General features: G+C 34.4%; 1 protein-coding gene across 1 annotated transcript; it reads right to left on the bottom strand.

Moving 5' to 3' along the window:
- Window positions 1-49,505: 49,505 nt before the first annotated feature.
- On the bottom strand, window positions 49,506-51,714 carry LOC131060425 (uncharacterized). Its single transcript, XM_057993661.2, has 2 exons — window positions 51,580-51,714; window positions 49,506-51,266 (listed from the first exon to the last, which is right to left on the bottom strand). The coding sequence occupies exon 2, from the start codon at window positions 51,214-51,216 to the stop codon at window positions 49,681-49,683; it is 1,536 nt and encodes a 511-aa protein (XP_057849644.2). The 5' UTR covers window positions 51,217-51,266; window positions 51,580-51,714; the 3' UTR covers window positions 49,506-49,680.
- Window positions 51,715-144,179: the final 92,465 nt, after the last annotated feature.

A 144,179-nucleotide genomic window follows, 5' to 3' on the forward strand; every position in this document is an offset into this window, starting at 1 on the left:
AAACAGGTGCCTCTTGTACTCAAGCGCTCCATCTATCAACGCAACATTGGCATTCTTGCTTTCCTGCATCTTTGCTTTCGCTTGTACATATATTTCAGTCACTTTTGTTATATCTTGGTTTGTTGGAACCCTCATGACTTAAAACTGATCAATGTCCTAGTCTTAGGTTAATTGATAGAGCACATTACATATCCTAAGTAGTATCAACCAAGTCATCTTTCCGTCAATGAAACTTGGTCATCCACTCTGAGTCAGTCACCTGTCTCCTAACTACCAAAGAGTTTTTATCACTGAGTAAACAAGGAAAACAACATAACGGAAAACAATCACTAAATAGTTTGAGATATGAATGAAATTTTTTTGTGTGTTGTCTTTTATATTGATTTTCAATTATTATCCCTTTGAGTAACTCGAGGAAGTCTATTGTGACTAAGAGGAGCAAGGATTGGGGGCATAATATTTTCTTTGTTTTCTACTTGTAGGAATGATCCCAATGATCTGGAAGCATATATATTAGCTAGGTGTCTATGATAAGAGCCTTCACAACAAGGTAAAATCACCTCACATACCTTGACTCCGCTCATTTGTATGCTACAGGGAGGTCCACATCATTTCTTTGTTTGTTTTGAGGGAATTTCTTTATTATGCAACTCGGGTCCCTGCGAAATCTATCCAAGGATATGAACGAAAAAAGGGTCATTGTGGACAAGATAATAAATATTGAACCTTGAAAAAGAAAGGAACTCTAACCTGCCTATTGTGTTCATTATGCTCGGTGATGAATCTTAAGCATTTTAAATCCAGTGACTAGGTTTAGGTTGCGCTTTGCATATCATTCTGCATTTTTGTGAATTTAGAGTGATTTCAGTGTGATAATAATGATCTCTTTATCTTCTGAATGAGAGATGAAAGTATCATCATTTCTTACACTAAGTGGTCTCTTTATCATCATTTCTTCGATCAAGTATTTGTGTTTTTGAGATGTTTAGCTGCATACATAAACATTTAATATAGATTCATACATTTCTTATTCACTCATCTGTATTCATCTTATTACATAGAAAAATGAAAACATTGCATTACTCATTACTCATACTCATTCATCTATTTGCATATGAAAAGAAACAAAAATAGACATCGATAATCATTTGCATTACATACTGAAAAGAAATGCATACATATAGAATAAAGCATATAAAAAACATCTCATAAATCGATTGACAAGTACAATGAATTCAAATCGGATCTCGTATATATATTGTATAAAGTCTAAGAGTATAAAATGATGTCACATGACATATACAAACTCCCATCGAAGCAAGAATTGTATAGGCTACAAAAAAATGGGTATGTCTACAAATAATATCCGAGCTACAAAAAGAATATCTAGCTCTCGGCCTCTCCCTCATCACCTGGAGGAGGAAGAGAAGCCTAATGATCGGGATCCTGATGAGGTGCCCGAGATCCCTCTGAACGTGCCATATACTGTGAGTAGGGTATAACCTGGTGCACAACTAGAACTGCGACACTATATGCTGCAACATAGTAGGTTGCCCTACTAGTCTGGAAAAGGACCTCCTTTCGCAAGGCCTCTATCTCTACTCTTGTCTCTTCTCTCATCTCTGAGATCTGGCGATCGCGCTCAACCCTAAGATCGGCAAGTTGTCGGTCTTGCTCAGCCAGTTGAGTCTAAGCCACTGTTAATTGTGACTACATCTCTGCAAGACGTGCTCTCATCGACCACCCTGTGTCAGTCCCTTGCTCTCTCTCAGACTCTCCACCCCCATCTCCACCTCCAGCTCCACCCCGCTCCTCCCTCCACTGTCGAACCTATCTCGGAGCTGCTTGCTCCTCCTCAGCTCTGCCCAATCTCACTCCTACATTCCCTAGGGATCCACCCTCACCCCTCTACTATCCAACCCCAGTTGGAACCCTATTGTTGCTAGCACCAAGATTGCCACCTGCCTGTGTCTGAGCCTCGACTCTCTATCCTTGTCCCTATCTCTGTCTCTGGCCCTGTTCTAGTGTGGGGGCATCATCCTCAATATCCTCTATGTGAGGTGTCTACTCACCCGAATCTGTAAACCTAGGAAATGGATGTTGTTGGAACCAATCTCTATAGTGGGGCAATACCCCCGCATCCACAACATCATCCATATAGTCCCATCTAAGGCGTTGTAGACCAGTCAACTCTTGCATAGCCAAAGCGTAGGACAACCATGGAGACCATCCCTGTCTCTCCTCATTCGCATAACATGCATAAGCTGTATACTCTTGTGACACCCCCTGAGGCTGGCCATACTGCCTCATCACCCATGATACAATGAACCGCTCAACAATAGTCTACGATCTCCTGATAAGAAGGTGCATAACAAAAAGGTCCCTGCAAACCAGCTGCTAGTCATCCCATGGCTCTAGACCTCTATAAGGTCTCCACACTAAGGCTATCAGATCATCTAACTGTCGCCGCCAAAAAATTGTCTTGCCCAGATGGGGCTGTGTGACATAACCGGCATACCTATATATAATCGGCTGCCCAAGCTCTCTACTATCATCAACTATCGGCTGACAAACTGGGAGGTGCTCCCAAGCCCAAACCTGTAAAATAAATACACCTGCAGCCATGCTCCTGCCATCCCTATATACAATCTCATGCATCTCGCGATACATGTGGGCCAATATACAAGAACCCCAGCCAAGCCTCTGAGGGGTCTCCATCAATCTCGTCAGCATCTTGCCCCATCCACACTGGAAACCCTGCTGCCCTCTATCTGGCATCAAAAAATAGCTGATAAATCTTGCTATAACACATGCCAGAGGAAAATCCTCATTGTATCTACTCATCATAATGTCCCAACTAATGGAACGGGTCAAAATGTCTGGATCCCGGAATACATGCCTAACTGCCTGTAGTCTAGGTAACAATGTTGCATCATAATCCACCTTATCCCCAGCAAAAGGGATATGAAGGATCCTATATACATCCTCAGGAATGATAGTCAACTCTCCCATTGGCAAATGAAATGTGTTATGCTTTGAATGGAAACGCTCAACCAATGCTGTGAGCATACCATGATTCACATAGATATCTGGTAAACCAAGAAGATGAGTCAAACCACATAAGTCAATATGAGCCTGATCAACCTCTGATAAATGTTGTACTAATGCCATGGTGGGAGGATAAATGCATCTAAAAAGCATAGGAGGTAATTGAACCTGCAAAAATCCAACAATGAAGCATCAAAAACATTCCAAATGAGCCTACAAGAGAAGTAAAACATCACGCAAATCCAGCTAAGTCAAGTGCAAAATCAAGATTTCAAGTTTAGATCTTCAAAAATGTTCACTGTTTCTCGAACGACAAAACACAAAAGGGCAAAATCTCGTACAAGTAAGGATTGACCTTTGTACGACAAAACATTCCCAAATGACAAATTATTAGACCTTAAATGACAAAATGGTCTTTTTACAGACATGTCGTACGACACGAGGGTAGGGTCCAAACAACAATTATAGTGGCCTAAAATGACAAAATAAAATTTAACAGTTACTCGTATGAGACAAAATCCTGTCTTGCATAATAAAACGTGAAACCCGACCCCAAACATAAAGAGGCTTAAGATCGATCACTTACTGTTGGCTCATAGTTTCGAGGTCGATTATGACATCTCTGGTGCTCGAATCGATGTGTACAAGTAGGGACCACCATTTTCTTCGCAAAAGGCTTTTTGAATTTTCAAACTTGGAGGGTTAAAATGATTTGAAAATGACACTTTCGTCCCATATATAGCCAAAAACCTAATTTTTCAACTTGCTCTGATGGACATGAAAATTGTACCCTTAGCTAATTTGCTCGTTTTGATTCCATTTTTGGGATCGAAATTGAAATTCGAGATCATTTTACAAGTCAATTTCAAAATTTGGACCACTTAGCACTTTTTCATCATATGCTCATTCTTTTTTCAAATGGCGCTCAGTTTCTCATGAATCAACGCTGAATCTCAATTTCAATTCTACACAACAACTTTGTGCTCAGTTTCTCATCAATCAATACCAAATTTTCAAACATTGCTCAGGATCAATTTGTGCTCAAATAACTTATCATCACCAACAATTCCCTATAATGTACCCTTGTTATCTTTCGATTTCATTCCCAAGGGGGCATACTCATGACCTTATGACCTCACATCTCACATGTCAAGAATTTTTTTTCTTTATCAAAAGTCGAGCAAAAAATCTTTTCAACTAAAAAAAATCAATTCTTATTGCTAAGGGGCATCTCAGCTTCATCGCTTCACATCAAGTTGAGATCTCTCGATCATCTGAATCGAATCAATCACTAGGGGCATATCAGTTTCATCACTTCAAATCAAGTTGATATTTGTCTTTCATCTGAATCAATATCTTAACATTATTCAGTTTCATCGCTTTTCATCAAGCTGATTATTCATTTAAACTCAATCAAAAGTTTAAAGAGTATCTTTGATCATACGCTAAATCTAAGTAGGTGTTTAGTTTCATCACTTCAAATCAAGCTGGACAGTTTATTTTTTGCTCATTGTATCTTGATCAATCAAGTTCAAGATCGATTTTTATCTTTGCTCGCTGTGTCTAGATCAATCAAGTTCTGGATCAATAAAATTCACTTCTTGATAAGTCAAGTTCAAGTTCGATATCTTTTTATTTCTATCGTTCCTCAGTTCAATCAAGTTCGGGATTGGTATCCCTTTAATCAAACTTCATTTAGCTTCATCACTTTGAATCAAGCTAAACACCTTGCTCTTCATCTGGTTCATGATCAATCAAGTTCAAAACTGGCATCTCCTAGACATCACACATTCTTTGAACCAATGCGCTGCTTGCATCTTAATTCAAAGAGGGGCAAATGTAATACCCTAAAAATGGTCATCTAAACCATGGGCCCCTAATCTCAACAACATCACCAAGGTCCTGACCAAAGCCAATTAAATCAATCTTGAGCACACTATTAATTCTTTAATCATCAAATATCACATGGCAAATCAATTACTCAATATTAATTAAATATTTATTTAATTAATTGAATCATTTCCAAGAATATCATTTTGATCAATTATCCTATTTTAATTTATTAAATATCCTTACATATTTAATTAATTAATAATTTTGCCATTTAATCATGCAAAAGGAATTAATTTATTACAAAAGAGGAATTAATCACAAAGCAAGAGTTGAAATGAAATTAAACAAAAAGAATTGAATTAGAAATCGAACTTGAGATATTATTTCTTTTTCTAAATTTAGAACTTGAAATCAAAAAAGCAATTAAATTGAATTATTCTCTAAAATTAGAACTCAAAGCTTTTTAGAAAAAGAAGTTCAGTTGCATTGAAAAGACCTTTTTCTTGAATAAATCAAATATATGTATGGAATTATCTATTTTTATCACAAATGCATGGAATTAATTAAACCTTATTTCTAATACAACTTGGACTTCTAATTTAAATGCATTTTAATTAAACTATAATTGGAATCTATCTCAAGGTTAACTGAACCTGATTTCTCAATTATTTTCAATTAATCCTAAATTGGGCTTTTCTCTTGTAATTCTCTATAAATTCAGCCTTCAGCTCTCATTCCAATTTACCCCAGAGATTTTTGAGAACATGCTTGGAGATTATTATCACACTTATTTTTGCTTTGGAGTCATCGAATACATTGTGCTTTTTTAGATTATTTGCATCCATCATTGCTTGAATCCATATTGCTTGAATCCATTATTGCTTGAATTATTCATCCATTGTGCATCCATATAGTTAATATCATATAGATTAAATCCTTCGTCTTGGTGTAGTCTAGTCACTGGTATTGCTTATAAAAATCTAAGACCAATCTTATACCATCTTTTAGAAGTCAATTAGTCACTTTGTTATGGTTTATTACTTATTGATTATTGATTTACTAACCATACATATAATGACTTAATTGAAGTGTTGTGCTTGCAGCTACAGACCCTTTTTCACACACACACACATCCTCTTCATTGTTGGGGAAGAACCAATTACAAAATCCATTTTGGGATAGTCTAATTTGTTCAGATCCTACCCATGAGGGGCATTTTCTAAGGTTTGATAGAATTTAAAATGCTTCTACCACTATGTTTATTGAAAATTAGTGGAAATGTGAACCCCCCATTACAATGTGCCCACATGATAGAGAAAATATTTGATTCGAAATGTGATTGCAACCAAACAAGATTTTGCATACCTTCCACGTGTCTATCATCATCATGGAGTTTGTTGCAATTGTCATAAGATTGATGATCTTTTCATCACTATTTCTCTTCCATGTGCACAACATGTATGCCACTTGTAAATTCCCTTTTTTTGTTGCAGCTTCTTGATCATACATGCTTCTCATTTTGTTTGCATTCACACCTTTTGTTTTGTCACACAACATCTCTCGGTGCATGTCTACTCTTAAAATGACCAATGGTATGCTTGTTCTATCTTCAGGCCCAAAACATGCTTGGGCTTCCACTTTTTCAACACGTGACAAGTTGGTGGAACTTTTGGAGCTTTCTTTTCCCTTTTCTTTTGAAAATTACATAGTGCTAACACATGACACTTGCACACCTTTGAGAGAATGAGAAGCCATGGAATTTCTAAAAACCACACCATACTGACACGTGGTTCCCTCATATCTCCTCTCTGCTAGCAATGACTAATTGGTCTCAACTTAGTAGAATCATAACTCTCCACTTGGTGCTTGAAATTTAAAACCACTTACACCATTGGAAAGATCTCCAAAAGATCTAAATTCAGTCCCTGAACAAGTTATGCCTTTGACTACTGAGTTAAGAGACCAACGACAATATTGACCCTAAATTTCGCTTTGAAGGCCTCCAAAAATGCAAAATACGAAATAACATAGAAAAATACCAAAAGTTGGATTTTCATTTTTTCTCATTTCTGGTTGCTCCATCACCTCTGCAGGGCTCTTGATCCCCTTTGGGCCGATTTTGACATGTTTCCATCAATGCCTTGAGCATAAACCCCCGATAAGGTATATTTTATCTACAAGTAAATTCGGGGCTACTACATCAGCAGGTTAGTGCCCAATATTCCCATATGCAACATCATTCTATCCTCAATTTTTTTAGCTAAATTTTTTTCTTTACTTTACCTTAAGATTGTATTAATTTTTTTTTTATTGTTTAACAAAATAATTCTAGAAACCTATAAATAATTTATATTAGAGATAAAAGGTTTTTGTTTAATTAAAACATAGATTAAATTAATAAAATATTACAAAATAGGCATAGGAAAGAAAATTTACAAGAGAAGATAACATAATGCAAAGTAGAATAAAGAAAATAGCCTACCTACAAAGTTTGAAGCTCATTGTCTACAATACTTGTGCATCACATACATGTTTGTGCTATTCTTTTTAATTTGAAGAGGGGAAAAACCTATTAAAGGTTAATTGCATAAATCAAAACATGAAACACACATAAGCATTCAAAAACATACAAAATAACCTTGTTATACCTTGTCTTCAATTCTTACTCCGATTGAGCTAGAAGTGGAAATGCACCCAATTATCTACTTGATTTTCTCCTATGATGATGGACTGTGGATTTCTCTCCACTACACAACAATTGATTTGGATGAGGGTGTTGAAATGGATGGAATTGTCTTATGTGAGGCAAGATTTTGGGATTATAATGGTATGATGGGTGATTTTGGATATCAAATGGATAACATAAGCATATAATGGAAGTGGATAAATTGTGTGGAGTTTAGACTCCAATTTATAGATTGGAGGGGATCAAAATGGATGGCTAAGATCAAAGATGAATGGAGGGCTAGGATTGAAAGAAGGTGGGAGAAGATTGAGAGGACAAAGTTAGAGATCCAAGCGATTTTCTATAAAGGCATTTCTTGTGTCCACACTTCTCAAGTACATGGGGAAGAGTTCCCCAAGTACTTTGAGAAGAGAAGAAGGAATAGAAAATTCCTTGTGAGAGGATAAGGAATATTTAAAATTTCTAAAAATAGAATGTGTGGGGAGAATAAATGGATAAAGGAATTAAAAATTCCTTGGGAAAAGGGGGCATGGAGAGATTCAAGGAATTTGAAATTCCTTGGAAGAGCCAAATTTGGTGCATTTAAGGTTTGGAAGGTGGGACGGGAAAGCCATTTATGACAAAGAGTTGGCCTGTCCATAATCAAGGTGATTAGGGATGTGAAAGTGATTAAGAGGACATATTAGGGATTAAGAGTGCAAGTGGGCAAGTTAGGAGGATGAGACATGAGGAGAGAGTGTGTGGAGTAATATAAAATTGAAGGAAATGATAAGTATGATTAGGGTAAATTAATTAGGCTAGATGATAGGACCAATATGGGTGAATTGTAGGAATCAAGGGACTATCTAATTAATTGAAATTAATTAACTAATCAGGATTTAGAAGGAATATTTGGAATAAATGATTTTAGAAGAATAAGGAATATAATTCATTTTGATAAATTAATTATAAAGGTTATAGTGATAAAATTAATTAAATATGATTTAATTAACTTTAAGAGGAAGAGGACTAACATAATTAATTTAATTAATTATGCGAAAAAGGCTAAATTAATTTAATATTAATTTAATTAATTTAATATTAATTTAATTAATTTTATGCATCTGCATTATCTATATGGACCCAAATAATTTTTTTATAAAAAATATCCTCTACTGATCAAATAATTCACCCAATCTAGTCAATTAGATACATGTAAACACATTATTAGTATACCAAATAATGAAATATGTAAAATAAATTACAAAAAATCACAAGATTTACATTGTATTTAATGAAGAATTGAAATGAACAAATAAACAAGAAAGCATTTACAAATATCATTGTAGTTGGATGTCCTTAAAATACCTTCAAACACAAAGATAGGGAAAATTATTTGGGGTTGTTAGGGGCTTTATTTCAATTCAAGCTTTATATTGGTCTTCCAACCTCCATAAGTAGTCAAGATAGAGAGATAGAAAAATACTGTGTTCTTACTCTAAATGCATCTTGAAAATATGAATAGTGATAATATATATTATAATTAGAGTGAGAGATTGAAAGGATGTGAATATCCCAAGGTGCTAAGAGGATCACCAAAAGAAAGATGCTATAGTAATCAGGAGAGGGAGAAGAGAAGTACAAAGAAAAATAAGAACAATATCATTTATTAAATCTTGATAGTCCAAGGAGACAAGAGTACCTTAATATAAATGTTTTAGGAAAAACCAACTCCAAATAAATATTGTATATCATATGCGAAGGAGATTTGGTTGATCATAGGTGATCGAATTGGGATTAAGGAAGAGGTCAAAGGCCTCTAGTATTGAGCTTAACTGGGACTGTAATCAGGCATGGTAGATGCTATCTCTGGCAGTTCATTACTCTGGATTGTTGTCCATTTATCTTGAGGTGGTTTTAACCTCTATGTAGTTAGTGAGACTCTTTTGTAATGAGCAGTATGCTCTACGTAGTGTGCCTTCTTGCATGTGCAGGCCCCTCATTGCATCACATACTTTTTGCAAAAGTATCATCTGACTGTGGGTAGGCTTCCCACCATGATTTTTCACTTTTCGGGTTTTCCACGTACAAATCATGGTGTTATGTGGTATGGTTGCATTGTGTTGATTATCTATTTTATTGTTAAGTTGTATTGTTTACCGGTATCTATTTCTTCTTTATCGATACTTAATATGGTTAAAGGTTGTTAAGTGGATTAAATGATATAATCTATTAACAATTGATTCACACCCCCCCCCCCCCCCCCCCAACCTTTCAATTGTTCACTGATTATCCTAACAAGATGTACAAGTATATGAAAGATTCAATGCATTAGAGAGAATGCAAAAAATAAAAGTTAGATTCAAAAATGAGAAAAGGAGGAAAGGAGAAGAAATTGAAAATCTATTTAGATTTACTCTATGTGATTACCACCAACTTAGAAAGGTAATAAGTGGTAATTTACACTCAAAAATGGTTATTGAATGAAAAACTTCCAAGCAAAATTAGCATGTCATGTAGGTGTTAATGCAAAGCCCTAGTGTCTAGACAATTTGATCCTTAGAAGGATGAAACATAAGAAAAACACAATACTTGGAACGTCAAATTGACATAAAGAGACCATGAGAAAATTGACCCTCGCCACATGATAGGATAAAAGGTAACTCAAAGTATGAGATGAGCCTAGAAAAACACTGAAAGTATGGAAACCAAAGTGATCACAAAATGTAGTGTACAATTACAAGGATGTACGATTTTCAATGTTACAAATATTAAAAACCATATATTTTGAAAGTAAAATTTAATGAATGGCACCTTTTCAAAGAGGCCATTATAAAAACAAGGATTCATATTTTTTATGGACCATATAGAATTAATTATTGGAAGTCAAACCATCATGATGGTTTGAATAAGCCATCTTACTTCTCAAAATTAAATTGAGGCTTAACCCCTTAAATTTGGGGCATCTTATCTTGAAATTCTAATTGAATTCAATGTTATAGTGAATTAATGATATTAATTAAGTTATTCATCCCTTTATGAAAATATAAATTAAAAAAAAAAGAACATTGCTAAAGGTTGGAGACAATTCCTCACACACACACACACTAAAATGCAAAAGCCTATATATATATAATGATTACAAAATGTAGACAATGCTACCAGAAGGAAAGATAAAGATACTGCATATCACCATAAGAAAGATAAAAATACATAATATCTGCATATGCAAGCTGAAAATGGAAGGGAAAGAAAGCTAAGAATCAATTGAACTTTCCTTTGATGATGCCAAATAAGCAGGTTGTGGGAAATAAGTAGGTACACCATGAGGATCTACTTGAGAATGCTAAATAAGCTCTTGGATTGCATCAAATTTGATTGATGCTTTTATGAACATGGTCTCTCCCAAAGTCTCCTTATTCATTGCCAACCATTCATGAAAGAAGACATGGGATTCATCAGTGAATCCATTGATCATGGGAATGACAACTGTACGAGCATTAGATTTAAGATAAATTTCATCTGCACTTAAGAAGCCACCAATCCAAGGCAACCCCTCAAATATTATATTAAAATACCATTTTTTCATGGTTCTTAAATTTGAGTTATGACATTCTTATCTCTTGTTTTCAATCCACTTATCTCTCATTGACTATTAATTTGGGTTATGATATCCTTATATCTTACTAACAATCCACTTAGGCATTTGATGGATCCAACTAGGTGTTTCATTTATTTTAGAGTGAATTAATGAGAAATTAATTAAGTTCTTCCTCCCTCTATGAAACAAATAAATTCCAAAAGATGACTTTGCTAACCTGGGTTGGAGACAATTCATTCAATAATATTATTAAAATGCTATCATTTTTTTTAATCATTTTTTATGGTTTTTTTAATTTGAGTTGTGATATCCTTATCTTTGGTTTTCAATCCACTTAGTCATTTGATGAATCCAACTAGGTGTTTCATATTATATTTTTAGTATTGTTCACTATTAATTATGTCGAAGGTGTATTATACTCACATATAGATATAAAAAATGTTCGTCAATAAAAACTAGAAGAATTTAATTTGACTTGTTTATGACACTTAAATGCATGAAAAGAAAAAAATAATTTGATTATTTTTTAAATTTTATATTATTTTAATTAATTTTTTTACTTCCTCTTAATAATTTGAAGTTGCAATTTGACTTTGTGTTAAATTGGATTTTATTTATACATTATTTATAACATGATTGATAATAAAATAAAATTATTAATTTTTATTATGTGACACTTAAATGCATGAAAATAAAAAAAATGAATTTATTATTTTTTAATTTTATATTATTTTTATTACAAGATTGGTAATTAATATTTGAATACATAATATGATAAATAGTAGTATAATAATATTATTAATTATGGGAGATTGAAAGTGTTCTTGCATAAAACTCACTTTTTTTAAGCATAAGGATAAGAATGAATATAAAAATAAAACAATAATGATGTAATATGTTAATATAATTCTGGTGCAAAATCTGGAGATATTTATTTTCACATTGGGAATCCGTCCTTCATATGTCATTTAAAGTTTGACGTAGCGTTGTTTTCATGATTATCTCTGTACGCCACTTCTTTTGGTTTGTCAATTTTTTTATGATATATCTCCTCTTTCTTGTCATTTACGACATAAAAATTTTGGGCTTCATTTCTCTCTAGCATTTCCGCATTCACTTCTTCTCCTTTGGCATTTGTCTATAATGGTGGACCGCAGATCTCATGTCATTGGTGTCAGTCATGTTTTGGAACCTTGCATTTCTTGTAAATTCTCTGTGTTCTGTAGTACATATATATTTTGGTTGTAGTTGTTTTTTGGTGCAGGGGCATGTCAATTTTGATTGCAAGAGTTCTTTGTTGCAAGGCCTTCAAGATATCCCAAGAACTTATTTTGTAAATAAGCTTGCATGCTCCTATTCTGTAAAACGAGCTTGCATGCTCCTATGTGTAAATGAGCCTGCATGCTCCTTTGTTGATCTCTATTTTGTAACTAGCTCCGGCTAGAGGATTGTTCACTACTTCTCTTCTATAATCATGTTGATGAGCAATGATCGGAGTTTTTCTTGCTGGTTCTTTTCTCTGGGAGCTCAGTTTGAACCAATTTTTAAATATATTGTAAAAATTATTTATTATTAATAAAATATATCAAGTGGCATTGCCACCTTGCAAATATATATATATATATATATATATATATATATATATATATAATAGAAACCTAAAAATATAATAATATAAAAAATAATTATTTGGTACTAAAAGATTTTTTCTTTTGCAAAGAGTTTAATGGAAATATAAAAAATATAATAATATGAATATATTAAAACATAATAATATAATCATATCTTAATAATAATTTAATATTAATTACAATATAATAATATAATAATTTTTTAAGTGGAATAATGAACAAATATGATATCTTTCAACGTACTTTACGTATATTATTTTAAAGATAGGCATGCTAGTTTTATTATCTCTTGTACTTATCTCTTGTTGACTATTAATTTGAATAATGACATCCTTATCTCTTGTTTTCAATCCACCTAGGCATTTGATGAATACAATTAGGTGCTTGATTAATTTAATAGTAAATTAATGACAAGTTAATTAAGTTCTTCCTCTCTTTATGAAATTTATAAACTCCAAAAAAAAATGATTTATCTAAACGTTGGAAACAATTCATTTAATAATATTATATTAAAATACTATTATTATTATTTTTTTCAATAAAAGTGGATTATTCCACTAAACTTTTTTATTAATATTTTTTATTTTTTACATAGGATTCAAAGAGCATACCAGAGGAAAGAACCCTAGGAAGAAAACCTTCAATCACAGCTCATAAAATAAACCTATAGTATCTAACGGATCAGTTTATACACCCCGCCCAAAACCACATACAAAATGCGGTCACAACACATATAATATCAGTTTTGCATAGAATCCATATGACAATTTGCCAAAAAAAACCCATCGAATAATTTTCAAATGTAGACTCCACAACTGCTATCAATGGAAGAAGACAAAATTTTCCAAAGCCCTGTGCCAAATCCCATGAGCCAAAAACCTTTGGAAAAACACTATTGTATCAAATACCATGAGCTCGAACTCTCCTCCAGACAATGAATATGAATACTTGAAATGAAAGGGGAAAGCGTGAATAATTATCATCATAAAATTTTACATCAACGTTACTCAAGAAAATCATATGACTATTGCTACAAACCTTCCCATACCCTAGAAAGAATTTCCTCAAAACCCACCTCTCGCTGATTAGCATTGCTATCAGTGGTTAAATTTGCCAAATAATCTGTAATCTTATTAACTTCTTTGTAACAATGGGATACCAAGAAAGATTCAAACAATTCTAATTTTTGTAAAATGGGATCAAGTATATACTGCAAATTCCAACAATTAGATTTTTTTTCATAACACATTGAATAATCACCATAGAATCACCTTCAATTATTAAGTCCTTAATTCCCAAAGATATTTCCATATCCAATCCAAAATACAAAGCATGAAATTCTGCATAATTAGTTTTAAAACCAATAGCATGACACTTAGCTCGAATAAAATTTGCATTGTGATCATAAATTACCATGCCTACCCCAGCCGGCCTAGGGTTACCACGAGAGGCCCTATCAAAATTTAGTTTAAAGTGCCCCTGTGGAGGAGGTTTCCATCTAGCAAAGCATCTCTTACCTATTGCATCATTCTTTTTTAAAATTGAACCATGAGAGGGTAAAACTGATAGCAGCTTCCAAACTCTAGTAACTCTACTATCCCAGTGTGAAAAAAAAGTAAGATTTTACAAATTCTTATAAATAAATGACAAAGCAACCTCAGAGATTGAAGATTCAATTTTTAATAGAACCTTAGACACTGGAGATGTCATTTTTTTAAATATCTCGTTGTTTCTCTCTAGCCAAACATTCCAAATCACAATAGATGGAGATATGATCCAAAGGCACACATAAAAAGATGAGGCAAACATAAAGGGACAAGATCTAAAATGGGAAATGAGATCCTTACCAATAACAAAGATATATTTAACTTCTCAAATAATCAATGCCAACATTCATAAGCATAATCACAATGTAGGAATAGGTGTGAAGAAGATTCCAAATTTTTGTGACAAAGGACACAAGGGAAAACAATAGTAATACCAAGCCTATCTAGTCTCATACCTGTAAGGACTCTATCTTGAATTGCCAACCAAGAAAAGGCTCCAGCTTTAGGAAGACAAGTCGAATGCCAAAACAACTTATAATGCCAAGAAGATAAATCTTTAGCAACCATAAGAGAGTTGTAACCATCTTTAACAGTGTACTTACCAGAAATATTCTTTGTCCAAATAAGTTCATCCTCAGAATCAGAAAGAAATACAATTATATCCCCCAAAATATTCTCAAAATCTAATTTCATGCTTTGATCAACATCTAAGAAATCAATCGACTTCCATCTAGCAAGCTTAAGGGGTCCACTAGTCACAATTTCAAAATAATCTGCCACAAAAACACTCCAAAGGGAGGAAAGAACAGTGATCAGAGGAGACCAATCCCTAATATTCACCAAAGGTGTGTGTCCATTCCATACTTCATCCCAGAATCTGACCTTTCTACCATTATGAACAATCCATGAGAGATGAGGCAAAATAATTGATCTACATTTACAAAGGAAATTCCAAATAGCAGAACCCAAAGGCAAATTTGAGACTTTAAAAATGTACTCTCTCGGTCCATTATTTAAATATTTGGCAAACATAATTTTTGCCCATAAGGAGCTAGGCTTGTCATATAATTTCCAAACCAACTTAGCACCTAAGGCTAAATTATGATTCTCCAGAGTTCGAATTCCTGTTCCCCCAAGTTCCTTAGGCAAACATACCTTATCCCATGCAACTAAAGGGAGTTTCTTCTTGCCATTTTTATTATTGTTCCAAAGAAAATCTCTAAGAGTATCCTGTAAACTAACAATAGCTACTTTTGGAGACTTCAAAATAGACATGAGATATATGGGAACAACATTCAAGATAGACTTGATGAGAACAATTTTACCCACCAAAGTTAACCATCTATGATTCCATGAGAGAATTCTTTTAGAAATGACCAAAATAATCTTATCCCAAAAACCAATCTTATCCTGTTTAACAAAGAAAGGAATCCCAAGGTAAGTACATGGAAGATTTCTAGTCTCAAATCCCCAAAAGGATTGCAACCTATGTTGAACTAGTTGTGATGTATTAAGGAAAAAAATCTTTGATTTATCACCATTCACTTTCTGACCAGAAAATGATGCATAATTTTGTATTATTCCTTTAATCACTTTTGCCTCAACTAATGAAGCATGTCCAAGTAACAGAGTATCATCTGCAAAGAGACAATGAGAAATACTTTGGGGAATATTCTGAATCCTTATACCTTTCCAAAGCCCCCCCACTTTAGCAGCCCTAATAGCCCAACTAAAGGTTTCAACTAGAAGAATAAAAAAAAAGGGAGAAAGGGGATCTCCCTATCTCAAACCCCTAGAAGAAGTGAAAAAACCACAAAGAGAACCATTAATTAAAATCGAGAATCTTGCAGAAGAAATACATGCACAAATCCATTTGACCCAAGCCTTGGAAAAACCTAACTTCTCAAGAACAACACATAAAGCCCCCACTCTACTCTATCATAAGCCTTCATCATGTCTAGTTTAAGTATCATGGTCGGGGTTCTTTGGGTGGAAATAGAATGCAACACCTCATGTGCTACAATTGCACCCTCTGTCATCTCCCTTCTGGGAACAAAACCACCTTGCTCCAATGAAATGATCCTAGGTAGAATTTTTGCCAACGTAAGGGAAATTGCCTTTGTAAATATCTTATACAAAGTGTTACATAAAGCAATGGGGCAGAAGTCAGCCAACAAAAGTCTTAGTATCCTCTTTTTTAGGAATAATTGCAATCACTGTAGTATTAAGTTCTTTGAAAATAGACCTATTTCTCCTATCTTCCTCGAGAGCCAATAAAACATCATTTCCCACAAAATCCCAACATTTCTGAAAAAATAAAGGAGTAAAACCATCTGGTCCCGAGGCTTTATCTGGATTCATGGCAAAGACAACACTCTTAACTTCTTCTACGGAAAAGGGAGACATCAACATCTTATTGTCTTCCAAAGATACTAAAGGAGGAATATTAGATATAATATCATTGAAGAGATTTCCAGTTTCTGAAGATAATAATGACTTAAAAAACCTAACTGCCTTTGAAGCAATGTCCTCTGGTTCTTTCAATAAATTCCCATTCTGACACTGAATACAAGATATCCTATTCTTATAACTTTTAATCTTAGTTGAAGAATGAAAAAATTTTGTGTTCCTGTCACCATCTGAAAGCCATAACTCTCTAGATTTCTATCTCTAATAGATTTCCTCTCTAGCTAACACCTCCTCAAGCTGTAATTTTAGTGACTTTAATTCATCAAAAACTTGTGGCACCATATCATGTTGAAGCACATGAGTATTAAAACACTCAATCGTATCTTGAATCCTTTGTTTCTCCTTAAAAATGTTCTTAAAATGCGAGATATTCCATTCCCTAATATTCAATTTCAAATAACTTAACTTCTTAGCAATCTGAAACATACGGAACTCAGAACAAAAAGGAGCAGAATTCCACCATTTCATAAGCAGAGGCAAAAAGGAAGAATCCCTAAACCACATGGGCTCAAATTTAAATGGAGACTTAAAAGAAGCCCTATCCTCAATAACTGAAAGGGAAATTGGAAAATGATCAAAACCCGAGACCGGTAGAATAGAGGAAAAGAATTCAAAATCTGAATCAATCCAATTCTTAGATAACAAAAACCGATCTAATTTCTCAGCAATCTGAGAAAAATCCCTTCTCATGTTTGTCCATGTGAAAACCCCATTCTAAGACTTACAATAAAAAAGGCTCATATCAGAAATGAAATCCCCAAAGTCATCCATAATCCTTTTATTAGGGAAAACACCTCCTCTTTTCTCATCTAAATCAGTGATAGCATTAAAATCACCCCCGAAGATAATAAAGGAACCATGTTTTAAGGGAGAAGAAATCCTCTTTAATTCACCCCATTACTTACTCTTCCCTTGAATTCTTGACGGAGCATAAATGTTAAAAAGATAGAATTTAACCTTCGAAATCTTGTTTATAACTAAATCCAACATCCAATTTGTAGTAGATGCCACTAACTATACCTCAATATTATAATTATTCCAAAGTAGTGCCAAACCTCCTGAAGCACCACAAGCCGGAGAAGAAAGAAAATTCCACCTTCTCCAAGATGAAAAAAACAAATCAACAGACTCCTTTGACAACTTTATTTCTTCCAACATAAAAATATCACACTTAACTAAGTCCATTTGGGACTTAATTAAGCATCTCTTGTTAGGGGCATTTAAGCCCCTAACATTCCAAAAAATATTTCTCATTGTCCTCGAGGGGAGGCTGAAGCTCCCCTCTTCCCATTAATCGAAGAATTTTTTCTTTCCCCAAAGCAACCTTGCAAATTATGTTTCATAGCCCCTGATCTTGTCACAGGAGGACTAGTCACAAATCTTGTACTCCTCTTTCTTTTTACACTTCAAGAGTTAGGCATGTTTTCTTAGGCCTACCAAGAGAGACCGAATGCCTCCCTTTTCCACCAGCAAGAGAAAGGGACAAAGTCTTTTGAATTTGAGCATCAATTTCCATTTGAGTCTTAAGATTATTTGGAGGCCTACCTCTCCTAGGAGAAACCACCGATGGTGAAAAAAACAGAGTTGTTTGGACAATTGGTGAACTCTTGCATGACTTTGGAGAAGCCAAGATAAATGGATTATCTTCAAAACCCAACTCTGTTGTAGCCAAAACCGTAAAAGGATTAGCAGATGCAGAAATTGGAAGGGTCGAGTTTATATCCCCCAAATCATTCTCAATTGAACAAACAACTCTATCAGTAATACCCTCATCTATTTGATGTGCATGATTGTTAACAATATCATGTACTTGCTGAACCAGATTCTCATCTGGCATAATAATAGGGACAACCTCTGACGGATTACTATTCCCTAAGGAAGATTCATTAGCCATATTAATTTCAACATTCAGAGGGGAATTATTAGACACTAAATTCTTAATTTCCTGAACTAAAGAAGCATCATTAGGAAAACCTATGGCATGTACCCGTTTAATAGTTTCCATACCAACCACTACATTTTTATCTAAATTCACATTCTTTGAAGAATCCAAAACCTCCTTTTGAGTGCATGAAGACAAATTGTCGTCCTTACCCTTTGTGTGATTATTTGGCATCTTAGGGCAATCTATCATCAATGGATGATCTACTCCATTCATCGGGGGATTACCATCCACTATACCCCCATTATTAGAAAATATCTTCAGTAAAGACGAAAGTGAGACTGAACCCAAAGTGTGATCATTTGGTTTCCCAGAACTACGACACAATGGATTATTTTCAAGATTAATGTGACCTGTTTCTACCAATTTATGGGAAGAGACATTTCCACATCCTTCAATCGAAGGTCCCACTGACAAACTATCTTTATTAAGGGATTTAGAGACATAGTCAACAACTTGTTGTTTTTTCTTAAAATCCATAAGTAAAGGAGCATCCAAAAGTAAAGGAGACTTACGAAGCTCTGTATCTAATTTCTCAATTGACTGGTGCCAAATACCATCATGAGACTTGATATTAAAAGTATAGGAGCAAACATTGTTAGGGTTAATAAGAACACAAATTTTTACCAGAACCTCCCCCTCCACAAAGTCCAATTTAGATGTTAAAAAAGTTCCAATAGTAATTCCAATTTTCTCAAGAACATCTGGATCCATAAATTCAAAAGGAATTTTAGGTAAACCAAACTAGAAAGGAATAAGTTTCGAACTAGACTAAGAAGGAACAAAAAAAGGTTTCCAAGCCACAATTGAAATTAAATGTTTTCCAAACCAATGATGCGAAGTTCTTAATACCTCATCTCTGAAAGAAGGAGAATCAAAGACAATAATAAAAGCATTCACAGACAATAATTGAAAATAATGCATATCCCCCCATCTTTTCTACAATTTATGATAAATCTTTAACAAACTAATTTGATCACCCCAAATTTCCCCAGAAATAGCATTCGTATGCAAACAATTCGCTTTCTTATCGACATAAGAATCTAAAAGATCAATACAAGGGATAGGAGCCCAAACCTGTGATGAAGAAACCCCTGGCAGAATAGGATCAGAAGGTATCTTACTTACCTTTTCCAGACTAGCTTCCTTGAGGTTCACATTTACCTTATTTCCCACCTACTGTGAAGAAACAGAAACCCTAGCCATAGTCTCCTTATTTGCCAAGCCAACAACCATAGCAAACATTCGTTGATTGCCCAGATCCAAAGACCATTTCCTCGAAAATCCCTTGAATTGCTTCTCAGAATTCCCTTGATTCACACCGTTATTAAAACGCCCTTGAGTGAACCTCCTTCCATTGTTATTCTACCTCCATGCCACACTGTGTTTGTTCCCAAAGAAGCCTTGAAAGTATTTTGAAGTTGGTTGAAAAACCTTGTTATTTTCACTCCGTTTTACTTGTATCCCCATGTCCTTCCATCTACCTTTCATGTAGACCCATTGCAGAACATGAGGCGGGTCTTCCCAGCCCACATCCACCCATGAACCCAAATGTCCTCTATCAGCCATGTCCGATCACTGTATTATTTTTGAATTGCTCGATTGTATGAAAATACTATTATTGTCACTAGTACATTCGGGTCAAAATTGCGACGGCAAATCGTCGGAAGTCCGACGCATTTTTGTCGCACTACTGACAAAAAATGTCGTCAAAAACTTTTTGTCGGAAGTTCCGACTATCCTTGTGGTCGTCGCAATTCCAACATCAGCCCCATCCTTTCTGACGGCCACCATTGATACTCATACCCAGAAAGAATACCATCTCAATCTCGGGCTACCGTCAGAATTCTGACATCAAAGCGTAAAAATTATGATAGAGGAGTGTCTTCGGATGCACAGAATCCTCATCGTAACTCTCCTGGAGGCCATCGTAATTTGGTGTCAGAATTTTGACGGTCCCCAGGAGAGCTCCGACAAGGATGTTGTGCATTCGACGGCACTCCTCTGTCGGAATTTTTACGCTTTGATGTTGGAATTCTGACGGTAGGCTAATTTTTTTAGAAAAAAAAATTTTATAGAAAAAGATTGGCATTGGTATCTCTATTCTATCTCTCTTCTCTATCCCTCTCTACTATCTCTCTTCTCTCTCCCCTCTCGAGGTCTCTTTCTCCATCCCTCTCTTCTTCTCTCCCTCTCTACTTCTCTTTCTCTACCCTCTCCAGGTCATTATCTCTTCCTCTCACCCTCTCTCTCTCTCTCTCACCTCTAGTCTGTGCATATGAGCCTTTCAAACCCACTCGGGGGTAAAATAGCCCTAAGTTGGCCTTATTTTGAGGAAAAATACAAACGTTTAAAGGATAAAATCAGTAATTTTCTACATTGCCAACCCCAATTTGTGCAAACCTTCTTGTTATTTGCACCTAAATCTGTGCATGAGAGGAGTCCAAACTCACTTAGTAAGAGAAGAGCACCTTAAGTCAGCTAGAAGGAAGGTAAATTCATGAATTTAATAAACAATTATTGGGTTGGCTGACCTATGGAGGTGAAATGAAGGCAAAGGTAAAAAGGAAGCATATAAAACAAAGATCAAATGCTCATCAAATTCAATTTGCAACCAATTAAGAGGAGAAGAATTAGGGAGCAGGTCTGTGAATTAGGGTATAAAATCAGATTAAATTTATTTGTGATGCATTATTTGTTTTTCATTTCATTCGCAATATGTTCTTTCTTTCTTTCAGGATGTCATGAGGACTTCATTACAAGGAAAAGAACACCTTACCCAGCACGTAGAGCATGCCAACATCATGCTTCAATGCAAGGATGAAGACACTTGATGAAAGGAGGCTTCAAGGCATGAAAGAGGACATTGGCATCATGGAGGGTTTTCACATCAATATCAACACCAAGATTCACGAGTTTAGGATGGCAACATGAGGAGCTAAACCTATTCAAAGCTTTCAACAATGCAATACAAAGGAAGGAGCATCTCAAGGCGCAAGGACAATGTCAAATGATGATCAAGATATTATGAGGATTCAACAAGGAAGAAACAGAAGACTATCTTGCATTCCCTTCAAAAATCCAAGAATAGCAATCAGTAGAATAAGGAGAAATCAATAAGGATTGCTTTAAAATGAAGGGATCTACAACACGATAGGCCATATGTAAGACATCAATCACCAATGATCAAGGTATTCAAGTCAGAGTTACAAAGGTGATCAAGGTTGGATAGATCAAGAATAAGTGGGTTCTATATCAAGCCTAGGCATTACAAAGTCTATATCAAACATATTCACCAAGGTGAATTACCCCACAAAGAGGTAGATTTTTGAATCTCAAAGAGGATTTCATCAAAACAAGCCATTCAAGTCAAGTATATGCACCATGAAGTTGAAGCAAGAATCATCGATATGGAGATGCAACAAAAGGAGGACCAAGAATCATCAAACATATACTTCATTAAGCACACGGTCACATAAAAGGATCAAGAACTATCAGGGAGATGGAAGGACACAAACATGATCAAGTAGACAGTTTTAGAAGAATTAATCAAAAGCCAAGGACTTGATCATCTAGATGATACAATTTGGGAATATGTCCCACCACCTTCATCATGTTGAGAAAACTAGATAACGTTGAGTATCACGAGATATTTCTCAATCACATAAGCTTTGTGATGATCGACTTGGCAAGTTGAGTTGGCATCCAATCATCGTCAACCTAATCAAGTGAAGCCACATTGACATGTCCAAGTTCATCGTACTTGATTCATCTAATGAATGAGCTAGTGGCACATTGCAATGCATCAAAGTTTGTTAAAGCATACCTAACCTATTTCCTCATTGGTTAGAATTCAAGGTGGACATGTGTCCTATTCAATGTAATTATTTAATTGGCTAGAATGGAGTTTGTTATAACAAGCCCTAATTAGGGTTTCACTATATTATCTCGACTGTTGATTTGATAGTCAATCTGGGTCATTCATTATAATGGGGGTCTATAAAAGGCCTAGCCTTTTCATTTGTAAAGGTTAATAGTTGCTAGTCAACAATTAATAGTTCATAGATAGCAGTTAGATAGCAAGTATAATAGAGTAGGAGGAAAGAAGGAATTGTTGCCAAGACTTGTTGATTTTAATACATGATCTTCATTGAAGCATGGTGGATTTCTACGTGTAATTTCTACATGTTGCATGGCTTCTTGTTACTTCTCAAGTTTAGATAAATTTCATATATTGCAATGGAGAAATGTGATGATTTCTTGATGGAATTCCTATTCATACTATTTGTAATTTGCTAGTTGTAAGTTGCAATGTACGGTTAGTCTGAACTTCATTAAGCATAAGTTCAATTGTGAATGTTCACTTAAATTGCGCTAGTTTTGGGTATTCGAATGAATGTTCATGATATGAAAACCCTTCGTTATTCCTTAGAAGATTGCATTAGTTTTGTGTACTTGTTTCTGCATGGCAAAGCAAAGCTTGATTATGGAATTCGTCTATCAAATCATCATCCTTTATTGTCACTGTTCTTAGGATTAAATTAGATCTCTAAACCCTTTATCTCTTTTGTCTTTTATTTTCCAAGCAAGTTAGTGTAGAGTCCAAGTTCTGGTAGAGTTCAAGAAAAATGTAAGGCCCCTTGCAATTCCAGCAAAATCACACCATATTCACTAAGTCTATCCCATGCAATTAAGTTACATAGTTCATATTGTAAACCTTGGAGTTTCTTTGATTGATCACTTTGTTTAGCATTCAAAGTTTCTTTGTTCAAGAGATGATAGAATACCTTGGTATTTTATTGTGTTCGCGGTGCATAAAAAAACATCAATAGGTGGTTCTAGATGAAAGATAGTTGTGGGTTTGCATGCATGTTTGGTGCATGATTCAAGGAAGTTGTTTGCAACTTTCTCATTGAGGAGATGTTGGTATGCAATCATTAGTCCCTCATCATCTCTACAATATTTTCTTGATGGATTCCTTGACTAGTGGAATTGTTTGGCAAATCGGATTTGGAGTTGATTTGGTGTCTTTGTCTTGAGATCCATATGGTATTTATTTGTATCTCAGTTTGCAAGTTATTGATGTGATGATGAGTTTTACATGCATCATTATTTTAGATCTACAAGTTACGTAGTTGTATGGAATTAATCCACCCATTGGTGATGCAGAGCCCTTGTTGCTGAGACAGGATCCTTCACTCAAGAACCCCAAACAAGGACCCTACAACTTCTACAAAGACATCAAGGGTTGGATTGGTTTCAATTTTATTGTTTTCATACCTCTCCCCATACTAAGCCATCTGGACAATGCCAATCCCATAGTGTCTCACAAAAGTCTCTCAGGACTCAAAGGCCACTACACCCAACCAAAGGTGGACACACACTTCCTAAGGAAATGGGGACCTCCAATACCTTTATTTACTATCCTATAGGGTTAATAGACTTGTTCCAATCATCAAACATGATGTATTGAGAAAAATTAGTATTGCTGCTACAATTAGGCCTGTCACGCCTAGTAGCCTTGCCAGTCTGAAAAACTTAAGGTTTCTTGTTAATTTCTCAAAAGACCTCTACAACTAAGAGTGGATTTTTTTTCATTCAAGTGAGTTCCAGAGGATTCCAAAAGGGTTTGGGCAGATCCAATGTCTAAGGGTTATAAACCCAACTTCACTCCTAGGCCTAATAGCCCTAATTAGGCCACCTTAACAAAGGAAGTATACTCAAAACCTATTTATTGGGAAAAGTAAGACTTGAGACATGTGGGGGACATGGATAAAACATAAATTACCAAGTTATAGCCCTTGGTTCCACCGCTATCATCATTTGTGGGGTTGGATGCATACCCAGCCAAGGTGGTCACATAAAGATGCCCACCTCTAAAACTTCAAACCCTCGCCTTTACCTGTCACTTCCCTACAAAAGGTATTGGAAATATTAAAGTAAATTTTCACCACTATCTTCACCCCAAAGGCCATACAAATCCCATGAGGTATCAGCAAGAAAAACTCATATTTGCTGTCAAACCCTAGGTAGACTGTCAAATCCGAGGTACCTTGACAAAAAACCACTTTTCTCATGGCTCCAAAAGAGTTAGAGGCTCAGACTTGTTGCATTGGAAAGGTAAGACACATGAATTTCATATTCAAGAGGTTTTATGCCCTGGAGAAAGCTGTATTGTATGGAATATGGGAAATAGCAGCAAAATGCAGGAAACAGATAGATTTTTATTAGTTTCTTTGTTCACAAAACTTTCATTTTCCTTCAAAAACCTTGCCAAAGGTTGGAATTATACCTTTAATGACCCTTCCAATAGTTATCAACTGATTTTGGAAACCAACATGGCGGTTTGGAGGAAGTTGCAATTTTGGGTTAAAAGTTGTCATAGTTGCTTAACAACTTTTGACAACTTTTGACATTTTGTCCTCCTAAACACACCTAGACACTAATTGAACCCTAAGAAACTTAAACCTCTTTAAATGCACTAAAAAATCCTTCAAGGAATGAATAACCCCAATTTCCATATACCCAAGGTGGTTTATAACACACCTACCTAGGGCATAGGCTTACAAGGTGGGGTGACTTATTACATCAACATGAAAATAAACCAAAACTATCCTTAAGTGTTTCAAAACCTGAAAACCAATCAAGAGGAGTTTGATTCTTCAAGAATCCCATGATTTGAATTTGAAGATGCCCCTGCATCAATTGGCTATAGTGAGATGACTTGAATGTGGATTGTCTATATCCACAAATCTATGGTCATTTGTGCATTGGTATGTTGCATTGGGATGGGAGGAAGGAATATTAGAGTACCTAGATAGTTATATATTGCCACTCTTAGTGTGGGCCACTATTAAGGGATTCTTGAATGGTCATGGAAGGCATACAATTTAGTTTGCAGCAATGAAGTTCCCTCAGAGGGCATGATGGCAAGCTTTTTTTGGGGGAGTTACCTCCCCATTTGATGGGGAAGTTGTAGCTTTTTGGACAAGACTTGGCTTTGATTGTGAAAGTTATGCTTGCATGATTATGAAAGGATATAAGTTTTACATGTAGGATCTAGATGCTTTCTTTCCTTACCTATGCGGGGAGAGATTTTCCTTGAAATCATGACCAGCCAAGGTAAACCTCTTTGGAATAATAATAACAAGCATTTCTTTAACAAAGTAAATTATATATAAGAGCAGTATATGCATGGATTTACAAAAGTGTCATGCAGAATGTAGATCTATACCTTGTTACTTAAAAATAGAAGTTCTTCTCTGTGTTCATTTTTCCATGATATAACTTGACCTCGAGCAACCTTTTGACTGTCAAGAAGTGATTGCCTCAGATGAAAGTAGTGATAAATGTCACTATCAACAAAAGAACAACCAATAAATGATAAATTTGCAGTGAGATCATAGTGCCTAAATTAGTCTAAAAGCTTATAAGGATCAGAACCAAGCCATATAAGCTTCAAGAACAATTTGAGAGCATCAAAGTCATCTACCAGACATTAGAAATTGTCAAATCAATGACACATTCATATCAAGCATCTTTACTTTTTTGAAAAGTAGACCACATTTCAGATCTAGATGACACCATAATGACTTTGATTTCCTCTTGCAAGATATTCCTCCATCATGTATTGCTTCATCTAAGTTCAAATTTTCTTCTTCAAGGGCTCTCAATGATTCTCTATATAGGATTCTTCATGTCTATGAGATCCACTTCATTGGGAGGCCTACTTAAACATTTCACATCTATTTGTGGACTCTCACCTTTCAAACATTTCACATCTTATAATTGAGCTTCACTTTGTTTCGAGAATAGTTTAATATTCTCTACTTAACAGGGCCAACCACGTGAAGGTGGAAGCTCATTTGGCCCCTCCCCCCCCCCCCCCTAACATCACTCTAAATTCCCCGTTAACATCTAACATTCATTCATTCTTTCATTCATTCTTTCATCCATTATTAAAATATAACATTCATTCATTATCACATAACATTCATTAACACATAAAATTCATTAACTTTCATCAAAACGCAACATTCATCAATAATCATCAACACGTATCATTCATGAACATTCATTAGAACATAATTACATTCATTACACATAAAAATCAATCATTATCAAATAAGGTAGATTACAATCATTTCTTTCATTGTTTTTTTTTTGAAGCTATGAAAAGACTAAGTGGAACATCGGTTTCTTCATCATTTCCCCCATCTGCGGATGTTATGCCCTCTTCTCGTGCTCTTGATGTATGCCTAGTCCTATACAAAGGACGAGGATGCTGAACCAAAGGGGGGTCCTCTGCAATAACAAAGAATTGGGTTAAATTCAAAACATTTTTTTATTATTGTTACAAGTATTTCATTAATTTAAAGAACATAATTGTTACACTCTTTACCTGATGGGGCCACATCATCTTCCACATCATTTTGTCTAGCCTCAACCTCGACATGCTGAGCACCCTCTAGATCCTCTGGAGTTGAAATACGAAACGTTACATTAATCAATACACCAATTGCAATTAAATTTGTTTAAAGGAATAATAGTGGTGCTCTTTACCTGATTGGGGAACATCACGTTCCTGATGTTGTCTACCTGGATCAAGCTCCACTTGGTCACCACCGACTACATGCTCTAAAATATTAACAATAAAGGTTACATTAATTACTACACTAATTTTCAATTTAAGATGTTTAATTGTATTAATAATTACATAAAAAAAAATGAATAGCAAATGAATACCTCCACTACTAGGATGCACATTTGGACCTTCATGTACAGGTTATGTTCCACGATTATCATGTTGCATTGCAATGTCACATGCAGTGTTATCATTGCTTGCTTATTTAAAAAAAATATAGTCACTTTATGTTGAAACTTAACATCAAATAGATTATTGGTTAAGTATTCAATTTGAAATAATTTTCATTTAGCTTAATTACCGTTGTGACAGATGCATCAGAATCTCGTGTTTTCCCACTCAATTCTCATTGTCGTTCAGCCACAGCTATATAGCCTTTCTAGTAGCCAATTCTCTTGTCATCTTCCGTGGGCGCTCTATTGAATTCAGAGCCCTGCATTTTTGCTTAGTATTGTGAATTTTGCTTGTATTGTTTGATAAAAAAAAAAATTGTTTACAATTTATAAATATTTTGATGTGATACTTAATTTATTGATTCTTACAATTCGTGCGACAAGTTTCATATAACCACCAGAGTCGAGTTTGTATTGCCCATGCTTTTCTTGTCTTGCCTTGGTTGCCTTTGATGTGTCACTCAATCTATAAAAAGTTTGAAATATGTTAGATTATATAAATATAATGAATAATTAGTACATATTCACATTCTTAATAGTATCACATACCTTCTTTTGGCGTCTGGTGGTGTATTTCCTTTTTTCCTTTCAATTCTCTCCTTTGCATCCAAAATCAGGTCCTTCCACTCCCTCTCTGGAATCATGGGGGGACGCTCATACTTTACGTTCTTCTCTAAATGTGTCCTGTATTGGTCCCTCACATACTTCAGATATGTGCCAGCTTTCTCCAGGAGCTTAGTCTTGTTGAATGTGTCATTTCCAAACAACCCTACCATACGGTTTGTGAGTTCATCTTTTAACTTTTTTTCTTGGTCATTCCACCTTAAAAGAAAAAACAAACCTGTTAGATTTAGAAAGAAACTGAAGCTACCTTTGATATAGTTCAAGAAATGGATAAAAGGAAAACTATTCTAGCAATGATATGAAATCAAAATAGTGGATAAGGGTTAGTTCACGTATGATGTTCCACCTTTTACGTATGGTGGGCCCAAATATCTGCAATGAAATGTCATTAAGATTTTTATAAAAAATATCATTTCCTGCCAAAAAAACATGGGATCATTAGTCCAAAATGAGTGATCAGTAAGTAAATTACAATTAGACTATATATAATAATATTTTTAAAGTACCTGGAACCTTCTGTATCTTCAAGGGAATCAATCCTTCGTCGCTCACCACCAATGTGGCCTGCAACGTTCCCATACTAGCAATATAGGAAGATCCAGGAAATGATGGTATGTTATCAGCAGTACTCGCCTCTGGCGCATCCTCATGTGCATCTCCTGCCACAGTAAATGAATCCACTATGAAATGCCTCCAAGAAAGAACACTTCAAGGGTAATAAACACATAATGAAAGAGAGAGAAAAAGAGGGATCTACCACCAGTGGGGGGGTCAACACGAGTCGGTGCAACAGACGATGTCTGCATGCTACGTGTTGCCGACATTACAGTCGGCAATACAGTTGGGCTCGACCTCAGACCCATGTCAGCACCTGAAGAGTAATACATTAAATATGTAAAACATTACAAAAGCAAGTTCACGAGTCCAAAGGAGTGGTTTTAATATATAGAACATGGTCATCACCTGAACTACTCGCAATACCCTGATCATCGCCACCAGGATGATGAGGCCCTATAAATTTTTGTAAAAACAACACATACATATTTTAGTTAATGACATAAAAGAGATAAAAATATAAACCATTATTGAACTTTTGTTATGATTAAAGCTTTCATTACTGCTTACTTGCAAGTTTTCCATTGTCGTCAACAATAGTTGCACCCTCTTTGTTATCTCATCAGTCTGAGGACTTATGGTTTCCAAATCAAGAATCTCTTGCCTAATTTTTCTAATATTCTTATGTACAAATTGCATAGGGTTTGCAGTAAGTGCGATGTCATCAGCACATAACACTATCAAGTGCCCCACATCCCTATGGAGGTGCTGAGGTACTGCAGGTTCCTTTCCCTTATTCCGAACATCTGTCTGTGACAAGAATATAATTAACACTATCAAAATTACTTCAAAACACTCAAGAAAAGATCATAATGTAATAGTTTGATTCTATCTAATTTGTACAATTACAATGAGGTTTACCTGCTCCGTAGAAGTGTCGGGACCTACACCCCTATCTGTGCTATGTGGTGGATCCATGTGGCCCTGTGACAAAGAAAACATATAAAAACGTTAGCGAAATGAAACCAATAGACTTAGCAAAAAAACTTAATAATACAATGGTTTATTGGATTCATTAATTGGAAGTTGGCTTAAATGGTATATATATAGTACATACCACCCCCATGATAGTAACTTTGTTTGTATGTATACGATTCAAATTGTAATCGATTAGCAGCTCTTCCCCTGCACTTATTGATTTTATCGCACATACAAACACACAATTTCCCTCACGTGCCTCAAATATACAATTGGGTTGCTTATTAGTTGACCCAGGTCATGTACTATTTATAAAACCTGCAATATTCCCTGTTGCTTTTGGCCTTCCATCAATGTATACGGCCACTAGTTTACTTTGATCATTATCTTTTTCTTGTATATAATTGGCTGACAGTGCATACCTATGCATACTTTTTTTATATCAAACAATTTGCATCCAATCATTATAACTGTAACAAGGTCCAACAAACTCCATCAATTCAACAACTTTGTTGTAACAGACCTTTATGATGTCCATGGAAAATAGGCCCAAACCATGTAACGATGAAGGTGCTATGCAATATATCCTCTCATTAACACAAAAATCAGTGTTTATTGGAGGAAGTTCCTTGGGTACACATTGTTTCAGTAGATGTTTGTACCTCAAGGGCACCTCAATGTCACCTTTGGTCTCATCATCATAAGAACATGACCCCCCTTGAGCAAGAAAAAATTCCATGCGTTTATTGAATTTTCTTCTAATCTTTTGACCTCTAGTTGATCTCCCTATTTGAGATCTACTACATGTCTCACTTTCCTCTTCTATTCTTGCATTTTCCTCACTCGAGGAAGACACATCTAACAAATACCTATTTGGTGATACCTATGCACCATCAAATGAGAGAGTTAGTTGGTAATGTGAGAGATATTTTGCAAATGAGGGTAATATTGATGAAGAAATCGACCATAAAGTTGATGTTGAGATTAAAATTTGAGTAAGTCCAACTGGGGCCTCAAGTGTTGATAACCGTATTAGATTTGCTGCTAATGTTGATGTTTGAAAAACTGAGGAAGTTTATTTTTCTTGTATTTTTTTTAAAATATATTATTTCTATAAGGTTTATTGACATATACTTGTCGATCCATGAGACTGTGCAGGATCCTCGTCAAAGGGGTTCAGGTTCTTGCACCAACAATTGAGCATCATAAGCATTACATTTGTAATTTGATAAACAATAAATACTGCAGTATCATAAGCATCATAAGCATCACATATGTATCATCATATATGTAATTGAGCATCATAAGAATCACATATGTATCATCATAAACATGTAATCCATCACATACATATCATAAATCACCATCCATCACATAGCTAATACGTAGTCCACATTCCATAAATAAACACAAAGTTCAAAAAATGTCACATGTATCATCATAAGCATGTAATCCATCACATATGTATTTTAAATCACCATCTATCACATAGCTAGAGGTGCATCATGAATTAATTAAGTAATGGCATTAGAATTCAAAACATATGAATTATTTATGTAACCATATAAGTCAAATCAATTTCTATCAAGATATCAATATTAAATAGATAATATAATAATCGCATCTCATACATTTCATTCATGTCATTGATCTTCTTCTTCATCCAACTCATCATCATCATCATCATCATCATCATCATCATCATCATCATCATCATCATCATCATCATCATCATCATCATCATCATCATCATCATCATCATCATCATCATCATCGCCGTCGTTGTCGTCGTCATCGTCGTCATTGTGTTCGTCATTGTCATCGTCATCACCATCATCGATACCATCACCATCACCATCACCATCACCATCATCATCAGTAGCACCATCATCATCATCAACTTCTTCTTTGTGTACATTTCCATTAGGAACATCATTGAGTAACTATTGATCGTGATCATCTATATCATCTTCTACTTCTTCGGTATCTTCTTCTTCCATCACATTATACATTATCGGCCTTCCTCTTGGATCATGTCTAACAACAAATGACCAACCCAGTTTATGTGGAACCTCCAAGTAAAATACCTGCTCACATTGACTTGGAAGAACATAGGGCTCATCCCCAACTCATTCAAACAACCTTGTATTAACCATTGTAAATCCATTATCATGTTCGATAACAGTTCTATCAGGATCATTTATATTCAGTCGTAGCCTATACCATTTGACAACGAACAGAACTAATTTGAAGGAATTAAAGTCACACTCAAGTATATCATCCAAAATGCCATAGTATCGATTTTGAGACACTTGAGGATGTATGTCGTTTCTAGATGAAATATTGGTCACCTCAAAGACTGCAATTATCCCAAAATCACAAGTTTTCTTCATGTCATCCAACTGTTTGATGCGAAATTTATGACCACTGCAGCACATAGCCTTGTGGTGTTTGACCTGCAATATGTCTAACATATTAAAATTATTGCATCGTGAGTTGATAAACATACGGGTGATTAATAAAATTATACGTACTTGTTGATCTCTTAAACCATATGCTAAATCAATTTCCCTTTGTGTAACATTGGAATCTCCATTACGATGAGCTTCTTTAACCAATGAAGCGACACCATCCCATGTTAATGTGCGACCAGAATGTTGACATCATTCAATCCACACCATCATCCAATCAAGATTGTTTGCAATATACAAATGTAGCGCATCCCGCTCCCGACCAACTGTACAAATAATTAATAGACCACTTACAATTGATTTATTTAGAAGATGAAGAATTAATTTACTACAATAACATCTTATAATTACCTCTCACTTTCTTCAATCTACCTTTCCCCATCAAGTGCTCCCCTTCGAATTTATTAATGGGGTTGGGATCCCAAATGCAATCTACATGGATTTTTGCTGCAAACTTAGGAAGATATTCAGTAATGTACACCATAGTTTGGTATACCATATATCCCTCCACCATAGAACCCTTAGGATGTGCTCTTTGTCGAACCAAAGCCTTCAAAATTTTCAAGTGCCTCTCAACCATCCACATTGACCTAGTGTGTACAGGTCCACACAATTCGATCTCCTCAACTTGGTGTATGAGGTAGTGTTCTTGTGCATTAAAAAAAGTTGAAGGTAGACACTTTTGCATTTCACACATTAGATGAGGGATTTTTCTCTTCCAATATTTTATATCTTCCTTGTGGATTTATTTAGATGACAACCACCTAATTAAAGAGATTGAAGACGCAAAAATATATAAACGAGACTTTACAAAATAATATACAAATATATTGCATAACAAGTAAAACAAATGGCAAATATAATATCTATACAACAAATTGAACAAACATCACTACTTACCTCATGTATTTTCCAAGATCATATATGACTTGCTTGATATTATTGTCGAAGTGGTCTGGGAGAGATAGAGGTAGAACGTACTGCAACAATTATAAAATGATCTTTTCATTGTTTTCTAACATAATACAATGAAAAGTACATGCGCAGTATACAAATATATAGTAAATACACAAGAACGTGAATTACCTTAATGAAGGTATGCCAATCATGCGTTTTCATCCCTGGCCCAAATTCATTCTTCTTTGATATGAGATTGTTTATGTTCGCAGCAAATCCTGTGGGAAATCGAATTTTTCGTATGACTTCTTTTATAGAATTGCTTTGCTGCTCCATTAATAACCAAGGAAGGGCACTTATATTAATCTGATCTCCATTGCTATTTGATTGAATGACATTTTTCATTGCATGATTGGATTCCACAATGTCACTACAAATTTTGACAGTTTTTTCTTTGTCACGCCTTCCATCCAATATTTTCCATAACGTCTCTATTATATTCTTTCCAATATGCATTGTATCAAACAAATGCACAATTTGTAGCTGCTCGTAGTAAGGCAACCTACTGAATTGTCTGGGATAACTTTTTAGTTCCTTTGGAAGGTGGCCATCCATGCCTTGACGACCTTCAGTATCATCAATTACATCATCAGTAAACAAAACACGATAGAAAAATTCAAATTCCAAACATAAACCATTAGATGGAATGACATTACCTTGACGATTAATTCTATTATATTTCAACTTCCATAAATGAGGAGTCATTCTTCATGGCTTTGATGTAGTCTCTTCTTTCCCATTGAAAAGATGTTTTTCAGTATTCCGGTACTTATGATTTTTGTGAAGGAAGTGCCTATACTCATCAAACACCTGCTTTCCTAAACTTTTTGAATGACGGGATTTCATCTTTGGACCACAAACTGGACATGCAAATTTTCCCTTTGTTTGAAGACCTACAAGATAATGTATAATTCTATTAAATCTGTTAATTTTTATAATTATAATTATCATGCGCAACTTGAACACTATAACGTACCACAAAAATGTGTTAGCCCTGGGGCATCATGTATTGTCCATACAAGCATTGCATGGAATTGAAATTGTCTTTGTCCTATTGGTCTAGAGATGTCATACATGGTCACACCATTCCATAACTCCAGCAACTCGTCGATAAGAGGCTCAATATATACATTCATATCTTTAACTTGGTACTTGCCTAGTGGAATGAACAAAAACATTACATAATTATTATGACCATTTTACTGCAATATTTATAATTAAATGTAGATGACTATTAAATGATAAAATACCTGGAACAATCATTGCCAACATTATGTGCTCCCTCTTTATTGACATCCATGGAGGAATATTATTGTTGATAACAAAAATAGGCCACACCAAGTAAATAGATCTCAACTCTCCAAATGGATTGACACCGTCCGCTGCCAATGGAAGCCTGAGATTATGAGGTTCTTCTTTAAAGTGTGGCCACTTTTCCTCTATGTCCATAAATGCTAAACCATCCGCAGGCATTTGAATAATGTCAGCTCGACTTCTATTGCGTGCATGGTAATCCATAAATTGTGCCAAGCTAGTGCACCTGAATAATCGTTGCATACGTGGAATAATGGGAATATAACGAAGAACCTTGCTAGGCACCTTTTTTGTTATTTGATCTGTTTGATATCTACTGATATGACATTCAGGGCATTCTGTTCCAAATTCATGTTGATAATGATATATAATATGATCATTGGGACAAGCATCTATTGTTTGATACTCCATTCCAATATCTTTTATAATGGCAGATAATTCTCGGTATGAGTGAGGTAGAATATTTGATGGTGGTAAGAAAAACTCACCTATCAATCTACAGCCAAAAAAAAGTTTGAGGTGTTAATATAAAGAATATTAATGGTACATGATTCACCATTTATTAACTGTAATGACATGTATGACACACCTTAACATACAAGAGATTGTTATGTTGGATAAACCATTTATAACCTTCAAGTTCACCAACAACAATACAATAGAGAGAAGAGTTGTTTGGGAGCCTTTGTAAAGGGGCTCATATGCCTTCTCAAGAAGAGGTAAATCATGAACATCAAGGTCATCCTGATCATCATGATCAGCTGTGCCAGTACTAAATGTGTCATGGATCAATGTATTTGTACCATCATCTTCAATTGTGTTTTCTGGTGCATGATCGTCATCTTCCATGGGATCATTATCTTCAGCTTCGATATTCACACCTCCATGTTCCTCCACTTCCAAAACCATATTCTCAGGGTTTTGTTGATCCATACCATGTGCTCTAGGGTGCTCCACCTATATAAAATTGATATACATAAATAAACTGTGATCATGATCTCATTATCAAGTGATTTCTTATGTATATAAATTGTTAAAATGATATAATGAACAACTTACCAGTGGATGATAATCATGTCACCCTTCAATATGACCATGCTGCCTACAATGTTTCTTAGATGTTTTGATTAGAAGTCTTCTAGTCTTTAAGCCCTTACAAATTTTGCAGGGACAATAACATTTCCCATCACCTTTTCTTTTCAAGTTAGACCATAATCTAGCAATTGTCTCCTTATTTTGTTCTTCACTGATATTATCTGACATGGTCTTTCTTCACAAGCAAAAAAATCAGGCTATGGAAACTTCAGTGCAAAAGCTTCACAAAAATTGCAAATCGAACCAAAACCATTGAACTTAATAGAGAACGTATTTAATATAGCTGATTGTGTGAATTTCTGAGCATTGTGTTTGCAAATTCTTACTAAAAGTTTGCCTGTTGTAGACTTTCTGAGAGACATTTTTTAGTATTCTAAGCAAAGCATTTATTTAAACATACACTTATTCATCCACATTGCAGGGATAACAATACAAGGCTCACATATTGGTCTAAGAGGATGCCATGGTCTCACAAAGTAACCAAGAACCATATGAAATGATGGTCATCTTGAATCCACACACAACTAGGGAGGATCCATATGATTATGTATGACTTCCCCCTTGTTTGTTTAATGGGATTAGCTAGCTCCAAGACATAGCCGTCAATAATCACTAAGAATGTACAAGTGGATCGTAGCTACCCATACAACAAACACTTACCCCTATCCTCAAATTTTACCAATGTTTGATTCCTTATATACACTCATCCAAGGTTATCTATGTCGATCTTGGTGAGGAATCACATCACAACAAAGAAGGCAACATTTAAAAATAGCAAGAGTTTCACTAAACTACCAAAGATCATAAATATTGAAAGAAAGAAAAAATTGTAACAATAATAAGTCAAATAAATGTGTTCAATTCCAATAGCAAATCAAACATAGCCACAATACCTACACAATAGAGAAAACTCACAATAGTGATTAAGCTAATTCAAACAAGATAAAATAAAATTGTTGGCCAATACAACAAAGATGAGAGATCATCAATAATTGAAGGAAACTTCACAATCCTTAAAAGTGCACATTACATAACTATATGACTAGAAATTGTGGCTAAATAGAGTGAAGATTCATCATGACTCCAATAATAGTCCCTCATGTGTGCATTTGTGGCATGAACACAAAAACTCCCACACGGCATGGCCATGTACCTAATGGAGAAGACATGCCTAGGCTACATGCCCAAAAAACATGACTATAATAATAGTCCCTCATGCATGAATTTGTGGCTTGCACACTACAAATCCTAACATATCATGGCAATACACCTCATAGAGAAGACACACCTAGGGCCACATTGCACATAGCAACGTGCCTCACAAAGAAGACATGCATAGGGCACATGCCACATAGCCTATTTGCTAATCGAGGATACTTGTTGGAGTCAAACTAGCTAGAAGAACCACTAGAAGGTCACCTAGGAGCTCCACATGGATGAAAAAGAGAGGCCATGTGCAACCAATTAGGTCACAACACTCCAGTGACCACGATCCATTTGACCAACTGATGAAGATACCTACCACCAAGAAGATTGATTTCTATGAGTCGAGAGACTCCTACTTGTCTAGTGTTCTTAATGAGCAGCCCTAGGAGCAGGAAGAAGATGAAGGAACTCTATCCATGGTACATGAGGCATTACATTGATGGTTGACAAATATCTAATGGTGAGCCACTTCTAGGGCAACTTTGTTGGTGTGTAGCTAGATCTATAATAACATTAGAACAAATTATTAATTGAGAAAAAAGTGAAATATTTTATTAAAAAATGAAATGAAAAACTTATAGTTTTATTTATCTATCCATATGTTGCGTAGACTCCAACTACACATAGCATGTGCAACAAGGGTCTTGGATGCTCAGATGAATTAACGTGACCCCACAGGTAAGCCTTAGACAAGACTACACTGGGCAAAGTGGACCAATTTAGGCTCTAGAAAAGTAAAGTAGATGGTGAGAAATTTATATTTCCAAATCGAGATAAATGACTATAAATGCCATCTTTTAAAGAAAATGATATTCAAGATGTGGCTTATAGTTACATAAATTTGTGTTTGGACCCCAACTTCCAATCTTTCCACCAAGGTTTAGAAGATTGAATACTCGTTTTGTGAATCATATCAAGTAGAATATCCTCTATAACAATTTCAAAAGTCTCATGATCATAATTAGAAAGGGAAAACTTAGCCTTTGTCTCAATTGATGACATGAGACTCAAAATTTCTAGAGAATAAATCCTTTAGGCATTGGATATATTTTTTGTGAAATTACATGGCCCTCACCCATTGCAAGTGAGCCAAAGGATGACCTTGATATTGTAAAAGAGGAAACACCAAATGTTCTACTACCTAAAGGAAATGACATCTCAAAAATTGAAACCAGTCAAGACAAGTGAAGGTTTAACAACCTCCCAAGTTCTCCATATACTTTTAGCCACAAAACCTCCATTGATGTGAATAAAATCCTTCATGGTGAGAAATGTTTAAAAACTAATCCTTCTAATATTGAGACAAAGAGATTTGGACATGAAGTGTTAGTTTTGTTTGCTAGCTCATTGTTGTTGGCAATGTGGAAAAATATAGAAAATAATTTTTATTTGCAAGGTTCTACATTAATGTGGATGAGGAGAAGGTGCTTCCTTCTCCAATTACATTATCATGTAGGTTGGGAGTTTGGGTGTAATAGATCAAATATATGGTCTCTTTGGTTTTTGAAATTAATATTTCATGGTTGGCCATGCCTCTCATGGGTTTAGGGTTGGAAATCATCTTCATCCAAATAAGGAGGATGAGATTAGACACATTCTAAATATGTCATTCTTGGTTTCAATTTGCGAATGAGCTTAGTAAGTGGTTGTTGCCTAGAGGAGTATGCCTCAATAAGGCTAGTGAAACTCATTGTCGAAAATGATCTATGGACTCAAACAAGGAAAATACGTAACTAATGTAATGAGAAGAGCTTTAAGGGTCCCCCTCTCCCCTTGGATTCATATTTTAGAATTGAAGAAAATCATATTTTGATTGAAGCTAAGGATATGGACGCTTGCAAGGTATAGAGTTCCCTGGTGAAGTTCAAGTCACTTTAAGTTGTGAGTTTTGTAGATATTTTGGGAATTTTTCCTATATTTGTTTCTAGTGCCAGTAATAGAGTGATATTTAGTTTTTTTTGTTTTGTTTTGTTTTGTTGTTGGTTCTATGTGAGCACTTCTATTACCTTTTGGCTTTTTGCTTGTCTCTTTCTATGCTATATACAAGGGTGAGGCCCTTTCAAAACTCCCTTTTCAAATTCATATAGTTGTATCCTAAAGCATTCAACTTAATAAAAAATATTTGTTGACAACACATACTTACATATACCATGCTCTTTTGCCACCCAAGTACTAGTGCTACACATTTTTAGTAGATTGATAAAAAGATATACAATCATTCAACAAAAAATGTTAAAATGTATCTTTCACAAGCTAACCTACAACCTCTAAAGTATTTTTTTAGTGGAAATTAAAGACTTACAAAATTAAATAAAATATAAGACAAATGGAAAAAAGAATAATCATGCCAATCTATCTGAATTTAACACCTTCATTAATTGTCCTCTCGGTATATATTTCTGATATAGATACAAAGTACTTGTTCTTTGAATAATATTTCCAATATGAATATTTGTTTTCTTAACTCAAATGTTTTACTTTCTACTCCAAATTAATTAAAATGTCCTAGTCCTTATTGTAAGTCATATTTCCAAGAAAGGGACATAGGAGACAAATGTGTTGGATCTACACCCTTGTGGGATATGTGGACTATAAAATAATTAAAAAGGTATGTTGGTGGAAAGGCAAATCTAATGCAAATTATATCAAGCTAGATTATGGGTAGACTAATGGATCAAATTCGTCAAGGATACTAGATGTAGGTTCCAGACTTTGTACGGACATAAGTACACATGTGTTCAAGGGGATAGATAAAACCTTAATAGATAGGGAATTCTACCGCAAAGGGAGAACCAATAAGAAATCATTCCATAGTGAATGAAGTGTGGATCAAGAAATTGATGAAATTGCAAGGTTTGTGTTTTTTCAGGAAGAAACAAACATCTAATGGATCATTTAAGGAAAGTTTAAGTTAACATTTTTAAACATTTGTGTTAAGTTTGCAAAATGAATTTGTGCTAGATTCTTGAGGTTATTGCATGGAGGCAGTATCATAATGAATTTGTATCTTGAGGCAACTTACAGTGAGGACCTATATAGATCGTTGACCATTGAGGCAATGGAGTAAGCATGAGAACATCCCTGAATTTGTTGAGCTTAATCTTAGTCTCAATGCAATGAGTATTGGAAAATCATTGAATTTGTACAATTGAATTTTCATCTTGAGGTAGCTTGCAGTGAGCTCTTGTGCAGATCATTGATCATTGAGGTAGTGCAGTGAGCTATAAGCAGATCAGTGAACTTGTGGAGTTGATGGTTAGGCAATTCATTAGTTAAAACTAAAATGAACCTATAGAATTTGATGTAGGAGCATCAGGGAGAATTTGGAAGATTTGTAAATCCTTATTGTGTCATAAAGAGGGCTATTAGAGAGTACGACATTCTATCTCAGTTCATTATTTGGTCTTGCTGTTTGGATAGTAGGTAGTGGTGATATTCGGGAGTGTTCTTTGAGTTTCTAGAGATTTGAGCTACCACAAAGATGTTTGGTGATGATAGGGTGAAAATTGTGTTATTTTACTTGATTAGGGAGTCAATGGGGAGTGTCACATTCTGCTGCACTTGAGAGTTATGATTTTTAGTTTGGATGGAGAGTATGTCTACACACGTGTCATATTTCAGAGTTTTGGAGTTGAGCCTCATCGAGCAGAAAGTTTGATGTGATAGAGTTGTGCAAACTCGCAGACTATTTGTTCCACATTGATGTAGCCAGAGGTTTGTAACATGTTCTCATCAAAGATGGTATGTGGGTGACCATTGGGACTAGATGTGTTTACATTGGGTAACACATATTGTGTTCTTTCCTTTGGAGTAACATGTGGGGTTTTGGGCTTGGCCTATTACATGTTTGGTGAAGGTTTATACTTTTAGTCGACTCAATTTTTTTTTGAAGAATTGTGGATGATATATATGCGTGACTTGTGATTTTTCCAAGTACGGAGAAAAGAGAGTGAGGAACTAGAAGTAAGAAAGAATAATCAGAAGTCAGGAAAGAGCAATGATGTGTGGGAGATGAGAGAAGAAACTGAGTTAGCAAGTGAAGGATTGAGATATAGGCCTCCTTGTGGATATCCCATAGAGTTTACTTGTTATTATTGTAACCTTGGGCTACAACTGAACTTGTATGAAGCTCTAGTGGCAAATATTATGAGTTTTTGTTATCTAATATAAGAAGGTGAATCTTGAGGATTTTTATTTTTTTTCCCTTTGAGGGTTTTCCCAAGATAATCCTTACGTCTTGAGGCTCCGTTGTGTGGATTATTTTTTTGCATCTTTTTGTTGTTTTATGTTAGAATTATGTTCCCAATCATTGAGGTTGCAAGGTTGGACAATTTGTTCAAGTATCCAAAAATAAAGTATCCTCGATTAAAGATTAGAGCAAAACAAATGAGTGATCAAAATCTGATCAAGTTCATTTGTTTGTACAAGTGAAGACAAGTAAAACTTGATCTTCCAAATCACCTTATGCAAATGGAACTTTAATCATCGATTTGGGAGTGAAGGTTTTGTTCACATAAGGATGAGGTAATACAAATGGAGAACCTAAGACCGACTTGATGCAATGCGAATGAATGATGAGGGGCAGATTTGTTTATACAAATGAATAAGAAAAAGCATCAAGACCTTGTGATACCATTGAAAGGGAATGATCGATTGAATTGAGGAATACCACAAAGTCAAAATCCAGATGCAATTGAAATTGCAAACACCGAGGGAACAAGCTCTGCTCTGCCTGTGGTTTGAAAGCCGACTATAAATCCGTGTATCTGACTGTGGTTTGGAAGCCGACTGTGAGTGTAGTTGTTCCTAGGTGCCCCCCGGTTAACTAGGAGTAAGAAGAAGCTGCCTGGTTATATCTAGATATATAGATATAGAAATAGATAAGTAGATGAGGGAGGCTACGCATTTGTCATCAATGCCAATATTAGTGAAGGAAGAAAAAACAGGGTGGTCCGATTGTCTTAAACAAGTTCATAATAGTGAACTCATCAAACAAAGAAGATCAAAATACAAATTTGTTTACACAAAAGAACGAGAAAACACCGAATTGCTTGCACAAAAGAAACATTCAAAATCTGCCCAAGTGAAAAATTGCAAAGGAACCTAATTAATATGGCCGATCATGTTAAGGATTGCAAAGCAAGTTTAAATGGCCGATCAAATCAAATCTTGAAAAGGTCCTTCTAAATGCCGCCAAAAACCTTACCTTGCTTGCAGTGCAGAGATCGCTTCGGCGGGGGGGGCAGTGGCTTCAGTTTGCTTTACACAATGAAAATGCGTTGTGTTTTTTTTTTTTTAATATAATGCTTGAGGTCGTCGGAATTCCGACGAACACGAGCATTTTAAAAAAAAAAAATCAAATTTTCACACAATGCTCCTTGTCCGTCAGAAACCTCCATCGGAATTTGACCCCAAATGTATTAGTGTGTTATTATTATTATTATGATTTTCATGATTTTTGAATTTGACTTATGATTCCTTATCTCTTTTTTTCAATTCACTTAGGAATTTAATGAATCCAACTAAGTGTTTCATTAATTTTATAGTGAATTAATGAGAAATTGACTATGTTCTTCCTCCATCTATGAAACATATACATTTTTTTTTAAAAAGACTTTGCTAGAGGTTGGAGATAATTTATCCATTAATCTTATATTAAAATACTATTAATTTTTGTTTTCATTATTTTTTCATGATTTTTGAATTTGAGTTATGATACCCTTATCTTTTTTTTTAAATTCACTTACATATTTGATGAGTCCAACTAAACGTTTCATAGTATATTTTTAGATTTGTTAGCTATGAGAGTATCATATTTTCAATTAAAGTATTCTAATTTCATACTTCATTAAGTATCTTTGCATAGAGGATTGTGAGTATTTGCATATTTAAATTGAACAAATAACATTGAGTTGTTTGTAATTTCCTTCAAAATTGATTTATCTTTAGATAATTACACCACATATGTCTCTACTTGTGTGAAGACTAAACAAGGATGGATTGGTTTCAAATTATATTTTTAAACTTTTAGAATGGTAGAAGATTAAAAAAAAACTCCTTAAACTTTCTCGTTTTCCTTATTAATTCAAGTATTTTCTTTTAAATCTTAGAAAAATTGAAATTATATTGACAACTATATTAGAATTTAATTTGGTCAATCCTGTGCCATATTTCTAAATTACTAAATGATTTTGGTTACAAGTATCAATTACTATCATTTATGCAAAAATATGATGAATGGGATCTCAAATTACTATAATGTCATGTATTGCTTTATATCTCATTTTCTTTAATTTCTATTAGAGCCTGTTGAATAAAATAATAAACATTCATCTATGAGTTACCCAAGCATGTCAAGACATGGTGATATAAGAAGTAATTCGCTTTCAAGAAGTAATTGATCTAATGTCACTTATACTAGCGTGCTAAACAATGCATCAACATTATACAATTATGTGTTCAAATCTTATTAAGATACAATATGAAAAATATTGTGGCTTGTATTTTTATTTTCTTATTTTTCATGTAAACTTTATATTTGACCCATATGATTATTGTGAAAATTAAATTTAGATTTTTTTTATGATGAGTCCATGGATGAGAAAGTATATATGCTAATTCCTAATAAAAATGATTCAAAATTAATTATATAATAATAAAATATATATTCTCTAAGATATTGGAATTTTTCCTTATTAAATAGAAAAGCTACGATCCACTACTACATTTCTTTAGTTTCTTAGACTTTGATAAAATGTGTGTATACTTTTGAATCTTGAGAATACTTATTTATTATATGCTAGATTTCTCTAGTAAAAGGTGTCTCCTATCTTACTAATTATAAATCCTAGAGCTATATCATTTACCCATGATATCTTTTGTCATGTTTTCTCTTATAGAAAAGAATTTAAGATAAGAAAACCAATGTGTGATATTCATGCTTTATATGGGGAATTAATTTGTTTTTTTGGTGCATTGGAGTTATTTGATGGAAGGTTGATTTTATTTCCTTGGAGCTAAATATTTACATAACCATTGTAATATGACTTCTTAATTTGGAGTTGAATATATTTTATGTTTGAAAAATAATCATATTAGTTTGGTTTCAAATATTAAATAGAAATATATTTTTGTTACATAGTTTTAGAATTGAATCATGTATTTTATTTTGTTTGAAGTCAAAAGATATCATTTTTAAAAAAATGAGCTAGAATAAGTGTATTGGTGATGATATGAATATATTTGTTAATTGTATGTAAGATAAACTAGGTAGGAGTATTTTTTTTGTCATAAGTGATATTTTTTTTATTATGAGAATAGATCTCTCAACTAATTTTGTATGCATAAGTTAGTATCTAAAGAATTTTGGGTGATCAAATGAAACATTTCAAAGCTAGGAAGTGATTTGGGAAAGGATTGTGTAGGTTCCAAGGAAGGAATTTTAGATAAATACCAATAATCAAGCATACATATATGTGCAAGGAGTGCATTATTTTTAGGAGAAAATATTTTATCATTATTAGTCTTTGGAACCAAGTTTTTACAAGACACTTGGTATGTATATAAATGTATATTTAATAAAAAATATGGGACATCGTGGATGATTTATGGTCTATAAGCTCATCCTACTTTGTTGATATATCTTTGTTTTGTTTTTCCATTTTGTACGGAATCTATTCATAGACTAAATCAATTTTAGAAGTTAAATTTGAAAGTTACCTTGATGGACTTTGCATAGATTTTTTTTGACTTTCTAATTCTTTACTCTATTTTCCATTAGAGTAGACACTAGTCACAATTTCGAATTATATAATTTTTGAGCCAATAAATTATCACAATTTGAATCTAATAGTTTTCATAAGATTAGTAATACTTAATTTTATTAAATTCTTTGAGAGCCTACACTTATCATACATATTTGAATCTTTATGCTTATTTTGGGTTTTCAAGTTACATGTCAAGTATTGAATTATGAATTAATTTAAATCTGGAGATATGAGCACTTATTTTTTTGGAAGTTGGAAGAATTTATCTCATACAAAACTCCATACAAGTTTCAACAACCATTATAACTCCCTCGCTAAGTCTAGCCCCACTACAAGCAATATAACTAAGGTTTCAAACTCACAACCAATATTTGTGCATTTCAATGTCTTACAAAGTGGTTTATGTCCTATGGGTATGAGTGCATGTTGACTAGATATATTTTTTTGATATTCGTCTTCATTATAGTTGACATGCAGTTGTCAAAGTACACGTAAATCATAATGGTGAAATTTGCATACTTTTTTCTTTTCCATTCATTTGGGGATAACTTTGATTTGTTTGTCATATAAGTTCAATAAATATTTAAGTGGTGTAATTTCTATAAAAATATGACACATAAACCAATTCTTATTTGATTATATCTACACTCATTCCAAGGAATTGGTTTTGATCCTCTATTTTCTATTTTTTTTACCCAAGTTCAAATCTATAATTTTTAGGATTGACCACAGTTGAACAATTTGTGAAAAAAAAAATCATAAATTTTGGTGCCACTTCCTTCTTCCATTTACTCATCATATGTTGACTCAAAAGGGGAATGCATCTCTTACACCTTCAGAGTTGTATTTAAGGGCAAACCCTATTTCGTTTGAAACCTTTAGAGATCATTTTCAACACAAATCTAGAACATAAGAAGGGAGCTTTTTAATACATTACATTATTATTAGAGTATTGATACTTGCATCGCATCCCAGACATACTACATGACTACCTTGTCTTCGATCATTGTACATATTTGTTAAACAGGTATCTAAAATTTTGAATGAAAGAGAATAATCCTTGCCTAACAAACTCACCTATCCACATCATTTTTTTTAATATAAATTACATTAATCAAGAAAAAGTAACTCAAACAATTAGAAATACATATCTAAATTAAATATATAGATATTTGATCAATTTTTGCTAATACCTAAGACATTTCCTCACATCCACAACGACTCAAACAATATTTTTATTGATCCATATTTAGATAATTCTTAAATGAAAGATGAATCAACTAAAATCAGCTTGTAGAGCCAATATAAAAAAGAAAAGAGAATCATACATATTATTTAATCAAAATAACGAACTCAATACACCCACGTTTGCTTAAGTTTGGGTACGGTCCCCCACTGCATTTTGTAGAAACTACGATCGGAAGAGAAATTACAGTATATATTGCTTAGTCCTTAGCTATTCAAGTTGGTTTTATTCACATCATTCTAATCTTTAATATAAGTAAATTGTTTTAAAAAACACTAAAAATCATAATTAAATTTCCCCCATAATGCAATTTCTTCCAAGCCGATCATGGAGCCAGCTAAGTGTGGGAAGTAAATTCCATTCCAGATATTAGAAATCTGTGCGTTAGCAACAGCCTTAAAAACTTAAATTTGCGAGAATTTACGTTGCATATTTTATGAAGGTGATTGAATTTTTAAATGTACCAGAGATTATAACGCTTGCAAATATCTCGATAAATTACGTTTTCACATCTAATAAAACTGTTTTAATGGCGCTGCTGTTTAATCTTCTCAATATTTCTTCTTCACTGAAAATTTTCTTTAAGCAAGAGAAGAAAACAGACAAAGTTTATATTGATCTCAAACATGCAAAACATTTTTTCACGTGCAGTTGGACATGCAGTTATGATAGAGTTCAGTAATTTGATGTCTTTAATTGAGTCTACGTTTACAAGATTGAATCCATTAGAATATGAATCACATGGGAGTTTACCGTTACAAGATTGATCCAATATAGAAATAAATGCTTTTTAACTGCCGGTTGAAACACTTCATTAACGTCTACAAATTACTATTATTATCATAAAAACAAAAGAGATCCACTCAATTTAAGATAAACAAACAGGAGAATATGAATCTTAGATTGAAATCTTTTTTATCAATAATTTTAAGAATTGGTGATATGAAAATACACTAAATTATTTTAAAAAATAGTAACCAAACCAGAGTTGTTGAATTGAATAAATGACTTGCTGTATAAAGATAACTCTAGGTAGGATGAGCAAAAGACACCCACTAAATATCGGCATTGGTATACTGTGATGGTTAAGTTTGGTGTTATTGTTCTTGTCATCTAGATTCAAATTCCACTGGAGTGCAATTGCTGAATGTTTGAATGGGATGAGGTCCCCCTTTTGTAACCTCATTGATTCATAACTCCGAATGAAAAACGTTTACTCCTTTTAGAAAAAAGAAGAAAGAGACACACTAAATTTAGAATAAACAAACTAACGTTTACAAATTATATCAAACTCAAGAATTGTTTAGCTATCTAATACAAGAATAAAAACATGAATCTAAGACTGAAATTTCATAAAAAGATCAAAAACATAAATTTTAGACTGAAATTTCATTGATTGAGAGCAAAAGACTAATAAGACTAATGATCAAACTATTTTAACAAAATAATAGTTAAACCAGAGCTCATCCTCATGTTTACTGTAATTGCTGAACAGAATACATGACTTGCAAATTGTTCCATTAAACTAAACCTAGGTAGGATGAACAAAAATTTTTTTCATAGTTTTACTGATGCTGTTGGCCTAGAATTCCAAATAGATCAAAAAGGGACGGATCTATACACTCAAAGAACAGCTGATCTTCCACTTCATTTTGTTCCCGCACATCCTCATTTTTCTGGAGAAGACTATTTTGTTCTAGCAAAGGGACACCAGCAGGATCCAACAATGGTCCTGGTTCACAAATTAAGCTTGATTTGGTGGAGGGGTATAGATAATTTGAAACTGATGGGCATACATTATCTTTTCTCTCTTCTGAATCAGGACCTTCAATTTCTCCCAGCTCCTCTAGAAATTCACTCAGATGGTCCTGCTTGGAGCTTTCATCTATGAAAGGAGGAGGATAAGGAGGAGGTGAAGGAGGAGCAGTCATGTAACCAGGGGCTAAAACTTGCTGCAACAATGGCATATAAGACTCATAATTACTATGGGTATTACTATTGTCATCATAACTTGTTAGCTGGAGGTTTTCAACTTCTCTCCATAGATCCTTTACACCATAATCTTCCTCCTCCTGCTTTTCAACTCCTGTCCATAGATTCCCCAATACATTGCTGTTCATATAAGGTCCAGAAGTTCCCTTTCCCTGGCTTGAGTGCTCTTCCATTGACTGGCCATTTTCTTCAGAGTTCTGCCAATGGAGATTAAGCAATACATTGGCATTCCTTGGTGGGCTTAATTGATCCCATAAATCTCCCTCCTTTTTGATGGAATGCTCTCCCATCTGTTGACTCCTTACCCCAGAAATTCTTGAGGAGTCGCAGTAAGATGAAGATTTTCTTGAAGAATCAGGAAAACTGCATGACAGAGGTGGATTAAGATTCAGACCCACAGAAGTATTTGATAGGGCTGACATATTCCTAGCAATATTTTGATCTAAAAGGAATGCACCACCCATTGACCTGATTTCAAGATTACTTCTAATTGTACCTGGAGCTTCAGGGCTTTCCTGCTGTAGCAAATTGTCGTATCTTTCAGGCAAATTCAGATGAGCACTTGGGCCATGCAATTCTATAGCAGCTTGATCATAAGCAATGGCGGCATCTAGAGCTGTATTAAAAGATCCAAGCCAGCGCCTGGATCGATTTTCGGGCTCTCTGATTTCAGCCACCCATTTCCCCCATGTTCTCTGCCTCACACCTTTGTAATCACAGTTAGCATTATCTGGCCCTCCTTTACCTCTCGTAGACCTTTTTTTCAATGTCTTTTTAGCCTTTATGTACTTGCCAAAGCATTTCTCTGGAATTGATCTGTTCACCTTTAGAAAATCTTTCGCCATGACCATTTTCTCAGTATTGGAAGATTTTTAAACCAATATTTGATCTACAAGTTTATCAAGGCTTCTTGTGATGGAGCTCTTGTGCTAAGATAATGAATTTCCTTAGTTTTAAATTTAGCAAAGACAAGTAAATCATGGATAGGACAATGATTCAGACGATCATCTCTGACGCCATTTGTCAAGACCCAAATGTGAGAATAATAAGAAAAATTTATTGATTTAACAATAACGTAAATCACATGCGGAAAGTTAAGTGACAGCTTTTTGAACACGAGCAAGAAGAACGACATTTCCAGGAATAGAAGCTCGCTCTCCATGCGCCTTCTTTAACACCCAAATATCTAATTTGCCAAAGCTTACGAAAATCCAAATGTATTACATGCACAAATTAATGAATGGAGCATCTTAAATCTTCTTCACCAAATGCTAATGTAAAACTGATTGTCAAGAAATAAATTTAAATGAAAATTCATGAACTTTATTGACATTTGAAATTCATAATATATTTCTAATATCTTTTGATTTAAGGTTTTATCTTTATAAAAATGTTTGCAATTGATTATATGAAAACATAATATTTTCATAATAGTTTTAGTTATTTGTAAAGATTTAATAAATCTTTTTTGTTTATTATATAAACATTTTTAATCAAAATTATAAATTGAAAAAAGATTTTGAAAGAATCTCAAAATCTTATTTTACAAACATGTAAACAGCAAAATAATAATATTTAAAAACAAAGATCAATTTTTCTTTGAAGTAAACAAAGAGCTGGATTGATTTTCTGAACCTGGGCAATTGTTTCTTATCTGAATTTTGCATGTAAAGAGTGAAAATTTGCTTAGAAGTGTGCATTGTTTCTCATGCACATAAAACACACAGACAAGAATTCATTTTCGGCAAGATAAAGAGATGCTTTAATTGTATAGAACGAATTTTTTTTGTATCCGTTCGCAGTTGAATTCTCATTCATATCTATACATCTAAAGCAATAACAAAACATAGAATCTAACGGCTACAAATGTAATTCACTTCGGGCTATTCCCTAAATTGAATGTATGATCCATAAAAACTAGAATTAGATAAGGTTAACAAGGTGGTTTGTGGGAAGACAATTCTCAAAGTTTTCATAATCCACAATGTCATTTTGCTGCTGCTCCTGCCGTTGATCTTCAAAATCCCAAATAGATTCAGAAAAAGACTGCAGTTGGGTTTGGCTGATTTGGTTATCAATGTTATGCTGGTTCTCCAAAAGATAATCATTTTCAATGAAATCGGGGAGAGAGACTCCTGCAATGGAATCCCATGATGTTTCGTCAAAGGATTCAATTTTGCTGGAGTACTGACTTGAGCCTATGGGTAATATGAACTCTGAAACTGATGGGTATGCTTCATCTTCCTTATTCTTTACAGAAGGAGCTTCAATTACTCCCAACTGCTCTAAAAACTCTCTCAGGTCGACCTGCTGGGAAGCCATTGAAGTGCAATCATTTACCTCTGCATTCTCAGGAGGAAGAGCAGTAGCATCAGTCATGTGACCCTTCTGCAACAGTGGAACCGAAGAATTGTAATTGCTGAGAGTATTGTCATCATAACTCAATAACAGGGGAGCTTGATCTGGGCAGTTGTTACCCTTTACATCACAATTGTTGTTCAGGTATTTCATCTCCTGCAGCTTCTGCCGAATGTGATGGAGGTTTGGCCACACATTCCCATTTAAACTGGTGCACAAATGACCTGAATTTGGTCTAGGTTGAGTGCTTAAAGACCCTCTGCCATTGATGGAGGGCTCTCCCAATGGTTGAGTCCTTAACCTTAGATCAGCTTGGGAACCTACTGATCCTCTCCCATTCATTGGGTGCTCTCCTAACGACTGAGACCTTGTCCCTAGCTCAGTCTGTGTGCCTAAAGATCCTCTCTGGTTAATTGAATGCTCTGCCAATGGGTGAGTCCTTAGCTTAGGTTGAGTGCCTAAAGACCCCCTTTCTGAAAATGGTTGAGTCCTTGCCTTTAGCTCAGGCTGAGTCTGTAAAGATCCTCTCTCTCCCAATGGCCTGGTTCTTACCTCCAAAATTCTAAATGGGTTAGTGTTAGAGTAGGATGAAAGGGATGAAGATGAAGTTGGTAGATCAAGAAAATTGCAGCCAAGAGGTTGCAGGTTGAAACCTGGGGAGTTATTGAATCCTAACAGTTTTTCTCTAATATACCTAGATCTAGCAATACTATCATCTCCAATCAATGTAGCCAACATTGACCCATTAGCACTGGATGAAGCTTGAGGCTTTTGCTGCTGCAAATTGTTGTACCTTTCAGGCAAATTCAGATGGGCACCTGGACCATACAATCTTCTAGCAGCTTCATCATAAGCTATGGCTGCTTCTTGTGCTGTAGCAAAAGATCCAAGCCAAAGCCTGGCTCTCTTCTTGGGCTCTCTGATTTCAGCCACCCATTTCCCCCATGTTCTCTGCCTTACTCCTCTGTATTCACACAAAGCATTCTCTGGTCCTCCTTTACCTCTTGTAGGCCCCTTTTTCCATGTTTTTGTAGGCCTTTTACATTTGTCAAACCCACTCTCTAGGCTTGATCTGTTCACCTTTAATTGATCACTCTCCATTACCAATGAAAATTTGGGCCAAAATTGTTCTCCCACAAGTATCTGATACCCTGAAAAACCACAGATTCGATCAATTATCACAGTTAGACATGATTTTCTTTTCAAAATGTTAGCCAAAAATGTTCTTCCACATCAACATACACCACTTTTTAAGAACTGAAATATCAAATCTATAGATATAAAGCAGAGCAATGGCGTATATAACATGTACAGGACCTAGCAATAAAATTAACAACATGAACAGAAGAAGTAAACAGTTGTCAGGTTGAATTTTCCAAACAAAACACAATATACGGACTGTTCAAGCTCTTGTTATAATATACACACTTTTCCAATCATGAGAAAAAATTTAAGCTGACATACCTGATACTGATGTTTCTGATGAATACACTACCGTCACCCACAACAATCAGGATATATTCAATGTAAATATGCCAAATGCAACCACAACGATCTGGATATATATTCAATGTATATATGTCAAATGCAAGGCAAGCAAGAGACAAACTGCAGGTTAGAAAGAAAGATACGAAAGGCTTGGAAAGAGTGAGGGTCGCTTATGAAGAGAGCCGCCACGAGGAGGAGGAGAGAGCGTGAAGATGAAAGCTCTTCTTACACAAAAATATTTAAGAGTATTCACGAGGAAATTCATAAATATAAGTGGCCGTTATAACCATTCGAATTCATCCGTTTTTTTTCTATTAATGCTTATTTCGCAATTTACACTATCCTAACTTTAAATGGATATATTATGGAAAATTAAAACTGATTGATGAGACTGGAATCAATTAATGTCATTAGCATTTTTTAATGACAGCACGAGATGAAGTATGATGGTATGAATCTGTTAATAAAAATTCTAAACGTATTGATAATGATATATTAAAATATATGTGTTTCGTGTAACATATAAAATAGTTTCTAAGTAAAATAAAATAATTTTTAAATAAACTAAAACATGGTTTGTTAAAAGTATTGATATATTAAAACATATGTGTTTCGTGTAACATATAAAATAGTTTTTAAATAAAATCAAATAACTTTTAAAGAAATAAAAAAAATTCAAATCATATTTTTTGATATATTTAAAATATTTATATTAATTTATAAAATTAAAAAAAAGTTATAAAAAATAAAAATTATAAATAAAAAAATATAAATAAATGCTAATAAGATATAATTCAAGGACACGTTAATTTTACATATTTTTCAAAAAAAATACATATATCTACCTTATAAAAATTAAATTTTTATTAAAATTAGTTATCATATATGTAATAATTATTTTAAATTTTTATAATTTAACTATATTTTTAAATATTATGCACATGGGATAACAACGAATTATTGTATTTTAATTTATCGAAACAATTCATATTTTAAATTAATAAAGCATAGGTAGTGATTTACACTTCCGTCGCTTTACGTAACACTTTTGGCTTGACCATAAAAAAAAGTTGGTGAAAGACAAATACATATTGTGGATTTCTTAAAGTCATAAGTTTGCATCATGTGAATATGAGACGGACCAATGGAAGAAATAGAAACCCCATTCACTTGATTTCAACATAGTTTGACAAATGATGGTCAAGAGCTTTTCTTTTTTCATTTTTTATATTATTAGTTTTTGTTATAGTAGAGATTTTATATATAAACAATCTATATAAACAATTAAAGTCAATTAATCGATCATATTATTTTATTTTATTTTTTTCAATTTTTTGACAATCATTCTGATATAAATATTTTTAAAATAGTAATCTGTATCGTTATCGGATATCATATTGACATATGTAAAATGAAAAGACAATTTTATGTCTTCTATATAATCTATTAGCATTTAATTTCAATTCATTACTTAAAAAGACTAGTCATATGACTTTTTGTTTCCTCACTACATAACTTACATAATTGTAGTATTTTTTTTATCATATCATATGTTTGAAATGGTATTGAAAACTATCATTGTTGTAATTATAGTTAGTGGCAAGCTAATTTAATATAGAAATTACTTGTACCATCAAAGATATCATATTTTATTAAAATTTACTTATAGTTATTATGGTTTCCCATCATATTTGAATTGTAGATGACAAACATTTGAATTTATGTTACCATATGGACATATTTTATTCAAATATTTATTCAAGAATACAATTTAAACTCTATTAGTTATCTATATTCAATTGAAATGACATTAAGAATTAATCAAAAGATGGACGTGTATCTAGTGGTGGTAGTCATAATTGATGCAATTTATTTCAAGCTTCCTAATAATTATAACATTAGTAGTGGCACGTGTGTTGACTTATAGTTTGATCTAGTCCTATAGTTTCATGATCTCTCTTTTGCATTTAGAGGGGTTGTCAAGACCAAGCCTAAAGTGCAAGCCCCTTAGCGTATACACATCTAATGTCACTCATTAATACTTTTGAGAAAAAAACATATTGCATTTAAGTAAATAACAAACCTTAAGATTTTAGAGTTAAGATTATAATTTATTAAATGCATAATCAAATCTATAAAGTTTAAATAAATTAAATATGAAATTCAACTTGAATTTTGATAGTAGAATATATTATTGAAGATGTTAGGAATCGACTTACCAATGTGTTGAAAATTAGGGCCTTGATTGCATAAATATTTTAGAGATTCAAATTGATTGCGCTATGTTTGGTTTCAAATATGTGCTTATAATCTTCATCCACACAAAATAAATCTTTGTACTTGTGTCTAAAGTAGGGTGACGTCTACACGCACTATGTGGGAGCTTGTTAAGTAAGGGGTATGTTTTCCTTAAGAAATACCCTATGTTTACTAATTCAACAATAATGAATCAATACTAAAGATACTAGGTAAGCATGAAATGTGCCCAAGATGGTGATGAAATCTTAGGATGCTTTATAATGTATCTTTCACAATATCACATGAATATTCTTCTAATGATTTCTAAGTTATTTTTAATTGATAAGGAATTTACTTAAGTGCAACATAAGACAAAAATCTATTCAAGCGTGTTTTAGGTCAACTCATAGCAACTAGTAACAATTTCATAAGATTTAAATTTAGAATTTGAATTTGAATGGTTCAAGGTTCAAATTAATGTTTGTGAAGGTGACTTAGTGTAGCGTCCTAAAATTGCGACACTTGCAATTTCGACCGCATTTGGGTCTTCACGATGGCGACGCAACACGCAACCTGAATGGAGACCCCGAAACCTGATTATGACACTGAAAACTACATTTTCTTGCACCCTAGCCTGAACCTCCTTTGCACCCTACTGTCCCGGGAGGTGGGACCAGAGCGCCCAGCGCCCTGGTCCTTCAGGACCAGGGCGCCCAGTGCCCTGGTCCCCCAGGACCATGGCGCCCAGCGCCTTGGTCCCTGGGTCCTATTTTGGGCCCGGTCTCTTTTGGACTTCAGGTCTTTATGTTTGCAAATTGGAAAATTATCTTTCCTGGTCGGCCTAAGGTCGGGAAAATCAGTCTATCAGCCCTAATTGACAAGTATATAAACTACATTTTCCTCTTTCATTCGATATGATGGAAAAAGCGTGGAAACTATACTCAAGCATTCAAGCATTCAAGCATTCTTTCAAGCAATTGATCATTCTAAGTCTCCATTCAAGGCTAAGTGTTGCATTCAAGACAAGGATTCAACCATTGAAGAGGAGATCACATACTACATGCTACATACAACATACAACATACAACAATACAACAAACAACAACATCTATACCTTCGCACATAAGGATACAAACATCCTTACAACAAGGTATTAATACTTGTTTTACATTACATTTACAGCATTTCTCATTTCTTGGTTAATTCCAAAACCGGGGTTTGACCTAAAGGCAAACCCCTAATCCCTAACCCCCCAATCGTCTTTGCTTTTCTGTGTGTAGGTTGCAGGTACGCGGCTGAAATTGAAGATCTGGAATCCTTGTGCAGAGACGAACAGATCCCCCTTCGTTTCGCGGATTTTTCGGAGGACTGTGTGCACGCCGGGCGCCATCGTCCCGGCAACTTTTGCTCAATTTTGCAGGACAGCGCCGTATCGACATTTTACTGCTAATTCCAGGTCCGCAGCTTCATCCTATATCCCTATCTCAGTTTATAAGCGAATCTTTGTCACTTTCTATGCATTCCTAGCTTAATTCTCTTATCAACATTCTTTACAAAAGAGGGTAGCCTTGCTTTCTTAACCCTTGAAACACATTTAGCATCCAATCTTGCATTGTGTGGGATTGGATCTTGTGGGTTTCAACCCCTCTTTTGAATGTAAAGTCTCCCCCCTAAGTGAAAACCATCAACCCTAGCGAATCTCCCTTCTCTCTCCTTGGAGTTGGAAGAGGGGAGAGCAACTATGGTTTGATCGCGATTTTCCGCTTTACACTTAGTTACCGACAAATCTTATCCAAGATGGTAAGTTAGTTTTTGGAGATGTGTGATGATATAATATGGATGTGATAAGATCATGATGTAAATTTCACACAAGAATATGTCACTTGTAAAATTTTTACCATATGAAGGACACTCTAATTGAAGTGATGCAATACATTACGATAAAGACATGTGTATTAAAATTTCATCATTGTGTTTTACCTCCACTTTGATATGCATGAGAACTATTTAAAATAAGCACTATCTACAACTTGCACTAGAAAAAATGAAACTAGTGAAAGCAAAAAGGAGAAATGGAAATAAATTATCTCTAAGTAGAAAGTGATAAAGATCTAACTAACCAAAAAACTAGAAATATAATTCATGAAAGAAATTAACAATACAAAAAGGTTGATATACAATTCATTTTTTATATGGGAATGCTTGTGAACATATTGTTGTAAAATTCAACTCACAAAAGGAACATTAGTGACATATTACACCCTCGAATTACTTGCATAGAAAGAATGCAAAGATTGTAGAAAAGAAGGGAAATCTATGGGTGATAAAGCATATAAATAATTTAATATAGATGTCACCATCTGATAAAAATGTAATAAATATTTACATAAGACCTAATCATGAAAGCACATATATAATGAGGGAAAGAAAGTGCCTGTAATGAAGGAAAATAGTAAGATAATGCTAGTCATGGATACTAAATAAGGATCATGTAAGCATGCACAAGATATAAGATATAAGAATGATAAGAGTTCATAATATATAGGGATGCAAACATAAGATAAAATGTAAGAATAAACATGATAGCATAAAATAGAATCTTGATAACCATATGGAAAAATGTAAATGCAATAAAGCATATAACATCTAAGTATCAAAGTGTGAAAAAATGGTAATAATTAGTGTGTAACATGAGTTGTAAAGAGTAAAAATGATGTCATAAGTGCATTTATGCACGAGGAACAACATTAAAAGAATGGCATATTAATAGCATAAGTGATATAGACATCATAAACATGAAACACAAGAAGTTTAAAATATCATGGACATGTAGATTAGGAACATATAAGAAAGCAAGGAAGATGATAAAATATACCTTTGTAAATTATCTTAGCAACAAAGAGAGCATATAGTAGCTAAAAAAATAACATTTGAAAAATGTAAGAATATATTAACCTAGAATAAAGTATAAATATATCCACAAAAATGTAAGGGAAAAATACACATTTTCTTAATGTTAATCTAGGATAATCCAATAAAATACATATATGTAAGGATAAATTAACCTATAATAAAGTAATGGTAGTTGGGAATCAATAATTGAACAATAATTAAAAAAAATGAAATTAATTAAAAAGGAAGGATGTACATAGTTCCTAAACTACATAGGGATTGCAAAAGTTAATGGTTTATAAAATTGATTCATCTAAATATTGGAAATTAATGACCTTGGAGTGTATATTGAACTTGGATTTTCTGTAAGCAACACAAATTGATTACATGACTCTAATTTAATTGCATGTTGTCATTATTTGACCTTTGATGCATGGTCCTAATCTGACACATTGCACACTTCAATTGTCCTTGAATTTTTTCTAGGCATTAGATTCCACACAGATTCAACACAAATTGATTACATAGCTCTAAATTAATTACATGTTGCATGAGGATTTGACTTCTCATGCATGGTCTTGATCTAACACATCATAATACACTTTGATTATTTGATTTATTGATTTCTCTACTACTAAATTATAGATTTTTGGATTAGACCATGCGAGCAATATTGTTTATTGACTACTATCTCTACTCCTTGTTGACTATTAAAGACTAGAAGTATTCACAAATGTATTGGATAGATTACCAAAGCACAAGGTTCAAGTTCTACAAGTTTGAATATTTTTATTAGATTGACTTCATGATTGTGATATAGATAGATAGATATCATGCAAACATGCAAATGATCTAGATGTTGATTCTAGTCTACCTTAATAAATACTCCTTGCACATGCTCTAGGATTTAAAAATATATTAAGATATAATTGAATGATGAACCACTGCTTAAAAGAACATTTTTAAATAAACACAAACATATACCAAGTTGGCCCAAAATAGCTAGTATGAAAAAGTGGGAATTAGCACATTTGAATTTTAGGTCAAATTTGCACCATGCAAGATCATGATCACACATCATGTATAATCACTTACAACAATAGATAAAAGATCTTGAAGTAAAAAGTAAGTTCATGGAAATCAAGACCAAAAATAGTGAAAATGAGCGCAATAAGATAAAAATAAGGATAAATACATTAAAATATGTAAAAAATTAGAATTAAAAAAATTCAAAGAAAGAAATAAACACAAAAACATATGTCACTAAATAATTATTATATTGAGACATTCTAAATTAACAAAGTATTAAAAAGTTCACCACTATAGTTCTCACTATTTTGATTTTTTATTGGACTATTCTAGATATCTTAAATACATCTATCTAAAAAACCAAAAGATGAGTTTTTTTTTTAATATTTAAGTGCTATTTTATTTTGCTTCAAAATTATTTTATTTACTACATAGAAAAATAAATATTAATTTTTTAAAGTGTTGTTTTCTTTTATTAAATTGTTTGGTTTATTTTTATTTGTATGTAAATTTTATTTTAGTTTCAACAAAATCACCATTCATTATTTATTCTTTTGTCATGTTTTTACTTTTAAAAACTATAGTAAATATTATATATGTTTACATGTTTCTTTTAAAAATAATATTAAGGTATAGTCCTTGGCTTCTAGGTTTTAGCCTAAGATTTGTGCTCCTACATTAGATAGCTAAATGGTTATATGGGTTTGATATACAACCCTCCAATAAAATAATATATATATTAGCCATGTTTTGATTTTCATGTAAAAAAATTAACATAATATTCTATACCTTACTTCTAATGTAAAACTCCTCTCAACATAATAAGAAAATAACTAAAAAAACATAAAAGGACAAAGATAATTTGCAAGAAATGTTCCAAAGGCAATGGATGTTAATAATTGTAGGAGCATCCAACTAAACATAACAAGTGGCGAGCTACCATATGAACTCAATAATGTAAATTCACTTAGGAAGTGTTTTAATTCATGGTTTCAGAATGGCTACTTAATATTGACTTACATATTCCAAAATGTTGTCTCTTGATTCATTTTATCTAATCTAATATAGAGGTTCCTTGCAATCATAATTTTGTTCCCATAAACACAAAACCATTATAGATGCTCTGAGTAGAAATCTAAAAGTTCAAGGAATCTCACAAATTGATAATTCACTTTCCATTTGTAATATTTGTTAAAGCAACCTATGAGGGAGAAAAGTGACAATCCCTCCACAAACAACATCATGATTGCTAAATGACATGGCAAGTAGTAGAACATGCAAAAACTAGAAATGTTATCCTCTTGCAATCAAAGAATATCTAGAGCTGAAAACTTCTTATGAACATAGATTGTATTTAGTATATTTTCTAGGGATATTAGTGAGACCTTGAACATTATATGATATAAGCTTTATTGATGAGAATCAATAGGCATCTCATCATCATCCAACTCTTAGAGAGATGAATAAAAATTCTAAAATAATATTTTATCAAAGAACTACCCAATTAGATGCTAGGAATTGACAATAATATTTTCTTCTACAATTTATTCTTCCTTCTCCAACCACCAAGATGGGTTGTGATACTATCACAAACACTTAAGGGAGGGGGGAAATGAACAATAACTTTTGGCTAAGAAGATGAGATGGATGTTAGCTATTTGTTTAGAAAAAGTCTCATCACTAGATGTAATAACTTCTTTCTCCTTCTCATAAGGGTTTGAGATCATCAATGACTCACTTTAGTATCTAGTTGATCAATTTTGGGATGGGTTTTTGCATGAGGATTTTTAGAATGAGGATTCTTGTTCTTATAATTTGTTTTGGATTATGGCAAAAACAAGTTTTGAAGGGGCCCTGAAACCCTTTACAAAAAAAATTCTAAAAGATTTAGAATCAAAGAAAACAAGTATCCAAAACAAGACAGGCTGCAAAGTATAGTCCATTTTTCTTCAATTTTCAAAGAAGGAGAATCAACAAGCCAAGAAGCTAATTAGATTTGGGGAGCAAACAAAGGGTAGCCCTTAATTTTATCTATAGTAGATTGACATAAAAAATTATTATTAGGAAAGTTAATGCATAGAACATGCTCAATGCGGTGAAGATGTCCAATCTAGATATCCATATATTCTTTCATGTCTTTAGAAATATTATTGAGCAACACACACATCCACACAAACATGCACACACATACACACACATGCACACACACACATGCACGTGCACATGCACACACACACACACACACACACACACACACACACACACACACACACACACACACACACACACACTTTTTATGGTAAAGCTTGATCAAATCTATTAGTTTTAACACATGAATTTATCAAGAGAAGTATCAATAGTTGTTAAGAAGCTCCAATAGGTAAGGGTAAACTGGGAATTCAAGACAAGCTAGAGAACAAAATAGTTTTTCATTTGAGACAACAAATTCACATGTCCACAACTATAAAAGTAATAGAGACACATGAACATACCATGGGATATATATTTGAGGATAGTCTTAGTATGGTTGGCCTCAACAAAGTGAAAAATAAAGAAGCCTTTGGTAAGTTTCTAAGTGACATTGAAAATGAAAGCCCATGCAGAGTGGCCCAATGCTTGTAAACCCATTAATGAAAAATGCCTTTTGGAGGAATTTTCTCAACAAAATATTCTATCATTGTGAAGTGTTCTAACCATTTGCATGAATTATCATATTCAAGGATATAGAATCACATCTACTAGAGAGTTAAGAAGCTTACCTAATGTAGCCAGTTAAAACACAGTTAATACCATTAACGAAAACATACACCATTGGATAAAATTTTCTTCAATATTATATCTCTAAAAAACTCCACTCATCCCCCAATTACAATGAAAAAGGGCCTATTTTAACATCAAACTAAAAATTTCCTTTTTGGGCAGATTTTTACAAAATCCAAAATTTGTTGTTTATGAAATTTTTTAAATCTTTCCCAAAAATCACGAAATCTTCTAGAAATATAAAATCATTATTTTGGAACAAATTGCAAAATTTATTAACCCATAAAGTTTACAAGTTCAAAAATAACTAAAAATCTAACTTTCTAAAACCCCCAAAAAACAGAAAAAACTCTTTTTGAAGCCTCAGACGATGGAATCCGGCCCTGAAAAGTTACTCAGTCAAGGTCCTAACAAACTAGGTTCATTCAAAAATTAAAAAAACTCCTCATGATACACCTCCATGTCAAATATCATCATCGAATAAACAAGTCAAAAGTTATGACCCCATGAAGTCCCTGCATGATTCTCCTTTGGTTGAAAAGTACGCAACTCCTGCAAGTTGCTATCCTCAAACTGTTGCCACTGACCTCGAGGTAACTTCTTCAATTTCCACTTTGTAATCCATGTTCTCTCTGCTAGGGCTAATCCTTCCTACTGTACCAGGTACCTATTGTACTCTCCTTGCCGAGTGCAAATAGTCTTCTTATCTACCTATGCAATCTTCTCCCTTTTCCTACTAGGAATTGTCCACTGCCAATATAATTCCACCTCACTAGAATCATCATGAACTTCACCATGAAAAGTGTATAAATTAGAAACATTAAATACAAGAGAGATATCATGATCAGTTGGTAAATCTACCTCATAAGCGTTATCATTTATCTTCTTGAGAACCCTGCAAGGACCAATTTTCTTATACTTCAACTTGTGGTATGTGCCCATGGGAAACCTTTCTCTATGTAGATAAACCATCACTAAATCACCTTCAATAAAGACATGATGTCGTTGTCTAGTATATGTTATAGATTTGTACTTCTCATTAATGTCTTGCAACTTCTATCTCACTTCTTTCTATAACTATTGAAGGTGCTCTGTAAATGCTTCAACATCATCACCAATTCTTTCTCCAAGTGGTAATTGCACCAAATCTAAAGCACCCTTAGGATTCCTACAATAAATAATTGGAAAGGTGATTTACCTATAGATCTATTCATTGAACTATTGTAAGCAAATTCTGCTTGAGGGAATGTTAAATCCCACTATTTGGGATTCTCTCTAATAATGGACCTTACTAGGTTTCCCAAACTCTGGTTGACTACCTCTATTTTCCCATCAGTTTGAGGGTGGTAGGCTCTACTATACTATAACTTAGTCCCTATATTCTTCCACAAAGTCCTCCAAAAATGACTTAAGAACTCGGTATCCCTGTCAGAGACCATGGTTTTTGGCACAACATGCAGTCTAACAACTTCTTAAGTAAATAATTTTGCCACCCTTGTTGCATCACTAGTTTTCTTACAAGCAATGAAATGAGCCATTTTACTGAACCTATCAACAACCACAAAAATAGAATCATTACCTCGTTGTTTGTTTTGAAATCCCAAAACAAAGTCCATGCTCAAATATTTCCATGGTTCTAGAGGTATTGGTAGTGGCATGCACAACCTTGTATTCTGTGAGTGCCCTTTAGCAACCTGATAGATCCTACACCTTGCCACATATCGGGTTATATCTCTTTTCATCTTTGGCCAGTATTATTTATCTTCTATTAAAGCTATTGTCTTATCCTTTCCAAAATGTCCAGGCAAACCACTGCTATGAGATTCTCTGATGATATTCTCCCTAAGAGAACCAACTGGATTGCATAATTATTTCCCTTTGAAGAGATAGCCATCTTGCATAAAGTATTCACCTTGAATATGAGCCATATTTCTAGCTATTGGATTCTTCAACTATTTCACAATCTCCCAAAAATCATTGTTAGACTCATACAAATCTTTGCTTGCATCAAAACCAATTCCCTCATTCTCCATTGTTGTCAAAAGTACAATGTGTCTACTCAATACATCTGCAACTTGGTTCTACCTTTCCGATTTGTGCTTCAAAACAAATAAATAGCCTTGTAAGAAGGAGACCCATTTTGCATGTCTACTGCTCAACTTCTTTTGTGTGTTTAGGTATTTTAATGCAATGTGATATGTGAACAAGAAAAACTCCTTTGGCACTAAATAATGCCTCCAATGTTGCAATGCTTGCACAATTGCATAAAACTCTAGATCATATATGTACAATAGTTCTTCCTTACCTCATTCACCTTTTCACTAAAAAAGGCTATTGATTTACCTGCCTGGCTAAGCAAAACTCCAACACCTACATGTGAGGCATCACAATCAACTTCAAACACTTTTTCAAAGTTTGGTAATGCTAATATGGGAGCTTCGGTTACCTTCTTCTTTAGAAACTTGAAACTTTCTTCAGCTTCATTGGTCTACATGAATTCCTTTCCTTTGGTGCAATCTGTTATGGGTGCAACAATACTGCTAAAATTTAGAATAAACTTTCAATAAAATGTGGCTAGATACACCTCCTAAAATGTGGCTAGATAAACAATTCCTCATGATACACCTCCATGCCAAATTTCAGCCCAATCGGACAATTGAGTCAAAAGTTATGACCCCGCGAAGTCCCTCCATCATTACCTCAAGGAAGACCTTTGGAACAAATTTTTAGGGATGCTTGTTCAATGGTGCCATTAGATATAGAGATGTCAAACCATCAATACCAACATAAACCATCAAGTGGAAATAGTTTGAGGCTATAAAAAGGACTACCAAAAAATTATGAAAAAATACAAAAGAGTGAAATCTTTCATGTACCAAAGACATGGAGTAACATAAGGATGGCAATGATATAGCAAAAAAGACACAAACCTCAATACAATTGTTTCACCACCGAGATTCATGCCTTGTTTGGACAACATTGTTTTGTTTTTACTTTGAAAAGCAAAGTAATTATTACATATATGCTACTTTTTTAAAGTTTAATTTTATTATTTACTTCTTTGTTAAAACACATATCAATGAATGTTATTGAAATAATGATCTGAGTGACTTTGGTGAAATCGATATCCCACTGACTGTGACACTCAATCAAAAAAATTTCAACCTGAGCTTCATATCCTTATATCAAATAACTAAAAGATTAAATGAGTTTCATATACAACCCTCAAACAAAAGAACAATTATAACATAATACTCTAAATTTTACGAATAAAAAATAAAGAACTTTTTTATAAAATGGCAAAGCCAATCTATAAGAATTGAGTGCAAAGACAATGCATGACAATAATTGGAGCAGCAAACTGAAACATTTCATATTCATTCACAAGTGGTAGGCTACCACGTGAACTCCTCAACAATATTCATTCACTTAGTGAATATTTTAACCCGTCTTTTTGGAATGGCTGCTGTAATTTTGACTTACATATTCCAAACTGTTGTCATTTGATTCATTTTCTCTAACCTAATATTGAGGTTCCTTGTAATCATAAGTTTGTCAGATGCTCTGAATCAGAATTCATAAGTTCAAAGAATCTCTCAAAGTGGCAACTCACTTTCCATTTACAATATTTGTTTAATAGAAAATCACGGAATGATGGGACTGCAACAAAAAGAATGTTGGATAACACAAAAGATAGATTGATTCAAATATTTATCATAATCATACTTAATATGAGACTTGGCATTCACGGACCATCACCACCTAACTAGACAAAGTTCTAAGGAAAAAAGGACACAAGTCGCTATGGAGGGCACATCTCAAGAATCTTGACTCCTACGTTCATATTCATATACAAAAATATTCAGAGAAAAATAATTTAGTAATTAATATTTTTTTGGTTTTATTCATAAGTGACTTCCACCAATCTTTTATATATACATCAATTTTATATAAGCCAATCTTATATATAGATACACCAATCATTATATATATATATAGCAATTATATACAGATACACCAATCTCATATATATATACACATCTATCTTTTTATATATACACACACCAATCTTATATAGAGACTAGTTTCATATATATATATAGATACACCAATCTTTTTATATATGCAACTATTATAAATAGATGTGCCAATCTCATATATATGTACACATCAATTTCATATGTATACACACACACCAATCTTATATAGACCAATCTTAAATGATACACCAATCAATTATATATATATATATATATATCTTTTTATGTATACAACAATTATATAGATATGCCAATCTCATATGCATACACAGACCAATCTTATATATAGACTAATCTCAAATATATACACCATCTTTTTATTTTATATATGTACAACAATTATCTATAGATACACTAATCTCATACACGTACACCTATCTTATATATATATAGAATATATATATAGTAGATCTAAACTTTATGTTATAATGTAGTAAAAGTTAAGAATGAAGAATAATAAATATATGTTGGACCCAAAAACACATCTTTAAGAATAAGTTTGAAATTTTCATAATAGTAATAAATATTTTCTAGAATATAATGTTGTTGACTTAAGATGCAACTAATAAATTAAATAATGAGTTTGTAAAATCGAAGTTATGTATGATGTCATAGATGGCATCACATTATTGTGTATGAGTGCTTTAGCTCATTATTGAGTTCTGACAATAGGTAGAAACTTTATAGTTGAATTTTAATAATTTGTTCATGTGAATGCACATGGTTTTGATGCTTAGTCTTTTTTTCGTAATGCATAGTGCTCCCTTTGTCTTTTTATCTATGTCGAGTGCACTCAGACACACATTAGTATGAGGAATTTACTCACCCATCTTAACATATATCTCTTGATCAAAATGAACATCTATTCATTGAAATAATACCATCCACCCTAAGAGATTAATTAGTTATCTTTAATGTACAATCTAGCATGGTAGGTTTAGAGGTTAAGAGTGACTATTTACACTTGCATCTCTCATTTAACATTTATTTTGAGTTTTTTTAGTTCTTGTCAATAGGTAAGTTATTATTCTATTGGTTAAGTTTTAATAGATGATTGATCTATTGATTATCTAAACAATAGAAATATATATTTTTTAAGTTCTTCTCCATCACAATATTCAAAAGCTCACTTTGTAGAGAATTATGTGCTTTTTAAGAAAAAATCTTAAATAAAACGCCTTTTTATTTCAATTGTAACTAACTCTTGGATTTAAGACCTTGCCATTTTTATAGTTTCAAAACACAAGAAGACTAATCTTTTTTATATTTGAGCTAATAAAAATATTAAATAGATATTTCATGAATTTTATGATTGGATATTGTTTTTCCTTAATAATGCAACTAGATAATTTGTGCACCTTACTAATGATCAAATGCTTGATGATCACTAATATTAGAAATTGTGAGCCTTCCAACTTCAATGAGATAAAATGTGTAGGAAAATAAAATTCCCTATAAAGGGGGACCCTACTTATAGCCAACCAAAATATGCCTTGTTACTCACTACACATAGCTAAATTAATAATGTGCTTACACATTCCTACAAGTCCACCTAATTCTCAACACATGTCCTTGACCAATGTGTGCCATGATATCATCACATTATGGTATTCAAAGTGCTACTAGATCTAGATCCATATGGAAACCTAACATGGATATGAAATGTAATTTTTTGGGGCTATAAGATATGGTAAATGACTAGCTAAGCTATTATCCGACAAAGATAACATTTGTAGTAGAACTATAACTAGTCATCAACTAAACATAAGAGCACTTAAATAACAAGTAATAGATAGTGCAACAAATTAACATTCAAATTTAATAAATCATGCAAAAAAAATACAAAGGTTTTAGTGTCATGAAGATTAATTTGAAAGATCTAAACAAAATAAATGAAAACATTTAAATATGAAGATTGACCATAAGATAGGGAAGGGGGAAAGACTTGGGGACTAGGAGCTTGATAGAAAAGAGAATTCCACTACAATTATAAAGTGTGAAACATAAAGAAAACATACATGAATTAAAGTTTCAAACAATGGAAAGGAAAAATATAGAGACATTAAGGTTATAATGCAAGACAAATATTGACCCCTTTGTACTAGCAAATATTCTTATCTAGCTATTATTGAAAAAGTGAGATATTCTCAAGTCAAAACTAAGGAAAGAAAAAAATAAAAGAATTGTACACCAATAAATTTTCATGTAGGTCTATACCCTACTTTATTAGATGTCCCATATATAATATATTCTCTATTACCATTACCCTCCTAGCTATCCTTGAGGACAACTTCAATTAGCTCATCAAAATTCATCTACTCATGTGCAACTTATTTCAATTATGTTCTTGTTCATGCCATTTTTCATTTCAAAAGTATATAAACACTTAAGAAATAAACATGACACTCCTAAACCTTCTAGAAAGAAACATCAAATATGCAATATAGCTCTTTATTAAATATTATTCATATCTATCCTATAATAAATTTTTCATCTAAAGGACATGCGACATCTCCTAAATCACCACCACTATCATCTTAAACCCCATGCTAAGACATCAAACATTAGTTTTGTGGACTAAAAATCCAGTCAATGGAACTTTATCCTATTTTAAACTTATATAAAGTATATCTATACGCTTGATAGTTTAACCTTTAAGAATAAACATATGCCTAGCACACTTGTTAACATGTGGCTTTGACAACTCATTTTTTCTTGATGAGTGCATAGTAATTTGTAAGTTTATTTTCCCACTAAAAATGAGTTTTTCCTTATATGAAATATGATAGAAAATGATAATCAAGCTCAATTTGATTAGATAACTCTCAAGAATTTACCTACCCTAACACATTTTCTCCATTCGTAAAATATTTTGAGGATTGTTTGATGGTTTTTCATTAGATAACTTTCTTAGAACTTTTTTGGGGAAATTTTAAAAATATTTTCTATCCTTCATGTCATATAATGCTCATGTATCTTACAAATCTAATGACACAATAGATGTATATTAGAGCTCACATGGATGTCACTATGTCATCTAAAAATGAGAACATTTATTTATTTATTTAAAAATCAATGTTAACTAGGGTGCTGACCCTTTACATAGCTAAGAACTATCAATAACACTTAAACAACATCAACAGTTCAAAGAGTGAAAAACATAAGACAAAGAGAGTTCAATAGAAAAACAAGAGGGCCCAACCCCATACAAAAGCAAAAAAGACCAACAACCAAAGACCTAAGGGGCCCATTTATGGACCCCAATCATCTCTATGACCTTATCCTAGTCATTATAGAGGAACTTGTATAGCTCCCTAGCCACCTCTTTATTAGCATCATCCACAACAGTTCTTTCACAGAGGAGGGAGAGTGTCAGTGCAAAGCTATGAAGAACCTATAGGTAGAACTTGTTGATACTGACCATCTGCTTGTCTCTGGTGTCCATTCTATGCTTAATTTCCTTGATTTCCTCTTTGAGTTCCTTGGTTTGTAGAACCGGTCCCAGGCTGTCAATGTGGGTCAATAACTCACGGACTTCATTGTTAAGGCCCTACAACTTCTCCACACTAGGGTTACCCTTAGGAAATGCATCTTCATCCTTATGAATATCCTTATGATCCTCATGCATGGGCATAGTCATACCACCTTCTTTTTCTTTTCCATTCCTGTCAGAATCCTTGTTTTTAACCCCATCCTCCCCGAGAATCCTCACAATAGTTTGAGTTCCAAAATCTAGCTCAAAGGCCCTTTGAACAATCGGGTCCACGAGTTCCATTATCTCGTCCAAGTCCACAAGGTCAATTTTTCCAACAGGTTCCTTATTATCAAAATTCAAATTATTAGCCTCCATAGAGGGCCCAGAGGTTATCACATCCGCTATGTCCAAAGAGGCCTTATCTGCTTCTTTTTTGTCGACTCCTTCAAATTACCATCACCCTTGTCCTCATTAAGATCATCCTCAGAGTCCATAGTGTTTTGGGGTTTATCCTTCTTCTTAGTAGAGCCCTTGGAGGCGAGCTTGTGAGACCTTCTCCCCTCTGTTTCATAGGGTTTTCCTCTTCCAACTCATCAAACGAAGAATTATCGATAATTATTTTATGCTTCCTAAGGGACTTCCCTTTTCCCTTGTAAGGAATAGGTTTCTTATCCTTCCTAGCTGAGGAGGAGGGGAAGGTGTGAGGAGAAAGCTCATAAATGGAAATTGAGGATGAGGAAAATTGGGGTGAATCAAAAGCTTCAGTAGAAAGATGAAAGAAAGTGGAGGGGGCCAAACCACCAACAAAGGTTGCTAGGGGATGAGACGTAGGAAATGGGAGTTGGGTCAAGGAATTCCTTTAAATAATTTTCCAAGGAATGCAGTAGAAAAAAGGAAAAAAAAATTAAATCATTGTATTGAAAATGGTTTAGTAGGGGCAAGTGGTAGTAGTAGAATACCTTGTAGTGGCCCTCGAGAGTGAAGTACTTTATGATCATCAAACAGATCTAGTTCCATAGGTGTTTGAGATCCTCCCTAACGAACCCTCCTTAATGTTTAATTGACTCTTCTTTTCCCCTTAAAAAACTATTCAAGCCCTCACTATTGGCGATATGGCTAGTCTTTTTCCACCTTTGATCATCCAGAGAAAGGCTTGTCGCTTGAGAAATGATTTCCTCCAAGACATCAAAAGAGATTCCTCCAACTTTAACCCTTCTATTACTCCAAGAAGCTGCAAATTGAGCAGAAAGTTGCTCGTCATGGCCATGAAGGTTCTCCATGAATTATACCACCCCGTCTTTAATGTAGTAATTCTATACCCCCGCATCTTGCTTAAAATCATCAGGTTTGTCCAGTTCATAGTGAACTCTCTCACCTCCCATGGTCGTCTCAAGAAATTTGACAGCGAGGGCTTTTTCACAGGCTCGAGATATATGCAGAAAGGCAGAGAAAGTGTCTAGAAAACAACACTTCAACAAAATAGAAATACTTTTATCATCAAAGTTATATTTTGATAGAGATTTGGTGATCATGCAGTCTTCCCGCAAAATAATTAGTATAATTATCCACTGGACAAGATAAATCATGTGAACCATAAATCAGACCTTTCAACATGACCTTGGGCATGTAGAAGCTCATCTTGAAATCAAAGCATGAATAAAAATAATTAATGCAGGATCCACATGGAGCAACTTGCTTCCATTGACCAATTCAAGAAGTCCATCCCGTCAGGTTCACATGCGTGGTAGCACACACCAACATCATAATAAGTAAAAATAGGAGGAAAGCATGCCAATAAGTGATGATGATGTGAACGTAACTCTTCATATCCCTAATGGAAATCCACATCATATGACCATTGAATCCAGTTAGCAAAAGGTTGATTTTCAAATTTGAAATGTCTCTCCTCCCACGACCTCTTTGAGCCAAGAGGGAGGGATAAGAACAACTAGCAGAGGGCTTATCCATGAGGGATAAATTTAGTACACTCTCCATGCAGGAGAGAGGTAACACTTAAGGGCAAGGAGTTAGGATTCCTCCAACAATGCAGACCCTAGATCGAGAGCCTGAGAGTTGCAAGAGCATTAGAAACCCCATTTCCCTCTCTATAGACATGATTGATGCTGAAATAATTAAGTCCAGAGAAAATCCTGAGAATATCTCTAATAATGCCTTCAGTCAACCAGTTGAGCCTATTTAGTCCTTTGACAATGTCAATTATAAGTTTAGAGTCTCCCTCAATGACAATTGACCTAATGCCAATGGAGACGAAAAATAGACACCCCAAGCCAGGGCCATTGTTTTGGATTGATTGTTGGAGTAACCATTTAGATTACTTGCATAGGAAGCAACAAGCATCCCATTATGAGTTCTAATAATTCCACCCCCCGCAGCCAAGCCATGTCTAGAAGCCCCATCAAAATTGAGTTTCAAGTAGCTGGGCATCAAGGGGGACCACTTGGAATTTTGTTTGAGGAGATGCTTGGAGTTGTCAGTGTGAGAAAAGGAGTGAGGGAGATTCCAGTAGAGAGCGACCTCCTAGTCCCTGTTGGAGGGAGGATTCGACAACTTCTTAAAAGAGGTGATAGAGATGTTCTCCAGAATAAGTTTGAGGAAACAAGCAAAGACAGTCTCCACATAAGCTTCCTTATCCTTGAAGATCATGTTGTTCCTTTCCTTCCAAATGCTCCAATAGAGGTGTAGAGGAATCTACAACCAGAGTTGCTAAACCAGTGGGTTGGAAGAGGGCCCTCCATTCTTGCAATAGATGAATCATGTTTTCATTCATGGTCGAGGAAAGGCTAAATTTGTGGTAGATCATGTCCTAGAGGACTTTGAAAAAGGTACAATGGAGGAAGAGATGGGGGGCATTTTCCTCATTTATTTTACATAGAACACATTTGTTAGGGAGCTGAAATCCACGCTTAGCCAAGTTATCTTGGGTAAGAATTTTGTTGTGGAGAGTACTCCACCAGAAAAAAATGATCTTGGGGATTAGCTGGGGGTTCCAAAATTTTTTCCACAATTCTTGAGTATTTGAGTCCCAAAGAAGGATAAGGTAGGCAATTTTAATAGAGAAATCTCTAGAGGGATTCCATTTCTAAATACTAAACTTGTTCTACAACTCTAGAGAAACAGGTAGCAAATGGGGATAATTGTGGCAGCAAGCAGAAATATCCCTCCAAGTGTTGTTAAAGATATATTTGCAAACCTAGTGACCAAAGAATTTTGTGGCAACCTCGCAAATCCTTCTGAGGGAAGGAGAGGAGATAAGAGGCTTATCTCCAAGCCAACACTCCTCCCAGAAACTATTGCTTCTACCATTGCCAATGAGCTACTTCATTCCACGAGAGATAGAATCTATGCATATCTTTTATCCTCTAGGGAGTCCCTCCTCATTCAAAGTCAAAATAAAGCTGCCTTGATCAAGGTATTTAGCCCTCATAATTCAGCCCCAGTCAGAGTCCTAAAGGATTAACATCCAAGCCATTTAAGTCATCAAAGCCTTGTTGAAGTGGGAAATCCTGCGGATTCCCAACCCACCATTAATTTTAGGACAACAAACTATATCCCAAATGACAAGTGCAAGCCTTCTTTTCTCTTCTATGTCTGTCCAAAGAAAATTTCTTTGAATTTTTTCAAGCTTGAAAGCCATATAGGTAAATATTTTTAAATAGGGAGAGGAAGTACACCAGTATCCCCTGCAAGGAAGAGGCCAACAGTTGGAGCTTTCCAACACTACTAAGAAATATGTCCTTCCAACTAGCCAACTTCTTCTGCATTCTCTTAAGAATGTAAACCCAAAAGGAGTTGTAGACATCCTTGACAGTAAGTGGTAGCCCCAGGTAAGTGCCTAGAAGGGAGGCCACCTGACAACCTAGTATGCCCATAATTTTAGCTTGTAGTTTGTCAGTAGTATGGAAGAAATAGATGTTACTTTTATCATAATTGATGTGTTGTCCCAAGGCATCCACATAAAGGTTGAGGAAGGATTTCCATCCCTTGGCCTCAACAAATGAAGATGGCCCAAAAAGAATGGTGTCATCTACAAATTGTTGCAAGATAGTGGTGGAGATAGTAGAGGCAGGTTTGATACCCAAAAGAGTTTCCTTGCTAATGAGAGAGCTGAAGTTCCTGACCAAGACCTCCGTTGGAAGATTGAAGAGGTAAGGTGATAGAGGGTCTCCTTGACAAAGTCCTCAGGACACCTCAAATGATTCCTGAGGGATACCATTGACCAGGACAAAGTATTTGATAGTTGTAATACATTCCTTGATGAGATTTAGTAGCTTGACCTGAACAACAAACTTTTGGATGAATTTAAATAAAAAGTTCTAATTAACTCTATCATACACCTTGGAGATGTCAAGTTTCAAAACCATACCAGTCTTATGGCTTCTATCCATTGAGTGTATGACATCATGAGTGGAGTGTTGGAAACCAATAACACTGAGAGGAGGGGGGGGTGAATCAGTGCTATACCAAAATAGAAGATTTTAGCCTTAACAAAACATACATACACCAATCGATATACTGATATAAATAGGATTGAAAGAAGTAATGCAACCAATAAGCCAAACACATAAATGAGAACCATAACACACAAATTTATACAGGGAAAATCTTAATGAGGAAAAACCACAGTGGGATTTGTGACCCACAATATCAATTCACTAGCCATATGAAGAGATATTACAATATATGATGAGCCTACACTTGCAAGAAGACTTACAACCTAGAGCACACTGCTCATCACAAAAGGAGTCTCACTGACTACATAACAATCTAGACAACAATCCAGAGAAGTATGAACTACTTAGTATAGCATCTCCTATGCTAGGATATAGTTCTGGTTTAAGCTCTGTCTGTTTCGGTCAAAACCCTAAACCCCAGTACCAGAATAACCCTTACAATGAATTCCTCACATACATAGTTTCTCTGATATATTTCACATTACATTACATCCATAAATCCATTCCACATGTATATCTCCAATTCCCCATTCATGCAAAATGATCTAATCAATCTCCCCTATATACCCTATACAAATTTATGCCTTATGTCGACTTACAAGGATATATACAATATTACATTTACATGTCAGCCATATAACATAAATGAATAAGTATTAAAACATGTTACTGATGCCGGATCCAAGATGTGTCAGCCTCCAATACTGATGACCTTTACTATACCATGTTGGCCTGCATTGTCAATGATCAAAGAAATCTTCTATCATGTCAGTGCCCGTGTCGGTGTAGAGTCCATGAAGTACTTGCCGATACACCATATGAAGCTAGAACCCAAAATCATGTTGCCATCAATGAAAAAATAATGAAACCAACCAATAGAGTGTCAATTGCCAACAATCTCCCCCTTTGGCATTGATGGCAACATTCGTGAAAAATGGTCATGGTTTCAACTGTCGGTTTCATCCCGCCCTGCTCCCCCTGAGTTGAATTTGCAAAATGCTCCAATAATCCAAAATTCCAAAAACTCTGTAACTCACCATTATGTATGCAACCCTTCATTTTTTTCACATGTATACTACTTCCCCTTTGACATCAATGCCCAAAAAATTGTAAAAATGATGTCAAAGAATAATAACTGTACACTGAATATCTCCAAAAATGTCTTACCAGAGCTTGACCAATTTCAAGATTTTTGGGTAAGCTTTCTCTAATAACTCCAAATAAGTATCCCAACTAGTTTTGACTATGTCAAAGATAGATACAAGTCCACTCATTAAATATGCAAGTGATTCTTTCTCATTAACTTATGTCGGTGTGGGCTTACGAAGCATATCCATGCATTCTCTCTTATGTACACCAAGTGAATCCAATCTTGGACTCACCAAACCTCTGAGACCTCTGGCTCTTCGAATAATCTTATCTCTTTCCTTTTCAAGAGAAGAAATTTGGTTCTCCAAGGTCAAAATTTGTCCATCAATAGATGTGGTCAGTGAAGTTAGTCCATCAAAAGAGTTAGCAATACTAGCAATTTTGTATTGTACATCTTTTATCTTTTCATCTACTTTTGTTGTAAGAATCTTTGTATTGCAACATACCCTGTATATATTAGTACCTTGTTTCAAAGAATTTTCTATCAGAGTTAACTTCTCCTCAATATTTTTCTTCTCTTTGTCAATGATCTGATCAAAAGTGGCTCTCTTAGCCAAAGTGATTTTTTCAAGTGTTAGTCGGTTAGAGATTTTTTGTAATGATTGAAAAGCTTTAGAGATGTGTTCCGTTATTATCTTAAGCTTTCTAGATGGTCTTGCTTCATTCTCAATCTTACATTTCAGGACCAATTTGTGCAAAATAGTTATGGATTGATCAATAATCCCTTTGTCTGTGGTTCCCTCCTTCATCAATTTCTAAGCAACCATCATCATTAGTTCTGTGGGACTCATCTCTATGATGTTTTTCTTTTCCACTAGAGAAGTGTCAATTGTCAATAATAATGTGTCATCAACTGGTTCCCTACCAGATTCTCCTATTTTCTCTAGTGATTTAACTTATATTACCTCCTCACTTGCACCAGTGGCTTCGCCACTTGGTGCAGTCTGTGCAACTATTGGTTCCTCTCTAGGAATAGTATCCGCAACCTGTACATTAGTATCTAGAGGACAAGTGTTCTCAATGTTATTATCCTATACAATGTTCTCTGCATTAACCAGTGTCCCTGCATTTGTCTGTGCATTTGTGTTAACCGGTGGTTCAATTTCCACTATCTTGATATTCTTCAAAATTGAGGGAGGAGTACCCATAATTCCTTTACCTTTCCCTTCAACTGGTGTATCTACAGTATTAGTCTTTGTCTCCGGTGAAGTGAAGAATCCTCTATGCTCTCCCAAAAAAATTATCCAACCCTTTTGTGTCTCCTTTATTATCTCATTCATCCTTCCTAACCTCAGGCTAGTTATTCTATGTTTGTTGTTAAAAACCTTTCTATCTGCAGCCTCAGTTGTCTTCTCCATCTCATCTGGAGTTATAGCAACACATATCGCTAAAAGTTCTTGCATCTTATTGTGTTTATCTTCTTGCATTGCAGATAACCTTCTAGCATCTAACATGTTGTATAGCTTTGCCAATATTTAGTTTTCTATTTCAATTAATGCTTTCTTATAGACGTCTAAATATAGAATAATTGCTTCCTTTGCCTCTTTGTTCATTAACTTCAAATGTATCTTAATAAGAATTAACATTTTTTAGCATCCCATCCTTAGTTATTTTATCTACAATTTCAGCACAAGTCTTAGGCGGAATAATTGTTACATTACCAGTTTCTAGTGCCAAATCAATGTCACTCTTATTCCTCCTTTTGGTAGTACCAGATGCAGCTGATGGTGTAGCCTTGGGTGCTTGCTTCTATGCCGTTAATTTGATGGTGACCTTCCTAACTGGTTGTTTCTTTGGTTCCACTTTAGGTTCTTTTGGTTTCTTCCTCACAACCCTTTTGAATGATAATGGTGTCTCATCTTCGGGCTCAGAATCTATAGTCATAGGTTCAATGTGAACTACCAGATCCTTCCTCTTTCTCCCTTTCTCTGGGACAACATCAATGAGTGCCTTAATGTCCTTAAAAACTTCCTTTACAAACTTGCTTGCCTTACCTTCTTGTTTTTCCCTCTTCTTCTGGTTGAACTCAGTTTCAACCTCAAGAGTCTTTTGTTGTGATGTTCCACAAGGTTTTTTTTCTTCATCTATGTCTGCATCAACTAAAATTTTAGCATATGCATCAAGAATTAATGCATCCACCTCATATCCCATTTCCTCTATCCAAATCTTTTAGGGCTTGATTGCTTCCATGAGAGTCACATCCTTCTTAACCTTGAAACAAATGTCGTAGATTATTTCTCTACTATTTGCTTAGGTATCCTTATTCTAGATCTCATAGATTTCTGAAAAATCCTTGAAGTAACCCCATATCTTATCATCTCTAAGACTTCCCAATGCAACAATTGATTGCTTAAGCTATCTCCCTACTGGGATGTCAAAATCCCATTGATCCTTCTAGAACCAGGGGTATCATTCAAAAAGTATAACATTAAGCAGACCAACATATTTCCATACCAGAAGGTGCCCTTCTTCTCACCTTTAATCTTCCCTAAATTGATCAATAACTCCTCAAGCATCCAATCACAAAGATCTAACTTGATATTTTCTTTCATCATTCTATATGCTGCCAAAATACATGAACTGGAAACTGAATTCAGTCAGTTAAACTAAGTTACCTTGTAGCCTATGATCATGCTATCAAATTTGATGTCGGTGACGGTGATGGTACTCACCTTCATCGATCTCTTATCTGATGTGCACCGATGATCTTCCTTGCAAAGTCATTTAATACTTTCTTATCCAGATGTTGCCCTGTTGATGGCAAACTAATAATTGCCTGGATGGCTTCCTTAGTGATTTTATAGGGTCGGTCCAACCATATGAATTCCCCATGTACTCTTCTTAGTACATATCTAACAATCTTATCCTCAAACTTCAGAATATCCAAAATATCAGTGAACCCTAGATCTTCGATGTGTTTATATGTCGGTTTGATTTTACTAGATTCTCCCATGAGTTCATTCATATACATCCCCTTGATCTCTAAAGTGCCTAAGTCCTCTATATGACAATGAATATAGGCCCTAACATCTTCCACATATACCACTCCCTCCGCGATGCAAGAAAATGCTCCAACTGAATCTTCCTTGGTAGCCACATGTGGATACTGTTTAAAAATTGACCGGGGTGGTCCTTAACTTCTACTATAGTTGGATTTGTAACAAAAATAGGAGTAGAAGATGATCCCACTTCCATGATTCAAGAAAAATACCTTGAAAACGTTTCCGATGAAAACCTCTAACAAATCCTTCTAGATGCCAGTGTGATCGTTCAAGATGAAATTTGATTGCCTCTGAATAGCTTCTGATTGCACTAAGTCACTCTGAATCCCTTTGAATGTTGGGTAAATAATAATGAAGTGTAATCGACCTTTTATCCATTAAGAAAACCCTAATTTTCTGTTGACATAAATGACTATCGGTGAAAGATATCGGATCTCACTTTGAATATATCAATGCCGGATAATCCTCTCCAATATCTGGAACATCTACCAGAATCTCCTCCGGGGGCATATGCATCATCTTCCATGAAATTTTCCTACCCCTAAGGCATCTGCCTTAGTTACCGGATGAGCTCACTACCGGTGCAGGAGCAGCCTCTTCTGTTGGATAGGCAACTGGGACATTCCCATTTGATGGTTTCTCTTCAGTCTTCCTAACCCATCTCTTAGTATGATCTTGGCAGATTTTACCAACCTTCTCTTTGCCTTTATCATTTGATCCTCCACTGCCAACCGGTGGATTTCTACTTCTACAGAACTTAGCAATATGTCCAAATTCATTGCATGTATAACATGTAACATTGTTCTTTTGAATTTCCTTGCTAAAATCGATGAAATTGCTTGACCTGCACTGATTAGCCATATGTCCAAATTTTCCACAAACATATTATTTTACATTCATTCTACAATCTTTTATCTTATGACCAACTTTATTGCATTTAGAACATTTACCGGGAGCAAAATCAAGGTTTTGATTTGCTCTGTTTCTACATTGCCTAGCCATGTGACCAAATCTATTGCAAACAAAACACCGACCATTAAATTTATAAGCATTGAATTGCCTTACCAGTGCCTTATGGTTTTGATCTTCATTGGCAGTACCAGAACTCTGTCCTTGCTCAAATCCAAGTCCACTAGAATCTCAATCTGCCTCTGTCTCTTCAGTAACTCATCAAGTTGTGCTGAGTTGATCTTGAATTTTTCTTTGTACTCACTTGCAGCTATTAAATCATCTCTTAGTACTGTCATTTGTTTCTCAAGCTCTTTCTCATTTCTCTGGGATTGTACCAAATTAGACCTTAATATCTCATTTTCATGAGTCAACCTACCACATTCTTCAAATTTGTTCTTCAGGGATACATCAAGATTTTCTTCCTTTTTCTTTATGTCCTCAATATCCTTGGACAACCTTATAGTCATAGTTTTCATTTCATTCTTTATAACCATGTTCTCTTGACTCAATTTCTGACATTGTTCCTTAAGAGCATCTTCATCATCTTGATTTTGCAAAAGTTCCTTCCTCCTAGCTTGAATAGATGAAAGTCTCTCTTGTAGGACAAGAATAAATTCTTTAGAAGAATTCAACTCATCTTGTAGCTTTAAGTTCTTCAATCTTTTAGCATCATAATATTCAAGTGCCATCTCAAGTTGCTTCTCCAAAGCCATATTCAATGATTCTAGTTTCAGGATCTTCCTCAAGCTGTTAAACTTCCTCGAAGGCACAAGGTTTTGATAACAATTGTTGGAAACCAATAACACTAAGAGGGGGGGGGGGGTGGTGAATCAGTGTTATACCAGAATAGAAGATTTTAGCCTTAACAAAACATACATACACCAACTAGTATATATCGATATAAATAGAATTGAAAGAAGTAATGCAACCAATAAGCCAAACACATAAATGAGAACCATAACACACAAATTTATACGTGGAAAACCTTAATGAGGAAAAACCACGGTGAGATTTGTGACCCACAATATCAATTCACTAGCCATATGAAGAGATATTGCAATATATGATGGGCTTGTGTGTGTGTGAAATAGGGTCTGTAGCTGTAAGCACAACACTTCAATTAAGTCATTACATGTATGGTTAGTAAATCAATAATCAATAAATAATAAACCATAACAAAGAGACTAATTGCCTTCTAAAAGATGCGAGTATAAGATTGCTCTCAAATTTTTATAAGCAATACCAGTGACTAGACTACACCAAGACAAAGGATTTAATCTATATGATATTAACTATATGGATGCAAAATGGATGAATAATTCAACCAATATGGATGCAAGCAATAAGGATTCAGACAATATGGATGCAAATAATCTAAAAAAGCACAATGATCTTCAATGATTCCAGAGCAAAATTAGCATGATAATATTCTTCAAGCATGTTCTCAAAAATCTCTGGGGTAAATGGAATGAGAGTTGAGGGCTGAATTTATAGAGAAATACAAGAGAAAAACTCAATTTAGGATTAATTGAAAATAATTGAGAAATCAGGTTCAGTTAACCTTGAGATAGATTCCAATTATAGTTTAATTGAAATGCATTCAAATTAGAAGTCCAAGTTGCATTGGAAATAATAATAAATTAATTTCATGCATTTGTGATAAAAATAGATAATTCTTTTATTTATTCAAGAAAAGAGTCTTTTCAATGCAACTGAACTTCTTTTTCTGAAAAGCTTTGAGTTCAAATTTTAGAGAATAATTCAATAATCCAATTTAATTTCTTTTCTGATTTCAAGTTTTAAATTTAGAAAAAGAAATAATATCTCAATTTTGATTTCTCTCTCAATTCAATTCTTTTATTTTATTTCCAATTCAACTCTTGCTTTTTAATTAATTCCTCTTTTGTAATAAATTAATTCCTTTTGCATGATTAATGGCAAATTTATTAATTAATTAAATATGTAAGGATATTTAATAAATTAAAATAGGATAATTGATCAAAATGATATTCTTGGAAATGATTCTATTAATTAAATAAATATTTAATTAATATTGAGTAATTGATTTGCCATGTGATATTTGATGATTAAAGAATTAATAATATGCCCAAGGTTGATTTAATTGCCTTTGGTTAGGACCTTGGTGATGTTGTCGAGATTAGGGGCCCATGGTTTAGATGACCATTTTTAGGGTATTATAGCCTACACTTGCAAGAAGGCTTACAGCCTAGAGCGCACTGCTCATCACAAAAGGAGACTTGACTACATAACAATCCAAACAACAATCCGAAGAAGTATGAACTGCTTAGTATAGCATCTCCTATGGCAGAATACAGTTTCGGTTTAAGCTCTGTCTGTTCTGGTCAAAACCCTAAACCTCAGTACTGGAATAACCCTTACAATGAATTTCTCACATACATAGTTTCTCTGATATATTTTGCATTACATTACATCCATATATCCATTCCACATGTATATCTCTAATTCCCCATTCATGCAAAATGATCTAATCAATCTCCCCTATATACCCTATACAAATTTATGCCTTATGTCGGCTTACAAGGATATATACAATATTACATTTACATATCGGTCATATAACATAAATGAATAAGTATTAAGACAAGTTGTCAATGCCGGATCCAAGATGTGTCAGCCTCCAATACCAATGACCTTTACTATACCATGTCGGCCTGCATTGCCGGTGATCAAAGAAATATTCTATCTTGTCTATATCGGTGTTGGTGTAGAGTTTGTGAAGTGTCTATCAGTCACCATATGAAGTCGAAACCCAAAATCACGTTTCCATCAATGATAACATAATGAAACTAGCCAATAGAGTTTCAACTTCCAACATGGAGATGGTCACATCAATGATTTGTCTACTGGGGACAAAGCTCTTTTGACTTGGGCTTATCAGAGAATCCAAAAAAGGCTTAAGCCTATTAACCAAGACCTTGTAGAAGAGCTTGTAGAGGGTGTTGCAAAGGCTGTAGAGGGTGTTGCAAAGGCTGATGGGTCTGAAATCCTTTAGCATGGTAGGCTCTTGAGTTTTAAAGATTAGAGAAGTGAAGGTGTTGTTTATCTTCTTGAGAGTTTTCCAAATCTAAATAAGTTGTTAGTGGCAAGGACCACATCCATGCCAACAACATCCCAAAAATATTGGAAGAAAGCCAAAGGAAAGCCATCCTGGCTTGGCACTTTGAAAGCCCCCATGGAGAAAACAACGGTGCTCACCTTATCTTTAGTGACTGGGGTCATCAAGAAATCATTATCCTCCTTCATGAGGAGTGAGGGTATGCATTGAAGGAGGGTCTCATCCAAGACTGGATCCCTAGTCCTATTATCATCCATAATAAGTTAGAAATGTAGGCAGAAGCTAGGTTCCTTAGGCCATCATCATCTTTGATTTCCTGGTTGTGATAATTCCTTAGATAGGAAATGTGGTTTCTTCTTCTGTGAATAGTAGTCGATCTATGGAAGAAGGTGGTATTTTTGTCACCTTCCTTCAACCATTGAACCCTGGATTTATATTTCCAGAATAATTCCTCTTTGATTGATTTTTCTTTCCATTTCCTTCTTAGGAGAGCCTCTTTTTGATGTGTGGTTGCAAGGCGGCCCCCTTTTTCAATTATCTCTTGGATGGCTGACAATTTAGAATTTAAATCTTTCTTTTGAACAAAAATAACCCCAAAGGTATTTTTATTCCATCCTCTGACATTTCTTCTGATTAAGTCTAGTTTTTGAGCAACCCAAAACATGGGTTTGCCAGAGACATGAGAGTTCCACCAATTCTTGATACACATCTTAAACTCAAGATGAGTAGCCCACATTATTTCATAACAGAAGGGGTAGGCCCCCCTAACACATTGGGGAGGACACACTAGCAGAAGGGGATTATGATCAAAAACAGTTTTGGGAAGAGCAGTAAGCTTAATATTAAACCCAGTACCCCAATTTCCAAAGATTAAGAATCTATTCAATCTGACCTGGATAAGGTCTTCCCCCTTCCTAATATTAGACCAGGTAAATCTCTGCCCAATCAGGTCCACATCAAGTAATCCATTTCTATTTATCAAATCTGCTAGATCAGTCATACTGTCAGAGTACTCCTGAAGACCCCCAAGTTTCTCAGAAGGGAAAAGAGGGGAATTAAATCCCCCACAATCATCCAATGAGCATTGGAGTCATTTTGAAAAAGATGGTAGATGTCCTTCCAAAGAGACAAATGACATGTTCTAATGTTAGGGGCATAGACATTAATGAGGAACCAAGAACCATTACTAAAAGAAAGTTTAGAAGTAAGAAAGTTGGCAGAAAAGGAAATTAGGCTGCCATAAAACCGCAAGGAGTCCCATATTGTGACCAAACCAACAAAAGCCCCAATGCAAGGTCTTGGGGGTGGGGGTTGCAACAATCCCATTACAATTCAGGGTTGAAGACTTGTCAGAAATCTCCCCCTCCTCTAAAGGAGTCCTTCCTTTCAAAGGAGTGGAGGTGTAGTGTACACCCTTGATTTGACTTATTTTGACTAGAGTTGACTTTTATATTATGCTTGATAGACTTATCTAGACTATATTTTGATGATTTGGATTATGATCACTCATGTGATTCAATGACTTACGATTGATGTTAGACAATATTGGACATATGATATTTTGATCATCTATATAGATGTTGGTACTATGATGATTGATCATGTGATTTGATGATATATGTACTCGATGGATTTTATATGCTCACTATGTGATGGATTATTGATAGATTAGATTTATCATGGTTTTGATGATGATTATGATTACGCTAACCCTACTTCATGATTACATATGATGAGATGTTTATGAGATATGTTTTACTATTGTTTGACTATCTTTGTGATAGAGATGATTCTACATCACTCATTGTGAGCGGGATGTGTCATCACAATTCTCTATCACTTTCCTATTCTATATATATATATATGGCATTATCATTTTGTGGTTGTAAGATTTTGCAGGTACCAGACATCGACTCCACCTGGCTTCACAGGTCTAAGTGTGTCTTTAGTTCCAATGGTTTATGTGGTTCAGAGATGGCATGATTTCCCCTCACATACTCTAGGTCTAAGTTGTTCACCATGAGTAGTCAGCATCTTGGCATAATTCGCCATGTCAGTTAGTAAGCTTGGTTCTTTGGTATTGTGAGTCCAATTTATGCCAATTGATTTACTTGTTTATGTTAGAGTAATTATGTGGCTCTTGATGTGTAGTTTAATATTTGGTAATGCTTATTTTAAAGTATTTAATTTATAAGTTTTGAGTATTTAATTATTTGGTATTTATATTTATGTGATAATTAATGTATATTGATTTTACGATTATTTAATAATTGATGAGCCTTGTTGTTGTTTAATATTTATTTAATATTTGTGATTTAATCTTTAATGGCATTTGATTATTTAATTATTTATTTGATCTTCTATGGTTTGATATTTATTTGATATCTTATATTTATTTGGTTCTTTAATTTATTTTATTAGCTTTTGGTTTATTTGATTTTAATCTCCATTTGGATTATTTATTTACAACTTATATTTATTTAGTAGTTTGACTTTTATTCCTAAGTGGGGTGTATGAACACATTAAATTAAATAAAAAAATTAAACAATCCCACTCAGCTGAATAAATATATTTTATTTACCTTAGCTACCCTTCACTCTCACTGGTTAAATTCAAAATGGGTGAATAAATTATATTATATGGTGGGTTGGTAAAATATACTCCAAAATCGAATATTTTGATTGGCCGAGATTGAGGCTAGGGTTTTTGGATTATTGTTTCTTTTTATTTTCTTTCCTATGAGGTTTTTCGGGTTGGTTTTTTTGCTCTTCTCTGGAAAATTTCTTCAAGAAGTTTCTTCTTGGTTTTGGATTTCTTCTCTCTTGGATTTGGTTGGAGCTTGGATTGGATTTAGTTTGGCTTATGGGAGCTCTTCTTCAGCTTCAATCCATTACTTCAAATTGCAGGTTGGAGTTCTTCACTCTGTATTTTGTTTTCAAAGGGTTCTCTGTGTATGCATTGTGTCTGCATTGTTTTGGGTATTGGGTTGAAATAATATTTGATTCTATAGTTCTATTATTGCTGAAAGGAAATATTTGGGGAGGAACTTTATATTATTTGGGTTTTGTATAGTTGCTAGAATATATGTTTTTGGTTTCCTGTGTATGGCATTTCACAGCTCTATGAGAAATGGTTCTGAAGTTATTTGATTTAAATCTTGGTTTATCGATTGAGTTATTTTATTGTGTTTATACCCAAGTATTCCTTATTTCTAGGTGTTTCTTTTCATCTATTTTTTGAGCCCTTTCGTTAAGTTTGTAATTTATTATTTTACCCGAAAGTTATCCAAGTTTTCTGTAAGTTTTATGCAAAAGCATTGTTCTGTATTGCATTTGCGCTATTATGTGATGCATTTGCGCTGCTCTACGCAACATAATTGTTGTTCTAGGATGCATAAGCGTAAATTTGAAAACATAAACGTTGTTTTAAGATGCATATGCATGATTCTGGAATGCATAAGCATTGTTCTTCTTGATAGAAACGTTGTTCTTTTTGACAAAAGCGCTAACCTGCGGGGCAAAAGTGCTAACCTGTCTGTGTTTTGTATTTTCCCAGTTTTGATCATTTTTGAAGTAATTTTCCTGAATTGATTTTGTACCATAGGCTTTATTTGAGGCTTGTTACTATTTCTCAGTTTTGGGTTTGATCAGTTTGATGCATTTTGATGGTTTTTAAGTATAGTTGTTTCTCTATGCTTTGTGAGTATTTTAGACTCTCTTCCATGTGAATAGGCCATGGATGATTGAGGTGAACTATGTTGTTTTGGACCAGCAAGTGAGTAGGCCTTGCTGTGATGTTATCTTTTATTTGATGGAAGCATTTGATGGCTTGATATGCCTTTGTTTATTGCTAGCCAAGAGGCTCATTTTGCTATATTGATTTTGTTGTAGCCTTGTTTATGTTGTAAGAGTATGTGCAGAAGTAGTTGGCTACATTGTGTATTAGTTTCATGTAATTATGTTGGTAGAGCCTCTTTTGTTTTATTGTTGGGCCATGTTAGGAGGAGTGGGATTCCTTGTGATGACTGGGGTCATGAGAGATAGGCTTGCATGAGGTTCCTTGTAAGGATGCATGGAGTCTAGACCACCAGGGCACATTGGAGTTTTCTGTTATGTGTAAATAAGTGATAACCTAATAATTGATGGGTTGGGTAGTTAGATTAATTAATAAGATGATAAATTGATTTGTGCCTCATGACTTAGTCCTAGGGAGGATGTTTTAGGATAAGCATGAGAATGTCATGAAGATGGTAAGCAAATCTCCCTTAGTTCTCTCATAGGTTGAGATGGCTCCACATGTCCATCAGGCTAGTGGCTTGTGTTATTATGTTATTATGTTATGAGGATGGCATGTGATGACACTCCACTCCTACATTTGTTTCCCCTTTATGATTTATGATTATTCTTATTTGATGCATTTATGTCTTGATGAGTTTTATGCCTCTAGGAGTTTATTCTTGTTATGTGTGTGAGAGTTCTTGCTTGAGAGTCCTTGTGTGGTTAGTCTCCTTGGTTATAGCTTCCAACTTAGGTATAGAGTATGTGTTGGGACCTTGTGTCATCTCCTAGCACAGGGGGTGGTTCTATTGGTTCCACATGGTCGAGAGGTTGGTGCTTTTTAGCCATTGGGATGTTCTCTTGGATTCTTCTTGAGTGGATGTGGATTCTTCTTCATGATGTACTATGGATGTACCTTGTAGCAGATTTATGTAATGGATAAGATGGAATGTATGTAATGTAACATTTCTTGTATATGGTAGATGGAATCTTTTAGTAGAAAGAGATATGCTCATAATGTATTTAATTGTTCTTATATTTGTAAGATGAATTGTAGTTGGAGATTGGAATTTAGAGACATTGTATTCGTAATATTGTAGAGATGTGATTTTATGAATCATGGAAATAAAGTGGATTATAGTTGGAATAGAATGGAATTGCTTTATGGATTAGTTGTATTATTGCATGGAATGTCCATATGCTAGTTAGAATGTTAAATAATCTTGAAAGAGGAATATTCATAGATTAATAAGTGAATATGTTAGAAGATGTTAATTGGATCTAGTAAATGGGAATGATTCACATAGATGCATCAGTAGAAAGGAAATTATGCATATCATGAGGAATTAGTAATGTTGTAGGTTGCATATTTCATGGTTAAAGAATTAGAATATGATGCATTAATGAAGGTGAAATATACCTATCGTGTGTGTAGTATGTTATTGTGGAAATGATTTAAGTAATGATGTTAGAGTACCCTAGAGAAAGATTATTGATGTTGTGTTATTTCCGCTTGCATTAATTGATGAAATGAGCAAAGATGTATGTTCATATTGGTTAGTTGGTTAATGAATGTAAATAGATGGAGATGTTATATGTTGCATTAGTTGTTATTAGATGTTGATTAAGAATTTTTTTATCTCCATTTGTATATTATTGTCTAGTTTCTTTAGGGTATTTTGGCAGGCATTATAGGAGGTCACTCTCTCTGAAGAACAAAGGCCATGAAACACTAGGGGAGTCTCATGTGGAGGCATCCACAAATAAATCCCAACAAAGAGCTGGGGGCCCCATCAACCACCTTAGGAGGGGAGCAAAGGAGTTTATTGATGCTCTCCCTAAAGGGATAATCCTCACAGTCAGTCTCAGGACTTGCCATGATAATAAGTTCCTCACTAGCCTTCAGTTCATTGATCTTAAGAGGCTAAGGGTCTAAGGCTTTGCAAGCTAAGATAGTGTGGCCCACCGCTGGTTCTTTGAGATTGAGAGGCTTAGGCTCTGGGGATTTACAATCTGAGATGATGTGACCCACCTTGTGACATTTTTAATAGAACAAAGTGGCATTTTCATAGACCAAATCCTAGGTCCATCTTCCATACTTAGACCTGAGGGTAATAAAGCTAGGAAGATTCTTACTAACTGTATCCTGAACACAGAAGTGCACATACACTAGTTTGGATTTGGTTTTGCTAATCTTATCCAGAGCGACAAAGTGCCCAAAATTACTCCTGATCCATCTAAAGATTGACTCATCCCAATATTCTAAATGGAGTCCTGGAACATGAACCCAAACAAGAGAAGTCTTGTGAAGGTCAGCAACTGGGTCAAAACCCACTTTCCACCTATAGAGAGAGAGAGAGATATTTCTCTTGGCATAAGTCCAACAACCAAAATGGACTATCACGACATCCTCCTTGGCTATGAACTTAGAGAGGAAGAGATCTCCAGACATAGCACTAATAGAGACATTTTCCTTGAGCTTCCATTTGGTCGAGGCCCATTTCCAGACCATTGTAACAATGGTTCAAAGAGAAAGTTTTTCCCACCAAAGAATTACTCATGTTGAGCATGATGTGGTCCATAACTATATTAGGGAGTTCAATAACTATCCCTTAGTTTGTACATAAGCAGGGGTAAAGTTGGGGTCCACCCCACCTTGAGGTTTTCCTAAAAGCACATTCTTCTAGCCTTTGATAGGCATGCCATCGTTAGGGGTTCCCTTATCCTTTTCCTCATCATGAGTAACAGGCTCCTTGGAGTTAGGAATGGATTCCTTGTTCCTTCCCGAAGATAACTGTTGGTATTTTGGATATGTTGATATGGTTTTGTCATTGATGTCAACACTTGTCAACACTTGAAAACACTTGGAGATATTTGGTTATGTTCATCGGCATGTTCAGTGACTTATGCACAGTCACCGGTATCTGGTTCACCGACACTTGGAATGACTTGGATATTACTTGGTTATGTCGAAGACATTGTTTGGACACTTTGTTTTGGTTATTTTTTCATTGGTCTAATCGGGTTTGCATATTTGCTGTTACTGGCAAATAGGTCTAGGATATGCACTGGCAAGCTTATCTATTCCAGATCAGCACAACACATCATGAAGATGATTTATTATTATTGTAAATGAATTTGAGCTGACATCATGCATCACATATTGTTTCATTGTAATTGATTTTATTGTAATAGCTTAGTGAGCCAACCTACTCATTTGGTCTTAGGTTTTGGTATAAATGTAAGATCTCATTTATGAGATTATGTGGTAATGTGGTAGAGTGTGGAAAAGGATTGTAATAAGGTATATGCAAATACAAGAAGAGCTATACACGTAGACATCATTCAAGATTGAAGGAAGGTTTGAAGAAGGCAAATCAGAGCTTAACCAGTACTGAATCCAGCATATGAAGATGCTATTTTGAGCAGTACTATCATTGGATTTAACCATCCAATTGTAGTCAGTGTGACTCCCATTTTGTGATTGAGCAGTGAGCTTTAGGAAGTTGGCCTTTCTACATGTGCGGACTACATATTGTACACACATACTATCTGCAGTAGTATCATCTGATTGTGGGTAAGGCTTCCAACCACGGTTTTTCCCCTTTTAGGGTTTCCACATACAAATAACTTGGTTATGTGTTGTGTATGTTATTTGTCTTTTTGTTTCATGCATTAAACTTTACCGGTACTGCAATTAATTGTTAAATTGTCTATCGGCATTAAAATTTGGTTTACCAGCATTAAGCATTAAGTTTGGTTAAGTTAGTTTTGGTTTGTATTTATTGGACAACTAATTCACCCCCCCTCTCAATTGCCTCTGGGACCTAACAATAACATGGTTTCATCTTCATTAGTAGTCACCACCTACTCCTTAGGGGTAACTTGCAAATCATCGATGGGAAGAGAACCTATATTAGCCTCTATAGAGGAACCATCATCTATGGAAGTAAAAGGATCTGAGACAAACACTGTCAGTGCAATAGGGTCCAGTGGTGGATTAGCTGGCAGGGGAACATGGTTCCCACCCTTAGCAACCACCATGAACGAAAAAAATTTAATGCAGAGCAGGAAGTTGTAGAGTTGGGAAATTTTTTTAGACATTTGTTGGCACATTCTATGCACACAAAGTTAAAAAAATAGAAGGGATACAATACATGGTGACTCAGTAGCTAATTGACCTTGATATTAAATAATTTCTTAAATTTTTTTCTTGTTGAAAACTTCTAATGGTTATTGTTCATGTTCATATGTTTAATGGTCCTTTGAACCTAAAATACCTTTAGAGATTTAACACCTTTAGGAACTCTAAGGATCATTTTATCAAAGATGATTATATGGTCCTTAGAAGTCCTCATACACATTGGCTCCATCATTTATAATTCATTTATCCCCTTAGCTCATAATACATATGATCATTTACAAAATTCATAACATATATCAATGTTCTTACATCTTAAAATCTTATATTATCAAATGATCATTGATTTTCCTAGATTATTCATGAGAATAAAGGCACCAAATAATACCCAAAATCTAGGAAAATATTCATATAAGACTGGGTGTGAATTCAATGGATTAGGATGGGAATGTATACCCCTAGTGTGTGCAACAAGAATTTAATATGGTCAACCCACATGGGCAGTGGAGTTGACTTGGGCTTGGGGTTTTCTTCCCATTGGTCTTGGGTTTGACTCTGAAGCCTATAATTCACCTAATACATTTGGCGGGTGGGCTGCTTGGTATATCCTCGAAGGATTAGTTTCACCTCAGCTCACCCCAAATGACCGTTGGTAGGGTCATAGGGATACCTCTGGGTTAACCAAAAAAATCTAATATGGTGGGATCATTATTTGATTGCAGTCATTAAATTTAATTAAAGTGATTTATTACATGATTAAAGTAAAAAATAATGCATTACAAACTAGTAGCATAGTGCACATTAAGGATAAAGTCTTAGTTAAGAATTCCTTTTGATTATTTATGAACTCTAAGGACCATCATATAACTTCCCATGAAACCATTGTTGGAATATTTCCTTGGCACTTTATGAAGAACCTCTTAAATTTCGAAGGCCCTCAAATCTTCTAACTCACCTAATAAAATCCCAATTTATTGTGTTCATCATATAATCCTTCATAACAACAAAATTCAAGAGGCCACCACATAATGATTGTATCCAATGAGAATATTATGTTAGAACACATACCATATGAGCATAAAGAAATTAAGGTGATTTCCAACAATTAATCATCAATAGAATTTAGCTAATCATATAACCTTTCTTTGAGTACATTGCTATCATTAGTAAAATTTTGAGTCATTGATCATATTCACCATTTGATAGTACTTATGACCTAGAGGACATTAAGAATTTTTATATATTTCAAAACTTTAAGGTTTGTTAAATGAAATTTAATTAGACGGTTCTTGGAAACCCTAATGCAAAATGAATATATATAAGGTTATTCAACTTAGTTGACATCTCATATGATCATTATTAAGATTCATACCATCTATCAATATCCTCACTTTGTGAGAGCCCATACTATTAAATCATCATTCACAGGCTATCCCAATTTTCCACAACTAATAGATAATCAATTAAGTTATCCTTTATACTTTTGCAAGTAGGTCTATACACATTTGAATTTAGCCATAAAGACTAAAAAATACCAGGTGTACTGATGAGACATGCATCTCACAACTCATTAGTACTTACCGAACACATAATGATGCTATGGTGATGCCCCACTAAAAAAATATAGTTCCTTAAATGAGATTTGATAGATGATAATCAATGAGCTTAGCTCAATTAGTGATGACAATCTAGATCAATCTTTAGTAGCACACTAGACTAAAATAAAATATAAAAGAATAAAAATGGAAATAAATGATTATGGATAGACAACAATACAAATATTCAAAACTAAGAGTCAATTTTCATACAAGTTGACAACCTACCAAATAAAACATTCAATCTATACTTTTATACCTTATTTACATATGCCTAGTCCTATTCATCCTTACGCTAAGCTTCCACTTGCACATTGTGTTGGAAACTTGAGTTGTTGAGTTGTGTTGTCATTGATGTCAACTTGTTTGGTGTTGTCATTGATGGCACAATGTGTTGTGGATGGTCTGAAAGTGATTTTTCTAATGTTATTATGTGGTCTGATGGTGTTGTTGAGGTGTTTTCAGATGGTTGATGTAGTGGATGTTTCAATATGTAGGAAACAATATTTATTTGTAGGAAATAGTTTTTAATATCCTCATGGAAGAATGTTTTGCATTCCTTTGGATTGTGAAGATTATGGTTTATGGTTCTAGATATAATATTTATGATATGTGTATGTTACACTATTAGGTTTACATGTTCTATGTTGATTAGATGATAGAGTGGATTTTTGTTATTTCTAACAGTGAGGTGTCTGTTAGAAATGGTCCAAAGAATGCTTGGTAATTCTCTGGCATGTGGAATCAAGTGTTGTGGTTTGGAGGACATGTTTGTTTGGTTTCTGCAATGTTCTAATTTACTTTTCTAGTGTTGGTTCATGTGGTAAGTGAAGTTATATTGTTATGAGTTGAGTGTTGTCAATTGGTTTTGTTTTCAAGCGATTGAGGTGGTGTATCTTACCTGGATCATGCCTTTTTAGTCTGGATATGTATTGGAGGTAGATCTTGGATGTTGATATGGTTTTCATCATATCATATGTATATCTGCATTGTGTATCCTTGTATTGGAGATTGTTTTTGGACTGACTAATTAATGTGTTTTCCTATTGATCTACACATTATGATTGATGTTGACTTTGGTAGATGTTCTATCATGTGCGGTTGGATAGAATTAACTTTGTAAGATGTGTTGTGATTTGTTTGGGTCTTGTGTATCTCCTAGAGAAGATCACAATGAATTTTATAGGTTCAGGTGGCCAATTTATGTAATATTGTATATTTTATCTTTGGCCAGCCTAGTTGAGAGTTTTGATGAATTATCTTATATATATAGATGTGTGGTTGTATGATTTGATGTATGGAATGTGTGTGAACTGATGTGAAGTGGATGTGAATAATATGCAAGTAGATTTGGTGTGAAAGTCATTTTGTGAAGAGCTTTGATGATGATATCTTCTATATGATAATGTTGTGAGACAATGATTGATGTTAGATGCATGTTTTCCATGATATAGTTTGCTTGACATAGTGATTCAAGGAAAATTTCATTATCAGGAGATCTTGTTCATTTCAATTCATTGATTCCTTGTACCTAACGGAAGAAGGTGTGTTCTTTTTGGTAGCTTGTACAAACCTTTGTATCTTTCCCTATGGTTGTGCACCTCAGTCTTGCAAGTCCTACCAAGTGTTGTGAGCTCCTTGGCCTTGATCCTAACATATTGTAATCTGTAGTGTCCACCCTTGACTTGATTTGATTTGACTAGACTTGACTTTTATTCCATGCTTGATAGACTTATCTAGACTATTTATGGTGTTTTGGATTATGATTTTACACGTGTTCCAGTACTCATTATGATTCTAGATATTATTTGGACATATGCTATTTTGATAGTATATGGATGATGACACTATCATTATTGATCATGTGTTTTGATGGATAAAAGTACTTGATAGATTCTATATGCATTTCTATGTGATGGATTATCTACGGATTAGATTGATCATGGATTTGATGTTGATTATGATTTCGCTAACCCTATTTTATGATTACATATGATGTGTTGATTATGTGATGTGTTTGACTATTGTATGATTGTCTTTGTGATAGAGATGATTTCACATCACTCATTGCAAGCGGGATGTGTCGTCACAATTCTCTATCACTTTCTTGTTTTTTTTTTTTTAATATATATATATATATATGTATATGTTGTAGTGTCATTTTGTGGTTGCAGGATTTTGCAGGTACCAGACATCGACTCCACCTGGCTTCATAGGTCTGAGCGTGTCTTTAATTCTAATGGCTTATGTGGTTCAAAGATGGCATGAATTCCCTTCACATAGTCTAGGTCTAAGTTGTTCACCATGTGTTGTCAGCATCTTGGCGTAATTCACCATGTCAGTTAGAAAGTTTGGTCTTCTCAGTATTGTGAGCATGTGAGTGGTGGTTGATTTATTTAATTATGTTTAGATTAATTATGTGATCCTTGATGTGCAATTTTGTAGTTAATAATGTTCATTTTAATATATTTAATTAGTGGCTTTGAGTATTTAATTATTTGATTATTTAATTGTGTACTTAATATTTATAGTTTTTATTTATTTATTTATCATTTATTAATGTTTTAAGCCTAAAGAATATTAATATTTTAATAATTTTATTTAATTGTTTTATAGCCTTGGATTATTTATTATTTACTCATATGATTTATTTTATTACAACCTATGGCTATTTGTATAGTTCATTATTTAAAATATGTGAGGTAGAAAAACACTTTATTATATATCTCTTGTTACAGCCACTTATAATAATAGATTTACTTTTATATTATTTCCACCTACCCTCCATTCTAATTGGTTGACTTTGAGGCTAGGGTTTAGGGTTGGTTTTCTTTTTTGATTTGGTTGCCTGCGTATGTTGTTGGGTTACCACTCTTGAAGCTTTTTCTGCAACTTTTGGATTTTGGAGCTTGATTTTGACTTTGGATTTTTCGCTGGATTTTGTGGGCGCTTGTTCAACCTTCTTCCATCACTTCTATTTCTAGGTTGGAGATATTCTCTTTAGTGTTAATTTTATTTGCATAAAATGGTTGTTTGTGGGTTTATTTTAGAAAAATAATTTAATATATAATTTATACTATAGTTTGTTGAAAATATTTATGTCATATATTTTGTTATATAGTTTTACCTTAGGCTTGGGAAAATACTTTGTTCCCATTGGCCGGGAGTGTTGTTGTGAATGCATAGCTTTGTACAATTTTTGTTCTTTGAATCTCTATGTAGAAATCTCCTATTGTTTGGATTGGCAGATTTGTGGAGGAATTTGTTGTTCTTTGAAGTTTTGGATTCATTGGGTGTATTGAGTGTTTCCTATGAGTCTTCCTGGATGGGTAGTGTTGTGAAAGAAACTTGTAGAGAACCTCTCTTGTGTCTTTGTTTGTATTTGATTTTCCTTGGTATCTTTGTTGGTTTTAGAAGTTGCATTGTCTCGAGATTGTGTATTAATTTTGAATTGGGATCTCTGTAAATAGTTTTATGTACAATTGAGTTAGAAACTCTTGGGTTTTGAAATCCATTTTCTCCTTCATTGATTTATGGTTTTGAATTATGTTCATTGCTATCATTTCATCTTTTTAGGGGGTCTTTGACCAATTTGGATTCAACACTTAGTTATTTTTCTTGGAATTTTAATTTGAAATTGTAACTTGGTCAATTTCTATTGTTTTGTGTATTCTGTGTCATATGTGCTAAAAGATTGAGTATATGCGCTAAATATTTTAGTGAATGTGCCATTTATTTTAGTATATGTACTAAATTCTTTAGCAAATGCGCTAATACATTGAACATATGCACTAAAACAGATGACAAAAGCACCCCAAAATCAGACAAAAGTTCCTTAGGAATTGTTATATGCGTTATTCTGTTGGATATATGCACTAAACTCATGTTTTCCTTGGTCTTTTTTAGTTTGTCAGTTTATGATGTCTTTTTCAGGTTTGATTCCATACCAGAGGCATTTTGGATGTTATGTGTTATCTTCTAGATTGTGCTTTGATCTATTTGATGAATCTTTTACTTATTTTTCTACTATATTGTTGTAGTGAATCTTTATGTTTCTTTTGTGCTCTCTATCATGTTGAGAAGTCATGGTAGAGAGGACTGTTTTATTGTGTTCAGCCCAACAAGTTGAGGTGTCTTGCTATTGATGCTTATTTCATTTGATGAGCAAATTTGATTATCTTATCTTGATATATTTTATGCTATGAGGCTCCTTGATGTAATTGGTAATATGATCATTGGATGTCCATGTATGTGTATCATTGCATGATGATTGATTTCAGATTTGTATATTGTTTATGAGTCTCTTGTTACGTTCATTGTTTGGGCCATGTTAGGGGGACTGGGCTTCCTTGTGATGATCAGGGTCACGAGAGATAGGCTTGCATGAGGTTCCTTGTAAGTATGCATGAAGTCTAGACTGTTGGGGGTTTACCATGTTGTAAATAAGTGATAACCTAATAATTAGTGGGTTGGGTAGCTATATTCATTAATAAAGATAATAATTGATGTGAGCCCCATGACTTGATCCTAGGGAGGATGTTTTAGGATAAGTATGGGAAGTCCATTTCTATGGCAAGTCAATCTCCCTTGATCTCTCATAGGTTGAGATGGATCCACATGTTCATCAAGATTGTGCCTTATGTTGTCATATTGTTATATTGGAAGATGGCATGTGATGATACTCCACCCCTACATGTGTTCCCTTGATTATTTATGTTTATGCCTTATTGGTTGCATTTATGTCTCGATGAATTGTAAGCCTCTAGGAGTTTATTTTTGTTGTGTTATGATTGGTTCATGCATGAGAGTCCTTGTGTGTTTTAGTCTCTTTGGTTATTAGTGTCAGCTTAGGTTTAGAGTGTGTGTTGGGACCTTGTGTCATCTCCTGGCACGGGGGGTGGTTCCTTTGGTTCCACATGATCGGGTGGTTGGTGATTTTTAGCCATTGGGATGTTCTCTTGGATTTCTTATTCATGATGGATTATGGATGTACCTTGTAGCAGATTTATGCAATGGATATGATGGATTCATGTAATGAAATACTTGTATATTATAGATGGAATCATGTATTAGGGAGAGCTATGCTCTAGATGTATTTGTGTAAAGGTGGAAAACTGGATCCTAGTGACTCCCCACCTAGGAGAGAGAAAGGAAGCCACTAGGATGATTTTCACTTGGGAGAAACTTTACATTCAAAAGAGGAGTTGAATCCGCTAGATCCAAATCTGAGGGAAACAAGGATGTGAATTTTGAGTGGATTGCAAGTGGTTGAAGTGTGATTTACCCTCTTTTGTAAATGAGAAAGTTGACCTTGTTGACTATGTGGAAAAGAGAGAGGAAATGAGTGAAATGAGGAGCTATAGGTTCGGGATTGCACTGTAACTTTGGATTTGAGCTAATTAAACAGATGCAAATCTGCCCTTCAAATTTGGAGAAAATTCATCAGGACCATGGTGGGAATGTACATGGTCCACCATAAAATTTGCGAAATGAAAAGGGTTCTTTCGTCTGCAAATGAAGCCCAAACCTACAATTACAGTTGTGCACCTGCAACCTACACACAAAAAAGAGAAGATAGGGGGGTTGTGGATAGGGGTTTGCCTCAGTCAAACCTTGATTGAGGAATCAACCTAGAAAGAAAGTAATTGCAAATGCTTGAATGCAAACAATGGAGATGTATACCTTGTAGATCTGCAACTTGTTGATGTTGATTTCTTTGCTTCTTGAATGTAATCACAAATGTTGTATAAAATGACATGTAACATAGCAAAACCCTAACACACACACATTCTTGCAAGTGAATGTTGTAATGTTGCTCTAATGGATGAATGAAGAAGACTTGAATGCTTGATGATGACCTTAAAATATTGTATCTTCTCCTTATGATCTCTATCTCTTATCATCTATCATCCATCCATGAATGAGGGTATTGAATTCACTTCTATACATGCCTCAAGGATTATTTTTCACCCACAAAAGGCCAACAAAGAGGAATTGCAAACCCCAAAGACAAAAGATGCATAGGAGACTAGACATACCTAACATAGGGCCACCCTAGGAGGTGGGGATAGGGGCACCACGCCACTCTCCTAGGGGGATAGGGGTGCCATGCCCCTATCCTGCCCTATTTTGGGGCCCAGACAGGGTCTAAAGTAGACACAAGACATGAATGAGGAAGAGAGAAGGGTTAGAAATGAAGAAATAGGTCCCAGTTAAGGAAGGAGATGTCGTCGCCAAGGTGAGGACCCCAAATATGGTTAAAATTGTAGGGGTCACAATTTTATTAGACTACATCTAGCCCCCACTTTAGCGGGAGTATGGCTTACGCTACTACTGCCAGTAAAGTAGAAGAAAAGAGAGATGAAGATGAGGAACATGGAGCAAAACCACAAGGAGTATAAGACACCACTAATATTGAAGAGAAAAAAGGCCCCAATCTTAGGGTCTCAACTCACACCAACATATGCAAGAGCACACAAAACAAAAAGGCACAAGACATACCAAACAAAGACAAAGCACAAAATGACACACAACAAGAACAAGACACAAGATGACAAACTAACTAGCTGAAGAGATCTGGAGCTCAGATGTCTCAACAACTAATCAGGACACAAAGACTAATGCCATCACATAAACATGTGTGACCACATAAAAGAGAAAAGATGAAATCATCCATGAACTATCAATAGTAAAATATGAGTTCATGAGAGGAAGAAGAGAGAGAACATGAATACACACTTTGGTGATCCATGAGAAGAAAAGTGAAGAAGAAAGAAACCATGGATGTCTCGCCCCTAAAAATAGGTGATCCATGGAGAGGACATGGAAAATCTCACCCCTAGAGATTGCCTAGGTGATCTATGTAAAGAGAGAGTGAGAACTTCATTAGTTCCACTCGACCTCATGCACATGTGTGCAAGTGAGGTTTGAAGTGCCTCATAGGAGTCTATGCTCGAGTATGCTATAACCTATATAGAATGTATAGTACAAGTGTCAAGAAAGGTGTGATATCTCTCTCTAAGAGACCATGCTCTGGTTTCGAGAATAATCACCCCGCATAAGAGAAAAGTGGCATCATCTCGCTCTAAGAGACTATGCTTTGGTTCTAAGAATAACCCACTGTACAAGAGAAAAGTGACAACATCTTTCTCTAAGAGGTTTCCCTCTGGTTCCAAGAACGTCTCACTGTACAAGACAAGAAGAAATGAAGACATCTTGGTCTAAGAGACTGTTCTCTAGTTCCGAGAATGCCCCACTATACAAAAAGTGATGACATATTGCTCTAAGAGGTTTCCCTCTGGTTCTAAGAATGTCCCACTGTTCAATGCATGAGAGAAGTATAGTACAAAGGAGAAGTGTGGGTGTCCCCCCCTTAATATGTCAATGTAGGATAGTTTTGATATCTTAAGGAAAGTAGAACAAGGATACCTACCTTCATCACAAAGAAGATATCCGCTATGAAACAATGTCATAAATCCAAGCAAGAGAGGGAATACTCTTCAAGAAAGGATAAGATAGTTTAAAAGAGATATCTTACTGTAAGTGTAAAGGTGATCCTTAGAGAAAAAGAGATCTTTGTTCAAAATACATCTACCCCCAACAGGAGTTGTCTTAGAAAAATCTAACATCTTCTAGAACAAGAAAAGGAAAGAACAAGAATGCAATCCTTCCTCCTATTTCTAGGTGAAAGGAATTCTTGATGAGGGATGACTCACTTTTAGCCCCAAGAGGGATGGGTGATTGGTTTAGGGGAACCTCATGACTAGGATAATTAGGCTAATTAAGGCCTAAAGGTCACACATGGGAATGTGACCTTTCAATCTATGTAATAGGATAGTTTTGTTTGTTTAATTTTTGTAATAAACCCCACTTTGTTACCCAATGACATGGATTTGGAAAGTTGATAAGCCACCATGGGCATATGGGCCTAGGGGTATTTATTTGATTATTTTCTAGGTGTTTATGTGTTGGAGATGTCTTAGGAAGGTTTAAGACATGTTGAAACAACTCTAGGTTTGGGGACTTAACATGTGTCAAAGTTGCTCAAACATGACAACTTTTGATGACAACTTTTCATGACAACTTTTGGTTACAAAGAGAAACCTCTTTCCAATGGTCACCTCAGTTGAAAAGTTCTTGATAACCATTTATTAAGGTATTAAATTTCATTCCCAACCATCATTGGGGAGAGAGAAGAGTTTTGTAAACAATTGACATTATTGAAGCAATAAATTTCTGAGAATTTCCTGCAATTTTGTCTTTCTAAGCGGGGTACCATACTGTACAAACATTTTGGGATTAGGAAAATGGTGGGATGTGTTATAGTGGATAATAACCTTTCATATGCATCCATTTTTAGGTCCTAATTCTCAAAGACAAGGGAGAAACCGATCATTTTCTGGAAGTGGTCTAGATTTAACAGTTTTACCTAGGGTTTTTACAAAGAAATGGCCTAATCTTGTTGATCCTTCATTGGTGGTCTACAAATCTGGAGGAGATGCAAGTATGGCAAATTTATTTTAATATTTTTAAATCATTTTTCAGGTTAGGACCGGTTGGAGGCAAGGGTTTGATGCATTAAGGTGGGCAACTCCATGTGGCCACCGTGCAAGTACAAGCAAATAGGTCTCACACTAGGTGTTAGGGGTCTGATCATTGCCTAAAACTTAGGAATTGGTGGATTTACCATGCACTAAGAGTTTTCCTTGTGTTGTTTTGACAAGGTAGGGCTTGTGCCTATCCTTTCCTTTGTAAAATAGGCCCCATTGGGGCTATTAGGTCTCCTAGCTAAGATAGGGTTTGGACTCTTATGTTCCCAAACTGTCAGAACCCTTGGGATATGTTTTTAAAATCTCTAAATGGTATCCAAATATGGGATTATTTGTCTAGGTCCTTTGGATAAATAAGGAGTTTGTTATGGAAAACCGATCTAGTAGGGCTACTAGGATTTGTAGGCCTTATTGTAGTAGTTGGCATAAACCATTAGAAGGAACCTAAATTGGTGATTGAAAAGAGTCTTCATAACCTAGGGGACTTCAACCCAAGCCATATATAGGAAATTCTGAAATGGAGAGAGGATCAAACCATGTTGGGCTATAGGGTCCTTAAGAATCACTAGAAGACCTTGTGAAGCACTCAAGATAAGTGACCTTGTGAGGAAGCATTTAGGAAAGTAAGGATGTGGGACTTATCAATTTGATCTTTCTATACCCCAAAGAGTATTTAGATGATTTCTAGAGTCCTTGGTTTGTCCTTGGATTTGGGGAACCAATTCAATACCTACACCAAGGCTCTGCATCAATGAATTTATCATAGATGTGCATTCCCAAGTGTAAAAGAGGTCGTAGGAAAGGATAAACACTTCTTGTATAAGAGAGAATCCTTTGAGACAATAACCAACAATTGTGCACAAGAAATGACATCAAGTAAGATAATTCATACCATCCACTTAATAGGGAAAAGTGGATCCCTAGAGAAAGAGAGAGAGAAGGATCATTGCTCCCCAAGCTAAGGGAACATGAGAATAGCTTACACAATCTACTAGAGAGAGATTAAACATAAGCAAATATGCAATGAACTTACATGAACACATGCAAGAAAAAACATTAGTAAATGTAAATTACATGTCTCAAGAAGTGGTAATCTTCGAAAGAAAAAAAAGCATCATATATTCCCCAAGGGGGATTAATCATAAAAGCATACCATTATAAGAAATGATAATCACATATGAAAAATGCAGCCCCTAAAAGAAATAATGATAAGAAAGAAAAAGGGAAAGGAGAAAAAATCCTTGCCCCCCAAGTGAGGAGAACAAGGAGAAACATTACACATTTTTTGAAGGTGATTAGTTTCAAGTGATATGTCATCCTAGTGGAACAAATCCTTTCAAGGAAGGGATACATACTTCTCAAGAGATCATTCCCTGCTAAGGGCCATATCATACTTGTGAATAATCGAAACCATAGAAGAGGTAATATTTCCAAGATAATGAAGGAAAGAAAAAGAATTATAGTACTCATTAAAGATGCCCCTCTCCAAGAAAAGAGTAAAACCAAAGAACAATTATATGCTCACATAAGAATAACCCTATGAAAGAAAAGAGATCTAATAATTAATGATGCATGAAGATAGAGATAAATGTATAGAAGGAAGAAGAAAAATGGACTTCATGTTGCTGCCCCAAAGTATGTTAAAGTGAAACAATACCACCACTAATGATAAAAAGCTCCCGTTAAATGGGCTAATTATGCCATGGGGTGAAGAGCAACATGAAGGTAAAACAAGTGCTAAGGCACAATGTTTTTACCAAGAAATACAACCATATCTTCTGTGTGTGCAAGATCATATTGTAGTTGAACAAATTTCTTAAATGCATAACATTTTCCAATAGAATGTGAATATAAATCATGAAAAATGCAATATTCAATACCTTTCACTTGCTTAAGATTTTTGTTTTTATTTTGAGGAGGAAAGGAAATGTTCATATCATATTTCAACCTCCAATAGATTCTTGCAGCTAATCTATCGGGATGGTAAATATAATCTTCCCATAAAGAAGAAGATTTGTTAGAAGGAGTTACATTATCCACAATTCTAATTTTTCCACTATCTATGCCATCTTGAATAGATTTTTGAAAATTAGGGCAATCATCAGTATTATGGTCATGGGTTTGATGAAATGAACAAAAAGGACACTTTGAAGAAGAAGCATTCTTGCGAGCTCTCTTGATTTGTTGTTTTTGAAGGTAATCTTTAAAGTTTTGGAGTCTAAGGAATTTGTCCATAGAAAGAGGGGTACCACTTCCTAGGCCTCTTGTAGTAGTTTGTGTAGGAGGGTTTATAGGGACATGAATTCCATGCTCAAATTTTCCAATTCCTTGTCCTTTAAAACCTTGTTTTGTAATTATATGAAAGCCACGACTATAAGAATGTTACAATTGACTAGATGGAGGAACAAGATTATGAATTTCTTTTAAATCTTATGTGTAAGGAGGTAGAAAAGGATGTGTAGATGAAGGAGGAGTATCATGTGGGATGAGAATCTCTTTGCCTTTATCAATCTTAACCTTTTTGGAAGATTGGGGAGGAATATCTTCATCATCTAGAAGCTCACTTTTAGTGATTTCTATGTGAGGAGAAAGGTCATGAATAAAATGCATGACATCATCCTCCCTACATAGAATTTGATGTTGAAGATAGGTCTTAGGAGAATAAGGGGGATCTAAAGATGTAAGAATGTTGATGTTGTCATATTGACCCCCTTGCTCAAGGGTATGTGTAGAAGAAGAAAATGGATCCATATTACTTTCCAATGTTTTCTCTCTTGTAGAAAGATCATTGGGTAAAGCATTAGATCTCATTTCTTTCACACAAGATACCCTAGGAGAGGTACAAGGATTAGGATTTCTAGGTTTAGGATCTAAAAAAGATTTAAGATGATTAACATAGGAAAGCATTTTGTTAACAAAATCACCATAATGCAACATAAATGATACATGAAAGCTTTGAGATCTAATAATTTGGAAATCCTAGCAACACAATATGACCAAGTGCTATGAAGAAAGAGAAGCAAGAGGAAATGGAAGAAACTCTTATCCGATACATGATAAATATATACAAAAATTAATGTAATCACATGTGAAAGAGCAAGTAAATCCAATTTATTAATTGCCATTTAAAATTAGTCTCTTAAGTGAAATATGAATTTGTTGGAAAAGCAGATCTAAAATTAGGACCTTTTGATGAAAATTAATTTTAAGATTTGAATTTGATGAAATTTGACTTTGTGTTTGACCTTAGAGAGTGGTAAAATTGATAAAATACGCTAATTTTCTGGATCTGAGCAGAAAAATGTAGTCAATTCCATCTCCCAAAATTTAGGGAAAAAAATCAAGGATCATGGTGGGAACGCACATGGTCCGACCAAATTTTTTTGAAATTTTCAGGGATGATAGAGATTATGATTTTAATGCGGAATCCAAAAAAATAGCTGATTTGGAGATGTCTAGATTGGTCAAACTTGCAGTCAAAGCTCAAAAATAGAATAATCTTAAAAATTAGGGTTTTATGATTTAACCACTGAATTTTCAGAATAAAGAGACAGATTTGAATTGCAATTTTTAAATAAAAATCAGACCTGAAACAAGCAATGCAAATTTTACACTTCACAGGCTTAATTTTCTCAAAATGAAAAATTAGGGTTTTTATGCAATTAACCTCTAAAATTTGCAAATAGATCAAACTTGAAAATGAAAATTTGAAATTCAAATTTCAACTAATCAGATCTAAGAATGAGAAATCAGAATTAATGTGTAAGAAGTTGGGTTCACCAAAATGTAAATTGGAAAATTGGATCCTAGTGACTCCCCACCTAAAAGAGAGAAAGGAAGCCACTAGGATGATTTTCACTTGGGAGAAACTTTACATTCAAAAGAGGGGTTGAATCTGCTAGATCCAAATCCAAGGGAAACAAGAATGTGAATTCTGAGTGGATTGCAAGTGGTTGAAGTGTGATTTACCCTCTTTTGTAAATGAGAAAGTTGACTTGTTGACTATGCAGAAAAGAGAGGAAATGAGTGAAATGAGGAGCTACCAGTTTGGGATCGCATTGTAACTTCGGATCTAATCTAATTAAATCGATGCAGATCTGCCCTACAAATTTGGAGAAATGTCGTTGGGACCATGGTGGGAATGTACATGGTTTGCCACAAAATCCACTAAATGAAAAGGGTTCTTCTGTCTCTACAAATGAATCCCAAACCTATAATTACAATTGCACACCTACAACCTACACACATAAATGAGAAGAAAGGGGGGTTGTAGATAGGGGTTTTCCTTAGTCAAACCCTAGTTGAGGAATCAACCTAGAAAGAAAGTAATTGCAAATGCTTGAATGTAAACAATGGAGATGTATACCTTGTAGATCTGTAACTTGTTGATGATAATTTCTTTACTTCTTGAATGTAATCACAAATGTTGTATGAAATGACATGTAACATAACAAAACCCTAACACACACACATGCTTGCAAGTAAATGTTGTAATGTTGCTCCAATGGATGAATGAAGAAGACTTGAATGCTTGAATGCTTGATGACGACTTTAAAATATTGTATCTTCTCCTTATGCTCTCTATCTCTTATCATTTTTCATATGTCCATGAATGAGGGTATTGAATTCGCTTTTATACATGCCTCAAGGATTAATTTTCAACCACCGAAGGCTAACAATGAGGAATTGCAAACCCTGAAGACAAAAGATGCATAGGAGACCGGGCAGACGTAACATAGGGCCATCCTAGGAGGTCGGGATAGGGGCACCACGCCACTGTCTTGCCCTATTTTGGGGCTCAAACAGGGTTTAAAGTAGACAAAAGACATGAATGAGGAAGAGAGAAGGATTATAAATGCAAAAATAGGTCTTGGTTAAGGAAGGATATGGTGTCGCCAAGGTGAGGACCCCAAATGTGGTTACAATTGCAAGGGTCACAATTTTATGACACTACAATTTGATGTAATTGTATTTGTGAGTAGTTTGGAGATGAAATTAGGATTACGTTTTAAATTGTAAAGTGGCTATATGATGTATCATGTTGTATTGAATAATGGAAGGAAATGACTATGTACTTTGGAGTTGTAATGGATTTATAAATGAAATGGAATAAATTTATACTATGATTTAGATGTCTTAGTTGAAAAAGTAATTCTATGATTATGATTAGGATGTAAAATGAATATGTGAAGGAATCCTTAAGAATGGAATGATCTTAATGTAAGAAGTGAATATGATAGATAATATAAATTAGGTTAAGATAATGATGAAATGGTTCATATAGATGCATTGAGAGAAAGGAAATTATGCATAACACGTAAGAGATTGTTAGATAAGAAAGCATTAAGATACTTGCATTATGCATTGTAATTAATGACAAAGGAAATGATCATGTTAGGAAATTAGATGCATTTCAAGAATGGATAAATGGATAAGTAAAGATGGAATATACCTATGCATTAGGATTTCATTATCATGGAAAAGGATAAAGGGCCTGGAGATAGGAAATGATTAAGGGGTTAAAACACATTTGGATTTGGTGTATAAAATGAATGTAAGATAAAGGGGTTGTCTTTCATTTTAAAGAATAAATGTATCATGCTAGATGAATGTTAGAATAGTATACATATCACACTAGGTGATTAATATAGTAGGTTGCATATCTCATAAAAAGGGAATTAATATGATGCATTAGATTTTACATAGATTAAAGGTTGAATGTGAGTAGGATGTAATTGTGGTAGTTAATTAAGTAATGACGTTGAAGTACCCTAGGGAAGGATTTATGTTGTTTATGTTTATTCCGCTTGCGTAAATTAATGTGGTGTGCAATGATGTATGTTCATTATGGTTAATTGGTTAATGAATGCAATTAAATAATGGAGTTATATGTTGCATTAGTTGATATTAGAAGTAAAAAAATATTTATTATCTCCATTAGTGTGTTAGTTGTTTAGTTTCTCTAGGGTATTTTGGTGGGCATTACACAATCAATTATTCATATTGTGAGTGTGATTCTCATTGTGGTTTTTCTCTATTTAATATTTTCCACGTAAATCTAGTGTGCATGTGTTCATCGTGCTTTGTGCTTTCATGTTTCATAATTGAAATAATAAGTTGATTTTGATTAAAGTTTGATAGTTCAGAAGTAAAGTGTTATAAGGTTTGGAATAATTCACCCCCCTCTCTTAGTCTTGTGGTGTGTTCAACAATTGGTATAAAATCTTGGTTCCTCTAAGAGAACCTTAAACACAAGAGGAAGATTCGATATAACGCATGAAGTCAATTACAAAGCATTGAAGTTTGATGACACAAATTACTCCTATTGGAAGGAAAATATGGAATATCATTTGGAATGTCTACCAACTAGAATATGGGAAATTACCCATATTGGATATATTGCTCCAACAAATGGTTCTTAGACTTTGAATGAGGTTAAGGTACATGAGAATAATTCAGAGGCTAGAGTAGCTATTATCAGTTGTTTAAGTGATTCTATATTTTCTAGAATTATAGGATTAAAGTCTGCTAAAGAAATCTAAGAGAAGCTAAGTAGTGTGTATGAATGTGATGTGAAGACAAAGCATGTCAAATTGAAATATCTAAAGAATAAATTAATGAGAACCCGAGGATGTCTAATGATGAGAACATTGAAAGATATCTACACAGAGTATATGAGATTGTGAATGCAATTAGGGGTATTGGTGGAGAATTAGTAGAAGTTGAAGGAGTGAGATAATTGATGTTAAAACTACCTAAATTCTACAAAGATAAAAAGTATGCTATTGAGGAAAGTCATGATATGGAAAAATAAACCTTGGGTTAGTTGTATGGCTCTATCTTTGCCCTTGATATTTCAAGGATAGATGATTTGCAAAAGGAGAAGAAAGAAGCAACATTCAAAGATATGAAGAAGACAGAAGATGAACCTAAAGCAAGTAATGGCATGGATGAGATAGAAGAAAATTTGTGAGAAGATTGAAGAAAGGATCCAAAAAATACAAAGGTAAGTTACCCTTAAAATGTTTCAATTATGGAAGAATTGGTCATTATACTTCTAGATGTACTTATAAGGAAGATTAGGGTAGAATATTTGATGATGATAATAAGGGAAAGGGAAATCATAGATGGAATACTAGAAATAAGAGAATAGATGATAGAGATAGATAGAAGAAGAATTTATGTTTAATGGAGACCTATTCATTTGAGGATGAAGATGGTGATGACTCAAATGAAGAATCTTTATTTTTTAGCTATAGAAAAGAAAGATAGTGAAAGTTCTGATAATCTGGAGGATGTGGAGAATAGTGAGAAACCAATGAATGTGAAGACAACATTGCATTCAAAAGTAGAGCCTAAACCATAAATAATTAATTTTGGATGTTCAAATCATATGATAGGTGATAAAGAAAAGTTCATTGACTTTGAGAAGTATGATGGTGGTTATGTAAAGTTTGCAAGGGAGGAAGTTGTGCCTATTTGTGGTAAAAGTACTATTTATAATGATGGTAAGCATAAGACTAATGATATTCATTATATTAAGGGATTAAGATATAATCTTTTGAGTGTAAGTCAAATATTTAGTAAGGTTTATAATCTCATATTTCATGGATCTGTATGTGAAATCATAAGGGAATTTCTAGGAGATTGATTGTAGAAGGTATAATGACTAATGGTAATATCTATTAAGTGAAGGATAATAGAGGAAGCAATTTCATGTTGGTGTAGAGCAGTGCATGCTGATTGTGACATAAAAAGATGAGACATATCAATTTTGGCACTATGGTAAAAAGATCAGTTCTACTCATGTTGTGAAATATTTTCTAGAGATTATCAAACCTACAGATACTATGTGCAACAAATGTCAGCTGGGAAAGAAAACAAAGAAGATATTCAAGAAAAAGGAGCATTCAACTTCAAAACCTATGGAGAAGCTTTATACAAATCTATGTGGAGCAACAAGGACAAGAGGATTGAATGGTGAATGGTATTTTATGTTGCTTATTGATGATTATTCTAGAATGACATGGGTTACTTTCTTGAGAGAAAAATTTGAAGCATTAGAAAAGTTTAAAGTATTCAAGTATATGGTTGAGAATCAATTTGATGCTAGGATCAATATTTAAAACCTAATAGAGGAGGAGATTTTACATCAAATGAATTTGATAGATTCCATGAAGAACATGGTACTAGAAGACTTTTTTCTGCTCCCAGGACCCCTCAATAGAATGGAGTTGTTGAAAGAAAGAATAGGACTATTATTGAAATGTATAGAACTATGATGAAGGATGCTAATTTGCATAATGTATATTGGAAAGTAGTGATGCATAATATTTTTTACATTCTTAATAGGGTAGAAATAAGAGTAAATCACACAAAGACACCTTATGAACTATGAAATAGAAGACCTATAATCAAGCATTTCAAAATCTTTGGGAGCAAGTACTGCATAAGAAGAGATGGGGAAGATCTAAGGAAGTTTGATGCAAGATGAAGGAATGTTTCTTGGATACTCTATGAGGAGTAAGGCATACCAATGTTCTAACAAGAGGCTGAATAAGATTGTGGAAAGTGCAAATGTCGAATTTAGTGAAGAATGGAATAAAACTAAGACTACATCTCATTTAGAGACTTAAATAGAATTTATGCCAGTGGTTGTAGAAGAGAAGGCTACTTCAGAAGATAAAGGAAAAACAAGTGCAGAAGAGAAATAACATGAACATACACCTAAGACACCAAAAAAGTATGTGTGGAAGAATCACTCAGATGAATAGATCATTGGAGACAAGAATAAAGGAGTTTAGACAAGAAGAAGACTTGCAAAAGATAGTGAACAAGAAAAATATTGTTTCTTATCTTAGGTGGATCCAAAGATCTATGCAGATGCAAGAAATGATGAAAGTTGGATAGAGGAAATTGAAGATGAGTTGAAGCAGATAAAGAATAATCAAATATGGGAATTGGTACCTAGCCAGTGGATAAGAATGTGATAAGAACCAAGTGGGTGTTCTAGAACAAGATAAATGAAGATGAAAAAGTCACAAGGAACAAGGTAGGATTGGTGTGTAAGGGCTATAGGATTAAGGTATTTAATTTGAAGAGACATTTTCTTTGGTAGAAAAATTAGAGGCTATTGGATGTTGTTAAGAATTTTCTGGAATGATGTGTTGTCATTGATGTCAAAAAATTCTTTCGTGTATTCCACTATTGCAGACAGATTAAATGAGTTGGTTTGGTCAGTGTATTGCAGATGAACTGATGCGGTTTAATGGGTTTAGGGATACTTATCTCTAGTTGACTCAACATAATTTTTAGTGGTCAGCGTGATATTCTGATCAGGTATTAAGAATGATATTTAGTTGTTCATGTTATTCAATATTATGGTGTGTACTCTGAATTGCTCTGGAATTGCTATATCTTTAGTTGCGGTTGTATGGGATGTATTATAGACATTAATGTGTATTCTCAATTAGATTGGTTCATGATTTGGATGTCCACAAGCAAATCCTTCATGTTGATATTCAATTATGATGTTCTTGAGCTCCGGTGTTGAGATGGTAATGATTTCGGTAATCTAAGCAATTGCGGTTGTTGTGGTGCAATTCACATTGCTTGTGATTATTTCTAGATCACGTTCTATGAGTATTGGTGGTCCGCATTGATCGTTGTGCATTTTATAGAAAATTTTGTTGGTCTGGTATTATTCTTCATGTTATGCAACATTTATGGAGTTGTAGCGTGTTGTGGATGTTCAAGGCATAATTGTTGGAGGTGTTGCATATTTGTGGTGTTGATTTGGGTCAAGACTATGTCTTAGCCGACATTGTTTTTGTCCGCATATGTTGTGGTAGAATGTGAGGTTATTATTTTATTATTTGTATAAATAAATGTAATATGTTGGAATACAAGGAATCCAAGAACACTAAGAGGGGGGGTGAATCAATGTTCTGCCGATATTATAAGATTTTACCTTATTACAACATACACATATAAACCGGTAAATGAAGAAACATATAACATGAAGTAAATAAACTAGACACATGAATGAACACCATAAAAAATTGAATTTTATATGTGGAAAACCTCAAAGAGTAAAAATCATGGTGGGATTTGTGACCCACAAAATAAATTCACTGGCCATATGAAAGCTATTACATAGCATGGGGGCCTGCACATGTAGGAAGGCACACTGCCTAGAGCACACTGCTCAACACAAAAGAGTCTCACTGACTACAAGCTTCTGTTGAGGTAAAACAGTAATGGTGAACTCACAAAATGTATCTGCAATGCCAAAAAGAGTTTTGGTTATAGCTCTATTCTGTATCAGTTCATAAAAACCTAAGCCCTTTTATTGGTATCTTCTTTCCTCCAAGAATGCTTTACAAACCATCTACTGATCATTACATGATATAACTTTCACATACAAATGATCTACATACATATCCTTCGCATCACACTATTCTATTTCCTTGTCTTATATCAAAATGACCGAATAAACTGACTTATATACCATTTACAAACAATATGCCTCATGTCGGCATACAATACATTACAAAATATATTCAATGTCGGTCCTATACAATAATTACAAAATTATTTTACAAATAAAACCTTTGGGATCCCAAACTGATGTCGGCTTCATTGAAGTGTTGGATGTCAATGTCAGTGTCGGTGATGACCCTGATTACTCCAATGCTGGTATCTATTGGTATATGCCTCCAATGCCGGTATCTACCAGTATATGCCTTCTAGGGAATCTTGTTGCCATCAATGACAACATATGAATCCAATGAGTGTCAATTTCCAACAATCTCCCCCTTTGGCATTGATGGCAACACTCATGTGAAAAATGGATTCCCTGCAGGTTCAACTGAAACATGCTCCCCCTGAGCTGATTGACTATGTTTGCAATATACTCTCTATCTGATATCCTCCCCTAGGATTATATATATATATATATATATATATATATATATATATATATATATATATATATATATATATATATATATATATATATATATATATATATATATTTCACATACATATACTCCCCCTTTAGCATCAATGCCAAAGACCGGTGAAAGAATTGAAAGAATTGTTACAGATTAGCTTTCTCTAGCAATTGTGTATAGGTATCCCAGTCGGTTTTGAATGTTTCAGATATGGATACAAGTCCACTCAGTAAATGTGCAAGTATTTCTTTCTCAGTGACTTTTTTTGGTGTGGGCTTCACAAGCATATCCATGCATTCCCTCTTATGTACACCAAGTGAATCCAATCTTGGACTTACCAACCCTTTGAGACTCCTTTCTCTCTAAATGTTCTTGTCTCTTTCCTTTTCAAAAGAAAAAAATTTGTTCTCCAAAGTCAAAATTTGTCCATCAATAGATGTTGTAAATGAAGTTAGTCCATCAAAAGAATTTGCAATATTAGCAATCTTTTCTTGTAACTCCTTTATCCTCTTATCTACATTTGCTGTAAGAATTTATATATTACAATAGACCCTATAGATGTTAGTTCATTGTTTCAAAGAATTTTCAATAAGTATAAGTTTCTCTTCAACCTTCCTCTTCTCTATCTCAATAATCTGGTCAAAAGCGGCTTTCTTAGCCAAAGTAAATCTTTCAAGTGCTTGCCAGTCGGAAATTTATTGTAATGATTGAAAGTTTTCTAGATATGTGCTTTGTCAATACCTTAAGCTTGTCAGAGGGGCTTGCTTCATTTTCAATCATACATTCAGGAATCAATTTGTGCAAAACTATTATTGACTAATCTATTATTCCTTTGTCTATAGATCCCTCCTTTATTAGCTTTTGAGCAGCCATCATCATTAGCTATGTGGGACTCATCTCTGTGATTGATTTCTTCTCAACTTGAGAAGTGTCAATTGCCAAAATTTTTGTTGAGGAATCAACTGCTGGTTCAGTCTCCTTTTCCTTTTCTTTCTTTTCCTTATCCTCTCTCGGTGTATCCCTTTTCTCATCCTCTTTTGCACCGGTGGCTTCACCACTTGGTGCAATATCTATTACTACCGGTGAATCATTATCCACAATATTATCTGTATTATGTACATTACCTTACTCAGACTGTACAAATGTTGTCTTCGTCTGTACACTCTCATCAATTTTAGGTTTATCTACCGATTCATTCAAAATTTGATCTGAGCTTCCCAAAATTGCTTTCCCTTTGGATTTGTCTAGAATGGTGGGAGTTGTTGCCTTAGCAAATTCTTCTTGAGAAGTAAGGAAATCAGGATTCTTTTGGAAGAATTTTTCCCAACCATCTCTAGTCTCATTTATTATTTCATTGACTCTACCCATCATTAAGCTTATTTGTCAGGGTTTGCTGCTAAATATTGTTCTATTTGCAACTTATATACATCTTTTCATATCCTCATTATTTATAGTACCACAAATGCCTAAAAGTTCAACTTCTTTAATCTATCTGTCCCTCTTGATTGCATCTAATCTCCTTGCATCTAACTTATTATACAATGATAAAGGAATTTCATTCAAAATCTCTACCAAAGCCTTCTTATATATGTCTAAATGTAACAAAATTACTTCTTCCATTTCATTTTTCTCATTATCATCTAAATATTCATAGAAATTTGACACATTCTTCAAAATTCAATCTTTAGTTACCTCATCTATTAATTTTGCACAAGTCATTGGGGGAATGATGGTAACATTACTAGATTAATTTCTACATCTATCACACTCTTTTTCTTCTTGTTGGGGGTTGTAGGAGTGGATGGAGTAGGCTTCCTCTTCTGAGTAGGTTTCCTTGCTGAAGGTGTGGATGCAGTTGTTACCTTTCTTACTAGCTTCCTCCTTGGCTCCACCTTCTTTTCTTCTACCAGAGGCTTGTCAGATTTCTTCCTCTATACCCTTTTGAATGCAAGAGATTGATTCTCCTTTGCATCAAAGTTAGGAGTGATAGGAGATATGAAATTTGTTGGCATCTTTACCTCTGGAGCACTAGCTGTTGCCGATTGATCTACTGGTTTATATCCACAACCTAGTTCTGTATCTATCTTGTGAATTACATTTTGAATGAAGGCAAACATTTTGTCTATTTTTATTTCCCTCCTTTTCTTATTGAAGCCAATTTTAAATTCAAGAGCCTTCTCCTCTGTAGTACCAAAGTTTTTAGCCTTATCATCCAAAGGAGCATCAATAAGCATTTTAGCATATAGTTCTAGAATGTTGTCATCAACCTCATAGCCTAATTTAGTGACCCATATTGTTCTAGGTTCCACTGCTTCCACGAGAGTTTCATTTGTTTGTACCATGAAGCAAATTTCAGTGGAGTATTTCTCCACAATGTGTTTGGAGATTCTCTCCCTCAGTCTCATGTTCTCTTGAAAAGTTTTAAAGAAGCCCCAAAGCTTCTCATCCCTGTTACTACCAAGACTGGTGATTGCATCTTTAATTTGCGTGCCTACCGGTATGTCATGAGCCCATTGTTTCTTTCCCAAACCTGGTAGCTCATTCATGAAATATAACATCAAGTAGACAATAATATTGCCAAACCAGAATGTTCCTTTCTTAACACCTTTGATTTTTCCAAGATTTATCATTAATTCACTTCTTAACCATTCACACAAATCATACTTTCCATTATTATTTATCATTTAATATGCAACATGGATATAGGAACTGGCAACAGAGTTCAATCGACTTGATTGTGTTACCTTGTAGCCGATGATCATGCTGGAAAATTTCACATCTGTATCTTTAATGGTGTTGACCCTCATTGACCTTCCATCATGGGCTGCATCGGTGAGCTTTTCAACCTTAGTGTTGGAGATCTTCTTCCCTAGTTCTTGCTCGACTTTGGGTAAATCGGTGACCACCTGAATTGCATCTTTGGTGATAATGTGAGGTCGGTCCAGCTAGATGAATTCATTATGGACCCTTCTTAGAACATATCTAATCATTTCATCCTTGAATTCTGATATATATAGGATTCTGGTTAACCCTAGGTCTTCAATGATTTGATATTCTTACTTGATTGTTCCGGAGCTACCTAGTATCATAGATTGCTACATTCCCTTGATTTCCTCAGTGCCTAAATCCTCCAAAATATAGTGAATATAAGCCCTGACATCTTCCACATAAACTATGCCATCGAGAATCCTTGAGAATGCGCCAGTAGAGTATTCCTTCATTGCAATTTGAGGAACTTCCTTGAAAAAAGGTCTAAGCCTATCCTTAACCTCAACAACAGTGGGATTAGCAATGAAAGTAGGAGTAGATGATGATCCAGATGCCATTTCAAAGAAATACCTAGATAACGATCATTAGTTTAATGATCTTGATCACTTCTCAGATAACTACTGGAAATCCTTTAGAATGCCTTTGCTCGCTCTTGATTGCCTATGATTCGCCTTTTCTTCGATATGGTTTTCTTGAGTGCTAGGTGAGTGAAAATGAGTCCATTTTTCCTTTTTATCAGTGAGTAAACCCTAATTCTTTACTGTCATAGATGCTTAGTGGTGCGCCCTATCGGATGCCAGTTTCACAGTTTTATGCTAGATAAACCTCCATCAATGATCAATACCACTCTCCAGATCTCTTTTGGGGAATATGCATGATTTGCAATAAATTTTCCAACCCCTAAGGCATATGCCTCAGTTACCAATTAAATTTCCTACTGGTGTAGGAATGCTCTGTTCTATCGGTGGAGTTACTGGTGCAGTTACTGGTGTAGTTGCATCTCCACTTGGTTCTTTAGACTTTCTAACCCATCTCTTGGTGTGATCTTGTTGTAATTCATCTACCTTCTACTTTCCTTTCTCATTTGCTTTGTCATTGCTAGCCAGTTTAGTCTTGCTTCTGCAGTACTTAGCAGTATGACCTATTTTGTTGCATGCATAACATGTAACATTGTTCTTTTGAATTGCTTTGACATATCCAGTGTCATTCCTTGATCTGCATTGATTAGCCAAATGTACAAACTTTTCACATGCATAACATTTAACATTCATTCTACAATTTTCTGACTTATGACCATATTTCTTGCAATTTGTGCATTGACCGGGAACTGAATTGTAGTTTTGATTTGCTCTATTTCTACATTGTTTTTCCATATGCCCAAATTTATTACAAACAAAGCATCTACCATTGAATTTGTAAGAAATAGATTGCCTTACCGGTTTCCTCTGTTTAGATGAGTTCTACATACTGGTTGTTTGATCTTCATTTGCACTACTAGAGCTTTCACCTTGTACAAATCCAAGTCCTCTAGAATATTCACTTTGCCTTTCTATTTTCAATAAATCATCCAACTGTGCAACACTAATCCTGAATTTTTCTTTATAATCACTTGTAGTAGTCAAATCATCTCTCAGAGTCATTATTTGTCTTTCAAACTCTTGTTCATTATTCTTGGATTGTACCAAATCAGTTCTCAACATATCATTCTCATGAGCCAATCTGCCACATTCTTCATATTTTTTCTTCAGAGATACAACAAGATTTTGTTCCTTCTTTTTTATGTCCTCAATATCTTTTGACATCCTCAATTATATCTTGTCTTTCATTTCATTCTTCATGAGCATGTTTTGTTGACTCAGCTTCTGACATTGTTCCTTAAGTGCATTTTTATCTTCATCATCTTGGTTTTGCAAAAGTTCCTTCCTCCTAGCTTGAGCTGATGATAACCTTTCTTGTAGAATAAGAATGAATTCATTAGCAGAATTCAATTCATCTTGCATTTTTATGTTCTTCAACATTTCAGCATCTTAATCCTCAAGTGCCATCTCAAGTTGCTTCTCCATAGCCATGTTCAATGATTCCAATTTTAGGATTTTCTTCAAGCTATTAAACTTCCTCTGAGGCACCAGGCTCTGATACTAATTGTTGGAACACAAGGAATCCAAGAACACTAAGAGGGGGGTGAATCAATGTTATGTTGGTATTATAAGATTTAACCTTATTACAACATACACATATAAACTGGTAAATGAAGAAACATATAACATGATGTAAATAAACCAGCCACTTGAATGAACACCATAACACAATGAATTTTATACATGGAAAACCTCAAAGAGGAAAAATCACAGTGGGATTTGTGACTCACAATATCAATTCACTAACCATATGAAAGATATTACATAGCATGGGGGCTTGCACATGTAGGAAGGCACGCTGCCTAGAGAACACTGCTCAACACAAAAGAGTCTCACTGACTACAAGCTTCTGCTGAGATAAAACAGTAATGGTGAACTCACAAAATGCATCTGCAATGCCAAAAAGAGTTCCAGTTATAACTTTGTTCTATATCGGTTCATAAAACCCTAAACCCTTTTACCGGTATCTCATTTCCTCCAAGAATGCTTTACAAACCATCTATTGATCATTACATGATATAACTTTTGCATACAAATGATCTACATACATATCCTTTGCATCACACTATTCTACTTCCTTTTCTTATATCAAAATGACCTAATAAACTAACTTATATACCCTTTACAAACAATATGCCTTATGTTGGCTTACAATACATTACAAAAGATATTCAATGTCGGTCTTATACAATAATTACAAAATAATTTTACAAATAAAACCTTTCAGATCCCAAACTAATGTTGGCTTCACTAAAGTGTTGGATGTCGGTGCTAGTGCCAATGATGACCCTAATTACTCCAATGCTGGTATTTACTGGTGTATGCCTCCAATGCTGGTATCTGTTGGTATATGCCTTCTAGAGAATCTTGTTGCCATCAATGACAACATATGAATCCAATGAGTGTCAATTTCCAATATAATAATCATGTAAAATGTATGTCTGTGATCATTAAAAGTGTGTATGGTTGAATTGTATGTGTGAGAAAGAGATTTCATCTTTTGAAAGTGCGAAGAAGAGAAGAGAAGTGTTGTAGAGAAGACTGTGTGCTTAATCAGAACTGTACTTAGGCATATGCAAATGCTATTTTCATAGTTCATGTAATTTGGATTGTAGTCCGAATGCTTTTGTAAGTCAATGAGCCTTCCCTTAAGGTTGCAGCCTTTCTGGATTTCTTATTTGAGCAATGAGCTCTAGGTAGTGTGCCTGAATGCATGTGCATTCCCCATTGTAATATTGCATTTACTCCTAATAGAGTATTGTCTCATTGTGGGTAGGTTCCCACCATGTTTTTTCCCTTGACTAGGTTTTCCACGTCAAAAATCTTGGTGTTATGTGTGATATTGATGTGGTGTTGTTTAATTCTTTAACTATTAATTATCAGATCTAAATTGTGGTTTAAGTTGCATAAGTTTTTGGTGCAAACTGATTCACCCCCCCTCTCAGTTTGATATATTGTTGCCAACAGAGGCTATAAGCATGTTGCTTTCATTTGTTGCATATAAGAACTTGAAGGTATATTAGATGGATTCCAAGTCAACATTCTTGAATGGAGAAATTTAAGAAGTATAGATTGAACAACCAAATGGGTTCAAGATATTAGAAGATTTGAATATGGTTTTTAGACTCAAGAAGGCACTTTATGGACTTAAGAAAGCCCCTAGAGCTTGGTATACAAGGCTGGATAAGTATTTGTTGTAACAAAATTTCAAAAAAGGTCCTATAAATAGTAATCTTTATTTCAAAGTTGAAGGTGACAAATTGTTGATTGTTGTTGTGTATGTTGATTATATCATATTTGGAGGAGATGATGATGCATTTTAGAGGCTTGAAAAATAAATGCAAAAAAAATTTAAGATGTCTATGATAGGTGAGTTGTCATTTTTTCTTGGTCTTGAAGTTACAAAATTAGAAAGGCATTTTCATTTCTTAGACCAATTATATCAAGGAGATGTTGAAGAAATTTGAGATGGATAATTTGGACCAATTGCAACCCCACGACTATTAGTTGTAAGTTAAGCAAGGATGATAGATCTTCAGATGTTGATTAGAAACAATATAGATCTATGATTGGAGGATTGTTGTATTTGACTGCTTCAAGATCAGATATTATGCAGGTTGTTTGTTTGGTTGCCAGATATCAAGCTAATCCTAATAAATCTCATGATCAAGTAGTAAAAAAGATATTTACATAATTAAAAGGAACTCAAAATTTCAGATTATGATATAAGAAGGATGATGATTTCACATCGAGAGAATATAAAAATGCTGATTGGGATAGATATGTAGATGATAGGAGAAGTACCAGTGGTGGTGTATTCTTCTTGGTTCAAGGATAATTTCATGATTAGGAGATCTTGTTCATTTCAATTCATAGATTCCTTGTACCTACTAGAAGAAGGTATGTTCCTTTTGGTAGCTTGTACAGACCTTTGTATCTTTCCCTAAGGTTGTGCACCTTAGTTTTGCAAGTCATATCAAGTGTTGCAAACTCCTTTGTTGTGAGCCTAAAATATTATAATTAGTTATTCTTATTGTGAGTGTGGTTCTCATCGTGGCTTTTTCCTGTTTAGGTTTTTTCATGTAAATTTGGTGTTCAAGTGTTCATTGTTATTTTTTCTTTCATGTTTCATAACTGAAGTAATAAGTTAATTGCAATTTAAAGTTTGATAGATCAGAAGTAAATTGTTTCAAGGTTCGAACTAATTCAACCTCCCCTCTCAGTCCTATAATGTGTTCAACACATTGAAACTTTATCTATATATTCATAATTTATTTCAATATTATTGCTATCCATACCATTTTCTTTGGCTTTCTCTTATTCCAAAAAGAGAAGGTGTTAATTATTTAGATCTTTTTAGATCGCCAATAGCCCTATCCAATAGTCTACAAAATTATTACCAAGTTGATAGCTAAACTTCTCAAGCCATGACTTAGTTGTTGGTATTTTGGTATGGTTTTGTCATTGATGTCAACACCTACTAAAACACTAGCACTCTGGAGATCCAACAACATTCACCGACAAGCAAGTAACTATTGCACAGTTACTGGTATATAGTTCACCGGCAGGATATAATGATCACCAACACTTGGAATTATGTGGAAGACACCTGGTAATGTCGAAGACATCGTGTGGACACTTTGTTTTGAAGAATTAATCGTTGGTATATTCATACTTTCATATTTTCTTTTACCGGCAAATAGGTCTAGGGCTACACCGGCAGGTTTATCTTTTCCAGATCAGCATGGCACGCTATGAAGATGATTTATTATTGTTGTAAATGCATTAAGCCGACATGTTTAATTGGTTATTGCATCAGATATTATATTGATTGTAAAATGATTTTATTGTAATATCTTGTAGAGATGACCTACTAAAATTGGTCTTAGGTTATGGTATAAATGTAAGATCTTATTTGTAAGATCAAATGTGAAATGCAAAAGAGAATTGTGTGAAGGCATATGCGAGATTAAGCAGAGGTATACATGAAGACATCATTTGAAGGTGAAGCTAGGTTTTTGTGAAAGCATATCAGTATTACACCGGTACTGAATCCAACATATGAAGATGCTATTTTGTGCAATACATTCTTATTGGATTTAACCATCCAACTATAGTCAGTGTGACTCCTATTTTATGTTTGAGCAGTGAGCTCTAGGATGTTGGCCTTTCTGCATGTGCAGATCCCATTTATGTACACTTACTATCTGCAATAGTATCATCTGATTGTGGGTAAGGTTTCCCACCGTGGTTTTTCCCCTTACAGGGTTTCCATGTACAAATATTGGTGTTATGTGTTGTGGATGACTTTGTATTTATGATTCATGCATTAATCTTTACCGGTATAGCAATTTACTGTTAACACTATCTACTGGTATACTTAACTAGTTTACCGGTATTAAGCATTAAGTTGGTTAAGTGGTTTTTGGTTTGAATTTATTAGACAACTGATTCACCCCTCCCCCCCCTCTCAGTTGTCTCCAGGACCTAACAATTGGTATCAGAGCCTAGTCCTCCTTTTGCAGAAGTTTAACAACTTGAGGAGATCCAATGTCTACTAATTATTTCAGGAAGGACAATCCTAAACTTGATGGAACCAACTATGGGATATGGAATATTAGGATGGAGACACATCTTAATTGCATTGGTAAAGACATCTAGGAAGTTCAAAGAATGGTTATACTACTGTTGTAGCTGGTCAAATTGCTCCAACTACCTTAGCTAAAGATGAGGAGAATGATTGCAAAGCAAGAGAAGCACTTTTGAGTGCATTATCAGATCAACAAATCATGGGATTATTAGATAGGTCTACTGCTAAGGCTATTTGGGATCATTTGGAAACACTGAATGAAGGAGATTCCATAGTCAAGATTGCAAAACTTGAAAGCTTCCGAGTCAGGTATGAACATCTGAAAATGGAAGAAGATGAAAGGATTTCTACCTTTATGGAAAGAGTAAATGAAATTGTTTTGGGTATTAAATGTTGTGGAGGAATCTTGAGTGAGGATGAAATTGTTTCAAAAATCTTAAGAGGATTTCCACTGGCATATAAAATGAAGGTTACTGCTATAAGTGAGTTGAGAACAATGCCTAATACATCAGTAACTAGGGATACATTGATTGGAAAACTTTTAGCTTTTGAAATTGAGGAATTTGGTCCTGTTGCTACTATAAAGATAGATTTGGCCTTTAAAGCATCAACATCATCTGCTCCATCATTTGAAAAATCAGATTGGAAAGCCTTTTATGCAAGAGAACTTGAAGAAACTAGGAAGGAGAATGAAGAGCTTGAAGAACTTGAAACACTCTTTGCAAGGAAAATGCCAAAAGGTCTAGTTCGAAGTAAGTATGAAGGTAAAGCACCCTTTAAATGTTTTAATTGCAATAAGATTGGTCATATGGCTTCGAGATGCCCTGATAGACATGCTAGACTAAGAGAAGAAGCTAGAAGAACATACAACCTAATCCTGAATATTAGAGATACAGATTTAAGAAGAACAAAGACAAATCTTGTTACATTGCTGATGAAGGTGTGACTGATGATTCTGATGAGGATCCAATAGACAATGGATGGGTTTTTGTTGCTATAACAAAAGATCAACTGACACCTACTACTCAACCGATAGAACAAGCCCTAACAACTAAAGTTGAAGTAAAGGATGAATGAATCATTGACTCAGGATGCTCACATCATATGATAGGAGACAAAGGTAAATTCTTGACCTTTCAAGAATACAATGGAGGTTTAGTAAGATTTGGAGATGACAAAGCCTGTTCAATCAAAGGTAAGGGTACAATATCTCTTGATGGTAAGCATAACACTGACAATGTCTACTATGTTAAAGGATTAAAGCATAATCTTTTAAGTGTTGGTCAATTGGTTGAGAAAGGATTTCAATTACAATTTAAGAATGGAAAATGCAAAATCATGATAGAACTGGTTTGGAAATTGCAACTGGTAATCAGACTAGAGGTAATATCTTTCATTTGAATAACAGTGAAAAGGCATGCTTGATTGCACATATAGATGAAAGTTGGTTATGGCATAAGAGACTATGTCATGTAAACTTTGATTGCATTGTGAAGATCAATACTTCTAAGGCAGTTAGAGATCTACCTAAAATTGTGAAACCTCAGAATACAATTTGTAAGGAATGTCAACTTGGAAAACAAGTTAGAGCTAGTTTCAAAAGTATTCCAGAAAAATACAATAATGCTCTTGATTTGATTCACACTGATTTATGTGGTCCAGCTAGAACTAAAAGCTTACAAGGTGATAGATATTTCATGCTAATTATTGATGATTATTCTAGAATGTGTTGGGTTCCTTTTCTCAGAGAAAAATCAGAAGCACTTGGAAAGTTCAAACTGTTCAAAGAAATGGTTGAAAATCAAACCGATAAGAAAATCAAATGTTTAAGATCAGATCAAGGAGGAGAATTCACATCTAAGAACTTTAATACTTTCTATGAAGTGAATGGAATCAGAAGATAGTTATCAGCACCTCAGACACCACAACAGAATGGAGTTGTTGAAAGGAAAAATAGAACTATCTTTGATGCAGCAAGAAGCATGTTATCAGAAGCAAATCTACCACATGTATTGGAGAGAAGCAGTCAGCACTGTCGTCTATACATTCAAAAAAGTTCACATCAAAGGTGAAACCAGTAAGACCCCTCATGAACTATGGTTTGGTAATACTCCTACTCTTAAGTATTTCAGAATTTTTGGAAGTAAATGTTATATTAGAAGAGATGAGTATATTGGAAAATTTGATCCTAGAAGTGATGAAGGAATATTTCTTGGTTATTCATCTAAGAGAAAGGCATATAGATGTTTTAAAAAGAGATTGCAGAAAATTATTGAGAGTACAAATGTAAAGATTGATGAACGATTCAGAGGAACTTCAAGGTATATAGACTCTGAACTGGCAATAGAAATTGTAACAAATGAACCTACACTAAATCCATGGGTACAGAATGAAGATCCAGTTACCCCGGTAACATCAGAGGATTCCATAGTAATTGAAGAACAACAACAAACTAAGACACCCCAGTATGTAAGATTGAATCATTCTAAAGATCAGATAATTGGAAACAAATTTAAAGGAGTTATGACAAGAGGAAGATTGGCAAATGAAGAGGTATGTCTTATTTCTCAAATTGAACCATCATCTGTTAATGAGGCATGTGAAGACAAATTTTGGATTAAAGCTATGGAAGAAGAATTAGAACAAATTGAGAAAAATAATACTTGGACATTAGTTCCCCGACCTAAAGATAAAAATGTAATTGGAACTAAATGGGTATTTAGAATCAAACTTAATGAAGATGGTAAGGTTGTCAGAAATAAAGCAAGACTAGTGTGTAAGGGATATTCTCAGAAAGAAGGAGTTGATTACAATGAAACCTTTGCACTGGTAGCTAGAATTGAGGCAGTCAAATTATTCTTGGCTTTTGCAACTCACAAGAACTACAAAGTTTATCAAATGGATATTAAATGTGCATTCTTGAATGGAGATCTTGAAGAGGAAGTCTATATTGAACAACTTGATGGATTTTCTTTGACAGATGACAATGATATGGTTTGTAGGTTAAGAAAAGCTCTGTATGGATTGAAATAAGCCCCAAGAGCTTGGTATGCAAGGTTGGATAAGTATCTTTTAAAGATTGGTTTTACTAAAGGAAATGCAGACAACAATTTATATTACAAAATAACTAATGATGACATCTTGATTATGGAAGTATTCGTTGATGATATAATATTTGGAGGAGAAGATGGATTTTGTAAGGAATTTTCTATTAAAATGCAGCAAGAATTTGAAATGTCTATGATTGGAGAAATAAAATTCTTTTTAGGATTGCAGATTTCATAGACTGATAAAGGTATATTTTTGAGTCAATCCAAGTACCTAAAAGAGTTACTAAAGAAATTTGGAATGGAGAACTCTAAACCAATAAGCACACCTATGACTACAAATGACAAATTATCTCAAAGGGATGAATCTACACCTCTTAATCCAACTAGATACAAATCTATGATAGGAGGTTTACTGTATTTGACACAAACCAGATCTGATATTATGAATGCAGTATGTATTGTTTCTAGATTTTTAAAGTAATCCTAAGGAAAATCATGAATCAGTGGTAAAAAGGATTTTCTGGTACTTACAAGGCACTGCAAATCTTGGATTATGATATCCTAGAGATGAAAATTTTGATCTATGTGCATACACAGATGCAAATTGGGTAGGAGATGTGGATGATAGAAAAAGCTCCACCGACAAAGCATTCTTTCTTGGAAAGAGATTAGTTTCTTGGTTGAGTAAGAAACAAAGTTGTACATCTTTATCAACAACAGAATTAGAATATGTTGCAGCGGCAACTAAGTGTACATAGGTACTAAGGCTTAAACAAATGTTGAAAGACATAAAGGTAAAATGCAAGGAACCTATCACTATATATTGTGATAACACTACAGCAATTGATATATCTAAGAATCCGGTATTACATTCTAAAACAAAACATGTTTCTATCAAACTGAATTTTCTAAGGGAAAAAGTTGAAGAAAAGGAGATAAAACTGGTTTATGTGAATACTAAAGAACAACTTGCAGATATTTTCACAAAACCTTTGCCTAAGGAGACTTTTGAATATCTCAGAGATCAGCTTGGAGTCATACCACCACTAGTAGAAACTTAGACAGTTGATAATTGTCATCAACCGACAGGATTGAAAGACAAATCTTTTACTCTGGTCTTTGATGATGAAGCTACTTCTCAGGGGGAGTAGTTGGTATATTGAATTGATTGGTATTTTGTATATGAACTTGGTTTTATTATAACTTTGGCATTTTATGTCAAAGGGGGAGAGATATCTATGGAAAAACACATTATCTTATAAGAGACTGGTATTGAAAATCTTTAGATAAACATATGTTGCTCCCAGGGGGAGAGATTGTTGTTTAGAGAGATTGTTGGTTTTTGGTATTTGGCATTTATGTTTAGGCACTTTGATGGTTTTTCCATCTTGTGTTCCCATCAATGCCAAAGGGGGAGATTGTTGGTATTTTGGTATTGTTTTGTCATTGATGTCAACACCTACTAAAACACTAGCACTCTAGAGATCCAGCAGCATTAACCGGCAAGCAAGTAACTATTGCATAGTTACTGGTATATAGTTCACTGGCAGGATATAATGATCACCGACACTTGGAATTATGTGGAAGACACTTGGTAATGTCGAAGACATTGTGTGGACACTTTGTTTTGAAGAATTAATCATTGGTATATTCATACTTTCATATTTGCTTTTACCGACAAATAGGTCTAGGGTTACATCGACAGGTTTATCTTTTCTAGATCAGCATGGCACACTATGAAGATGATTTATTATTGTTGTAAATGCATTAAGCCAACATGTTTAATCAGTTATTGCATCGAATATTATAGTGATTGTAAAATGATTTTATTGTAATATCTTGTAGAGCCGACCTACTAAAATTGGTCTTAGGTTATGGTGTAAATGTAAGATCAATGTGGAATGCAAAAGAGAATTGTGTGAAGGTATATGTGAGATTAAGCAAAGGTATACATGAAGACATCATTTGAAGGTGAAGCTAGTTTTTTGTGAAAGCATATCAACATTACACCGGTACTGAATTCAGCATATGAAGATGCTATTTTGTGCAATACATTATTATTAGATTTAACCATCCAACTGTAGTCAGTGTGACTCTCATTTTATGTTTGAGTAGTGAGCTCTAGGCTATTGGCCTTTCTGTATGTGCAGACCGCATTTATGTACACTTACTATCTGCAGTAGTATCATCTGATTGTGGGTAAGGTTTTCCACCATGGTTTTTCCCCTTACAGGGTTTCCATGTACAAATATTGGTGTTATGTGTTGTGGATGACTTTGTATTTATGTTTCATGCATTAATCTTTACCGGTATAGCAATTTATTGTTAACACTATCTACTGGCATACTTAACTGGTTTACTAGTATTAAGCATTAAGTTGGTTAAGTGGTTTTTGGTTTGAATTTATTAGACAAATAAGTCACCCCCCCGCCCTCTCAGTTGTCTCTGGGACCTAACATTAGTAAGTTAGTTTCTAAGGATCAAGGTGTTTTTGTTGCTAGTAGACACATACTAGATACAATTGTTGTTTCAACTCAAGCTATTCATCCTATGGAGGAATCCAAAGAAAATGAAATTTTCATCAAGTTACACATTGCCAAAGCATGCAACCTTATTAAATTGTTCTTCCTTCATAAGGTTTTGGGTGATTTTTGGTTTGGTGGTGATTGTATTGAATTGATGATGAGTTTTATTAATTCTCCTTTCTGAGTTCTCATCAATATTGAACATTTTAAGGTCTTTGGGGCTTCTAGGGGACTTTGATAGGGTGATCCCCTTTCTCCTTATTTTCTTATCTTTATGAATGAAGATTTGCAGTTATTCATCAAGTCTCATGTGAGGAAAGCTTTGATCTAGGGTTGGAGTTGGGTTAAAAAATTGCCTCCCCACTCTCATTATTGTTTGTTGATGACATGACTTTGATGGGCTTACCAAAGTTGATGAAACAATTAACTTCGGAAAGGCTTTGGATGTTTAGATAGAAATCTTGGGGAAAAGAAATAAGAGGACAAGTCATCCATATATTTCTAAATATTCCTAAACTTATTCAAACCAAGATTGCCCAGATTCTTAGTTTCTAAATTGGCTCCCTCCCTTTTGTCTTTCCTAAAGTATTGAAATTTAATATTGATGGATCTTTTACAGAAAATCCTAGACATGATGGGATTGGTGGTTTTCATAAAGATAGTTTGGGGGTTGCTAGGTATTCTTATTTTTTATGTATAAAGGACAAAAAATTAACAACTTTATGGAAGCTTTGACTATTTGTTTTTCTTTTAAAATGGGTTGTGCCTTAGATGGATAATGATTATCTATGAATCTAATTCACAAGTAGTGCTAAATATGTTGAATAAGCAATAGTGGGATGGAGTGAATAAAAAATTGGTCATTGTGATCAATCATAATTCTAGTGTTAGTGATTCTTTGGACTCTATTACCTTTTGTCACATTACTTAGGAGTGGAATAGGGTAGTAGATTACTTGGTGAAATGAGATTTTGAGCAAATGAGGATGTGGAGTGTGGAGGACTAGGGACACTTTTCCATGGAGTATTCTAGGAAGTTAGAAGATTTAGTTAAGAACTTGATATGAGAATTAATTTGGAGACCTTTTGAAGTCTTTCATTGGTTTGTTGTTTTCTTTCCTAGTTTGTGGCCCCTTATTGAGTTTGTCAATTTATTTTGATTTGTATTTGATTTTTCTAATTATTAAATTTTTACCCTTATTTTTTTATAAAGTACATATTTATAATTAATTTATGCTAGGTAAAAATGAAAAATGAAGATGTGTTTACTTATTATTTTATTGAAATTATACATTTATTTATGATGATTTATTCTTATTAAATTCATACAAAAATACCTAACTTGATGAAGCATTGAAAAAGTTCCTTTCACATAATAGATGGTGTAGCATCATAAATTGTGACCCCTTACAATTTTACACTACTTTTTGTGCCTTTTCTTAGGTGTGTTTCCTCCTAGCTCTCTTCAATTATATTTTTGGCCTTTATACTAAAAAAATTATTCATTTGATTATAGGGTGCTCTAAACCCCTATCTCAAGACCAAATGCAACTTCTTCACACCTATTTCACCTTATTTTGGGTGGACAAGGGTATTTGGATGTCCTTGTCCCCCTAATTTGGGCCCAAATTTGGATATGTCAATGCTTGGTTTCCACCATTTGGTTCCTAATACTGATACTTCAATATGATCATTGGAGGTTGGCCTAATTTATGAAATACCTTGAGAAACCTATATAAGGGCATCCTTTCAATTTTCTTTCATATCCACAATAATTATATCTTCAAGAATCTATCTACAAGCATCAAGGCAAAATTTCATCCCACCATATCCTTCAAGAATTCTTCAGATCTAAGCATTGTGGAGGAAAAAGTTACAACAATCTTCATGCAAGCATGATTGATTTGTTTATGTCTTTTCTTGTCTTGTCATGTCATGTTATTGTATCAAGACTTGTGATCACATTCAAAGAACCTTCGCATCATCAACCCTAATCAATTACATTAGGCTTGAGGTATAATATTCAACATTCTACTTCAAAGATATCCTTTCAATTTATCAATTTCATCCAAGGGTTCATTCAAGGGTCAATTTCTACTTCATTACTCCTCAACTTAAATTTTTTAATGAAGTTTAATATTTTCAGCTTTAGCAAGCCTTCCCTAAATTCTATCATGGATAAATATTTATGTTCTTATGATCCATCTTTATAAACTATCCTTTACCACTATCTATGGTCATATTGTGTCACATGATCTAGGTCATCACAAATACTATGTATTGTTTTGATGACACCCATTATTTTTTCTAATAATTATGTGTCATGCACTTTTTCACTTTTAAATCCTTATATTTCTTCACTATTACCTAATTGAAGTGACTTTTTTTCAAAGAAGTTTCTCCTAACCTAGTTGTACTTTCTTCTACATCCCTATTTTTCAAACCTTTGGTATTGTATGAGTTACTCAATATTCTCAATCCTCTATTTATTTGTATTATAATAATATTCATGATAATAATTCCTATAATATGTTATCTTAAATAAAATTCAATTATAAAATATTCTAAGAATTTCTTTCAAATCACCACCTATTCCTATGTTATTTACTAGGGTTCCTAAAGAGTATGATCTTATCAACAAAATTTGAATCACTCTTTGATACTTATTGGAATATATTATAAATGAATCTATCAAATTTGAATTAATTCCACTTCTCTTATGAAACCCTTTGAGGTTTCCAAAATGTTATTAAACATTCATAACATTGAGGATGTACAATCATATTTAATGCAATTGACCTTCCAAAGCCTTCTACCATTGGAAAACATGCTTACATAGTGGTGGAATATAATAAATTAATTTTGAAATGTTCTCTAATTTATATATACAATAAATTTTCAATTTATTCAAGTGCACATCACATATGATACCTTATTTGATGGATGTTGGTATCATATATACTTTGTGAATAAGGATATACTATTTATATTATTCTCATAGATGAAGTTCCTTTCAAATATTTTCAATTGACTTAGCCTAAAAGAATTATTATTCATCAAACCCAATTGGAAATTAACCCTATCACAACCAAGGTTATCCCTTATTTATCCAATATAAATGAAGATGGGTACTCTTTATATCACATTATCCTACACTATGCAAAAATTATGCTATAGAGTTTGACACACCTTCTTTATTAATGGATGCTCACACATTTAAAAAACCAAATCAAACCCTTTGACCTATTCCTAATCACCTCGCACCTTCTTATGAATGTAATAATAATTCTTGGACATGTAATTTTGATTATAAACCACCTATATTTTCTATTTCCTCAATAAATGTAAGGGTAAAGGTTTTGTTATTTTTTAAAAATATAGTTGTAAAGGAAAAGGAGCAATCCTCATAAATATGATATCTGTCAACTTATTTAATAACCCCCATATATTGTTAAAGACTTAAATATTTATATTAAAAGAAAATATCAATTTGTCATGATTTCTCCTATTGAAAAATTTCCCATTTCTCTTCCCTTTGTGTAAGTTTCATTTATACATATTTTGTGTAAAATACCCCTAATCATGGTTAATTTCATTTCTTCTTTCTAGGAATGTGTTCTCCCCTCTTTTTCTCATGTTATATGTACTTTTTTGTCCACAACATCCTCTAAAAATTTCCATTGCATATGATCAAATTCATGTTATTTACCCTTGTATTTACCATTCTTGTTTAACTTCTCTATTTGGAAGAATTTCTTCATCTTTTCTTTTCTTTTATATTCCTATAATTCTCCTTACGTCATGCTATTTTTTTTACTTCTTAGTCTACGTGCCATTATTATTAGATGTTATTATCAATAAGTTATCTTAGTGGTATTTTTTGATTTGGAGACATGTTAGTGATAATTTTACATCTTTATATCACCTTTTCCCTCTCAATTATATTCAACATTTATATTTTTTATATTTTAATGATACATTTAACACACATATAATATTCTTTTTCTTTCAATTTCATTATTTGTAATTAATTTCATGTGATGACATAGTTTCTATTATGAATTTTATATACATTGATGGTCAGACAAATATCATTTAATAATAGTATCACATTTTGTCATACCCTTGTTCATTAATTTCTCATATCTCTACCATTTTTATATTTATTACTGTATTTGCATTAAAAAGTATACCTTTTTTACTTAATACATGTAGATAACAAAAAAACAATATTTGATAATTTTATTGCATTGTACTTAATATTATAATCTTATACAACACTTATCCTCAAACTGGGTGTAAAACTTTGACAAAATTTTTTATTTCTCTCATGCTTTGAACATAAATGAATACTTGTTTTCAAAACATAGATTACTCCAACACAAGTAAATATGAAATCTTGCTCTCATATTTTCTCTTTGCTTTCCTTAGTAATAATATATTTATATACATTTAATTGGAGGGGCATATATCCTATCCTATTCATTAAAAAAGTTTACAAGCTATATGATAGAAAAAGTGACACTTTCCACATCCTATTTAAAGTTACTTTATGTCATGGATTGTTCAATGATTAAATTGACTCCAATATGGCTCATATACTATTCACACTAATCATGGATTGTACCCTTCATGGAAGCCAACCTATTAACAACTCCATGATTGTCACAATCCTATTTTTTAAGGTAAAATTCCTTAGAATTTTGTGGATTTCTATGACATATCTAGTATGCACATTGAATTCTCTTTATTTTATTTTCATATATATGGACATCAATCATGAGATTCATATAACACAACACTAATCATATCATGAAAATTTGAACATACCACACCACCATATCCATTCTCCCTAAGATATTTAAAATGACCATTTTTTGAAGTATAATGATATGTGCATCTCGAAAATCAATGTGATTCTATGTGTGAACCCTATGAAAAACCCTTAATTAATTAGATAAACTTATACTTTGGCTTGAGATTCAAATATCCTCTTACAATATAAACATTCCAAAACTTACAATAATGAATTAAGTAAAAAATTAGACATCTTAACATATTCATGATGATCACACGATTTTTATGTTTAAAATTTTATGTTGGTTGAATATAAGGGCAAGTGTATAGGGATTCATTAAAACTAATTGTCTTGAATGAACTTGCTTGAAACTATTGTATATCAAATAATATTAGCACATGAAAAACAACTAATGTAAAAGATAAAATAAAACTATAATGGTCTACCTTAGTTGTGAACACACATGTTGAATATTCAATATTTCTACCTTTCTAATTCACTGGATATTCCTAGTAACTTTTATTTTTGATCTTGTCCATCTCTCTTGTCCAAAATTTATTCAATCTCATATAAATTATAATTAATTATTGTACTGATTCATTTAGCATTGATAAACATGATAATCAAAAAAATATTAACTATTGAATATAGGTGATATCCCACATTCTTAGACAAATCCAATTTCATAAGTATTAGTAGAATTTTTTTAACTATCCTACATTGTCCAATTTTTCTTAAATTTGTTGTAGGTTTTGAAAATATTTACTTCCTCAAATAAACCATGATCATGTTTCCAATCTCATATATTTTACATATTCTTCTTCATATATTATTATCTATCCTCTCCAACAATTTTCTCACTTCCTATTCTACTTCATTCATGTCGCTTACATAATCTTTGTCTATTGCACTTCTCTTATTCTCTTAGGTTATTTCTCTCAATTTTTATATTAACTTGACTTCCTCTATACATAAAAAAAGTTATTGGTATTCTTGCATTTTTGTTAGTTTAATTATTTTAGAAAAACACATGTGGTAACACTAACTCTTGTATAACTATTAGTCATTGAATTAACAAACAGATTAATAAATTTCCCAAGATTACACGTACTACTTCATGCTATTCATCATTATATAGGATGCAACTTGAATTTTACCTTATGATGCCACTTACACTTGAAAGACACACATTTTCTTAAGAAGCACCATCAAAACTAAAATTTAGGTAAAGTGAAATAGGAGGCTCCCATACTACTTTATTTCTATCTTTTTTTTGACACAATGTTGGAAACTTGTCTTGTGTTGTCATTGATGTCAAACTTGTTGTCATTAGTGTCAACTTATTTAGTGTTGCCAATGTTGTTACTATGAGGTAGTTGTAGTTTTTTAGTTGTGAGGATGTTGTAAATGGTCCGGAAATGAGTGTTCAAATGTTGTTATGTTGTCTAGTGGTGATGTTGAGTAAGTATGAAGTGTTTTTGTAAGGCTAATATAGTGGAAGTTTCAATATGTATGAAAGGCTATTTAATTGTCTTCATGGAATAATTATTTTAATTCCTATGATTCTTGATGATGATGGCTTGAAATTTGGGATATAATGTCTATGTTCTATGGATGTTGCACTATCATGTTTCCAGGTTCTCAGTTGCTTAGTTTATGAAGCTGATTGTGACAATTTGTTGATAGTGGCGTTGTCTATCGAGACTGGTCCAAAGAATTCTCTGCATTGCTCCACTATGTTGATTCATATATGTTTCAGCTTGGTGGACATGTTCGTATGGTTCATGTAGTGTTTCAGTTCATATTTCTAGTGTTGGTTTGATCAACAAGTAAAGTTATGTTGGTTCAGTGTTGTTAGTTGTGTTGATCTCCAGCTGAGTCAGGTGGTGTATCTTATTTGGATCATACCTTTTTGCTCAAAATATGCATTGGATGTTGAGTTAGAATTTTTATGTGGGTCTCACCATGGCGTGTATAGATTTGCATTGAGTATTTTGCATTGGGTGATGCTTTTAGGTTGACTAGTCAACATGTTTCATTTGTGTTCTACATGTTACGGTTGATATTGACTTTAGAGAGTGTTTTATTGTGTTCAGTTTTTTGGAACCATCTTAGGAAGATGCAGTGTGATGTATTTGGGTCCTCTTTATCTCTTGGAGTGGACCGAAATGTATTCTTTTGGTCTAAGTTGCTGAGTTTATGCAATTTATGTATATTTTGTTTGTGACCGACCTAGTTGAGGGTTTCAGTGTATAACCATGTATAAATGGAAGTGGAGATGTATAATTGGTATGATTGGATTAGTGTGAATTAAATGTGAATGATATGAAAGTAGAAGTTTTAATTTAAGTTTGTGATGAGATTTGATGATCATATCTTCAGTACGACAATATGTTGAGATAGTGAATGAATTAATAGATATTTTCTCATGATATTGTTCACTTGATGCAATGGTTCAAGAAAAAATTCATGATTAAGAGATCCTCTTCATTACAATTCATTATTCCTTGTACTCATCAAAAGACATTGTGTCCTTTGGTATCTTGTCTAGGTCTTTATATCTTGTTCTAGAGGAGTTCACTTCAGTATTGCAAGTCCCTTGTATCTTTCCCTAAAGTTGTACACCTTAGTTTTGCAAGTCCAATCAAGTGCAGCGAGCTCCTTGTCATTGAGCCTAAAATATTGTAATCAATTATTCATATTGTGAGTGTGATTCTCACTATGGATTTTCCCTCCTTGGGTTTTCCATGTTAATTTGGTGTTTTTGTGTGTGTTGTGCTTTGTGCTTTCATATTTCAGAATTATAGAGATAAGTTGATTGTGGTTTAAAATTTAAAAGATTATAAGTAAGTTGTTTTAAGGTTAAGAATAATTCAACCCCCTCCCCCTCTCAGTCATGTGATGTGTTCAACACACAAATTATTTAGCTTGATGAGAGAGTGAGTTCAAGTAGTGGACAATTTTTTAGGAACAAGGAGTCCCAACTAGAGAATTGTTTAAGGTGATTTGATTACCTAAGCAAAACTACCATAAAAACTTTATTTATGAAAATTTCCATATATATTTAAGGATTGATGAAATTAATCCAAAATGTTACAAGAAATTATTCTTTATAGAGAGAGGAATGGGCTTAGATTTTTTGGAGTGATCCATGTGGAATGTACCTTTCAATCCAAGTTTGTTATATAGCTAGTTTTGACGCCTAAAGATAAATATACAATTGAGGAGGAGATATTGTTTTCTTCCACGTGCTATCTTGGAAAACATATTTGATCCCCCATTTTTCCATTATTTTTCTCATTAATATCATGTTGTGCAAGGCTCTTTTCGTAATATTTGGAATATATTCTTTGTTCTTGAAATATTTTGGTGGACCATAGATTGAAGGGGGAGGCATAAGTTAGTAACTAACAACCTTTTTTAATTGAAGAAGAAACTAATTTGGAGGCCATCTATGTACTTTCATATTCTTCAAAAAATAAGATGACAATTTTTCACTTTAAGTATGACTTGAGAAATTATTTTTGGTTTTAAGGGAAAACACACTCATAAAATATTTGTAGATGACCTTTAAAATTTAACTTTCAATGTGGATTGAGAGATAGTCTTTAAATGTTGTGCTCATTTATTTCTTTGGGAATAATTTTTCTTTATTGAGATAGTCTTTAAATTTTGTGCCCATTTATATCTTTGGGAATAATTTTTCCTTACTTAGAACTTGAATAATTTTTCCTTATTAGAACTTGAATGTGTGCTAGCTGTGGCTTATGATCATTCCATGCATTCTCCAAATGGAGTTCTTTTTCTCCATTATGAATAATCTATGATATATGGGTAACAATCACCTCTTTGCAATATATGGTGAAATTCCTCATTTTTACATTCATACAAGGAATTGACATTATGAAATTTATTTCTCTAATATGTCCAGATTATATTTTGCTTGTTTATTTTTGTTGGAAACTTGAATTATGTTGAGTTGTGTTTTCGTTGATGTTAACTTGTTTGGCATTGTCATCAATGTCAAATGGTCTATAAGTAAGTGTTTAGATGTTGTTGTGTGGTTTTGTGGTGATATTGAATAAGTATGAGGTGTTTTCAGAAGGTTGGTGTAGTGCAAGTTGTTGGTCCTCGCAATTGGAATAGTAACTGGGTTCTGAAACCTCAGCTCAAGGATTGGACATCCTTACTAAGCAACTACCTCTCCTGTGGAAATGTTTCATTTAATTTTTTGACTAGGGTTGTGAACTTGAAATGGGTCGACACTGTATGTGCACTAAGCCCAAGTTGAAGCCATTTTATCCAATTGCAGGAAAAGGAAATTTTTTGGAAGAAATATGCAGAAACATAATGACTTACCAATTTATCAAAACTCACAATTGAAAGCAACTTAAGAAATTGCTATTAATGAAAATGTTTCGGTTAGCAGACATGGACTACTATGCCTGCTTTGGCTACAGGAACAAACATATGAACTATTTCTAGTGGCTATAGGAACAATCAAATACCAAAACAAAAACTATAACAAAATGGAAATTAACTAACAAATGCACAGGAAATACTCACCAAGTAGGCCTCCTTGAGTGAGTATATCCAAAACTCGGATAAAAATTGATAAGCTCAGAATACCACCATCTTATTTATTTCAAATTGATTTCAATATACAATAGTCTGGAGACAAAAATACTACTAACTCTATGGTCACTTTGTCTACCCCCGCGAGGAGATAGAGACCTTTATTTATAATAAAAACTTATAAAAAAACTTACAACTGATCAACCCACGTCCCAAAGGAATAGGTGAGTAAGATTTATTACATCAAAAGAAGAAGTCAGTACATAAATGTAGAACAAACAATTGTCCCACTATTGAGAAAATATAGTGCAACCTTCTTTCCTAGATTTAGGTTTCATCAGGAACAATCTTGAATGCTCCACTAATCACTCTACTGAAGAAGAAATCAATTGGTTATGAGCTCCTTCATCGTTTCTCCAGTTTGACTAGGTCTACATCCATCGACATGACGATGTGTCTCTTTAACCGCAAACTTAGTCATCCTCTCATCTTGGGTGACCTTGCATCATGGCGGTAATGTGCACAAAAGCATGTGTATCCATTGATGCTAACATAACATAAATTAAACCATATTTGAAGATTAATTTAGATAATTTGTGTAGTTTGATTGTATAAAGATCATTAGATAACAACCATAGGCCTAGGATAAATTTGATACAATAATACTAAAAAGACATCAACCGGGGGAGTTCTATGACCTAAACATTGTCCAAACATATGACCAAAGAAAGAGTTTTATGACAAATTCTGACAAAATGGAGCCATTATTTTGGCTCATCATCGCCCCCCAACATAGATTCTTGTTGGTCCTCTAGGAATAGGGAAGTTCCTAATTCTAGCATTAACTCTAAAATCCCTAGGGGTAACCTATCTAGTGCCTCTTGTATTAAAGCTCCAATAGAATCCCTTCATCATTTCCAACTGTGTCCACCTGGAGCACTCTGTTGCTTCATCATAAGGTAGATCATTGTCCCTACATCCCATCAATGGCCATAGAAGAATGGGTGGGTGAAAGCTAAGGGGCAACCAATGTCTTCCTTTTGTTCTACCCATATGTATATATTTGGGTACCCGTCTTAGTGCTGCATGATAATTTGATAAGGAATTTGGCTCAGACTATTTCAATTCATCAGGTAGACTATTCTAGTGTTGCATTAAATGTTCAATTGTCACCTGACCCTCAACCATAGCCATCTACTCATAATCTCTGAATGCTTCTTCTCTCAAGGGCAGAATGTTAGTCCTATAATCTGATTGATACAAATTTTTTTGCCAATCATAATAAAGCCTTCTTGGATTCCTGGATTCAGATATCAATGCAAGTGGGAGGTCAAGTTCCTCCTTCTTGTGTACCCTATATTTCTCTCCCCTAGTAATTTCATTTTGAATCCATGACATGAGAGCCCTTACTTGGATATCTCTAATGTAGAGCAGGGGATTCTAGTTAGTATCATTAGGGACAATATAATTATGTAGATAGAACTCACAAAGTACATTTTTTATGGCTGCAGGAGACGTTTGATAGACATGGTAAAACTCCTGAGGTGTTTATAAATAAGAACTTAAGTCCCTAACAATTCTCATCAATTGGAAACAAATATGTTGCTCTTTAAAATACAAGGATTAGAATTGAGATGGTGCCCTACACTGCATTAGTTGGGGTATCATAGTGACTACCGTATCCACTTTATACTTTAGATGATCATTTTCCTTGTCTTTTTCTTCAATCACTTTCTTTTGTTGATCAATAATTTTCTTCATTTGTGTTTTCTCTGACTCTCATTCCCTATAGAAGGCAAGAGCAACAACATGACTAGTAAGGAAAGAGGGTGGTCTATGAATTGATGCTCTAGGTTTCAACTTCTTAGTTCCACCTTCTGTTTCAATAATGTGTTCTATGACAGAGGCCAAGTTGTTAAGCCCATCCAAGCTCGCACCTTCCTGTGGCTCCACAGATGAGAAAGGTGGGATAACGACCCAATAAGGACTGCTTGGTTCTTTCTCTAGCAAGTCAATGGGAATATTGGCACTTGGCTGCTCTAACTTCTTTTTATTTTTAGGCTTCCTTTGGATCCTACGGCTTCTTCTCAAAGGTATTTCTTTAGTGGTTGCAAGAGGGTTTTTTGTATCCAACTCTTCAGGTATTTTTGTAGCTCCTGCGGTGGCTGCAGGAGAATCTTCTTCTGTAATTTTTCTTTTCTTTGTGAAAGGAGGGGTTGGATCTATGAGATTTTGCCAAGATCAAGGGCACAATGAAAAGTATAAAAATAGAGACAAAAGAATGACAAGAACAAACTGTATTCTCATCAATGTGAAAATGATCAACTGGATTCCCAATACAATGAATATAGGCCTTCTTATATATGCAAGGCCATATGGATGTATGAGCACACAATCATGACATGTGGCTCAATGAGAAAAAAGGGTAGGTAAGAAATACTAGGGGTAAGTAGGAGAAATAATATAATATTCCACAAGAGGTGGATGACCCACCGAATGTGGAGTGTAACAGCAAAATAAGACCACAAAAGGTGGAATTTCTCCTACAAGCTCTATCCCTATGTGCACACTTCCCTAAGTGTCTCAAATCCAAACTATGAAGAGATGCATTATCCTAAGTTAACTTAAGTAAAGTATAATAATATCCATAATGAATATTTATTTACAACAACACCCCCCATTAAGTGCAACTTAGGGGAATGAAGACTCAAGTCAATAATGCAAGATGGGTCCCGACTACTAGGCCATGATAGGTACCCATGTACAATATGCAAATGCAAGCAAAACTATGCAAAGCAATCTCTCACAAACAGAGAAAGGGAGAAAACCCCATGGGAAAAAACTCTCCCCCAAAAGAGAGATGAATGTACAAAAGACTCTCAAATAAGAAGGAAAAAACCTCAAAGAGGAAAAAGTCCCCCCCATTAGAGAGGAAGGAGAAGTCAACTGACCCCCCCTAATGACACATCCCGCACCCCCAAGAGAGCTCACAACTATTGGAACTTACTCTCGGTGAAAGGTTTGGTGAATATGTCTGCAACCTGCTCTACTATAGGACAATATTGCAAATCAATGATCTGCTCCTGAATTAGCTCTCGGATATAGTGCATATGGATCTTGATGTGTTTGGTCCACTGATGTTGGATGGGGTTCTTCAAGATTGCAATAGCACTTTGATTGTCGTAATGTAGAACTGTCGGTCATGGAGTGGTGAACCCAAACTCTATGAGAATCTACTGAAGCCAAATGGTCTCAGTCGCTGCATTAACAACACCTTGATACTCAGCCTCAGTCGAAGAAAGAGCAATAGCATGCTGCTTCTTGCTCTGCCAACAAATGGGGCCTGAACCAAGGTGAAAACTGTAACCGGAAGTAGACTTATGATCATCAAGATCGCCAGCCCAATCAGAGTCTGTGTAACCAACCAAGCGAAGTCCTGTGCCTATTGCATAGTGAATCCCATAGTGATGTGTACCCTGGATGTAATGGAGGATGCATTTGGTGGCTTTCCAATGAAGCTCATGTGGTTCCTGCATGAAGGAGGAAACCATGCCAACTGCAAATAAAATATTAGGGCATGTATGGGTCAAGTAGATGAGACTACCCACACGCTAATGATACAAAGTGGCATCAACTGGTGGAGAAGAACACTGAGCCTCAAGCTTGACTCCAGAAAGAAAGGGAGTTAGTGCAGGCTTACAATCAGCCATATGAAAGCATGCAAGTAGATCAAGAGCATACTTGGGCTGCGATAGTCTAATCCCCGAAGGTGACTGTGAAATCTCTATCTTGAGAAAGTAGTGCAAAAGACCCAAGTCAGTCATAGCAAATCTGTCATGCAAAGAAGATTTGACCCTGCTAATGATGGATGTGGTACTCCCTGTAATGATCAAATCATCAACATAGAGCACAAGTATCAAGTGAGAGTCATCCTGTCACAAAATATAGACATTCGGATCAGAACGACACCTGGTGAACCCTGCTGAGAGAAGACAAGAATCCATCTTGGCATACCAAGCCCTGGGGGCCTGCTTAAGGCCATAGAGATATTTCCTTAGTCTGCAAACCAAGGAAGTATCCTGGATGAAACCCTACAGCTGCTCCATATAAATCTCCTCATCAAGATCACCATGAAGAAAAGCACTCTTCACATCCATCTGATGTACAACCCAACCATGAACTGCAGCAATAGCAAGTGTCAAGCAAATGGAGTTCATCTTGGCTATGGGTGCAAAGGTCTCAGTATAGTCAACACCTGCAACTTGAGAGAAACCTTTTGCAACAAGTCAAGCCTTATACTTATCCACACTACCATCCACAACATATTTGGTCTGATAGATCCACTTACATCGCACCATCTTTCTCCCCTTAGGGAGATGGACTAAATCCCATGTGTTGTTCCTCATCAAGGAACTATACTCTTCCTCCATAGCTTGGTCCCACTCAGGAACCCCTGATGCTTCCCGAAATGTCTGTGGATTGGAAGTGGTAGCAATGAATGCATGTGGAAGATTCTGATGTTGTGATTGAGTCCTCTATGTATCTAAAGGATCCCCAACAAGAGAACCTGTGGACTCAAGTGTCTGTCGAGCCCAACAAGGTCTAGGTGGAGGTGGAGAACGAGGCTTCTCAACTACAAGTGGACCCTGTGGAGGTGTAACCCTGCAAGTTGGAGTTGAAGGAGTCTCATCATCTGAATCACTAGCATCACTATCCATAATGGAGGAAGGTGGAGGAGGTAGAGAGGCTAAGCTAGGAGAGCTTTCCTCAAAGTGAACACTCCTCTCAATGAACACCTCATGTGTCTTAGGATCCATCAATCTATATGCCTTAACACCCTCAGAATATCCAACAAATATGCAAGGTCGACTTTGTGGTTCCAATGCCTTGCATTTCTATGGAGGTATGCAAGCCCATGCTGGACACCCAAAGACTCTGAAATGTCTCACAATTGGTTTCCTACCAGCCCAAGCTTCAAAAGGAGCAATACCTTGCAAAGCTTTGTGAGGAACCCGATTCTGGATGTGTGTGGCACAATTGATAGCCTCTACCCAAAAGGTGGGATCAAGAGAACGTGCATGAATCATACAGCTAGCCATTTCTTTGAGAGTTCTATTCTTGTGTTCTGTAACTCCGTTCTGCTGTGGAGTGTATCAGGCCTAGAATTTGACAGGCTATATGGCCATTTTTGCACTTTTAGACCGTATATTACAACTAATAAAATTAGTGGACCGTAAGTATCGACATGCTATTTTTTCCACAAACCGTATATATGACACTTAAAATTATTAATAAGCCGTAAAATATTATAATAGGTAATATATATTGATATATATTATTTTACAATGTTTATTATAAATATATGAATTTATTTAGAATATTTTAAAATGGTATGATTAAGATATAATTATTTCTAATTTTATATTATTTTTATATGAATTTTTAGTATGTTTTTCTTATATAAATTTAGAAACTTTGTCAATTTAGTTTTTAATATTTTTTAAAGATTGTCTTAAATATCAATATAGAAACTTCTAACAATTGAAATGATAAGATATAATCATTTCTAATTTTTTTAAATATTGTAATAAAAAAATCTAAAATGGTTTCTATTTTTATAATAAACAAGATTTTTGGGTTGAATTTAGAAACTTACAAGTAAATTTAAAATTTTTTAAGTGCATTACTAATTTATCATTGTTTTTCAAAGTTTTACTTTTTTTTATGGAATTATTTCTTTTCACCTCAATTGAATTTTATTGGAACTTCAATTCTATGAAGCTTAAAGAATTTATATTAAACTATTCACAAATTAAAAAAAAATTGACACTTAACATTTTTTAAAAAACGTAAAATGAAAGGCATTAAAATTACTAAACCGTCATAAAAAATTATATGACATGTAGGGGTGGCCGTCAAATTCCAGGCCTGGAGTGTATGCTATAGAATGCTGAAGATCAATCCCCTCAAATGTACAAAAATCCTCAAGTCTCTTGTTCATATATTCCCTTCCATTATCTGTACGAAGAATCTTGACCACTTTCCTGGATTGCTTCTCCACACGAGTCTTGAAGTCCTAAAATCTGTCAAATACTTCACTCTTATGAATGAGAAAGTAGACCCAAGTGAAGTGAGAGTAGTCATCAATGAAGGTGAGGACATAGCGGGCCTTACTAAATGAAGGTGTTGGAAATGGACCTGCTACATCACTGTGAACAAGTTGAAGAACTTCTAAAGCTCTCCAAGCTTTCCCCTTATCAAACTTTTCCTCGGGATGCTTGCCCATGGAACAACCTGAACATACACCCTCTGAAAAACTGATTTGAGGTAGACCCGTGACCATGTCTTTAGTGTTGAGCTACTGAAGATAGCGGTAGTTGAGGTGACCAAACCGCTTATGCCATAGCTTACTTTCTGAATTTGAATGAGTAAGAAAGGCCCTAGAAAGTGAACTTGGCACAAAGTGGGAGAATGAATAAAGCCTTGAGTTGTCACTGACTTGTCCCACTGCTACCAAGGCATCATCATCAAGTTCCTTTACCACAACTGAATCTGGTGTAAACTCAACCTTTTTCCCATTCCCATAGTGAGTGATTTGGTAGATAGAGAGAAGGTTGGTAGACAAGTTAGGAACATAGAGAACATTCTCAAATGTTCCATCATCCATGTCAACTGAACCTTTCCCTTCAACCTCTACTTGTGTATCATCACCTATGTAAATGTGAGGTGCCTTAGATGGCTCCAATGAAGAAAATTGCTCCTTTGTAGAACCCATGTGATATGAGGCACCTGAGTCAAGTATCCATTATTGTGAAGAACCTGTTGTAGCCACAAATGCTTGCCCTTTTCCCTTAGACTATGAGGAAGAGGAAGGAGAAGAATCCTTCTTTGTGTAGGTGGATGGCAAGTTGATGTTGTTTTTCTTAAGAAGATTAGTTAACTCATCAACTTGCTTTGTGTGGCATTGATGCTCATCATGACCATACTTCTTGCAATATGCACAAGTTGGCTTATCCTTCTTAGGTGGTGTCCCCTTCTTGGAAGAGGATGAAAAATCTCCTTGTGATGGAGAGGATGATTGTCCTTTTTCCTGTTGTGGCTGTGACTTAGATTGCTTCTTCTTCTTGTTGGAATCTTTGCCTTAACTTCCTTGATTCCCTTGATTAGCCACCAAAGCCTTGGACTTTGAAGACTTGAGAAGCCCCATGTTCAACAACTTAGATTGTTCCAATATCAACATTTTTGTGAAAGCATCAAATGAAGGCATAACATAGGAACTCCCCACTGTCAAATGACGAGTTTGGAAGCTAGACACAAATGCTGCATATTCTGGTGCAAGCTTGTCCAACAAGTTGAATATCAACTGAGCATCCTTTTTGTCAATTCCACAATCCTTAAGCTTTGCTCTTAGCTCATTTGCTTTGGTGACATAATCTTGGATTGTATCAAAACTCTTGGGATCCAAGTTGGTGAGCTCATTGTCAATCTTATAACCTCTAATTTCATCAACTTGACCATACAATTTCTAAAACATATCCCAAGCATCTTTGATTGTAGTACACTTTTCAATATGAAAGATGAGGTCATCTGATACATACTTGCGCAAAGTTCCAAGAGCCATGCAATTCTTAGTGAGACATTCTAATTGAGCATTAGGATCAGCCTTAGGATTAGGTGGTGCTACTATTGTTCCATCTATGTAATGTGTGAGACCTTTTCCATTAATTTGCTCCATACCCTAATTTTCCATGATGCATAATTATGTGGAGTTAAAGGTGGAAATTTATGAGGACTCATTGCAACAAAAATGAAAGAGCACAAGGAAAGAGAGGCATAATCACACAAGACACCCCCCCCCCCAAATTCACTCAATCAAAGAACCCCCCCAAAAGTGATGATTTGGCACTTTATACTTAGTGCATGTACAATGGGCCACTTGCAAAAAATGGCAAAGTGGACTTCTGATTTCAATTTTACAACTACCTCAATAAGGCCAAAAGAGACTCAAACTAATAATGCAAGAGATCTAAACTAAGATCCAAGCAATTTATAAGTACCAAATAGGCCAGCTAAGACCAATATCTAAAAGTAAAATTTCTACTTAAAATCTCTGAAATCTGATCATAGATTATGAAAGTAGATGAAAAACATACACTTTCAAAAAAATGGCACCTAAAAAGGAGGTCATATGAGCTCAAACGAGGCCTTTGAAGTTGCAGAATTGAGGATTGGACAGGTACAGGTGAGAGAATCTAAAAATTATGAAAAAATTGTGTACCAAAACTAGAAAATAACCACACCACTATGAAGAGCATGAAAAATTAGCCCAAATCAAAAAAACTTGCACCCAAAAAGGAGAAAAATTGAGCAAGTTATGGGCCTCCAAAGTTGACCCAAAAATCCAAACTGCTCAACAGAGAGGGGTCTAAAAATTTCAAAAAAAAATGCTGACTAGGCGCTGACTGGGTGCTGTTGACTGGGCGCTGACTATGCACTGTTGACTGGGTAGAAGGTACGGATCCCCCCCCCAAAAAAAAAAAATTCAAAATTTTTTTTCAAACTGGAAAATTATTTTTTTTTTTTTTTGAAAAAAATCCGAAAATTCCATACCGTACCGTCCGAATTGGGCAGAAAATTTCCTCCACACCCAAAAATCAATTTTCACCAAAATAGGTCAAATTTATACTCGATTTTTATGGAAATGGCCTCCCGGACGCAATGGTGAAGTCGAAAACGCTCCAAGATGCCTCCAAAAAGTGCAGTTCCTCAAATCCAAAAAAAGAAGCCTTCCACGATGTCTCCAAAAACCAATCAATGAAGCCCCAATAGCTCTGATACCATGTGAGATTTTGCCAAGATCAAGGGCACAATGAAAAGTATAAAAATAGAGACAAAAGAATGACAAGAACAAACTATATTCTCATCAATATGAAAATGATCAACTGGATTCCCAATACAATGAATATAGGCCTTCTTATATAGGCAAGGCCATATGGATGTACGAGAACACAATCATGACATGTGGCTCAATGAGAGACAAGAGTAGCTAAGAAATGCTAGGGGTAGGTAGGAGAAATAATATAATATTCCACAAGAGGTGGATGACCCACCGAATGTGGAGTGTAACAGCAAAATAAGACCACAAAAGGTGGAATTTCTCCTACAAGCTCTATCCCTACATGCACACTTCCCTAAGTGTCTCAAATCCAAACTATGAAGAGATGCATTATCCTAAGTTAACTTAAGTAAAGTGTAATAATATCCATAATGAATATTTATTTACACCAACAGGATCAATAATTTTTCCCTTCTCCTTCTTCCTCTTTGTATCACTTTTCTTCTCTTTACCTTTCTCCCTCCATGCAACGACCCTAGTTCTCATTGGGGTTTGCGATAGGATCCCTGTCGAGGTTTCTACTGGTTGTGTTAAGGTTTCTTCTGGTGGGGATTTATTTGCTGCAAGAAGATCTTGAATTGGTGAAATTCCAGAGGATGAGGGCTCAGCGGCAGGGCCAGGTCCTCCCAAATTTTCCCCCTCTTGAGATAGGGGCTACTCTGTTGGGCCCACATCATTCACTCTAAACCTTCTAACCCTTACAAATTCATCCTAGGTCATTTAGGAAACATCTCTCAAAGACCTTTCTACCAATAAATTAATCAAACAATTGTGAGTAATAGATCAAGGCCTATCTTTTTGTGTCTTTGTTGCTCTGATGGAAAAAATATTATACAATATATTTGGACCATTCATTCTCCTTCCATGGCGCAGATGACTCAAGAGCTTAAAATGGTGGGACTGCAGGCATCAATATCTCCCTTCACAATTCAAATAATTCATGATATACAATGCCACTTCTTTCCATTTGGGAGGAAGCGATTCTTGTCTGGTCCCCTACTTATCTGCTACCAAAGGTGGGTCACCTGGTTGTGTGAATTCCACTCTCGCACTTCGTGTGTCTTTTGTTTCGGGGTGTTTCTCTCTATCGACAGGCAAACTAGTTACCTCTGTAATCCAATCCTCTGTTGCAATAACTCTCAACCCTTTCACTCAAGCCTTTCAATCAAAAAATGTACGATTGAATTCTCTTGCAATATCCTCACTCTACTCAATTAACTTAAGAAAATAATCTAAGTAGCCACTATTACAGAATTCAAGTTCACAAGCCTGATCTTGTAAAAGGATATCACGCACCATAGATTCATGGCGAATCGATGGACCACCCATTGCTACATTGGTATTTACAACACACCACTGTAGAAATATGCTCAATTTTGCCTAATAATCTACAAATTCTCAAAAGAAAATATACCTTGTTTGCAAACAACCCTACTACAACTCCAATTTTTCAAAATAACTCAAGGCGAGCAAGAAAAAAATGACAACAGGAGGTATAGCATAGCACAACATGTCACATCAAGCCATAAAAATTTTTAATTTAACCTTTTTATTTTAGATGACATAAGAATAATTCCATGAGAATAATTCACCACTATACTTTCCCCCCCAACC

The sequence above is a fragment of the Cryptomeria japonica genome, chromosome 4 (assembly GCF_030272615.1).
Source record: "Cryptomeria japonica chromosome 4, Sugi_1.0, whole genome shotgun sequence".
NCBI classification, from domain to species: domain Eukaryota; kingdom Viridiplantae; phylum Streptophyta; class Pinopsida; order Cupressales; family Cupressaceae; genus Cryptomeria; species Cryptomeria japonica.

What these genes read in the sequence shown, in the direction of transcription:
- LOC131060425 (XM_057993661.2), bottom strand. Translation starts at nt 51,216, where the DNA reads ATGGAGAGTGATCAATTAAAGGTGAACAGATCAAGCCTAGAGAGTGGG.